Source organism: Ixodes scapularis, unplaced genomic scaffold, assembly GCF_016920785.2.
Source record: "Ixodes scapularis isolate PalLabHiFi unplaced genomic scaffold, ASM1692078v2 PGA_scaffold2__306_contigs__length_199485367, whole genome shotgun sequence".
In the NCBI taxonomy this organism is placed as follows: Eukaryota; Metazoa; Arthropoda; class Arachnida; order Ixodida; family Ixodidae; genus Ixodes; species Ixodes scapularis.
Genome location: NW_024609857.1, coordinates 192491699 through 192630664, shown reverse-complemented (window position 1 = coordinate 192630664; position 138966 = coordinate 192491699). Strand labels below are relative to the sequence as shown.

The window sequence follows — 138966 nt, the reverse complement described above, 5'->3', positions numbered from 1 at the left end:
GAAACGCCGTGCTGTTCGGGGAATTCAAGCGCCGCTCACTGGCCACCATGTGGCTTTAGGGGGTAGTAAAATTTCACTACCTGCTTTTTTACTGCCTAGATCGTCATTTTTACCCCAGGGGTCGTTATATTTGGGACAACTTTTCAACCCCCCAAAGGTCACATGAACTAACTTTTTTCTCAGAGAGTATAAGCGGCCAATTCCGGAAGATATTTGATTTCGCGAATACTTTGTATTTGTATATTTGATTTTGCGAATACTGCGAAACCCGCCGTCGAGTTCAGAACCGAAAGTGTTTAGGGGATATTTGCACACTGGCGGCTCCACGTTTCAACTCATGCGAAAAAGAGCGAATATGTGTTGCCGCGTGACACGACCCGCAAAAGCAAATTGAATCTATTTGGGAAAGATTTGGACCACAAGCTAATTTACCGTCGCTTCACTCACCGTGTGTTCAACGCACATGAAGTAACACACTGGCAATTTTAACTTTGCGCTGATCAAGCCGCTAGTGTTACAGGCGACCGGTACGCGGCCTTCGTTCTGAAAAAAGTTTAACGCTATTTCCGCAATGGTTGCGATGTTCAGCTTCTTTAGTTGCTATGGAGCCCCAGCCAGCTGTGCTCGCTTCTACCCAAACGCAAGTGGCCAACGGCGGCGACCGGCGGTACAGGAAAAATCGTAGCGCTACGCCGCCAAACATTTTCTGAAAGGAAGCACCTATTTTATTGGAAAACCAAGTATAACTTCTTACTATCTGGAGTATGCAACTGGAAGTTTATTTGGAATTGTTTCCGGAAACCGGAAATTCCAATTGCAGACAAGGGAATTATTTTTGAAAACCTGAAATCTCGATAGAATCCAGATATATTTCCAGTTCCATAATCCAGAGTGTAGAATATACAAATGTTTTGGTTGGGGAAATAATGCTTTGAGATAAAACTCGTTTTTTGAATTACTCCCCGCTGATCCCATTTAATTCATGCTGCGAATCTGCAGTCTCGTTTATGGGAGCACACAATAAACATTGTAACACCGATAATCGTATTAAAAATGGTGTAAGAAAAGTGTAAGTTAGACAAAACACCCATTTTACGCACTTTCTACGCGATTTCTGAGTATCGGTGGTTGTGAAAAGGCTGTGCTGATGATTTACGCCCCTTACACGCCCTTTTTACGCTACACTTGTAGCGATGGTTTTTGAAATCGTGTAAAAAGGGTGTATGGGCGAATTTAACATACTTCATTCACAAGATGTGAAAGGGGTGTAATGGTGATGCAGTCGAATACACCCATAATTTCATAGGCGTTCAAGTTTATTGCTTCGGTGAAACTGTTGCTGATTTACGGCGGTACAAACATCGAATAAAATTAATCGCCACACGAAGTCGCGTAAGGTTAGGAAGTGCTAGAGAATAGTTTTTGCTACTCCCATCGAACTCTCCGACACGAGCCAAATATTACGTGTCGCGCCTGCATCAGTTTTTTCAGTTCAACTTTCATTTAAAAAATCGCTTCCGCTCACAAATGATGAACGAACACGTGGAAATATACAGCCCAGACAGCACACAGTATTGCGCCGGTATTTGCCTCAAACCAGAAAGATTGTGCCGTTACCATTTTGCTCCAGCTAATATCTGTGAAGAAGGGGATGGGCCGCGCCGACGCCATCCTGACTTGCCGTACACGACACCGTTTTTGGTTGAGTGTCAATTGTGTCCCTGCAATCATATTTAAGCGTCTACCTTTTTTGCGGTTTCCACGCCTCTTAGGGTTCGGGCAAGCCAGCGGGCACGAAGAGAGTAACTAAATATTAGTGCGTCATTTTTAACCTGACGACGTGGAAACCTCCTCCACCTACGGGGGCGACCCGAGATACCGAAAGCGCGCGAAATGTGACGTCTTTGGTGCTGGGCTTACTACTGGTCAGAGCCGCTAAAAGCTTCTTTTTAGTCAAAATACAAAATATAAGCGGCCGCAAACCGTTTCAATTATTTATAGAAGTAGTTTTTGTTTACTCTTTTAGATCAGAAAAGAAACAAATGCAGTTTAGAAAGTACGGAAGCAAGAAATGACCCGTCGCCATGCCCGCCATTAAGCGGTGGAGGAGGCGGCGCATACAAGGAAGGAGTAGTGGAATCAGGCGCCGACAAGCGGCGAGCGTAGAAAGGTCTCGGATGTACGCGGCGGCGCTGCGGTCGTGTCGACTGGAGGATCTGACCGGCTCCAACATTGCCAAGGCCTTCGGCAAGCAGCTTCGGCTTGCGGTTTAGCCTTTTGGCGGTATAGCAGCGCGAAGTGGCTCCCGTTCTGAACTGATCTTTACCCCGTGTTTGCTGTCGTTTGTGGCCAATGAAGTGTCATGCCGAGTTAGTGTTTACTCGCGCAGCAAATGCAATGCGAGCCGCCCCGGCTGCCCGCTTTATACAGCCTAGTTAGAACCCCGGTGTAATTATCTTACACCGTGGCCAGAACATCCTTTAGTGGCGACCTCTCGAGCCGTCGACACGGAGCGCGGCAGCCGTGACCTCTTGCTGAGCTCACTAGCCCTCCTCTAGTTCACGGCCACTCAAGCAGCGAAGGACGTCATGAAGGAGGTTAATGTTTGCTTTGTTTTTGTAATTTTAATTCGCCTATAACTTTTCAAATAAAGCGAAATTCGAGAAAAGAAAGGTTTCATTAAGTTACTACGTTCGTGTGCGCTCAGGTTCGGTGCAAATGAAAAACCAGTAAAAAAGTATTTGCAGGGCCCCTTTAAGCGACAGGGAACCTGCTTAATTTTAGCCCGAAAAAAAAAACCTACTGTGTTACACCCTTTTTACACAATTTCGGGTAGTAGAAACTCACCTGACATGGCCTCGCACTACTTTTAGCACCTCCGCTAAGATTTTATCTTTATGTGTAGTTCTGAAGAAACAATGCTGCAAGACAATCCAAAGTGCCGGAATCATGACAGCCCCGCTAGGGTACGCGATCCTTATCTGCCTGGTGATACCAAACATCTAGCGTTTTGACGCTTTTTTGTTTTTGTTTGCAACGCGTGAAACCACGTCTCTTCTCTCAAAAAAACTACTTACGCTTTTTTTTTTTTTTTTTTTCTCTTTTTGCGGTTTGCACCAGAGCAGGCACGCTGCTAAGTGGCAGTTTGAGACACACAAGTTAGTACTACCGCACCCTTTACTGGTATACTCACAACGTCTGACAGTTCAACGAAGGAGCCATAGAGTGCCCGGTCGCAGATTTGGAGCCCGAGGATCTGGTAGCATACAGTATCAAAGAGCCATTACTCGGGGAATCTGAACGTCAGCGCGCAGCTTTTGCAGCGGCGAGGGCCCGAAACACGCTTGTTCGCTCGGAAGAAGTGTATTTCGGCCTCTCGCCGCAGTGGGGCGCCAGTCACATGGCTCTTCTCTCATTTGTTGTCTGCCGCTCCACCTTTTCCATTTCCGCGGCCGCTTCTCGCGGCGATCTGCCAGGCTTTGTCAATATATAGGAGGCTATGGTCCTACCTTGAGCAAGTCCTGGCGAGTCCGTTTTCGCGGCGTTACCGGGGCGCGTATTTCTGATTGCCTGGACGCCCAACGCGGCGAGGCAAAACGAAAGAGAAAAAGGAGGACCCGCTAGCAATGATAGACACCCCAACAACGGCACTCACGACGGAGCGGCTGCTCACCAACGCGCGGGAAATTGAATTTCGGATTCGGACGGCGCATGAATCACTGGGGAGCTCGATAACCCTCCCCTCCCCTCCCCCCCCCCCCCCCCCCCCCCCGCCCTGCGCCCACGCCGCTTCGCGGCGACAGTAAGCGACTGCTAATTACAAACCAGCCGGCAAACCGAGCCCCGCTGTCCCCCATGCACCCCCGGAAAGGGAGTCTCATACCATTTAGTTGAGCAAAGCTTCTTCGACAACACTCGTATTTCTTTCAGTGTTAATGATAAAACAAAAATGTCGTAAATATCGCCAAATACCTCGGCAAAACAAAATGTTCGAGAAAAAAAAGTAAGCCCACACTGGGGGATCGAACCGGGGCCCGCTGCGTATGAGGCATACGCGTTACCACTAAGCTACGCTACCTTTTTTTTTTATTGCCTAGGCTATACTACCGCTTTGGAAACTCGTTTTAACCGCTGCCTATGTTGCCGAGTACAGCGTCTATCTCCACGAGCCGGCCAATCCGGTGTGAGCGCCGTTTCTAGGGGCGTCTATCACTGCATAGCGTCCTCTTTTTCCTCTTTTTTTTTTTTTTTTTTTGCTCGACCCGTTGAGGGTCTACTCTAGGCAATCGGATACACGCTCCCGGGGCAGCGCAGGAGACCTATAAGCCCCGAGAAGTTCGTTCATTGCTTGGATGTGACTTGCTGGATTCGGAAAGTATATCAATGAACTCCACTGGTGGTATCTGCGGAATTGTTTATATCATCCCTCAAGTAATGTACAACGAACGTAACCAAAGGTGTCTAGCCCATTACTAGTCCCTTAGGCTCTAAAATTGAGATTTTAGCTAAATCAAATTGTCCTGAAGTTAAAATACCAGAAGCTTTTCTCACGCAAACTGTCACCATTTACAGGTTCCATACTTTCTGCGACTAGTGCAGCATCTACCTCTGGACAGCCGTTCGAATGCTTGCTGTTCCTCCTGTTTTCCCCTGCTGTCAGAGAGTCCAGCTATAGGGAGTTTGGAGGCTGAGGAAGCTATTGGGGACCTGCAGCAGTGTCTCTTTTAATTGAAAATGACAATTCATACTAAACAGTGTGTTTCTTTGAATACCCAAGGATGAAATAAAGAAAACATCTCTGGAAAAAGTATAAACATTCCAAACTACGGTACAATCTGTGCATATTTAGGGCAGTTCAATACATCTCATACAGGCAACTGGGGGCCATTCGGCCTGTTTTTCTTGCTACTATACAAACTAATTTCCAGTAATTGTGCATCTTCTAAAAAATAACACAGGCCTGCGTACGTGTATTAAGCTACATTTGTGTAAAACAACCCTGTTCCACGAGCACTTCAGAGGTCTTCAAACCCAGGGCCTTTAAGACATCAGCGAACCTGCGCGTGCAGAGCGGCACGCGCAAAGTCGGGGTCGCCAGCTAATTTGCTGACCGCCCGAAGGCCCTTGTATAAATGCCGTTTCAAATGCCTGCAAAGTGGGATGTAATATTCTCCTAAATCATGAACATGCAAGGAATAAAATTCCAGCGTCTGGAACAGTTGCGCCGCCGCTCCACCTACCCCTCGCAAGATTGCCTTCTGTCGTGTGGGCGGACGGGGAGGTTCATCGCAGAATTGTTTCCGCCGATAGCTTTCGGGATTTGTAACCCAATTATTAAGGTAAAAGTGACAAGCAGGCTTATAAAAGGTACGGAAGCACGTCAATATCGGCCTAACCTAGCATCTTGCACAACGGGTAAACGAGGTCCCGCTCCTCGAAGTGCCGGCGGCACACAACGCCAAACCGGGAAACCGGTGTAGGGATTCGAGCCGTACGCAAGTTCGCGAAGCTGAGTCGTTCGTCTGACGTCACGCTGCACCTCACCTAATCAGGGCGCGGCGACCGCAGCGACGCTTGTGTTCACTCTCGGGGCTCATAGAAAGCAGCAGAGACAGATTAGTTGCATTGTCCATCCCCTTTTGTCCTAGTCTTCTGATAAGGCTCCACACGTTCGTTTGTTTGTACGTGTGGCTGTGAGCGAGTACGAAGGCCACTTCTAGCGAATCAAAGGGGTGGAGCAAAACACGTGACCGCTCTCCATAGGACAAAACCCTTGGACAAAATTTGTCACGTGACTCGCTCTGACGCGCTTATGAGCTCACTGGTGTCATAGTCTTCGCCGTTGCCATGTTATGGTGATGTGTAGGAGGCCACGTAGGTCCGGTCTCCGAAAAGTGCTCTTCAGTGTTCTGCTTTTCCTGCGTTGCAGTCGTGGCCGTGATGTTTGGTCGTGAACGGCCAGAATACATCAATGCCAACTTTGCGGTAATGGAGGTTTTCTTCGCCGGAGCCAATAAAATTATTGTGCTGCGTTTGTTGGATCTGTTTCGACAAAGAGCTGCTCATTGGCGACCGCGAGACTTCCGTTGAATGAAAACGACCGCCTTCATTCTCGACATTGTGTTTGAGCTGTTCACTGCTGCCTGAATCGGATTATGCATGTTGCAGGAGAAGCGCTAAAGTAGACTCACTCACCCTCACATTCACACTCACACTCACACCAGAAAAACGGTTACTCACGTCGCGCTGACTTTCAACTCAAATTGTATTTTCGTCTTCTTTCGTTTTTCTTTTACCCGTGTTAAATTTTTCACCTCACTTCTTTCTCTTCTGTACAAAACCATTAGCAATGTCTATCGCACATTACCTTCGAGAATCTAGATATAACAATTATTTTTCCGTAAGCGTTATGGATGGACTACTGACACAGGTGTCACTCCTTTTTATGATGTTAGCTGCCTCTATTATCTCACGTGTTAACTGATGATGGTTCTTCCCGATTATGGTGCTATTTTTGAAATCCGCGGCGCACCCACAGTCACGGCAGTGAATGCCCAAAAGTCCTGAGTTTGCTAATCGGGTGTTGTTGTTGTGTTCTCTTAATCTGTCATTAATACATCTTCCAGTTTGTCCTATGTACTGTTTGGCGCATGATATTGGAAAGGAATAAATCACTCCTTCTGAGCAAGGTATGTATGGGGTTCTGTGCTTTTTAGTGCAGACGGTATTAGTTTTCGGTGTGGCGTTAACTTTTTTACATAGGCCTGATAGTTTGATGGGGGCGGTAAAGACTACATCGATATTTGCGCGATTCCCAATCTTCTTCAGGTTATGAGAAATGTTATGAATGTAGGGGATGACTACCGGTCTCTGGTTACTGATTCTTTCGCGTGGCTTGCGGGATGTGATTTGACCTTTTTTAATCTGTTTAAGGAGACTTTCGGCGACTGAAGTTAATATATGTGTAGGATATCCCGCACTTAGTAACCTAGATACTTGTCCTGTGAAGCTTGTGGGGTCCCCCTCCCTGGATCCTCCGCGCTCCGTGACCTTGCCGGTCCCCGCCGCCTTTCTGTCGGGCGCTCCTTCGTTCCCTGTGACCTTCCCGTTTCCAGTCGCCGTCCGGTCGCGGAATGTCCGAGCTCTCCGGGAGGAACGGGGCAAGCGCCCCCCTCACCCAGCGCTGACGTCGGAGGATCGGCTCGCGGCAGGTTCCCGATTGGACGGTCGGCGGGACAAGGACTTGGGAAGGTCTTAAGAAGGGGAACGAAGACAAAGGAAGGGGTCTTGGGCTTGGGCTGCCGACTTCACAAGGGACCGGTCATGGAGGCGAGCTCGGACGGCGCTGGACGCTGGCGCAGGGAGTGCGGGCACTACGTCGAGTGGCGGACTCGACAAACGGACCGGACAGCGACCCTGGACGACGATGTCCCCATGACGCGGTGTGGACGACCACCGCTGGGACTCGGAGAAGCTGCGGTGGCAGCGAACTCTCCCCCGGCCTCGCTGATGACTGTCCCCCGATCCCGAAACCCCCCAAGGCAATGAGTGAGTGAATAAACCCTTTTGCCGAGAGCGAAGTATTGCAGTGTCATATTCATCCGGAGACAGGGTTTGAGGGAATCGGAGCTAGCAGAAGCCCGCATAAACTGGCGCCCAACGGGGGGCCTGATTTTTGATCAGGCAGGCATTCCGATTCCTAACCTGTTTCCGGTTGAATTGGGGCACTGTTTCGCGCTCTTTTTGGGGGTCATCTTTGTCGCGGGAGCGCCGCACGAAGTTTCGTTGCGGGAGCGCCGCACGGAGGCCCTGACATTATCGCCTGTCTGACTAGGAGGCGCGGATTTTGACCGCTGTTTTAAGGGATTAACCCTTTTGCTCAGCCTGTCAGGAATTTACTTATCCCCCGTTACGAGAAGCGCCTCGCGTATTCACTGTTCAGCGCACCGTTGGATGCTGGCGGGTTGATCCTGCTGCGCATGAGCGCTGTGTGCGTCGAAATTACCGCACCCCTCGAGGCATGTAGCGTCGGGCGTCCCCCCCACCTACGCCTCCGGCCGTCCAATTCTGCTGGGAAAGATGCCGGCTCACGCCTCGGGAGATGTGACGCGCCTAACCGCCTTTGCTCGCATATCGATGTAATGTTTTGGAACATTTGTTACCGATCGGACGCGTTAAAGAGGCATCGCTTTGGGTGGAGAACGCTCCCATTGCGGATGGCGGTTGCATGGACTGTGTTTGGAAATTATTCCCGCATTGCATTTTGTCCGGGAGGAGACTAGCGTCTCGGTTTGACCGCATGCTAGCTCCCAGTTGGCCTAGCTTGAGCTGTCAGCGCGGTTTTAGCTTCGTTAGTTGACAGCGTTTTAAGGTACGGATGCGCTCTTGTGGTCCCGACCAAGATCGCTTTGAACGAGTACCTTGTGGCCAGAGGCTACATTTAGGGGCTGAGCCCACTAAATTGTGCCGGATACGCGATGTCCGGTGCGTGGACATCGGAATCCCAAAAGGCACAGAGTTTCCGTTTTCACTTTATCAGTGGCTGTGCGTGTGTAATGCTCCGTGAAGTCCAGTGTGACGCGATGGGCATGACCCGTGCGTATCTGGTTTTAGAGTCGTGAGGTTGATTCCGTTTAATTGTGCGCACAGTTGGTTCCGGATCCTCACACCGCCATATCGATGGTTGAGCCTCGCGGCGGGAGTCACTCTTTCATTTCGTTTTCTCCGCCTCCGGAGGAGCGGCGGCAAGCGCGCGCTTTGCGCTGCCGCCGGATGCAGTACGGTTCTCGGCCGTGCTTTGGTTTGCGTTGGGACGCGAGGGCGTAGAGAGCGTAATTTGTCGTGCAGAGACCTGGATTAGAGTGAAATTATAAATTTAGGGAGAAAAGACAGCTAGGTGAGGAAAGAGCTGGGCTCGTGCAGTGAAAACCTGCTCGAGGGGAGTGGCGGTCTTGCGATGATGTGACGAGTCGTTCATAGTTTTATCCTGTACAGATGCGTGGTTGACCCGGAAAAACGTACGGTTCACGTCGGCGGGTACGTGCCCGGGAAGCCTAGAAATTATGGTAGCGGCATGGCCGTCGACGGCCTATAACTGTTGTGCGTTGGGTCAGCCCGTCGCTGTACTAACTGCAGCCTTTGCATGAATGGGTAGCGGGTGTTGGAATGCGGCGGTAAATGCTGGAGACACTTCGACGCTGCGGAAACTGTTTATGCAGAGCAAATATAGTTTATTAGCTCGTCCATCTCCAAGACTGGCCGGTTAGATTATTTGGCATTTCGGTATCGCGCTCGTTGCGCGGAAGTTGAAAGGTGCGCGTGTGGGATACTTACATTGTTCGAACCCTGCCTGTCTGTACAGTCGCAGGAATACTTTTCAGACATGCGGCGTGTTGACTTGGCTGGGGGCGAGCTTTGTGCGTAACTTACTGCGTTTGTATGTTGACACGTTGCTCGATTCGAGAACGTTGAAGAGTCGCGAGACGCGTTGTCGGCGTACCTTTATTGCTCGATCCCGGCCGGCCTTGACATCAGCTGGAAGACTTTTTAGTTATGCGGTGTCGGGGTTTGGCCGGGGGAGAACTCTAACGTGCGTCGATGCGCTTGTCGCGGTTGTCGAGCCCGTGCGGGGTTCGGTGTGGACCGCCGTTACGCGCTCGTCGCTCCTGTTGGGTGGTCACCTCCGAGCGGTGAAGCGGTAACGTCTGGTAGATGCCCAAACGTTACGGACATAGCCGTGTTAATAGGCTGTCCATTGAGATCTGCTGTTCGCACGATCCAGGTACTGTTCCCTTTGTACTGGTTTAAGTGGCCGGTACCACGGAACAACGGCCTCTCAGTAAGGTGATTACCCCTTCTGATGAAGGCGTGCTGCGCAGCTTGGCTGTTGCGTGTTTGTAGCTCGGGTAGCGTGAACGCCGAGTGCATGAGTGCCCGTCATGGGTTGTTGGCAGCGTGTTTTTTCGAGTCGCACCTCGCGAACGGGACTGGATTTGTGACCGTTTCTGTTTTACGGAAGGTTATTCTTAGTTTTTGAGGTTTTGTGCGTTCTTCGCGAGTGTGTTGGAGATTAATTCTGTTGTCAGAGATGTGCGGTTCAGACGCTCTGGTAGATTGCTTACTGTTTTAAAAGAATGTGGTTAAGTTTCATAGGAGCAAATGTTGTATAGTGGGCGTATGTACGATTTGAGTATACAATGAGTGCTCATACTTTTTAGTTAAGGAATAGGTTTCCTCTTATGTACCTTTTGAACGTGTAGCGTGACGTTCTTGATGATTGCCTGCCCGTTAGTATTGAAATGAAAAGTTTTGTTTTTATTTCGTGGCATGTCCAACGATCGAAAGATTTTGGTTTCGTCTCGCTGTCTGATATAGCGTGCCGCTATTCGTTTTTGCGCGATTCGCTGTCTGCTACATTAGGGACGGAAGCGAACTTTAAGTGCCGGCGTGTTGTGTGTGCCTGAGTGCCCGTCCGTGTTGTGAGCTGTGGTGCTCCGGACCAGTTCGTGGACCGTGCTCCGTCGGTCACGAGCTTCCCAGTGAATCAACGTTCACCGCTGACCTGCTTGGTTTGATGCCATCATCATCATCGAGGGTGCTCGTCGTCATCGGTGACACCCAGCTGAACGAGCTCCCTGCCCAGGGTCCTGGGGACCACGCAACCTCAAGCCCCCCGGGGTCCGAGCCTTGAGGGAGGGGAGGTGTGGGGTCCCCCTCCCTGGATCCTCCGCGCTCCGTGACCTTGCCGGTCCCCGCCGCCTTTCTGTCGGGCGCTCCTTCGTTCCCTGTGACCTTCCCGTTTCCAGTCGCCGTCCGGTCGCGGAATGTCCGAGCTCTCCGGGAGGAACGGGGCAAGCGCCCCCCTCACCCAGCGCTGACGTCGGAGGATCGGCTCGCGGCAGGTTCCCGATTGGACGGTCGGCGGGACAAGGACTTGGGAAGGTCTTAAGAAGGGGAACGAAGACAAAGGAAGGGGTCTTGGGCTTGGGCTGCCGACTTCACAAGGGACCGGTCATGGAGGCGAGCTCGGACGGCGCTGGACGCTGGCGCAGGGAGTGCGGGCACTACGTCGAGTGGCGGACTCGACAAACGGACCGGACAGCGACCCTGGACGACGATGTCCCCATGACGCGGTGTGGACGACCACCGCTGGGACTCGGAGAAGCTGCGGTGGCAGCGAACTCTCCCCCGGCCTCGCTGATGACTGTCCCCCGATCCCGAAACCCCCCAAGGCAATGAGTGAGTGAATAAACCCTTTTGCCGAGAGCGAAGTATTGCAGTGTCATATTCATCCGGAGACAGGGTTTGAGGGAATCGGAGCTAGCAGAAGCCCGCAAGCTTGATAGGCCTGAATGCGGACAGGACTTTAAAATGGAGTTTTTGAAGCACTGATTAACTATGCCTCTCTTTACCAATTTGGAATGCGCCGAATTATATTTGAGGAGTGGTTTTTTCCCTCTTGGCTCATACGACCAACAGACATGACGGGGCTGAAGAGACAATCTTAGGTCCAGAAACCTGAAGGATCCTAGCTCTGGAAGCTCGTGCGTAATCTCCAAAGGGTTTAAGCATGTTTTAAACTTGCCGAGCACACTGGGCACATGAATCGGGAGGTCTTTTTCGTTGGTGTCCAGAAGTATCAAATAGTCATCAACGTAGCGGACCACCTTCACAACAGTCGAGGAATCTAAGCTCTTTTGGAGCAGTCTGTCGTGGTGTGCTAGGAATAAATCACTGAGAATTGGCGCTATGCAGGATCCAATGCAGACTCCGTTTTCTTGAAGTTATGTGTTACCGTTCCAAGACACGAAGGTAGACCTGAGGTAAAACCTGAGCAAATCAAGAAAGTTGCTTTGGGAAAATCCTGAGGTATTCTGGAAAGCTATGGCACCATACGAGTCAATGCTGTCTTCAATGCACTCTAACAGGCGTACCTGAGGTAAAGCATAGTATAGGTCTTTGATGTCAATTGAGAAGGCCTGGTATTGGTTGGCACTGTGTTCTTGTAGAAAGCTGATGACCTCATATGAGTTTTTTTACCAAAAAGCGGTTATCAACTCTTAATAAATTAAGTCTTTTTTGTAAAAATATAGCCAAAGATTTTTGCCAGGTGTCTCTTTCTGACACAATAACTCGCAAGGGACACTCAACCTTGTGCGTCTTGGCGCTGAAAAATATTTCTAAGCTGAGGTGTTTGCTTTTTTCAAGAGAAGGGCAAGGCTCTGTTATATTTAGGTCCTGAAAGAGCCTTTTAGCTTCACATTTTACTTTTGCTAATGAGATGCCGTCGTGACGTTGGAACACAGATTCAATTGCTAAAAGGGCTTTTACCCCGAACTCCTCTTTGGGCATGACAACAAAACCGCCTTCTTTGTCTGCTGGTATTAAGGTTAAGGAATTCTCCTTCAAGTAATTTTCATCATCAGTTAACACGTGAGATAATAGAGGCAGCTAACATCATAAAAAGGAGTGACACCTGTGTCAGTAGTCCATCCATAACGCTTACGGAAAAAGAATTGTTATATCTAGATTCTCGAAGGTAATGTGCGATAGACATTGCTAATGGATTTACAGAGAAGAGAAAGAAGTGAGGTGACAAATTTAACACGGGTAAAAAAAAACGAAAGAAGACGAAAATACAATTTGAGTTGAAAGTCAGCGCGACGTGAGTGACCGTTTTTCTGATGTGAGTGTGAGTGTGAATGTGAGGGTGAGTGAGTCTGCTTTAGCGCTTCTCCTGCAACATGTATATTCAACTCGCCCAAGCATCCATTCTAAGAAGGATCATGCATCTATCACAAATTAGATAAGATTGCTGTTTTATTTTTAAGTACTGTGCAAGCATGCTTCTGATAGAGATCCAGCTTCCGTCTCAATAGACCGTTTTACTGTTTTCAAACATGAACTGCCGCTAGGGTCCCACTGCGACTCCCGCTCGTTCCGTCTTTGCAAGCCTGTCAAGTTTGCTTACGTCTCCAGTGCTAGAAAGCCTAAATGCTGCAAGGAAAGCAAAGTTGGAGATTTAACCAGGGCTTTCGGTTGTATAATTCAAAGGGGTCATGAAACGACATCCGACTGGAGTCTTCATGACCTTACAGAGGCGTACTAGTTCTAGTCAGGCCCAAGTACACTAGCACCGACCGCTACTACCGTTTTTTCGCGATTCTAAGCACCCCCGAGTCTAAGCACCCCCCCCCCCCCCCCCCAAGCACTTTCAAACATAAACACCTGCAAAAAAGTTTGCGTGCGAATGTGAGCACTCCCCCTCCCCCTCCTACCAAGAAATTTGAGATCGGATATGCCGGTATCGCCGAGCGTCGGAGTCACGAACGGCCGCTGGCGCTTGCTTTTAACGTCAGTTAATAGATGGCAGCACATACCCTAATTTTGCACTTTTGCATCCATGCAGGTTGCGAAAGGGGGTACGTTGCCGTACTTTCTATCGAAGATGTCTTGTCTGTTTGGTCTTCTTGCGCTTGTTGCAATCGGTTAGTTTTTTTTTTTTTTTTGTTTGCTCGGCTGGCAAGCCTGTTTTCCACTGACGTCACGGCGCTGAAAAGTGCGCGTATATTTGAATGTTGGTTTTGGCATCATTTTCATTTGCCAATTTCTCAATACCTATTATGAATTTCGCGATACCAAATAGCATACCGGAAAGGTTAAAGGCCCGGGAGTCAGAAAATATAGTTAGTAAAGGTAGCTCAAAAAATCTGTGGAGTACCCCTTTAACAGACTAAACAACCAACCGACTGCAACAAGCGCAAGGAGACCAATTCGTCCGCGTTGGCCTCGCGATCGTATTCCTTCCACTGTGTGCACGTGGTTTGCGGAAGTCGTCCATCATGAGTGCGAAGAGAACTTCATACACGATGAAGTTGAAGAGAAGGGTTATTTCTTACGCGGAAGACAACGGAAATCACGGTGCTGCTGAACAGTTCGGAGTGCGGCGTTCCGCGCAAGCCGAGGCTGGGAGGAGCGGATGATGAAGAGGAACCCTTTCTCTTTCAGACGCCGCACCGCTACCTGCCAAAAGCTACCGGTGCACTTCGAGGAGAAGCTTGTCAACTTCCAACGTTATGTGATGAAGCTGCGTCGCGAATCTCGCTACGGACTCGGGCAGATCGGCAATGCCGATGAGACCCCTGTGAACATCGACATGCCAAGGACGTGCACCGTGAACGAAGTAGGCGCCCGAGAAGTAAAAGTGCGTACGACTGGCTATGAGAAGCAAAGGGTGACCCTAATGCTGTGCATCACAGCCGACGGTCGGAAACTTGCGCCCTACATCATCCTCAAAAGACTAGTCGCGAAAGCGACTAGTCGACCGTGGTGCAAACTGATGACAAGCGGGCTACTCTCCAGTCTTTAGTTTACTTATTTTCTTTAGAACATTTATTCTTTCATTTTTATTATAATAAATTCATATTTCTTGTGCGAATTTCGTATTTTCAGGGCATGTTCCGAATCTAAGCACCCCTCCCCCCTCTTTGAACATCGCGGGTGTAAAAAAAAGGGGGTGCTTAGAATCGAGTAGATACGGTAATTCAGAAACGTCTTGGTCGTGGTAAAATTGCGAGGATGCAAGGTAACTATTTCTTTCAGTCGTGCCTTCGCAAAGCTTGATGACGTGCGCGTGCACGTAGCTTCGCCCTTTTTTAAGCTTGTAAGTTAGGGTGACCACCCGTCCCGCGACTCGCGGGACTGTCCCAGATTGAGGGCTTGTGTCCCGCGTCCCGCAAGAAGTTCCCAAATCTTCAAAATGTCCCGCATTTCATATTGTCGTAACATTCACTGCGCAAATTATGGCGCTTCCGAAGAACGGGCAACGGGAAACCGCGAAGGTCGCTGATAAATGTGTGAATCTCGATGGTATGTCGTTTTTTTGCCAAGCACTGAGGGAAGCAACCGTCGTTCTTGCAGGAGACTGACGCACATGCGCCGTTGTGCCTCTCCCATTGATGGCAAAATATTGCAAGCGAGAATCGCTCGCCAAATGTTGAAAAATAAACTATTGTTGTTAGTTGCAAATCATACTGCATCATGCGAAAAAGTTGTTGTGGAAAGCTTTTTTTTTTTTTTTTTTTTTTAGTGAAGACCGGTCACAGAAGGCAAAAAACCTGGAACTCACAACGGTCAAAAAAACAACAACGTAAGGTTTTGTTTTTATGTAGGAGCATGTTAATATATGAGTAAGTATAGGCAGGAAAGAAAAAGCCGAAAAATATTTACTGTTTTTTTTATTTCCTTTTGATGCATTGGGATCTGGTGCAGTCGATCTTTATGTTTTCAACTTTGATACTTTTAATAAAATATTTACCATTACAAATAAACAAATGTACACCCCCGTGAGCGAAACTTATCTTAGTTTAATTGCCGCGTACAGTTTTCTGGTATGTATAATACGCTTTTGGAACAGCAGATGATTTCGGGGTGTGCGCGTTGGTGAATTTCCCTTAATACTTATTTCTTGAGTCCTGCAAATACCGTTCTCCTCCCCCCCCCCCCCCCCCCCCCCCCCCGGGTCAGGGTGTCCCGCATTCGACCAGCATGAAGGTGGTCCCCTATTGTAAGTGCACGCACTTTCCCGGACGAGCAGAGACATGGCGGCGGCCAGATGACCTGCTTACGATCGTCTATGGAGAACTTAGTACAACCTGGTAGATCCTTGATCGAAAAATAACAAAAATGAGCCAAGAATGTTTCGACTCATTCGTGGTATTTTTTTCGTACACTCTTGTGGGTTATTACACCCTATTTTATGAATGTATGTCGTTGCACTTTTTTTACTACCCTTTCTGACGCGACACGTGTAGCTGTAGTCACATCAGCACAGCGGAAACGAGAGACTGCCTGGTGGGGACCACCTGTGTGAACTCCGGCAGGCAGCAGCCGCTCCCAAAAAAAGCTTTCAAAACGCTGCTTTTCTGCTTTTAAGGGGTAATGAACTGATATCGGGTTGAAAGGTTAATGACTTTGCAGAAGCATGGTGGACCTAGTCTGGCCCAAATATACTCGCCCCGGCCTCCACTAATTCAGAAGCTTCTTTGTCACGGTGAAATTGCGAGGATAAAAGGGGTCTTTCTTTCAGTCTTGCCTCCGTAAAACTTGATGACGGTATTGGGGGATCGAAACCATCCGCCTGACGAAAGTTGAGCGCGGCTCATGGATTGCATACGAGAACTGCGTGAGCACTCGAATTTGGCTAGCAGTAAATGCCTAGGCGGACATTCGGGTAGTGGCTCGCGCGAGTTTTCCTGCAGAACGAAGCGTTTTATTGTGCTAGGCTCGCGCCCTCCTGAAGGTGCCTGTAGTGTAGACATTTCTGAGCTAAATATCTTATAAATTTTCGATTGGATTAAATGAGTACGGCAAGAAGGTATTTCAGTCGTCCAGAAAGCGTAGCATAATCAATATGGTGGAAGTAGTTCCAACTTGCATTTCAGGGCTAGAATAAATTAAAATGCTAACAAAATGGGGGGATTGAGCACTTTCTGAATAAGTATTGTTCAGGCATAAACTGGAACTGGAGCTGTTATGATTTATGTATGTTTTTTTTTTTTTTTTTTCCTGCTCTATATCATTTAGAACCGAATTCGTTAACAATTATCTTGATAACAAAGAAGGACTTTGGATCAAGAAATGGAATTTAATTATGTTTAATTCTATATGTTGATCCAAAGTCATTTTAGCTTTTTGCATTAGAGAGAGGGATCTAAAATGACTTTGGATCAAGAAGTGGAATTAATTATAATTAATTCCAATTGTTTTCCAAAGTCATTTTAGGTGTTTGCATTAGAGAGAGGGTTTGCGATGCCGACGCCTGATTCATTTTTGCATTCGGTCGTGATCGTCTGCTATTCTAACTAAAATTCAACAAGTAATGTGCTAATATTACAAAACGATTGGCACAACAAAATGTAAAGAGTATAAATATACTTTTTATTACATTCCATGCAAGTAAAAGTATGATCTCTTTTATTTCGGTTTTACTACTTTCTTAGACGTTTGACTTGCTGCCTTGCCTGTAGGATTTCGCTTAATCAATGTATCCAGAGCTGCTAGTCTTTTTTTTTTTTTTTTTGCTTTTTTTTGGTCACAACTTCAGTTTTTTTAGTCCTAAATAGGTGGCTCTCGTTATTGAAAGGAAACGTAGCAAGAGCATTATTTAAAAACAGATAAAATTTTAGTTGCTGGGGAAAGGATGTTTGTTTCGGCTTCGTTTGTGTGAAAGCCATACCGATGCTGTTACCTTAGTTTCCTTTTAATGAACATTATGAAATGATTGTATTAGCGCGTTAACTCGCGTTGATCTCTTTTTTCTTCCCGGTGTTTCGATTGAACAGGTGGTACTAACAGTAAAAACCGTGTAAGGTGCAGTAGTGCAAGTGGATGATTTCCTAAAAAGGATCACAGCTAAAAAGTAAAACACGGGCAAAATACACAAAAACAAAAAAAGTCCCTAGCGCGATTTAAACCCGGAACTTTCCCGCCGCGACGACAAGTATCGTCGTTTTCACCCCTCGACCATAGCCGAAGGCGCCAGACGCCGGCGCCGGTGCAGGTGTATAAGTATACTGCGGCTGCTTTTATCTCGTGTAGTTTTTTCTTTATTTTGGCTTCTATTTACCCTCCCTGGCCGTAACTTTACCCGCCGCTCTTACAGTATAAAGGGGCGGTCAATTGGACTCCAGTTGCAAGTCCCTGCAATCAGTTTCTGCGAGCGAAATTAGGCTTTTCTGCTTGAAGCGATGCGGATCTCTCCGCCATTAGGCAGTGACGCTAGGTACTTCCTTGTCCCCATGGAGCTGGTCACGTGACGTAAAAATCCCTCTTGGCCGCAGCCGCTACCGCAGCCGCAAGATGAGCAAACCGGCCCTGGGCTCTGCAGCGCGAGCTTTCGCTACACGTGCTGCGAGCTGATGTGCGCTGTACTCCGTCAGCTGACAGCCAATGCCACAAGCAGGAGAGCTCGAGGTGTCTGCTTTGAAGCGTTCTTCCGCAGAACGAGCACTTGTGCTAGAAATGCACGTCTTAAGGCCAGGATTGCGGGCTAGCTCGCGCTTGTAGATTTGTCTGCAGTCTCAGCTTACAGGTGCCTCGAGGACGTTTCTCAGATCGCCTACATAAGACGACAACTCACACTATTGGATATAATCATTATTGAAATATTGAAATCATGACGATACAAGGACGATTTCCCTATTCAAAAAGCAGTCAAATATCGCAACACACCGAGGTCATCTCAGACGATTGGAGGAGCATTTTCCGAAACCGACCGGTGGAACCGCGGGGTGACATCTCGACTGAGCGTAGCTCTTCGTCCATACAGCCCGGACTACGATTCAACCCAGCGAGCGCAACAGCTGACGAGCGAACACATTGCTCCCGCAAAAGACAAAGAAACCCAAATAAAAATATGGTGCGTTGTTGTTGAGCTGATTATTTCAGCATAACGTTCCCTCTTCTCAAAAGATTAAACATTTTTGGCTACTCTTATTTGCTTTTATTATCTACAAACGCAAACATATTTTGTAATAATACCGCTTCCAACCTAACCGAAATATCGCATCTTCATTGACCACATGCCGTCCTCCTTAGCAACAAATGTTATTTAAATAAGAATTTTTTTGATACAATAAACGCATATGAATAAATAAGATTATAGATGAGCATTCTAGAACCTTATAGGAACATATATGCAAAATATATTATTATATAAGCAGTTGTAAGGAACTGATGAGAAGTTTCCATATAACTTCTTATCCCTACCTAAAAAAAACAGTATAAACTGGATTATGAAACAGAAACTTCAACTGGATTTCTTGATGCGAACCTGAAATCCAGGTTGCCGACAATTGTCTGCAAACGGATTTGCAAGTTTCTAGCAAGAAATCCAGTTAGGTTTTTTTTCCATAATCCAATTGATACTGCTTTTTTTTTGTCAGGTAGGGATGTAGTCTTATATTGTTCTTATAGGTTCTTATAAGCTATTGTATGCTCTTATATGACCCTATTTTATCACATGTGTTTATTGGACCAAAAAATGTCTTACAGATATAAGATGTTTACTAGAGCTGGTTGCCGGAACAATGCCCCTCCCACCGCCAGAGAGGACTTCGGACTTTTAGAACTTTGAGTTAATTTTTAATAAAAAAATCAATCGCGCATCCTTATGATTTAGGGGTTTTACGGATGCTTAGAGCCCGCACAGTGAGTTATCACTATATTCAGGTCATCTCAAAAATCTCTTCGGGGCGCGTTTAAGGGTGAACAGAGTATAGCCCATTTGGACACCGATCCCTTATAGTCCGTTCACCCTTAAAGGGGCCCTGCAAGGACTTTTTACTGTTTTTTAATTTGCACCGAACCTGAGCGCACTGAACGTAGTAAGTTAGAAAAACTTTTCTTTTCGCGAAATTCGCTTTCTTTTAAAAGTTATAGGCAATTTAGAATAACAAAAACAAGCAAAAAATAACCTCCTTCATAACGTGGTAGGTCCTGGCTTGAGTGGCCGTGAACTAGAGGAGGAATAGTGAGCTCATCGAGCGCTCACGGCCGCCGCACTCCGTGTCGACGGCGCCAGAGGGCGCCACTAAAGCATGTTCTGGATAAACTGTATGCAGCGGGCAGCCAAAGCGGCTTTCATTGCGTTTGCTGCGCGATTAAACACTAATTCGGCATGACACTTCATTGGCCACAAACGAAAGCAAACACGGGGTAAAGATCAGTTCAGAATGGGAGCCACTTCGCGCTGCCATACCGAGAAACGGCCAAACCGCAAGACAAAGCCTCTCGCCGAAGCCTTCGGAACGCTCGGAGCCGGTCGGATCCTCCTGTCCATACGACTGCAGCGCCACCGCGTACATCCGGGATTTTTCCGAGTCGGCGCCTTATCCCGCTACTCTTTTCTAGTATGCGCCGCCTTTTCCACCGCTTGGCGGCGGGTATGTTGACGGGTCATTTCTTGTTTCCGTACTTTATAAACTGCATTTCTTTCTTTTTTTCATCTATAATAGTGAACAAAAACTACTTTTATAAATAACTGAAACGGTTCGCGCCACTTATATTTTGTATTTTGACCAAAAAGAAGATTTTAGTGGCTCTGACCAGTAGTAAGCCCAGGACCAAAGACGTCACATTTTGCGCGCTTTCGGTACCGCGGGTCGCCCTCGTCGGTGGAGGAGGTTTCCGTGTCGTCTGGTTAAAATATGGCGCACTGATATTTAGCTACTCTTTCCGTGCCCGATGGCTTGCCCGAACCCCAAGAGACGTGCAAACCGCATAAAAGGTAGACGCTTAAATATGATTGCAGGGCCCCTTTAAGGAGGCTGTCCCTCGGCGGCTATATTGAAGAAGCTTAAAATTGTACCCCTTGATGGTGACGCCGATGCATGTGACCGAGAAACTGTGGAATGGCTCATGGCACCGAAGTTCCGGCTAGTCCCCTGTGCATGTTGGATGTTCAACGCGCGATCTCGCCCGTGTCACACGGTGCCAGCGTTGTCCAGTTTGGTCCGCTAGCCAAGCTAGCTCATTCATCCGAGGATACCAAGCTGGGTAGCTTTTATTCTCTGACAGAGGCTTCGGATCCACGGTGCAGTAATTTCTACATGTTTTTGTGCAAAATATCGCGAAGGTAGAAAAAACTCTTGTTGCACATCTTGTTCATTTTTAGCGAATAAAAAAAAACATTTTCGGCATACACGTTTAGCAGGCCCTCTTTATCAAGACGTAGGTTGACTAGAACGTCCGCTATAAAGAAAGCGACGCTTGGCGATTAATTCATTTGATCATGATGATAAAAATTTAAAAGCGACTAGATATTACAAAATACTGCTTCAATGAACAAGTAGTTAGAGCTAAAACACGCTGGAGATGGTTGAGCATTTAAAAAAGAACAGTCTGCAGAAAAAAACGAAGGATCTTGTCGTGTCCAGTGTTGTAGGCTGTAGCGAAAAAAAGTAACAACATATGTTTCTCGTTACTTTCCAATAAAAGTAACGGGTTACCGGCCTACGTTACCTTAAAGTAAAAGGTACGCGTTACCATTAACGATAAAAAGTAACGCGTGTCAATTTTGCGTTACTTTATGAAATATTAATTAACACGTTTTAAAGTTTTGACAGTATTGCTATGCATAAACGCCAGATTTCAAGAAACATTATGTGTATCCAAAATTTGAACATAATTACCATATCTTTTTTACTTTACCATCTAAATACTCGCAAGAAAAACCGCAAAAAGAATTGCACCAATAGCTAAAACAAATTTTCACTCCTTAAAGCCTAGAAACACGAAAAAAAAATTGAATTATATATAATTTTTTTTTTATGTTTTGAGAAGTAACGTAACGACGTTACCCTTTACTCGAAATGGTGACGTAAGTAAGTTACACGTTACTGTTTTGAAAACAGTAACGTGTAACGCGTGTGTCGTCCTTCCTTCTTGCCCAGTCTCGAGGTTTTGTCTAAAAAATACTGTACCGCATGAAGGCACAGCATAATGGTTAAATTAAAGTGCCTACATACAAGCTGTGACTACAGACAATTGGTGTACTCATTGAGGTGCCGACCAAGCTAGGCAGTTTGCGTACCGGACTCCTAGCTAACGCCACCGGAGCTCCTAGCGGACGCCACCGGCGCCGCGCATGCGCAATAGAGTGTGGTCAAGAAGCTCGCCGTCGCCCATAAACAAACCATTGGAAGACGATGTTGTCGGCGCCGGTGTGAGGCCCTGTACTCTTTTTCGCGGTGGAATTGCTGATTTTACGTCTTCCTCCCGGTGTCTGATTACTTTAGCGGCCTCAGAGAAATTAATGAGGCTCGTTACGCCGGAAAGCGTCGCGTGAATAATGTGACATGTGGCGATTCATTCCGCGTGGACACCGCGGAATGTACGCTAAAGCCTGCTTCGCACGCTCAGATTCTGCTCGCTATTTTCAGTCGCGACATCCCTCAGGCTGCAAAAGCATGGACCGTATCTAAAATAGTCAACGTCGATACTGAAAGGCGTGAGCAGAATCGGACCAAATGAATCAAGCATAGCAAGTCGGTGATGCCCGCTGGTAACTATGATCACCATATACTTGTATCTACAGTTTACACCGAGCCTACTTACTCTAACCCAGGGCCGGCCTTTGGGGTGGGCGACCTGTGCAGCAGCACATGGCGCCATTCATAGGGGGGCGCCGAATGGGCCGTCAGATCATGCAGAGCTCAAACCTCCGAGGTGATAAAAACAAAATAAAAAAACGACCGGACCGCGGAAAACGCTCCCCCCCCCCTCTCCCCCCCCCCCCCCCCCCCCCCAAAAAAAAAAAAAAAAAAAAAAAGTTGAAAAAGGTGGTGGCGCTTGCCGTTTGGTATTTCGGGCGCAAAACCAACGACTTAGTTTTTGTTATAACTGGAGTCCATCAACTCGTAGCCACCTGCGGATGTTTTACTATAGAGGACCTCTTCTCCGTGAAATTCAAAGCGCCATGGAATGAATCTTGAACGACTAGGCAAGCGATCACCTCCGCACAGGTTTCAAATTACGTGGAAGAGTAGTAAGTTGGGCGAGTTGGTAAACGTTGAACATGGTTAAAATCGCGCACAAAGAGACGAGGACAAACGAGGAAGGAACACGGAACACAAAAGACGAAATCGCTTTCCGGAACTCAAGTGGAGTGACTACAGACAGTTTTCTTGAACTACTGCAGTTTTATTTAAATTCCACATTCGTCGGATGGCAAAACTGGGTATTTTTACAAAAATCGGGGGTGTGTATTGGGTCTTGTGTCGCGCCAGTTTTAAGGGATATTTTTCTTGCGAGAATCGAAAGAGCTATTGCTTTAGCTATTAAGTCCACGCCTGTCACCAACGTGTTCAGATATGTAGATGATTTTCTTTTACTGTACAAAAAGACTACGGATCAAGATTTAGTTACTACGATTATGGACATTTTTCATACGTGCGGTTTTGGGCTCACCTTTACTTTTGAGAAGCCTAACGAAGGGGCGTTGCAATTCTTAGACCTTTCCCTCTCATTGCACGCCGATCACTTGTGCTGGGCATTCTCACCACGTTCCAAAAAAGGTATTGTTCAGTACACATCCTCCCACTCCAAGGTGGTGAAGAGAGGCATTGCTATCTCTTGCCTCACCTCAGTCCTAAAAAAGTCATATTTCCATGCCATTCATTGGAGTTTCTTGGGCCAGATCGATAGACTAAAATCTTCAGGGTTCCCGAATCAGGTCTTAATCGAAGTGAAAGGAACGCTGGTAAAGAATGTAAAAGGGGGTGAAAAAACTAGGTGCCCCGTTGAAAAAAAAAACCGGGTGGTGGTTATGCCATACCTACACAAAATATCGCATAACCTAAAACAAGTAGCCAACAGGTAGGGTGTGCCCGTAGTACTATCAGCCCCTAAAAAAATGCTACAAATTTGTTCTAAGGTTCGTGAAAAGGCGGAAAAATTATCAAAAAACACGTGCCACAAAAAACATGTGCGGCCATTTGTTCCCTGTTCATCGGGCGTTGTACATAGCATTCCTCTTTCATGTGGAAGATGCTATGTAGGACAGACGGGACGGTGTCTGAATGACCGGCTACGAGAGCATAAACTTGATTTAACACCCAATGTAGGAGGTCACCTTTCGGTGCACTGTAAAACCTGTATGTGCGCACCATCTTTAGAAAAAAAACATCAATCATTGGCCGCTTTAAAGAAAAACAAACGCGCGAGGTGCTCGAGGCGTTCACCATCTTGAGCCTGACCGATCGCTGCGTTAGTCAGCCGTCGGTAGCTTTGAGCGAAAAAGAAATTGCGTTCTCGTGATCATTTGACTGCGGGTGATCTGTTTCCCCCTGGTGACGTTGTCCACTGTAAAAAATAGTGCTTCATCTTTCTCTTCTTCACTTAATATACTAGAGTTGTGAGTGCGCGCCTGTCTGTGTTCTGTGTTCCTTCCTCGTTTGTCCTCGTCTCTGTGCGCGATTTTAACCATGTTCAAATTACGGGTGGAGAAAAATCTGACTCGCAATAAGCGATGGAGCCAGCATGCCACATTCTTAGCGCAACTTACCAAAGGTGGCGCCAAGCTGATCGGCGAGCAAATCAGTGTGTCGGAGCGAGTCACGTGGCAAAATGCTATTGAAACGGATTTTTGCTCTTAGTTATCCCGTGCTTCGCTCAGAGTCTCTGATTGGCTCGCAGAAAATGTAGGCTTCGCCCTTTGCGAAGTTATTCTGAGCCGAAGTATGCTTTCGCTCAGGAGGTCTGACCGGTGGTAAAATGAACCTGATTCCTCCCGAGATTCGCTCGTTGTGGAGTCTCTAGCAGTAGGCTAAACGAACCGATGCCTCCTCGGCATGCGGTGAGCGTCTGTGCCTAGAGGCTTCAACCCGACTGAAAATATTATGTGTAAAGAACTTTGGGTCCGCAGTGTTTTCTTTTTTGTGTGTATGAGCGACCAGCGACGACTCCGGACTCGCAATGCCGATTAGTGTTGCCCACTCAAAATTCAGAAACCCGCCGCAAGAACCCCGAAAACCGCTAAAACCCTGGCGTCCGACATGAAGCTCGAACTCTTTGCAGTGCATCTCACGGACCTTAAGTTTCTCGTTTCCATTGTTGTGTGGTACGACATTCTTTTTTCAAGTAAATGTTGTAAGTAAGAGCATGCAATGCAAAAGAAAGGACACCGTAGCAACCACCCAGCTCACCCACTCACTTTGACAGTGGGGAGGTGAGCTGGTGATCCTCCTCACTTAGCCACTGTCAGTAATCACCGCTGAGAGGAGTTTCTCGAAATTAAAGCTTAATAAGACCTACCTAAGATCACCCATGGCAGGTGCCAGACTATTGCCATTGGCAATTTTGTCCATTGAAAACTGGATAGCTTCTATCCTGGATATGTCGCAAGTTGTAGCCTAATTCTCTCCCATAGCCAGACGTTAGCTGGCTATGGGAGACCCATTGCTGAAATTTGGTTAATCTGAAAAATATCTGTGTTTTGAACCATTTGAACATGGTGCCGACAGAACTCTCAATGCTCGCGAACGTCGTTCGGATGTGGTTCTCGACTGACAACGACAAAATCGCGACCCATGGGTCACTCTGGCATGTTTACAAACAACGTGATTTTGGGTGCGAAAATAGGCGGGGGGTAAGGGGGGGGGGGGGGGGCGCCACGGCCGCAGTTTGCCCAGGGCGCTTGCTGCTCTAAGGCCGGCCCTGCTCTAACCAATCCTAAAACATATGTCGTTTGAGGCCTGCACTTATTTCTCATCACAATTAACGGGCGAACATTTAGTCTACGGGCCGGTGTTGCCTGAACGAGCAGACGAGAAGCAAACACGTTGGAGAGAGCAGACAGCAGTCCGAACGCTAAGGTGACCGTCTGAACTTGAAGAGACAATGAACGTAGTCCGCAGGTGGTCCGTACAACTTGACGGTTTTTCCCGTGTTCATGTTGGAAGACAATAAGTAAATCTGATGACCACAAGTATCCGTGAATTCAACCCAAGGGGCTTCCCGCCCAAGCAATCGTGGTCCCACGGCGTTTGGTTTTCCCTTTTCACGGCACATATCCACGTTCTCAGACAAACCGAGCAACTGAAAAGTGACCTTCCAACCTTCCACGTTCTCAGACAAACCGAGCAACTGAAAAGTGACCTTCCAACCTTTCTCAACTCCTTTGGTACGACCCCAGTCGCGGCGTTTTGACGACAAGGCAGATTTTGGCTGGTTTCTTTGAAAACAGCGCAGGAATGCACATCTCGCATGGTGCCTTGCGCCCACAGCCCCAGACCGGAAGTGTGCTCGACGTGCAGGTGCACTGGCAGCAAACATCGCTGGCAGCAAATATCGGGGTTGTGCACACGGACACACGGACAGGGACAAGACAGGAAGGCCTTTATAAGATTCCTCGGTCTCTGTGCCTACTATTGATCTTCGTACAAGATTTCGCCAAGCTTCTTGTGCCGCTCACGCATCTAACGAAGGACGCTGTTAAGTTCCAAGGGGGGATGAACAACAGCGGGCATTCGACGAGCTCAAGCGGAGACTCCAGACACCACCGATGCTCGGCCATTTGAACCAGTTCGGAGAAACGGAAATCAAAACTGAGCCAAGTAATACCGGACTTGGCGCGGTACAGGAGGATACTGAGGGAGTGATCACTCAAAGAGCTGTGCAACGATTTTAACGTTGAAAGAATTGGCATCTTCTACTTTTGACATTGTTAACCTTGTCACAAAGGACAAAAAACACACCTCTTTCCTTTAAAATGTTGCGATTCCGCCGCGTAATCGCGAGGCAAAAATTAAAACATCCCCGACCCGCAGCCGCAAGCGGCGGCCATGAGAAACATGCGGCGTGGCGTCAATGGGGGTCTTTTAGAAAGATAGCAAGTTGTGCGAATACCTGCTCGATAAAAGGTAACTTTTCTTATAAATGTTGTCGTTTCAACACAAATATAAATGCGTTAAAAACCTGGTATCATCGACAACACTTTTATTATACGGAGTTTCAATAGCGCTATCTATCCTAGATCCTCAAAACCGTCAGCTATATCTGCTACCGCGAACAGCCGCCAGAAGCCGGAGGGGGAGGGGGACAAAGCCGGACGGGTGTGGCCGGACCCGGATGAGACTTTTCTCCTCTCACCATAATGTTCCCGCTGCGCTCGCCAGCACGTGGTCACGCGGTCGCGAGCGGATGAGTTCTCGCTGCTCACCGATTGAGCCTCACCGGAACCCCGCGCGACCCCCATTGACATCACAGCGCATGTGACTCGGAAAATGGTGAAGGAGTTGAGAGGTGCCGAAAACCTCAACCTTTGTCCATTTTTAGAATAAAAACTAGGACATGCAGGCAAAATCGGTTTTTCGTTCTTTACTTCAAAAAAGTCGAGACACCAACTCCCAAATTAATTAAGCAAAGCGTTGAAACTGTTGCACAGCTCCTTTAAGCAAGTCGGACGCTGTCTAAAGGGGTGTCCAAACAGGACACTACAAAACGCACGACTCCGACAAATCGTGAAAATTGAAGCGGGCTTGAAGCGGGCGCGTCCGCTTCGATTTTCACGATTTGTCGGAGTCGTGCGTTTTGTAGTGTCCTGTTTGGACACCCCTTAAAGGGATGTCCAAACAGGACACTACAAAAATCGTCGGGTGACACGATTCCGACAAATCGTGCGGCACTCTGCTTCCGGCCAGTTCCTCCCGTCAAAGTTCGCCCGTTTCCACTACGGGAACCTTGATCTGCTCCTCAGGTGGGTCCGGTGGGCCACTCACACGCTCTGTTGGCGGTCGGTTGTTGTTGATGTAGGCGTTGAAGTGAAATTGTGAGTGTGTGTGTGGGGGCGGGGGGGGGGGGGGGGTAGAGTCCACCGTGGACGAATCACTGCAGGCCTCCACCGCTGTGCAAGTCCCGAAAAGGGGAAAGGGAAGACTCGAGGGAGGGGGGAGGGGGCAAACCAGACGAGCGCGCGTCGTGTCCAAGGTCGTGTCGTCTTCCAGCAGTCCTGTGAATTGGATCGGATTCCCAAGGTCCCTATGTTCCCAAAGTACCTCGTATAGACATACAAACTTGGTAGGTTAGGAGTTTAATAAAATAAAACATATATTCATAAGTTCTCAGTGTTTATACATATAACTAAAAGACTCACTGCCGCGCACTGCACTTTATTTATTTATTTATTTTTTTAAGCTACGAAAGTGGATCTTGACGAAGCTGAGCCGGGGGCGGCCAGGACGCGCGCTTTGACACAGGAATCTCCCAAATCCACCCAATGCCGGACCTTTTTGACCTTCGAGCATAGGCGACGGCGTTGGCGAGGTCAGCCAGACGCAGGTTGCGTCTGACGTCAAATCTGACAAGCATTGAAGTTAAAGAAAAGTGGAGGAAACGAGGAGAAAAGTCGTGATATGGCTTGACCACAAAAATCGTCGGGCGACGCGACTCCTGTAAAAATCGTCAAGATTGAAGCGTCCGCTTCAATTTTCCCGATTTTTGCAGAAGTCGTGTCGCCCGACGATTTTTGTAGTGTCCCATTTGAACACCTCTTAAGGCGGAGTGCAACTACTCAACGACAGAAAAGGAACGACTTGCTGTTGTCTTGGCGATAACGAAGTTTCACCCGTACTTGCATGGTAGTTCATTCCGCATGGTCACAGATCACGACTTGCTGTGCTGGCCTGCGAACCTAAAGAATCCCTCTGGACTCCTCGCCCGCTGGAGTCCCCGACTGCAAGAATTTGACAGGGCCATTACGTACAAATCCGGTCGCAAGCACAGTGACGCCGACTCTCTGTCGAGAGCCCCCGTCGAGTCATCACCTGCCAGTGCCGACGACGAGGAGGACAAAGGTTTTGTCGGCGCAGACATGGCAGGACTTTAACGTGACGACTGCGAACTCTGTGCCGTGACTGAGCACCTCGAAGGTCAAGGAACTGCCATCCCTCGCATTTTCCCCCGAAACTTGTGAAGCTTCGCCATTCGACAGGTGTTCTCTTCAAAAAAAAAAAAGCTTCGGGACCAGCAACTCAAGATGGTTCTTGATAATACCTACCAGTCTTCGGGCAGAAATATTCCAAGCCTGCCATAATAACCCGACGGCTGGGCACCTTGGCTACAGCAGTGCGCTCGCCAGTATTCGGGAAAAGTATTACTGGCCGAGGCTACCGAAGACCGCTTACCCGAACATTCGATCATGACATGAGTGTCAGCGACGCAAGAAACCACGGACAAAGCCGTCAGGACTTCTGCATCCGATTGCTCCCTGTCCACACCGTTCGACCAGATCGGAAGGGATTTACTTGGCCCGTTTTTACCGTCAACGTTAAAAAACTGCGGGATAATTGTCGTCACAAATTATATCACGCGGTAGGCCGAAACAGAAGTTCTTCCTTCAAGGACTGCTGTAGAAGCCGCAAAGTTTTTCATCGAGTCCATCGTCCTCCGGCGTGGCGCTCCCGAAGTTCTGAATACAAATTGTGGGCCATCGTTTTTTGTGCTCTGTTCTGTTCACTAAATCATCGTTCCTGGCATAGCTTATGCAAGAGATCCTCCGTCTCAGCCACATCAAGCACCGGCGAACCACAGCGTACCATCCTGAGGCTAATGGGGTGACGGAACGCCCAGACAAGACCATCGCCGACATGTATGGTGTCGATGTACGTCGATGTAGAACACAAGACGTGGGACGAGGTCTTGCCGTATACGTCACGTTCGCCCACACAGTTCAAGCGACTACTGGTTTTACAGCATTTCAGATGGTGCATGGTCGAAAAGTGACCACGATGCTTGACGCCATGTTACGTCACAAGCCAGCTGATGGCGGAAGTGTCGACTCCCAGGTGGTTGGGCAACGAGCAGAAGTCTGCCAGCTCGCCCGAGGTCGGATGCCAGAGCAGCAACTTGTCGATGTTGACCTTCGTCGTCTGGACATTCAGTTGCAACCCGGAGACCCGGTGTGAGTGTGGACACCGATATAACGTCGTGGCCACAACGAGAAGCTTTTAAGGTGTTCCATTGGACCATACAATGTCTTTCGACGCCTGGGGGATCTGAACTACGATGATGCCCGACGGAACGCACGTATCAATGCGACGCCGACCGCAACCCGAGGTTGTTCACGTCGTCCGACTCTAGAGATTCTACGCTCGATAGGACTGTAAACTTTATGTGTTCCAAAATACTCTCTAATTTAACGATCTTTTTTTATTTTCTATGTTTTGTTTTGTGTTGCATCGGGGCGATGCACTTTCTAAAAAAATAGGGTAGTAATGCTGCGCGCGCAGCTGGCCAAATAGGCAGCGCGCCCGTAGCCGAACGGTTATCATGCTTTGCTTCCACGCGAAGAGCCGAGGTACGACCCTGGCCGCCGATACGCCTTCGTCTTGTTTTTGTAAAAGTGGCGTTCCGGGAAATTCTAGAAACCTGTTGCTTTTTCGAGGTTAGAAAGTTCTACGCGCCGAAGCTTCTACCCCGATTGTTACAGAAGCTCACGCGTGTACATAAGGGGCTCCGCGTGTCGAGCCGGAGTCAGTCTCGCCCCAGCGCTCGATTTTGCTGTTCCACGGACATCGAAGCCTGTGACATAGAGTAATATAGGGAAACGTAAAAAGTGGACACTTGAGCGATTTCGTGGCCTGGCGTGTAGTTTTCTCATGGGCCACTAAGTGGCGTCAGTATGCCAAATAATTAGAAGATTTGGTTACAAATATATACATAAATTATAATCTCAATGTATTCAAAATTAAGGCAATCATTACAATTGCTGAAATAGTTTTGGCGAGCTACGTCACAAAGGCCGCGTGAAGTACGGGGCAGTTCCGGTTCCCGCAATTCTCGATAAAGCGAGCGGAGCAGGGTGCGTGTCACGCCGCATGGCAGCTTGAGCATATGTTTGAGTCCATGACCACGTCGTGCATGGGCGTCCGCAGAGGGGTGCAAGGAAGGGCAGTTGCCCCCCCCCCCCCCCCCCCGAAATTTCGAGAGGGGTGCAAGAGAGGGGGGAGCTGCACCCACACCAGTTAAAGGGTACTCCGGCGGTTTTTTTACGAGTAGCTACCCAAATCAACTACATTTTCTGAATACCATGGATTTACTGTTCCCAATATGCTATTTAGTGTCTGGAAATTAAAAATGGCTATTGAGAAAATGGAAAATTTAGACGGCAAAAAAAAAGAAAATGACAAGAAAGTTTTGATTACTCCCGCGAGACCTGCAAAACTTGCTTTTGACCTATTGTGCCTTTTTTCTGCGGCACTGCGCTTCCCTAAAAATTTCGACGTGCTCTCAACGGCAAGTCTCACGGCTCACAGAGGGTTTTAAAGAACTTCTTCGCCGAATGATGACAAACGAGTAGAAAATATGTCTTCAGCAAGTTGCCGCCGACCCCCGCAACGCTCCAAAAACGAGATTTTTTACATGCAAGATGGCCGTCCACTGGCTTCACTCGCGAGAGCGGGAAGCGCGACTTAGCAATTGTCATGGAGATCAGTGGATTGTAGCCCCAAATCCAGAGCGCAGCCGTGAAAGCAGGTAGAGAGTAACGGTGAAACGTGCTGAAAATAGCGAACATCACGAATCCCCAGGGGGGGGGGGGGGGGGGGTAGTATAAGTATGCACCCCCCTAGAAAAAATTCTGCGGACGCCCATGACGTCATGAATACACGAGCCCAAGAACGAGATATCATCTGTGTGAGGTCGCTTAACGCCTGGAACTTGTCATCCCGTTTTCCGGCTACCACAGCGAGCAGGTTGTTTTCGGCCAAGAAGTCGTTTATTGTTGCTGTTCAGCGTGTCATGACACAGCGTGCACAAAGAGGGAGCAGAGAACGAAGCGAACTGTGTCGTTTTTTACCCGTTGTTTGCAAGCCAAAGGCCCCACAGATACTGGAAGATAAGTCCAATAAGACATGGAAAGATGAGCTTGTAAAAAAACCTCAAAACTGCAGCGGACGTTCTGCTAAGGATTTACGTTGTTTAGGGCCTTGTGTGCTGTTGCATGAATTGCGAATACGCGCTGACGGTTACGAATATTTGTCACTTGGCTGTCGCGTACTTTATTTTTCAGATTCCATTGGGTTACTACTATGAAAGCTACTGCTGTGTTGCATGGTGCAAAAACAACGGCAAAACTAGCAAGAAGCCTGGGACAAAAATTTTCCGATTCCCACGTGACGCTAGGTAGGTTGGCGTGCGGTCCTTCTTGTCAATGATACCTCCTTGAAGCATTTCCAGTGCTGAGCAGAGAACATTATCCTAAAACTGAGTTTTTTTTTTTTAATAAAATTGATGATTGCAATCACCTGTTTAAATCCTACGCTACAGGACACTGAAAAACTTAACTCTCATGTGGAAGTTTAAAGGGATACTGAACTGTGAAATCGGGTCGACGTTTTTGGTCTTAATCGCAAGAATGGCACGTCATTTAATTTTTACTGGCGCTGGTAAAGCGAAAATACCACGTAAATTTTAATAAACCTGAAAATAAGCATTTTAAGGTGCCCCTGGTGAGCGTCTCCGGAACCTCGCTTCGTGACGTCAAAGACCTCAGAGACCTCGCGCAGCTGCCTCAGGAGACGCGAAAAATCACAACTTTGTTGGTGTGCTGTCACCTGTGACCTGCCGCGTTTACCTCGAGCTCGGTGGCGTGGTTATGGCGACACGTGCGTGCGCCAAGAGCGGCAGCAGCAGCAGCAGTAGCTGCAGCGGGAGCGACGCAGTACCGTCGGATGAGGAGCGCGAGCACCTGCCAGCGAAGAGGCGTAAGGTGCTGCCTTACGCCTGCGACCCGTCCGCGACGTCGGACAGTAATGAAACTTCAACGGAGCCAGCAGCGGAGTCCTCGCCAGACGCTCTGCCGCGAAGTGACAGGCGGCGGCTACTCAACACACGCTGGTAAGAACACGCGCACATGGCGCAGCGTATGTCTTGCATAGGCCCGGGAGAGCGATTGTTTTGGGGTTGCGCGAAGTTGACTTGCAGCCTCGAAGAACCGATTGTTTTGGGGTTGCGCGAAGTTGACTTGTAGCCTCGAAGAACCGATGATAAATGGGGTTTTATATATTATGTTATCAGGTGTACTAGTGACTGACATGCTCTTGGTATCGCCGAGCGGCGGCGAGTAAGCTCCAACCTGAACTTATCGGCTCCATCGTTTGGGCTACAGAAAGATGCGCCTCCTTTTGCTAGAAACTGTCAGTGCTAAGGCAGGGGCTACCCGTGCACCTGTCCCGCGAAGGCGCGTTAGAAATTGAAGATGCATCAGCTGCGTGCGGGCTTGAACCTGCACGTAGTGCCGATACACCGTCGAAGTACTCACGTGCGCGCTGTACGTTTTTTTTTGTGTTTTTTTTTTTTATTATGCACGTGTTTGCGCAATGCTGGGCCCCAGGTTGGGCACTCAGGCCTTTGTGGCATAGGCAGCACTGCTTTTTTGCGGCCCTCTATGCCTGGGTCAAAGATTCCGGAATATGAATAAAGTATTACTATATTATTATACGCAAAATGTAGCTGCTGTATAGTGACTGCATCGTGGTTGTGGATACTCCCAAAAGGCATTTGAGGCTTGAGCAGTGTTTGGGTGACACAATTGGATTGAGAAAAGAAAGAGGCAAAGTGTGTAGCCACACCAGTGCCCACATAGCATTACAGAAATGTTGACATATGCACTAATTCATGTTTCTACCTTTGGGAAACAGGTGCTGCTGCGAATCCCGGTGTGGCACCATGTCTACACCAGTGAAAAGTGTGTGCTGCAAGGAGCAGTGCAAGGTCAAAGAGAAGGCTGGGAGCCTTCCCTGCATCACGGCACACAGGCTCTTCGAGCTGTACTGCCTGGACAGGGATATCCTGAACCTAGAGTACAGGAAGCTGAGAGTCTGCCGGCCTCTCAGCACAAGAAACATAAAGGAGATAAATGCGTACGTACAGTGAAACTAAATTGCTATACTTTTTTACTATCATGTGCACCGCTTTGTAAATAAAGGGAGGATGCAAAGCGAGATTTGCATTAGATGAACCAGAAAAGGCAGTGCCTCAATGTTGGCAATTGAAGTTTCCGACACAGGCAGGTTTTTATTGGTGGCCTGAAAAACATACCCAAAATTTAGAAGCAAACCATTCATTACATGCTTGCTCGCTCGAATATGCATGTTTTAATGAAACTACAGCTTGTAGCGTCTTGCTGCTGGCCATCGAACTAAAAACAATGAATGCCTTCTAGTTCCAAGTGGATACCTGGCAGTGTAACTAAATAACTTTATTATGTTATCATTGCAGTAAGTACAGGTACACGGCATACTGCCAATTTGTTTGGTGGATACACGGAAAGCTCGGAAAGGAGAACCGGGTCACCTTGCCCAGCTGCGTGGTGACCAGGGTCCGCAAAGAGTTCCCCGCCCCGAACCCTGCAGACTACACGGGCTTCAAGCAGTCAAAGTGCTGAGTAAGTTTGCATGCTATCTACCTTCAAACCTCCTAAATATGTATCTTTTCCTACCAAGCACTTGGGAGCAACAGCTTGCACGAGCAGTACATAATTAATGTTAGAATGAAGAGATCAATATTTGACATATAAGAAACTCACTGTTTATTGCAAACTAACCAATTTTTTACTTTACAAACAATGTGTAACAACGATCACAGACTGGAGATGAGGAAATGGGCCAGAGACGTTTTGAAAAGGAGCTCATGGCAAGGAGCTAGTGGCCTGGGAGCGCATGGCCCAGGGCTTGTGCTCGGAACACATGAGATTGACACGTCAGATCGAACTGCTTTGTTGCTTGTGCATAGTGTAAATAAATGTTTGCATCAATGTAACCAACAATGACCACCAGAAGTTCATGCATTTTGTGCGGAAACCCGCTACGGAACGATTCGACGAAGGGAATCTGGTAGACCGAAGCAATACCTATCGAACGACAGAAGCAACGTTCCATCGAGACAAGACTGAAAGATCATGGACATCCTCAAGAAGAAACGGAAGACTCTGCAAACACAAGTAACTAAACTCCTCAGCGAGGCAAAAGAATTATTTCAGCTGACTCCAGCAGTCATCGATGACCTAGAGATTTTGATTGAGTGCATAAGCCTCTCTCGGGATCAACTCAGCCACGTAGATGCCGCGATCGAGCCTTTGATTACCGAAAGAGACGTGAAAATGGAGTTCACGCAAATCATAGATTATACTGACAAGATTGTCACATGCCTCACGAAGCTCAGAAAGAAGGCGAAGGGCGTGGAGAACAGCCAACGAGCAAGTGGTCCCTCGAACGATTGGAGAGCAACAGCCGTAGAAAGTCAAGCTTCCAAAATTAGAATTTATCAAGTTCAACGGCAACCGGAAGAATTGGCAAGCATTCTGGGAGTGAAACCACAATCCACGAGAATCCGGAACTGACTCCATCGAAAAAGTTCAATTACCTGAGATCAGCGCTTACCGGAGATGGATCAGCTGCCATCCGAAACTACAGCCAACCGCTCAATGCTATGCGGACGCGATCGACCTTCAACAGCAGCGGTTCGGCAAGCAAGAGACTCTGGTACACAACCACATGGAAAGTCTGATGGACATCCAGAAGGTACCACTACAGGGCAATGCCCGAACCCTGCGTCGTTTGTACGACAGTCTTCAGGCGCACATCTGGGGACTTGGAGCACTGGGTGTGGGCGAGGAATCCTACTGCGCCATGCTCTACTCGCTCCTACTGCGAGCACTACCGAAGGACATGTCCCTGGATTACAACCGGAAGATGTCGTTGGAGGACACCAAGAACGCCACCGCAGTGACGGGCACCAGTCCCGAGTCTCCAACAGAGAATGTTCATCTAAGAGCTCTACAGACTCTACTCAAATTTATTCGAGTTGAAGTCGAGAGCTGGGAAAGGACGTCAGAGGAACAAGAGGACGACTTTGGCGGTAAGCCTGCAATTTGTTTCCCTAAACAAGAACTGCCGAAGAAACTTTCAAACTACACAAGCCTTCGAAACTCTACCGCAGCGGCCTTGTATGGCAAGACTGAAGGCTTAGAGTGTTAGTTCTGCAAATCCGAAGAACACGCCACACCTGACTGCAACGCCAATATTGAGCTCACTGAGAAAAAAAAACAAAGATTACAGGCTGGCAACAGATGCTTTCGTTGCACAAAAGCAAACCACACGGCGAGAATGTGCCGAAGCACGCCGTGTTGCACCAGGTGTCAAGGATGGCATGCGCCTACTATGCGTGACCCGGATTACGTACTGGAACGACTTTTCGCGGTGAATAAAACAGAAAGCGAAGATAAAACACCGGTCAGTCTTCAGATCAATGGAAAGAACTGCAAGCCAGCAGTGTTCTTGCAGACGGTGACCGCATGGGCCGAGAACAAAAACAAAAGAAGACTATCCCGAATTCTTTTTGACAGCAGCAGTCAACGTTCCTTCATTACGGAGGAGCTGTCCCAGAGACTCGGTTGCAAACAACTCGGGATGGAGATCCTCACGTTCGGCGTGTTCAGAGGCGAAAGCACCGAACGTATGTTTCGCAGGGTGCAGCTTACTTTGCGGGACCAACGGTACTACAAAAAATATGAAATCGACATGCTAGAAACACCTACCATCTGCGAACAAAATCTCCCAAGCCCAGATTAATCCATCGTCGCGACATTAAAGGAGCTCGGTTGCTTAGTAGGAGATGCCATGACCGGACTGGAACATCGGGGCATCGATATCCTGCTTGGCCCGGATCACTACTGGGAGTACATCATTGGAAAGATTCACCGACAGAGGAAGCTTGACTGCAGTGCAGCCCGTATTCGGATGGGCGGTTCAGGGACGAAAAGGGTCAAGCTCCCCGGTTATTAGTTGCTCCAGGGTGGTCATGCGGAGAACGGCGGTCGAAGAGCCCGAACCCATGCCAAGTCTCAAGCAATTCTGGGAACTTCAGAGGATGGATGTCATCGACGCATCGGTGGACGATCCTTCGGACAACGATGTCATGCGAGACTCCGAAACTATGATCGCCAAGACCAATGGGAGGTGCGAAGTCGGCCTTCCATAGAGGGCAGACATCAGGTTGGCAAATGACAAGGTTGCTGGAATGCCACAGAAGAACTGCAATGTGTGACATGGCACCACCTGCCGGGAAAGGAGAACCCCGCCGACCTCATGTCACGAGGTCTGACCACCTTGGATTGGTCTCCACTCCACTCTGTTGTTCGGGGACCAGTTGGTTGCCGCTGCCAGCTAAAGAATGGCCCAAGGAGAAGCGCGAGGAGCCACCTCGATATAAGCTCGAGGAGAGGGGACCGAGAGCTGACATATTGGACATTTCAACACCATCTGCAACGTTGCTTGATGTCACCACATTCAGCTCAGCTTCAAAACTCAACAGAACAAGAGTGTGGATGTTTCGATTCCTTCACAACGTTAGGTCAACGGGAAAACAATCGGGGCCTCTGACTGCAGAGGAAATCCAAGGAGCGCGGACATATTGGCTAAAAGCTAATATCGGCGTTTGCCGCCAAGCTTCGACGTGCGACCAGCAGAACCGAGACCCCATCCACTTCTCCTCTTCGAGACTTCAGTAGTTTCATCAACCAAGAGGTAGTGCTTCGCATAAGAGGGCGACTCCGATCGAACAACATGACATACGATGAACGAACCCTATCGTACTACTGAAAGAGCATCGATATTCCACGGTACTTGTGATCGACGCTCACAGGATGGTGTTACACGCAGGAGTAAGACACACTCCAGTCCAGCTCCGCGAGAGGTATTGGATCCTTCGGGGTACGAGAGCTGGTGAAGAAGATGCTGCGCTGTGTGTAACGTGCCAGCGATTTAGTGCTATTCCGGCGAGTGCTCCAGTGCTCCAGCGGGACCTCTGCTGCGTACGAGAACGACGCAGGCTGAACCTTTCGAGGTAGTTGGTGTAGATTTTGCAGGACTGCTGTACATACATGCAAAGGACGTCGTACATCACGCTGTTCACTTGTCCAGTGGCGCGGGTGGTCCACTTGGAGCTCGTACCAGACGTTTCAACGAGAAGTTTTCTTGTAGCTGCCCGTAAGTTTGTGTCATGGAGGGGACTTTGCCGCATCATCTACTGAAACATTGCGCTAACCTTCAAGCGAGCCTCCAGAGACCTGGCAGAACTTAGGAAGATCCTACGACACTCAGAAGTTGTGAATCACTTCGCCAATGCAACCATCGAGGAGAGTTTTATTGTTGAGCGTGCTCCTTGGTGGGGAGGATTCTACGAGCGACTGGTTTGATACGTGAAGGTGGGACTAAGAAAAGTGATCGGGAGAAAAACTATGAACGCAGCAGAAGAGTTGTCCACAGTCCTATGCGAAATTGAGGCGATGCTAAATTCTTGTCCCCCAACATTCGTTTACAATGAGCTTGACGAAGGCCAGCCGCTCACACCGACTAGCTTTTTCAGGGGAGGACGACTGACAGCACTTCCAGTGGCTGAAAGAGAAGACTTTGCGTCGTCTCCAGAGATGCTCCGAGAAATATGGAAACAAAGGAAAGCATTCTTTAACAGACTCTGGGTAACGGGAGGTTAGACTACCCGAGAGAACTTCGATCTGCCCTTGAAACAAAAGGCCAGCAATCGCCACGTCTGGAGGTGGGCGGGCTCGTCCTTCTGAAGGAACAGCTCCCACGTTTACTCCGGAAGATAGGAAGAGTTGAAAAGGTTTTCTGTGAGCGAGACGGCAGGATTTGTGCATGTATAGTGCGCCCGGACAGGGGCAGTCTTCTGAAAAGACCAACTTCTCTATCCGCTAGAGATAACAAATTTAAAATGGGGTAACACCCATTCGGTGGGGAGTCTGTACCAACAATCGGAGACCTAAGACGAGAAAATGGGCCACAGACGTTTTGAAAAGGAGCTCGTGGCAAGGGGCTGGCGGCCGGGGGCTCGTGCTCGGAACAGATGCGATTGACACGTCAGATCAAACTGCTTTGCTGCTTGTGCATAGTGTAAATAAATGTTTCAAGTTCCTGCACAATGTACTGTCAGGGAAAAATGATATGCAAACAGAGGAGCGCGTGGCTTGCGGTACAGGTTGCGCTGCCTGGAAGCGAGCCTAGGGGCGAAGGTGCGTGGCCTACTCCGATATGTTTATGCTCTCCGCTTGGCGCTCCCTAAGCTTCATCAGTGCGTCTCTTAGTGCACTGAAAGCTACCACCTCTATCTTTGCTCGCTCCGAGAGAGTGCGCGCTTTAGCTGCTACAAGCAGCAAGCTTCCTTGTGCCGCATGCGCCGAGTGAGCAAAGATAGTGGTGATAGCTTTCAGTGCACTAAGAGGCGCACTGCTGAAGCTTGGGGAGTGCCGAGCGAAGGGCGTAAACTCATCGGGTAGGCCATGCACCCTCGCCCCTAGGCTCGCTTCCAGGCGGCGCAGCTTGTACCGCAAGCCACGCGCTCTTCTGTTCGCATTTGATTTTTCCCCGACAGTACATGTTCCTTCAGCTTCAGCTTAGCAGTTGAACCGGGAACGGTGGTTAGAGATGAGCAGGTCCTTGTTGGGGCGTTCATATCCACTGGACAGAGTTGGGGGAGCCTCGACACAGTTGGCCTTTCGTGCAGCTCGGTACGACGGGTAGTGGCAATTGAGGGCGAGGGTTTCCTTCATGAGCTCTTGTACATAGGCTGAAATTAAGACTAGATGTTAGAAGCTGGTAGTTGTACTCGTTTTGACATCTTACCGTATGTGCAGGGCCCTTTCATGGGAGATGCAATTGGCCTCTTTGTTTGTTTAGGCCGCTTGACCAGGAACCTTTTTTTGCCTTCCTTAGTAGTCGCCTGTGGCCTGTCGCTGTTTTCGTTGAAATGCAGCGCTGCCACAAAGACTCTGAAAAGTTAAGACTTTAGCGGGCACATGCAAACAATTAGTTAGCTTGCATACCTTGCCTGCATGCTCTCGTAACCGAAGTGTGTCGACTTTGGTGCGAACTGGTTCACCGTGCTGTGAAAGCACTCAGTTGCGTAGGTTTGCGCTGAGGTTGAGAGCTGCGGGATGTCCTTCAGCAGTGGCTTTGACAGCACGATGCTCTTTAGCTTGTCGTGTGCCTGAAGTCCTGGATAAAGTAGGACACTTGTATTACAGACTGTGTGGTTTCAAATCTGCTATTACAACAATAACACTAAGGCTCATAAGAAAAAGTAGTAGTTCTGTGGAATTAAATTAAAAATATATGATATCCAGAGGTTAATAAAAGGGTTAGAGCTGATGAGAACAGATTAAATTGGGTAAGTTTAATAGGCTGCTACCAGTCCTGCTTACTGACCGTGTTTATGACGCCTAGATTTTTTTATCGAATAGACCAAGCGATGGCGATTTTAATTTTGCAAAGGCATGATGCACCAAATCGTCATGCTTGGTTGACTCGTGTGCCCGAACATGTAAGTACAGGTCCCAGCGGTCCGTATAAACACCGCGCGGTAACGATGCACGCGGAAGAAAGCTGAAGCTACCACCTATCGGCTCACTCCCCTCTACCAGCAGTCATAGGTTCTTCCCTGGCTGCCACACGGACTAACCAGTATAGAGAGCCAGTAAACTTGCCACATTCATAATCAGACACCTTGAAACTAAGAACCAGTACAACAACTTGGTTGAAATTGTTAAAGAATTCAACCTGAGGCCAATTCAAAAGTTTTATGTGTGAGCAAATTGCGGTTCCACTAGAAAAGGCACACCAGGGCCCGTTTGCTTGAAGCGCTAACTATGGCTACAAGTTGACTGCAGTACCTAGGCGAGGGATTTTGAAATCACGCGACTGGCTCGGTAGAGATGCGGGGAAACATGGCAGTGCCCCGGTGAGTTAGCGCTGCTCGCTTTGGAACTAATATGTCGTTGTAGCTGCAGTATCGGGTGCGTTAATCAGCAACGAATGGTGCAGGAGCCTTCACTTTGCCTTACCTCACTTAAATCGCAAAGCATGAGCAATGACCTTGCCACATTTTTTAGTCTTTCCATTCTGGCCATTTCTAAGCCTAAATGAATGCGATAATTGTCAGCATGGCAACGTCTTTGGAAAACGGATTGCCTTGACTGAATCGGCCGGGTATTCATACCACACAAAAGCAGACAGCGTCGCAGCAGACCTTTTTCTAAATACCCAAGCATTGAGGAGAACGCTGAAAGTGTAATTCTATGGTCCACGAGCACTGGTCTTCCTCTTATAAACGATTCAAAGTAAATAATCATAAGGCTTTGACAAGCATGCGTGCAAGGCAAAATTTGTTTTAGACTTGTGGGCAGACCAGCATGTCTGCCCACATCTCATTGCGCAATGTGTGGCACTGCTATCGGCCGGACCTGTTTGTTTGCAAACATGAGTTGGTGCATACTTCACAGCATCACTTGGTATGAAACACTAACATGTCAACACTGTTAATATGCTGTGGTCTACTTGCCCTCAGGAAGCCACTTTTTCTTCCCCAGGTCTCCGTGCTGGCACCTTGGATACAGGGGGTCGGCATGTTCGTGCAAGTCAGCCACGTGTCCCACCAGGGAAGTCCACTTAGGAAGGATCTCCTCTGGCGCTCCATCGCTGGATTCCGCACACCAATAGAGGTGCTTGACAGTTGCCTGCACCCAGTCTTGGAGTCCCACAAGGGATTTGAGTTTCCCAGCTGAGACCATGCGTTTCTTGATGCCTGAAAAATGAAGCATTGTATTCATTCTGCTAAGCACCAAGCTTACATTGCCAGAAACAACAGCTTGACAAAATAAAGAGTTCATAATTATGAACACCAAAAACAAGAAAAACCCAATCCTGCCCCATTTTCTCAAGTATAAAAAAAACATGGCGATACCTCACTCTAGGACACTTTACTTTTTAGACGCTTTCGTCGAGTGTAAAGTTTGTGCCTGCTGTCTTCGATGCTGCGCAAATAGTTACGGGACGGAAGAAACATCAAAACCCAAGCAGTTTGGGCTCCAAGTCGGCATGCGCATGGCCTGGTGAGCGAGATCGTTCCCAACCGCTCTGGGGACGCCACCTCGCCCAACCTTGCCAACCGCGACCGGACCCTGAGGCCGAAAGGCTCTGGCACAGCCAGGAACGGCACCGAGGTTGGAGCTCCTCTTTCTGCCTAGCATGCAGTGCTCAGAGCTATCGGCGTCTGTCCTTGCACTGAAGGCTCTAGGGACTCCTTCGGACACGAAGGTCCTATTTCGCGAGGCCTGGACAAGGGCCGCTTTACCGAGCAGATTTGCTATATGTCGCTCACATAGTTTGACAATAAAAGCTTGCGGTTCTTCTCTGGAGAAAATATTGCGGGCGACCACACGGACTGCTCTCCGCCGCCGCCGAGGGTGGCTGCCGCCATGTTCTCAGCTGTTCGCTTGCTCCCAGAGCGGGTGCCTTCCCATATTCCTCCCCGATCCAAATTGCGATGCAACCTCCATTTACATGTTTTGAATAAATGTGCATTCGCCATCTCAATCCACCTCTGTCTAGCGTCTTGAATGCGATGCGCTCTCCTACTGTATTGTTTGTTTACACCACCGCATTGAATGCGACAACTGGATTCGATGCGACTAAGCCGCATTCATGTAAACACGGCTTATGTTTCAGCTTATATTGTACTGCAGCGAAAACTAGAAGCGCAAGCTCATGGCCTTGGCAGCTGCTCCTGCTGCACGAGAGCTTGTGCCGCCGAGCAGTTGCCATACAGCAAGGAGCTCCCGCTTGTAGCCTTTCCTGCAGTACAACATACGCAGAAACAAAGTATAGTGACAGGCAAGGGTAGGAGTGTTCTGCAATTCAATTTTTTTTTTGTTTTTGCATAACCTGGAACCCCGATTACTTATGGCTCACCTTTTGCAACATGCCAGCAGTCGAACATGTGCCGAATCTGGGGGTACCACTTGGCAAGGAATGACTTGATCATGGAGTGGCGATCAGTGATGATTCCTCCCACAGTCAATCCATTGGCTTCACAAATCAGTAGAGTCCTTTTCAGGCCCTCGAGCTCCATTGCCCAGCTGCCCTTCGTTTCGTTGGACTGAAGTGACAAATAAAACATTGCATTATAACACCGAACATGAAGTATCCAGAACGAAGTCAACTAGAGCTGTTGAATGAGACAACCCATGTCTGAAACAAGTTGTTTTCGCCATTCATTTTCAATTAATTACAGAAAGGTTTCATTCCAGAAGAACAGAAGCATCAGAACATTTATAGCAGGGGAAATTTACCTGCACTGTTTCCACATGGAGAACCTTCTTCGTTGACACGTCGACGACGGTGTACGTTCCATATTTTGCTGAGTGCCCGGGGGAGTCTGACCGCCCATCACCAGCGAGGACCAGTTCTCGTCCACTTGCTTGCTCGAAGAGCTCGTTTTGTTTCCTGTTCCACACCTGGAAGTTTATTTGCAAAGACTTTTGTAAACAAACATAAATCCTGAACATGCTTTTCATTTCACCTATAAGTATACTGCAAGCTTCTTTTCTTTATGTGAACGTCCATGGAAGTTCAGCATTTAAGTTTGAATCCCAGTAAATGCGATCAAAGCATTGACAAATTGTAATTCGTCTTTCTTTCTTTTCAAAATGAGGGGATGAAATGCTCCGAGTCGTGAGTATAAATATTGAAGGCACATATGCACTACTAGGTAGATTGGCAAAACACTTTTTTACTTTCTATTATCTATGCAAGGGCTAGTTGATGAATAGCTTTTGACATTTTCCGTATTTAAACTCAAGAAGCATAGTTTTGCACTTATTTAGGTCGCATACACCCCTGCCTGTTCAGGTCTTGTTCCCCTCGTAGCAATCAACAAGGACAATTTGGCTGCCGAGGAGCCGCCTTCTCAAGAGCGGGCTCGTTTTTTTAACCTTGAAGAAATGCCACCCCGTATAAAAAATAGAGTACTCGCCGATTAATCTTTACGATCGGCCTGGGAAACATTTATTTTTGATTCTTTTACTTATTCCCCAAATCAAAATCTGCCCTTTACACTGTACACTTATCCAGTAGGTGCAATCAGTCACGAAGCAGGAGAATAAGAACTAATCTAAAACGTTGCCTCCACGTTTAGAAACACATAGGGCGACAATTCACCCACATGGAATGCGGCGAGTCTTCGAGCTTGAAGTATGTGCCATGAACCCTGTATATACTTGCTTTGCCCACACAGTTGGTACCTTTCCACCCCAGGAGTGTGGTAAAAATAGGTGCAGAGGAACAGAGGACATCTCAGCTCTCCCTATTTACAATATTTTCCAGCACATAAGTTGTTTCTTTCCTCAGATTCCTGTCACTGCATCTTACACAGAGGTGCGACTTACACCGCTTTTTTTGCAAGTATAAGCCATAGCTGTGCAAGGCCGTATCAAAGTTACAACAAAGGAGAATCGGCAGAGCCTGTAGTTTGTATGGCATCGCACAGACCTAGATCCATTAGATGTAGCCTCAGGTGCTGCAGTGTATTGAATCGTACAGACCTAGATCCATTAGATGTGGCCTTCGGGTCGGCGGATCAGCTTTTCCTTACAATTGGAACCTTGGCAATATGCCGGCTTCCAGCAGAGCTTACAGCCGGCCATATCAGAACAAATTTCCCACGGTAGTTCGCAAGAACATTGAAGCTGGCTCTTACTTGTGCTTATATTACAATATACATATGACAGCTTATCAATGCAGTTTTGCCTTGCGGCCCGTATAAAGATGTGCCACCTATAGACGTTTGCAAGTACGGCCTCGGGGCGCCGCCACCTTGCCCAGTTGGAGTGCACTTGGGCGCATTAAATTCGATTACGATGCCTCACTAAGGTGTCGTAATCACACTATGGCCGCGCCCAAGCACAACCCAACTCGGCAAGATGGAGGCACCCTGAAGACGCACTTGCAAACATGTATATATCAAGCTTTTTGTAAAAACAGCCGTTTATAGGAGTGTGTGACTTGTAGACAGAAACATATGGTGCTTCCTACGCATGTACTACACCATTCAGGATCCCATAGGAGTGCAGAGCCTGAAATATTGGCACCTAAAATAAACCTCTCACAGGAAAGGAAAAGCTTGAAAACGTGCCATACCTGTCTGATCGCTGGTAGAAGGAAGGCACCCTGAATCTTAAAGTATGTCTCGTACGATAAACAGGGCACGCCCATCTGGTGCAGGAGCCTTAGCACTTTTTTGACGATGCTCCCAGAGAAGAGCGTTGCTGCAGCTAGGAGCACATCGCCCAGGGCCCTCCTATTCACTGATGGTTGGCTGGTCCAGGTGTGTTGGTGGCCATTGTTGCACATTCTGTGCACCCGGAGACATGTCCCTCGTATCTTCTTCTCTGTGATGCGGCACAGTGCAGTGCACTCGGGACAATTACCTAGTAGCTCGTCCAAACAAGACTCGAAAACAATAAACTTTCGTTCCGAGACGTAGTCGATGCTTTTGCTGCTCTCATGCTGACTGAGTGCGCTGTCAGATGCAGTGTTCTGCTGTGCATCCCTGGAATAAAAAAAGAAAAGAAAAAAGCAACCTCTTACACACCCTCTCATACTCGTCACTAAAGATGACATATATCCGACTGATACCAACCTCAGAAAGCCGGTGTCGGACATCATCATGAGGAAGCTAGCGTCAGAGGGGAGGTATAGGCTGTCTGCTTCCACGTGTGGCTCTGGCAGCTCCGTGGGACACTCTTCAACAGACTCTTCCTGGCCTGCACTGGGCAGCTCATTGTTTATTGTTGGCAGCTGTGGTGGGTCCGGTGGTGGAGCTGGTTGTCTGTGCACTGGCGGCTGCGGCGACAGAGTCAGCCCTTCAGGCAACATCCAATCCAATGGAGCCTGGGGGACATGATTTGGTGAGGAGCATCGTGGTGTCACGAGGACAGGATTCGTTTGGGGCTTTCGTGATGAAGTCTTCAAGGTGACTTGTATGCCTGTGCCATCATAACGTGTTACAACGATCTGAACAATGCTGCCTTCTGTGAAATTTCTTCTTGCAGATACATACCTCGATTTCTGTAGATGCCCGAGGTCTGCGTAGCAGCGTTCCGAAGGTCAGGTTGAGCCTGTTTGGCATTACTGATGGAGGGGGCTGTTCACAGCAGAGGAAATAAAGTGTCTTTCAAAACAAAATCATCCTTGGCTCATGTAATCAGCAATAGGCTAGATTATCCTAATTTGGCAGAATTCAGTACTAAAATATGTCAGCCGAGTAGTTTCAATTGGCGCACATACCTGAGCTCGAACAAGGTTCTTCGATGCCAGCATTTGCATCATGCATTGGTTCATGTCCAGAGTCAGGACCTTGCTCAGTGTCGTCACCAGAAGGGGTTGACGATGTGCTGACTTCTTCAGCGATGAGTGTGGCCTTTGCTTGTGCCGGTGCCTCCAGCAATTCAGCAATTATCTATAAATGATAGGCATAAAAACTTACAACATGCAAACAAACACACTGTCAATATGCTGCTAACACCCAGGTTCTGCTCAAATGAGGGTGACTGGCCCAAGCCCTTATCTTCGTTAGGCTCATGTCACTCTGTGTACCCTCCTCATCTTGACTTTGCTTGAACTGGTAAGCAAATCACACCGTCAAGTGCACAGTCATGAACACTAAGATGAAACGGTCGAATGACGACCGAGGTTAATTAGTGGCCTTGCCTCGAGTCGAGAAATTGAACAACACTTGTAATAACCTCTTGATTGGGGTGCAATTGTCATAAATGGCCAGCTGGTGTTCTTAGTGAACTTTATAAATAAACACCACATTCCGCGAGATTAAGACAGAGTAACTCAGCAAAAGATTTCGCAGTGTTTATTTTTGTTCTAAATTGGCACGCGTTTAGCAGCATCTATTTTTGGCACTAGAATTGATTTTTGCTGCAATTTAATTCCATACACCACCAGGTTTTTAGGCATTCTCGGCACTTGTCGACGTGAAGCATTACTGCGAGCATGTATTCAATGTATGGGGAGAACATAGACGAAACAAGATCTTATAAACCGGCACACTGTTTACAAAAAAGCCTGCATTTGCCCACACCAGGTGTGGGGACTGTGCGAACGCAGAAACCGAATTCACGTGAAGTGAAGCCTCTGCGCCTGCGCAGTGCCGTCAAGAGTGCCACCGCAGCTGCGTGACGTCAGGGCCGCGTGTTGGTCTATAACTAAGATATCGTCATAGTAATCAGAAATATAAACAAGGGGTGGAAATATGTACCATAACAAGGTTCTCATTAAAAAAAACTGCAGCGCTCTTTTTCATTTATTTTCCGCAGTTGAGAGAAACTGCCTTCCAGGTTAACACTGAACAGATGAAGCGACAGCAGCTTGACCACCTCATCAGGGAGAGCAGACCAGAGAGGAAAATGAGTTTTCCAAAACAGAATGATGTATACAGGCACACTTTTCTAAATGGCGTGGCACTCATACTGTGAGTACCCTATTCCGAAATTCAACAGCATCTCCTTATGCGCCACAATGAAGAATAGCACATGCTCAAGATGCCGCGGAGTTTGCACATCCTGCTCAAGCTCGGAATATACCCGCTGCAAACCAAAAGGAAGTACGTAGATCATCAATTAACCACATTCTCCCAGGAATGGTTCAGCTCGGTCCTATGTGCCATTTTCAGGTAGCCCAAATCAAAATTCGATATTTATTGGTTAATGCCAAATTTCTCAAATTAAAATTAGCTGGCATTTATCAGTAGTAATAAAGATAAATACCAGCCTTCACAACTGAGCCAAAGGTGCCGGCGCAAGCTCGTAGCTTCAAAGCAAGTTTCTAGCAAATGAGCCCGAAAACCGAGTGCCATCGCCGCAGCTACTATACTCCGTTTCACCTTATGTTGTACCGCAACGAAGGCAAGAATCGCGAGCTCACAGCGTAGGCAGCTGCCTACGCTGTGAGCTCGCAGGAAAGGCTACAAGCTCGAGCTTGTAGCCTTTCCTGCGGTACATCATAAGGTGAAACAGAGTATAGCTGCAGTCTCGCCATGTACACGATACCGACAGTGGAGCACCTGCGATTGGCGGCAACCTTTCGTCCGGCTAAGGGCACGATAGCGAACACGGATATAGTACACACTTACCCTGCGCGACGCTGCTAGCGAAAACGCGATCTCGGCGTTTCTCCGCGCTCGTCTTCAAAGGCGAGTTAGCAGGCTTGCGCTAACAGCGTCGCGCAATGTACTACGCTAATCTCACGACCACTCGCATTCGTGCTTTCCTCTCAGAAACAAGCAGAAAAATATTTTAGTAACTGCGCTCACCTCTTTCCGTCGCCGTTTTTCCACGGCGCCGCTGTGCCGCTCTCGCTTGCGTTTTCGCCTGAAGAGCGATGGCACCACGTCAGGCTTCAAATAGGCCTGTTTTACAGGCAAGCCCAGACTTTGCAGTAACTTCGGGCTCGTCTTGTAGTCCTCGTCTTCGAAGTGCTCCGTGCAAAGACAATCGCCTTTGGCGGGCTTCCATGTTGGCTGGGAAGGACGGGCCGCGCGAATCCACAGCTTCCGCAACGTGGGCTCACTCGGAAACTTGTGCGCAGGCCTGCCGCTGTAACATACGCTGTTCGAGCAGTCTTGTGCAGCGCAGTACCGCGGCATAATTATTGAAGAAACGGGATCAGAATGAGGAACACTCGGCGCGGTTCTCCATTAGAACTGCAGCGGGACAACCGAGTCTGCCAAGGAGCGAGAGGTCTGTGACGTCAGTTCCGCTAGGGCTCCTCCGCGGTGGCGTCAATCGCACCGGCGGCTTCCGGCCGACGGATTGCTCGAACGCGGCTCTTCAATCAAAGAAATATAATAATCCGATCACCATTCCTTGGTATGGTCTTGATTTTTAGGTATAGTAACGTCCCGGGCAGCTCGTCCGGGGCTTATTTTGAAAAGTTCAGATATCGGTTCAGTATCCCTTTAAGCTAAGGAAATCACCTGCCAGACATAAGCATTATGTGCTAAATGACTACTTTGTGTTGGAAAATGCAAATTCACATGAATTGTTCCTACATAGAATAATGTTTAAAACACAGAAATGACCGCTGATATTTTGCTTGCGAAGACTTGAACTTATTTATATTAATTTTGTTCTCAATCGGAGGTATAAAGACTATATTTATGGTGGGAAAAATATTAGCCTTTGCCCTTTACAAGAGGCAGTAGACATTGCTCTGGAGTAGTGCGTTCTTACCAAGTAAATGTGAATATAAAATTCCTAATAATTATTTTCGATATTTTTCCACCACTCTGGAGCAATATCTGAGATGTGTGTGCGTGTGTGTGTGCGTGCGTGTGCTTGTCTTAAGGCACAGAAAGGTAGCCCACCGAATAAATATATTTTGCTTCTCGTCACCACGCGGTTCCTCAATGTCAAAGATTTATATTGATATTGTTATTCAAAAGAGAATACTTAACATAATGAAAATATATATATTGCAAGTAAAAAGCTTGCCTCGACTCTGTCAAGTTGAATGATCTTCTTAGCAAGCCGGTTTCACAGCTGTATGCGGCGTATCGCGTCTGCAGTTACCACTTTTCCACAAAAGACTTCATGTACCCAGGACGAACAAGCTTAACGAGATCAGCAGTTCCTACTGTTTGCCCGCCCTTAGATTTTTTGCACCTGCAATTGGTGATTGAAATAGCATGGTTCACGCATGTAAGGAGAGTTATAGTTATTTTTTTGCATATACGCTAATAGGCGCATTTTCTAGACCAAACCGACGGAATCTGCTCTTGTGGCTCTCCAAGCAAATGCAGTCACACAACCGCCTCCTCTGCTGCACTTGGTACGATGCTATCTTCTTATGGTACAATTCTGTGTGTAATAACCAAACCTTTTCAGACCAAACGGAGGCAAAGCGGCCTTGTGGTTCGCCATCTCCCAGCAGCTCCCTAGCACTGTACACTGCAGCCCAATGTAAAATAGCGTGTTTTTGTTGTTTTTTCTGAAAATCATCAGATTTTGTTTAAATATGCGTATATTTCCAAACCCTACCCATTCAGCCTCCTCTCCTAGCCAGTCTGCTTCCCTCTGAGAACCAGCTCGGGACTGTTAGTGTCTCATTTGCTTTTACCCCTTCTCGCAACTCACACCTTCGGACTTCTTCAGCTTGTAGATAACATTTTCAATCACTGAAGAGCAATGGTTAAATAAATTCTGGGCACTTCCTTAAGCTTCATATGTGACACATCATTACAGTTTTCATTGCGAATGCTGGGTAGAGAGGAGGGGAGAAACTTCAGCATAAACATTAAACGATAGTTTGAAGATAACTCATAATGGCTGTTTAGTATATTTCATACTATTTCAGCCTTTTGTTGTTGCAAGTTTATCAATCATATTAAATTACTAAGTTTAGTATACGAGATTTTACCTGACCGGTAAGAGCATTGCGTAATTGTTGGAAAGAAGCCGTGTCACCGGCTTTGAAAGTGCTTAAGAGTAAAGGACGACAAAAAAAAAACGGTTTCATTCCCCACCATAGCTGCTCTGTTGCATATGAATGCTGCTTGTTCTGTTTAAATCGTAATGCCCTTCTTTTCAACATTTTCAGCCTTACTGACATCTTGATGGTCATTTTTGTTCTCATTTTCACTAGCTGTTACAAGCCTTTCTACTTCTGCTTGTCGGAAGCTGATGAGAAGACCCGAGGATGTCATAAAAAGACTCCAGGCACAGAGCTTCGACTACAAGAAGACGATAGCCAGACTCCAGAAACGGCAGCAGACGACGCCTAAAACAGCTTCTGAGGTTCTGGAAACTATTCGACCTAATGTGTCTGAAGTGGTACTTCAACTGATATCAACGCACGTGACAACAAGGGCGAAGGAGAGTCGTGGAAAGAGTTTCCTTCTGAGGCTGAAGAAGTTTACCCTCCACCTAAATTTTCATGGGCCTCAGGCGTACCGATACTTGTCCTCCGCGTTAAAGCTTCCGTGTCAGCGTTCACTAAGGAGGTGGCTCTCAAATGTCAAAACGGCGCCAGGGATCATTCCTGGTATCATGTCATCCACTGCGTCAAAAGCACTCATGGAATGAACGCGCCGCATTTGTACCCTAATGTTTGACGAAATGGTATTGAAGAAAAATCGTCCTACGATGTGGCGCAGGATGTTGTCCATGGGTTTACAGACGACGGTGTTCAGCGTACTTTCATTATTGCTGACAGAGCATTCGTTGTTCTCTTCTCCGGAATTTCTAGGAGGTGGGTGCAACCTGTGGCATATACGATTGGGCGTACGTGAACACCATCGTCTGTAATTCATGACCTGCTTGTGTCATTCATTGAGCAGCTTAAGGACATCGGCATTACTATAACTGTGACCAGGGTGCCCCCAACGTAAGTTTGGCCCATCCGCTTGGTGCGGGTGTCAAGGAGCCCTTTTTCAATGTAAGAAATGAAAGTGTTCAGTTTATATTCGAATATCCGCACCTCATAAAGACCACCCGCAACAAGATGAATGCCCACAAGCTCCACATCGAAAGTGAAACAATAGACTGGGCCCACATTTTTCAACAGAACCATTCGACCCACGAGATGCTACTAAGATTAGCCCCGAAGCTAATAGAAAGACCGATCTTTCCAAAATCTTCCAACAACATGAAGGCGAAACGTACAACACAAGTCCTTAGTGCATCAGTATGTGTTGCGCTCTTAGCTTTTGTGTATGCTAGACAGCTTCCTGAGGCGGCCATGGCTCCGCATATTTTTGTGACCAGATAGACAAGCTTTTTGACATCGTTAATAGCTCGCAACCAAAAAAAAAAACGAATCAAAAGCTGCGCTACGCAATTCAAAAGGGAACACTGAGATAGTTGATTTCCTCAACAACTAACTTCCGTGGAATGCAGCTTGGAGGTTTGAGGGCAGACGACAGCCACAAACAACCACTGGGCGGCAAATTACTATTAATCCTATCCTTATGTATGCGAGGGAGAAGAGCGTGTTGGTTCAGGTGATGGATAAAGAAGGAATAAACAATTAATACTGGGGCAACACAACCACATCTTTCATGGTTGTGCTGTCCCAACACAACTACATTATGAAAGATGTGGTTGTGTTGTCCCAGTGTTAATTGTTTATTCTTTCTTCACCCATTGCCTATCCTTATGCTTTGGGAGGATAATTACAAAACTATAATATCGTCTTTTTCATCACATGGAGACTGCAGCAAGATGCCATGGAAAACATTTTCGGACAGATCAGGCAAAAGCAGGGCTGCAACACTAATCCCAATGTTTTTCACTTCACCTCTGGACTGAAGCACATTGGTATTAAGAAGCTCCTAAAACTTTCAAACAAAGAAAATGCTGAAGAGGATAACAGTAGCCTCCTTTAAGACATGTCTCCTTTTTCGGTTATGACGACGTCACCTTTTGACGCCATAAAATGTCTTCCCGAGGAAGACTTTCCGCTACTGGAGGAGGTTTCACAACTTGCCTCGGATATTAACCCTAACATAATAGACGACTCCGCCGCCTATTATGTGACAGGTTTTCTAATCAAGCTGTTCCTGGAAAGGAGTTCTCAGGAATTTTTCTGTTCGGAGTCACTCAGAGATGGATCTGGCAACTTGAACTGGCCGATCAGTAATATACAATTCTCAAAGCCTATCATATTCCAGAAAAGATGTTCGGCAACTTAACTGTACCATCGGAGTCTGCTTTTGCCTACATTCAGAACCTGGAATCTCACTTCAATTACATCTTAGAAAGTGTAGCACACCACCGAAATGTTTCAGATGTTTTTTACCTCCATCTGTCCCGTATTGGTTTATTTCATTTATGCTCTGAGGAATGTCACCCGAGGGTTTTCAAGATGTTTTTCAGGGTGCGTTTCTGCTGGCACATACGTCGTGTTAACTGGAACCTCGAAAAAGTTCGGTTTCAATCTTATGTTGCTGGTGTTCAACTAGACAACTTCAAATGCAAGTTACGGCTTGCACTGCATTTTTTTTAAGATAGGCAGACGTCTCATAAAGGACACCTTTACAACAACTCAAGTTGTTTGATCGGGCAGTGCAGTTTGCACGAATATTTTTCTGCCTTATGTGGAACAACTCATGATGCAAAAAAATTGTTATTTTTAGATGCGGACCTTTATGTAACACTGTGACCTGAGAAAGGTGCGCGCGTGGCATGTATGTCGAACATGTCCTACCTGTCAACTTTCCAAATAAGGAACGAAAAAGTCAGATATTGACTGGCGAGATTTGAATCCGTGGCTGGCGTGTGACATTGACGTTGATGAGTTTCGTCAAATACCGTGTAAGCCAATACTGGCAACTCCGGCGGATCGCGGGCGAAAAGTGATCATCCTGGCGAGCTCGGAGTTTCCGCTAGCAGACAAAATCTCCACAACGCACTGGTTTCGCCTATCTCCGTGTGAGGTGACCAATGAAAACAAATTGTCCGGGGTATTCGCTGCTTTGAATATTAAAATGATAGGTGCCACCTTATGAGTCAAGGACATTTTCTTTGCGTGGAAAAGATGTTAGAGCTTGTAGGGTGCCATTTTCGGGCTCTGCGGGAGAAAACACTCTGTCAGAACTTACGTAAGCCAGTCAAAACTTGAATGTGCCATCGCCCTGTTTCTTGAAAAAGGGAAATGTAAAAAAAAAAAAAATTAGAACATTGCTACGTTTCAATTTTAGTCTTTATGTCGATCAATTCGTTTTGTTGTTGCAATTTCAATTTCTCATGAATGTAAGGCTTAAACCGTTTCGTCGAATAGGCGAACTGGCTAATCCCGATCGTCTCCGGATGAAGAAGCAAAAGAGAATTTCGAACCACGTATGTAACTGCGATGCCAGTATGCTTTGAAAGAAGTCAATTGTGCACATGCAAATCTGACGCTATTACAAAAACTAATAACAGCGGAGTTACACACAAAAAAAAAAGCGCCCGTCAGACGGTCGTGCACCTTCTTCCATTTTTCAAAGTCTACTTTCTTTTTATGTTGGAGGCGACGCTAGACGCTATGCCACCGCAGTCTTTCTTCCTCCTGCGTTTCTGTTTTTTGTTTGCTTTTTTTTATTTCTTGTGTTTACTTGACGTTCAAACCATCGCGTATTTTGCTTTGCCTTGTTTGGCTTAGTTTTTACTTTCTTTCCTTCGCTCCGTCGCTTACTACCACCGGTTCGTCTGCTACGCTATGCCCGGACATTTGGAGGGCCGTCTGCAACTTTGTTGTTGTTTTTTCCACTGTCGTCTGTGATAACCTCCTATGTTCGCCTTCGATTGAGTTTCTGATCCGAAATCTTCATGTATACTTTTTGATAATTCATAAATAAATTAAGAAGTGTAAGCTCGTTATACATTTCTATACGGATTTTATTTGAGTACGCGGTCACGTCTGCTATGGGTCATTGTTGGCTGATCAACCGGCCGCCTTCGGGCATTCGCCAGCGCATACTTGGAAATACCATGAGCCTGTCATCTCCACTGCAAAAACAAGTCTTTGTGATGTGGTGGCAAAGCCTTCTTCCGCTTCCGCGGACCGAACAAACGTGAGTAATTAAGTTACTCCAAATTAAACTGGAAGAGCTATCCAAGTCTGGCCTCAAAATCGCCCCTGACGCCTCAACAAAGGAATATTTCACCAAACAAGAGTTCAGCTAAAAACGCACTTGAGGCTGCTGATCGACACACAAAACGAAGGCACGGCGTGCAAAGATTGCCTGTACATGCGCGTGAACAAGTGCTTGAATGTACTTTTGAGCTGCTTCGCCAAGCAAACAAACAACGTGCCAAAGTCACTGGGAAAAGAAATGCGAAAGCAGATTGCACCATGCGACTCTTTTTTACCGAGCAGTGTGAGCTGGGGGGGGGGGGGGGGGGGACTATGTTATTCCTTTCCTCTGTTTTGTTCTTAGTTCCTACCAACGCCGCGAAAGAAAATAAACAAACGAGTAACGTGCAGCTAAAATAAAGTGAAGCTCATTTTGTTTTTAATAGTTTTGTCGCATTGTTTTCGCTTTGTTTGTTGTGGACTCAACACCAACGGCGAGCACCACCTGCTGATTTTCAATGCTCCTACCGACGCCCCGTGCGGGCGTCGTCGTTGAAGGAGGACATTGGTGGGTGATTTGTATCTTTGTGTCGTCTGCTAACTTTTGTTTCAATCGCCGTTGTTCGCGCTTGTTCCCCATTTCTTTTTATTTTTGGTTCGGATGGGGACCCCATCTTTCCAGCGAAGTTCGGAAAGTGGTTGCACTGTCAATTTTTTTGGTTACTTTCTTTTGTGTGATGCTGCAGAGGCGGGTGCGCTTGTTCTGGTAATTTTAACATGCTGTTTGAGCGTGTTTTAATAATCACCTATTCAGTTAAGAAATTGTGACAGCGCGGTTTGTAACCGATAAACAGTAACGTCTTACGACGTAGTTCGAGGAGCTAAACGCCTTTTTTTCCGCTTCCCAGATGCGCCTCAAACGCGTGTGATCGCCTTGAGTGGCGTTTGAGACCTCTAAACAAACTCCTCTATCTCTGTTTATGCACGCGTTGTTATTTCTTTGTCGTTGCAGTTGCGATCAGTGGATTCCGCTTAGCAAGCGGACGGATCGTAATGAAATTTTTCTGCTATTGCGGTGACGAAACGGGACTTGCAAAGCTCGAGGACGTCGCGGAGCCTATACTTGATCATTGCGTCGTCTGCTTCCTTAGCCTCCGAGTCCGCTAGAGGCGCCGCTGTCACGTTCGCCGCCGCGCCCATAGGTTTTCGGAGGCGTTTCCAGTATTGGCGAAGCTATAACGTATTTGGTTCCGTTTCTATTTACCGGGTCCTATCCGCGTGCGCGAATAATAATTCTTAAAGCGACACTGACACCCACCAAAAATTGTTTTTAATTTTTTTGCCAGGCAATACAATATGGTGCGAGAAGACTACCTATTTAATATTTTGCTACAGAGACGCATATATTTTTAATAGAGCCAAAAAATGCAACTGCTCGAAACCGAAACCGAAACCTGCGCACGGAGGGCGGATAAATATAGAGGAAGAGAAAGTGCCGGAAGTCACGTGTTTAGACCCGATCGTGCTTTTTCTTCTCCTTTTTCCGTCAGTTTTTTACTTATTCTTTTTTTTTTTTTTTTTTTTGTCCGCGCGCAGCAGACTGCATTTTTGACGGCGTGGCGCCCACCGTTTGTCGTGCGATCGCTTCGCAGTCATGTTTATTTCGCTCGCTGTTGTGCACTTCTCAAAGTGAATTGCTTTGTACATTGAAGAGCTGGAAATAAGTAGGGAGTGAGTGTCCGTGGTGAAATCCTGTGTTCGGCTCCGAAAAGAATGCTCCTAAGATGTTGCGTGAAGAGCTACCTCACAGGTTCTGCGCACAAAAGTGGCATTGTGCGGCAGAGTCTGCACAAGTTTTCGAAAGATCAACAAGATCGGGACCAATGGCTGGCTGCAATATTGCAGCAGAACAGTTACGAGCACCTCGGAAGGCGGACGCTACTGGAATTATATGCTCGTTGCATTTAATGGAAAGTGACTACATTGAGTTCGCAGGCTTTAAAAAGGGAGTCTCATACCATTCTGTTCAGCGACGTTTCGTCCACATTTGTTCTTTTCACCGATAATTGCGAAATCGAAAATTGTAAATAACGCAAAATGTTTGACAAAAACAAATCTGCCCATTCTTTGGATTGAACCCGGGTCCGTTGCATGTGTAGTGGACACCTTTCTACTAAGCTACTCTTGCCGGCATAATATCCACTTCCTAACAACAGACTTGTGGGTGGCCTTGGGCAAAGGCAGCCTCCTATCATGGAGCTCGAAGTACAAGAATCGTGGAGCTCGAAGTACGCATGCATATTAAACTCGAAGTAGGCACTTCGTGCTTGACGTTTGCGCGTTTTTCAAGCCTTTACCAATTCGTGTTCGTAAGACGAGCGATATGTTCAGCCACGAAAAGTGGCGACGACTCGGCGACGTCTCCGTGCTAATCGGCTTGGTGGTCGGACGTGTCGCACGGAATGAATCCGAATAGTTCTGATCGGTGAAAAATTTCTCTTTCTAAGGAAGACAGATTTGGCGGTACCACGAATTACAGTTCTGAAGTAGAGGTCCCTCGCCCGTCGTCCGCCGTCACCGCCGTTCAGCCGGCGAGTCACGACGACATGTTGAGAATTACATAGGGAACGCAAAGAATGCTTCCAATTCTCTGTGCAACTTTTTTTCTTCAATCAGCGTATTTGAAGCTTTTTAAAAGCCACAACAGAATGGGTTTCATATTTTTTTTCTATTTTTAATATTGAGTGTGTGCCTTCGATGACCCAGGACTTTGATTAAATTTGGTGGTTGTGTCTAAACCTTAAAAAACGGCCCGTGACGACAGAAAAGAGAGTGAGCGCCACTCAAACCGGCCAGTTTTAAATCTGCGGCTTTCGGGAGGAAAGAAACCGAATTTCGAGCCGCAAATTCTGTTTTGGGTAGTTCGGATGTCATATGTCATGTACAACTAAAACCCTCGGCGAGCATAAATACCCTTTTAGTGTCTCTTTAAAGGGGGCGGGGGGGGGTGCAAAGATTTCTAGACTTCGGTCAAAACATTGTGGAAGCTGCCCTCTGACACTTCTTAAGTTAAAAGCAGAAAAACGATTTCGCCTGCGTGTCCTAGTTGTTGTTTAAAAAAAGAAGACAAATACTGGCATTTCTGGCACCCCTCAACTCACTCCCAGTCTTCAGGGTTACACCTGGTCCCCCTCCTAGGGACGTAATTCGGAGTGCCGTACAGCTTCCCGTATGCTCTTTTGGAGGACGCTTACTCTCCTTCAATCCGCTGACATTAGCGTGCGTTATGCTGGAGATTAAATCCGAGCGAGGTCACGTAAGCTTCTCGCCGTAGTTCCCTCGGATGCCACTCACAGCTGCCGGTGGGGGGGAAAAGCTCGACTTTTGCTTTGCGATTATGCAGCGGAATCACGACATTTCTTAATGAGGATATGTTTTCTCTATCCGTCGGGACACGATAAACAACGTGAGGAAAACGAGAGTATTCCACACTCAAATGTCAAATGCTCTTGCTTTCTGTGTTTTTTCTGATTAATCAAACTCAGCACCAGAAGCCTTTTAAGCTTACGGAGGGTACCAGACTTGAGTATACCACTTTGCCACTAAGAAGGGTGGGCAAAAATATCAATTTATACAGGTCTCTTGACTTGTTTCGTTCTTGAAACTGTTTTCGTATTTAGCTTACATTAGAGCCATAAAACCATATATTTTCGAGGTATCGAAAATATATGTTATTATGACTATAACTTCATAACACAGGCTGGTTTTATCATCTGCGTTTTCGCCACGACACACTATCGCCCGATGCGCGAGGGGTAAGTATAGCGCATTACTGCGGTTCCCACTAGGGATGTCGCGAACCACCCTAGGTTCGATTTCGAAAGGTTTCGATATTTGCGAAGCGAACTGAGGTTCGATTTCGAAAAATTTCGATATTTTCGTACCGACCGAGGTTTGATTTAAAAAAATTCGCAACTTTTGTCCACAGCGGAGTTTCGAATTCGAAAATTTCGAAGCTTTCACGGTTTCTAAAATTTCGAATTCGAATATTTCGATTATTTTTTTACTTCAGGTTCGATAAATCGAAGATTTCGAAATTCTTTGTAAAAAAAATCGAAAACTTCGAACGCTTCGAATTTTTATAGACATGAAGTTCAAACAATTCGAAGATTTCGAATTTTCTTTTGCATAAAGTTCGAAAAGGTCGAAGGTTTCGATTCTCTTTTAACGCTAAATTAAAAAAAAAGAAAAAAAAAAAAAAAAAAAACTTCGAAGATTTTGAATTACTTTCTTATCCAAGTTTTCAAAGTTCGAAGTCCGATTTTCAAGCTTTTCTACAGTTTCAGTTTCAAATAACGTTTTCACGACTCACTGGTTTTCACAAAATCAAGTTTAGAAAAGTTAGGGTGTGATATCTGGATTCCGCGAAGTTGGTCAGGCAATGAAATGAGACGACGAGTGTCCCGGACGTGCTAGAATATTTGCCAGTGCAGAATTGTGACCGCCAGCCCCGGGGGGGGGGTCTTTATCACGCAGTAGTGATTGCACGAACACACTGTTTTACGAGACTCATCCAGTTCGAAACGGCCAGGGGCGAGCAGGAGGTTGAGGCTCAGAAAAACCTTGAAGCGACCTGGCAAACTAGCTCGCCACCCCTTGCACGCTGGTAGTAATCCGATCCGGTGCTTATTTTAATCTGAAATTATTTATGCATATATATAGCTACTGTCGCTCTTCACTGCATAAAAGGTTGCGTAGATGGTCATTGTTAGAAACTCGTTGTCAGAAGGCACTGCACGTCACATGCTTAGTGGTTCGGAAGTTCAAAGCTGTCTTTTCGACCTAAACACCTGTGCCGATAGTAACAAAAGAAAAAAAAAAAAAAAAAGAATAAATGCGGGAATAAAAAGCAGGAGAAAAAAAAAACTATCAAGAATTCGTCGGAAGTGTTCTATTCTTGCATATTCAGAGGTTCAGAACTTCGAAACAAGTTTCTTTTACCAAAATGTGTACAGGCTAAAAGAAACACGTCCCAAAAACGTGAAGCGAAAAAAAACAACAACGTTTTTTTAAATGACGTGCTGAACTTGAACACAACTACAAATCTTCTGCCATGAGTTAATTTATTCCTTAACGTGAAAAAACAATAAATATATTATTTTGTATTCTGCAGATGGCAATGATATGTACTGTCTGTGGTGTTAATTTAAATGCGATACCTCAAACAACCTAGACGAAAATAAATATCAAGTTTAGGTCATAATTGCATGCAGATACATGTTTGGACATTTCTTCGAAACTCACGTTGAATAACAATAATCACATCTTAAGACGGCACTTACCTAGGCTATACATAGATCATTCTTAAAAAAAGTATAACATATCTACCATAAATAGCTCCGGCTGCAGCGTGCTTCAAATCTGGCACAAACGATAATCGTCAAAAACCGTCGTCCGTCCTCGCCCCTTCGGGGGTTTATTTCTTTAAACCTAAGCATACCAGAACATTGAAATAAATGACATTGTCTTTCGTAAGGAACGCAGCACCGCGCATAAAAGTTCGAGAAAAAAAAATTACGAATGTACCCCACTACTTGAAATTAAATGAAACCGTCCGCCGGTCTTTCGAAGTTCGACGGACGTCGAACTTTAACCCTAAAAGGTCGAAGTTCGTCGAACTTCTGACTTTTCAGAATTCGAAAGGTCGAAACTTTTCGATCCTCTTGATAAATAAGTTCGAAATTTCGAAATTCATCGAATTTTTTGGTCAGTCATGGTCGAAAGTTCGACAAGCATCGAACCTTGCAGCTCAATAAGTTCGAAAGTTCGAAAAAGATCGAATTTTTTAGCGTAATAAGTTCGACGGTTCGAAAATCGTCGAACTTCTTAGCTTAACAAGTTCGAAAATTCGACCTCCGTCGAATTTTACGATATAAACAATTCGAAAAATCGAAATCTTTCGAACCTTTCGAACCGCTTGATTCGATCATCGAAACTTCGATTCGAAAAAAGTTCGCGGCATCCCTAGTTCCCACGCGCTCTGACTTCCGATGAACCGGAGCCGGCGGCGTGAGTAACCACGAAAAAACGGGAAAGGAATGCCCAGTCTCTTATTGGCTGAGCGGAACGGCTCCTAGATAGCTATTGGCGGCCGCTTCACGAGAGCGCGCGCTCGGCCGCCGCTCTCGTGTCAGGTGTTGCCAGAGGAGGGAGAGGGGGTGGTGTATGCTAAGTCCGCTTGACGAGAGCGCGCGTTCGACCACCGGTCTCGCGTCAGGCGTTGCCGGAGGAGAGGGGGAGGGGGGAGGGTTACGCTGCGGCCGCTTCACGAGTGCGCGCGCTCGGCCACCGCTCTCGTGCCAGGCGTTGCCGGAGGGGAGAGAGAGAGAGGGGGGGGAGGGGGCGACGGCTGCTTTTGCTTGTCGGGGGCCGCAATCTCGGTAGTAGCGAAACGTGGCCGTCCCCACCTGTACACCGCAGACGAACTAAGGGAGTGGAAGAACGACGTTCGTGCTTTCGCATTCACAATTCATAAGACGTGCCTAGGTGACCTCGGAATTTTGTTCCAAGGTAGGCAATATTTGGAGTCCCAATCTGCTGTATCTGAAAAGACCTTGAATAAGTACTTCATACCGCTTTTTTAATGTAATCATTCATTGTTTTTTATTTACGCCAATCACCTTTTTAATGGGAACCATATACTTTTTACACCATGTAATGTGTTAAATTACAACGTGTAGTTAATTATCCGGCTCGTAGTGACAATTAGGCCCCTATAATATGGCCCCTGGACCCCATAACTCACATGCACAGGCCGCATTAAGGAGGCTCTCAAGTACTTTGATGACAATTTTTAAAACATTCCGCTCAAAACTGTGTCATTCCGATATTCTTTATCTTTGGGTCAGTTTTATTTTTGCACTGATTTTAGACACCTGCAAACCTAAAACCTACGCCTCCTCCGACCAGTTTTCTTTAGATCAAATAGCTTTTCCTTTCCCTCTAGATGTATGTCTCCAAACATATCTTGAAGAATTCATGATCAGTCCACGATCGCTTCCGTTTTGACATGTTGCTGCAATGGTCTTTTTACTTGTAGGTTGCTTCAGTAAGAATTGCTGTCTTGTATTGGTGTGTCTAATGGTGAGTACATGATTATATAATGACGTATAATCAGATACTTGCGAATAAATATATATGCAGCTTTAATTTGTTAAAATATCACCATACAAAGAAGATGCTTAGAGTGGTCTGGCAAGCGTACAGCACTGTGTTCTTGCCTTGCTTGGTCCCGTGTGCCTTAGGAATGAGAAGGCTGTAGCTTGATTGCAAGCATACACCATAAGCAAATGCATAATGTATAGGAGTAAACTGGATAGCGACGTTCACCGTTGTAATCTCCGCTGGTGACGCGAGCCTAATAAACAAAGCTTTATATTATACCGTGCTTCTCCCAGACATCCGAAAACTCTGTCCCTTGTAGCTTCTGCACAATCATCAAGTTTAACCTGTCGTTCATCTCCGGCGTCAGGTGGGTTTTGTAGTCCCCGACAATTCCCTTGCGAACAAGCTTAGCCTCGCTGGGTGTCTCTTGGGAAACCTTGTGGAATAGCCTCAATCCCTCCGGAACATCTTCCTCAGCTGCACTGAGTGGGTTGGTGAAGAACTTCCCCAAGGAGTCATTGGTGTACTCTTTCATGGCAGACACATCGCTGTGCTTAAGAACGTTCTCGAGGTACGCTGTGTCGTCCAGCAATTCATGGTAGTAATTCTCACCTATAAACTTAGCGATCTTCAGCACCTCTGTGCGTGGGTCCTTCTTAATATCCTCGTAGTGCAAGAAGAGAACGTTAGGATCATTGCGATGCTCGTACCAGGAGAGAATATGCTCGAAGTAGTCTCCAAAATCGGTCTCCCCGTTGCAGAAAAGATCAAAGAACACTTCGAATGTTCCGTTGGTGAACTCATAGCCCGAGAAACCTTTCGTGTGGTGATAAAAGGATGTGACGCAGTCTTTTGGATTGCGGCAGATATATATGTACTTGGCATCCTTCGAGTAGGGTATCATCGAAAAAGGCAGGTGGGACTTGATAGCTCCCGGTCGGTTCATGGTGTGGGCAGAATCGGCCCCCAGCATTTCGATGAAGGGACTGTTCTTGAGAAAATCTAGACCGCTCTTGGGTTTCTCTCCCCTGCTGAAAATGAGGTACACGATGTGCTGAACCCACGTGGTTCCGCATTTGGGGTACGTCACAATGAACACGTCCTCAGGAGTCGGCTTGTAGTTGAGAGCAGACTTGAGCAGATCGCCATCAAAGGCAGTCGACAAGCGGTAGCCATCGAAGTCCAGGTATCGAGGGCGTACGTTAGGGTCTCCCATTATCTTCAGTCTCCTGCGGAAAGAAGAAAAATTTGTGTGATATGAGACAGCAGTCTTACAAGTTTATACGAATGTCAAAGCCTAGAAACTCAAAGGTGTGGTCCATGTCTCAGAGACACAACTTGTGAGATTTCATTTTGTATCTCAGCTAATTGTAAGTACCAAGTGAGTACCAAGCGCTAACAGCTAGGACCAAGCTAGTTATGAAGACCAATAAAAACATTTCACAAATAAGCGTTAAAAAACACGACAAGCTCACAAAGAGGAAAACTGGCTCACGAGGCTGAAAAACGGTACATCAGTCACAATTCACATTTATCTGCGGGTTTCATTTTTTTTTCTCTTTTTTAGCGACAAATGTGTTTCCTTGTTGCATTTTATTTGCAATAAAAATAATGAAGAGTCCAGCCGTTTCGGTCGGGTAGCCATTGAAAATTAACGCTTTAGTTAAAGCTAAGCTGTAACTGTTCCGGAACTATCCATCGGAGGCTAGTGAAGCAAGAAAAAGTACCAAACGCGCAATTCCGTGTTGTGTTTATCTTCTTTTTCCAGTCTACTAGCTTTTTAAAATATTATTTGTTATCATTTTGCTTTATTTTAAGAGCTATTCCGGATTGCGAAGATCTTTCTTTGAAGCACTTCAATATATCTGAACAAGAAATACACAATATAAAGCCGGCAGAAATATAAATGCTAACGTATACAACGATAATTCAACGAAATTATGTCAAACTTTAATAAAAACGACAATAAACGAATAATGAGTAAAACAGTCATCCACGTTGCAGTGTTGAGTTAAAACAAAAACAGAAATATCTGGGGGACGATTATACGGTGTGATGAGTTTAGATAGTGGTCGCTTTTTTTTTTTTTGTTTATTGTCATTTACGTTTACGCCGTCTCCAAATTTTTCCGCCTAATTTAGCGGGAAACTGAATAGGTGCATAGGCCACGTGACGTCAATTAGTCCTCTAAATTTAGCGGGGAAACTGAAGTGGTACACAGGTCGCGTGGCATAATTTTTTCCGCTACATTTAGTGGGAAACCTGAATTTTGTCTGTAGGGCCCGTGACGTCTGATCACGTGTCATCAAATTTTCCGCCAAATTTAGCGGGGAAACTGAATTTGTGTATAGGTGATGTTTCGTAAATATGTTACGCTAAATTTAGCGGAGAAACTCACTTCGTGGATAGGTCACCTAATGTAAATTTTCCGCTAAATTTTGCGGCCAAACTAAATTCGTTTACGCTCACGCCGTCACGAAACCGGGGGGACGGGTCCGTAACAGCTGCCGTTGTAAAACAGTTGACAGGCCATACTTTCAGTATGCAAAGTAAAACAAGAGAATGGTTCTCCAAATAATCTTTCTTTAGCACTTTCCTCCTTCATTATCTTGGGCGTACTCGAAATAGAAAAATTATGATTTAAAATTGCACCGAAAACGGAAATGGTGACCCGAACTTTTGACGCCCAAGTGAGGGTCAAATATAACGCGTTTTATGAGTGTTTTTTTTTTTTTGTTTCCTTTGTACGGTGCCCTTTATTATTTTTTTTTTCAAGTTTGTGTGGTACATTAGACTCTTTAAAAATCAGCGAATATATTTTATGGCTTCTTAAGCAGTTTTTTTTTTAATTTGCAAGCTTGCATGTGAGAAAATAAACGATACCGGGTATTTCGAAACATATTATCTCAAAATGCGTCGCCCATGGTTCATCCTTCGCCCAACGTCGAAAGCATATTTCGACTTCGGGCGAAGCAAAATTCTTAAGTTAATACGTTAGGTAATTTAGGGGTTCGTAAGATTTTAAAAATAATTTTAATCGGGAAATGACACCCACTTGGTTGATCAAAACAGCCGAGGCGATTTGCGTCTGCCGTCAACATAGGACACGCTGTTTTTTTGTTTTTTTTTTAATTAAAATGTTAGAAAACCGTGTATACTTTGGTATTCAATGACGTTAGATCCAGCGACCCTAAACCCTATCGAAGCTTCGTTCATCTAAACACTTTTCTTATTGAACCAAATGACGTGACTTTCTTCGGAATACGTGAAACCAAAAAGGATCAATTACGACTCAATAGGAATGCAGCGCGCCTTCTTCCGTTAATTTCGTTTTTTTTTTTATAAACGTGATGGAATGTGAAATTGTTAAGTAGTAGCCAAGAACGCGTTAGTTACCTCTCCTTCTGTATGCCTAGTGTAAATGAAATGCATGTTTCAAAAATAAAAAAAAAAAATTCGAAAATCAATCTGGCATCTGTATTTTTTGGGGGCCATTAAAATGTTGATATTGTAACGACAACTGTCTCAGTCTAATAGATGACATGGAACAAGCTGATATTCTTATATATACCGAGGTTAAAGTATACTTCTGAGCGGTTCCGTTAGGATTAAGGCAGTCGGGTACATTCTCATTTTTTTATTTCCCATATTTTTATTTGATTTTGCGTATGCCTAGTGGAAAGCAGTGACTTATATAAAAAGTCCAGACATATTTAGTGCTAAGGAAATACAATCCCAAAGCACCCGGGAAGGACAACGAGGTTTTGACAATGGTCGTCGATCCAACTTGATCCAACTAGAAACGACAGATCCTTGATACTTCTTTATTAGTGTAATCTATGTACATACACTTTAGCAAGACAGCATTTAGTCTTATGTTGTATATTTGTAGTATCTAATGTCCCTAAAATTACCACTCGGGTCTCTGCAAACAAGTTTGCACAAAAACTTAAGATGTTTCTCTAAGCAGAGTTTTCAGATGAGGACATCCAATTTAATGCCACGAACAATACATGTGATTGCCTTTCGAACAATAAAACATTTGTTAATATTGTTCTATTGTTTGTTTATAGAGATAAATAAATTACGTTATATGATTGGTTTCCAAATTTTCATATTAAGCGGGGTTTTCTTAAAAAAATAATGCCATTTTAATTTCTCTTTTTTGCTATTTCTTACTAGCGGAAAACAAACAGCGCAGGCACAGAGTAGAAGGCGGTAGACACACACAGTGCTGACTTACAACTGAGCTTTATTGGCACTGACAACCTGTATAAATACACAATTTGCCCGGCCCAAAAGCAAAAAAAAAAAAAAAAAAATGAAACAACACAAGAGGAGGACTACACGTGTTCCTAGAGTCATCAGCACGCGCCGTTGTTCTCCGATCTGAGTAGAAAAATACACTCCTTTTCGTCAAGGCAAGTGACAGGGCACTAACACACTCAGAGTCCGATTGTCCAATGGCGCGTGCTTCTATAATCTCACATGTCAGCTTATTTTTTTTTTCTCATGACCGTGCATTGTTCAAAAAACGGAGTACATCCGCAATCGCGGCAATACACCCGAAGGTGCCCTGACACAACCTGAGACACATTATGACGATGCTTTTCTTAAACGCTCAAGACAACGTCCTGTCTGCCCTATGTATCTCCGGCCACAGGACAGGGGAATAGAGAATACAACACCCGCAACGCATGTAACAAACTGGTTTTGGTGTTTCTTGGTGCACACCTGTCTCTCTATTACATGAGAATTCACTTTTTTGCACAACATAGATAACTTGTCTGGAGCCGAAAAGACTACGTGAACACCAGCTCGACGTCCCACTTTCTTCAGATTATGGGATATTTTGTGTAGGTCCGGTAGTACTGTGATGTTCCTGTTTTTCCTGTTAACTTGTTCAGCATTTTCAATGCGTCTTCTCTTTAGTAGAGTCTCTGCGACTGCCATTAGGAGGCGCAACGGGTAGACACACCAAAACCAGTTTGTTACATGCGTTGCGGGTGTTGTATACTCTATTCCCCTGTCCTGTGGCCGGAGATACATAGGGCAGACAGGACGTTGTCTTAATGAGCGTTTAAGAAAGCATCGTTAAAATGTGTCTCAGGTTGTGTCGGGGCACCTTGGGGTGCATTGCCGCGATTGCGGATGTACTCCGTTTTTTGAACGATGCACGGTCATCAGAAAACAAAAGAGAGCCGTTTACAATTCCCTGTAACGCCGGTTAGAGCGCAGCTCTTGAAGAGGAAGATGGAAGCGTACTGAGGGATAGGTGACTCCTTAAGGTCACGTGACCTCAAGGGGGTCACGTGACTTCAGGGGGTCACGTGACCTAAGGGGTCAGGTGATCTCAGGGGTCCACGTGACCTCATGGGGTCACATGACCTTAGGGGGTCACGTGACCTCAGGGGGTCACGTGACTTTTGGGGGTCACGTGACCTCAGGGGGTCACGTGACCTAGGGGTGTCACGTGAGCTAAGCGGGCCACGTGACCTAGGGGTGTCACGTGACCTGGGTGGGTCACGTGACCTGAGGGGGTCACGTGACTTCTGGGGGTCACGTGACCTCAGGGGGCCACGTGACCTAGGGGTGTCACGTGACCTGGGCGGGTCACCGGACCTCGGGGGGTCACGTGACCTCGCGGTTACGCCGACGGCGACGGCGACGCCGACGCCGCTCAAGCCGGAAACGGGCCCCTAAGAGCTGCGCTCTAAAAAGATAAGCTGACACGTGAGATTATAGAAGCACGCGCCATTGGACAATCGGGCTCTGAGTGTGTTAGTGCCCCGTCACTTGCCTTGACGGAAAAGGAGTGTATTTTAGAGCGCAGCTCTTAGGGGCCCGTTTCCGGCTTGAGCGGCGTCGCCGTCGGCGTCGGCGTCGCCGTCGGCGTAACCGCGCGGTGCATCATGGGAAATGTCTCATAATGCACCGCGCGAGCCCCCCACCGGGGTCACGTGACCTCGTGGGGGGTCACGTGACCCCCCGAGGTCACGTGACCCCCCGAAGTCACGTGACTCCCCTGAGGTCACGTGACCCCCTCCTCGAGGTCACGTGACCCCCTCCTTGAGGTCACGTGACCCCCGCCGATGTCGCGTGACCCCCCGATGACGTCATCGTCACTGATGACGTCACCGGCATCCACATCGTCATCGTCATCATCACTGATGACGTCACCGGCATCCACATCGTCATCGTCATCATCACTGATGACGTCACCGGCATCCACATCGTCATCGTCATCATCACTGATGACGTCACCGGCATCCGCATCGTCATCGTCATCATCACTGATGACGTCACCGGCATCCACATCGTCATCGTCATCATCACTGATGACGTCAGCGGCATCCGCATCGTCATCGTCATCATCACTGATGACGTTACCGACATCCGCATTGTCATCGTCATCATCACTGATGACGTCATTAGTGACGTCACTGATGTCGTCACCGGCATCCGCATCGTCATCATCACTGATGACGTCATCAGCGACGTCACTGATGACGTCACCGACATTCGTATCGTCATCGTCATCATCACTGGTGAAGTCATCAGTGACGTCACTAATGACATCATCGGTACCCGCATCGTCATCGTCACTGATGACGTCATCAGTGACGTCAGTGATGACATCATCGGCATTGGGGGTCACGTGACCCCCCCCTGGTTAGTTTAACCCCCCCCCCCCAGTGCCCTTCCCTCCTCCTCCTCCTCAAGAGCTGCGCTCTAATTCGGCGTTACAGGGAGTTGTAAGCGGCTTTCATTTTTTTTCTACTCAGACCGGAGAACAACGGCGCCTGCAGATGATTCTAGGAACACGTGTAGTCCTCCTCTTGTGTTGCTTGTTTTTTTGGCTTTTGGCCCGGGAAAATTGTGTATTTATACAGGTTGTCAGTGCCAATAAAACTCAGTTGGAAGTCAGCGCTGTGTGTGTCTACCGCCTTCTACTGTGTCCTTGTCCAAGCGCTGTTTGTTTTCCGCTCATATGAATGACCAACTAGCCCAATCGTCAACACTTCTATTTCTTATGTTTTTTAGCATATATAGTTCGTTAGAAGTAATTATTTGGTATCAGAGTGCGAATTTTTCAGATAGTTCATAAATCAGCAGCGGTCTTCAGCGGGTTTTAACTTTTTTGACGCTTGCAGTCTCTGCCAAGATTGAATAAGCCCCTAAACTATTTGCGGTACATAACCTATAGTTTTTAAAATAATCTAAATATAGTTTTGTCAAACGTGATACTAAAATCGGTTATTGTTAAAAGAATTCAAACATATAAAAATACGCTTTCGGACAAAATATACGATTTTCTTTTTCCTAAGTTTTTGAGGAAATCATCTTCAAGTTGATATCACGTAAACGAAACTTAATTACCTTTCAATTACGTAAAGGTAATTTTTTCGCGCTTGTTTACATTTTGTAAATATTTGCGAAAAGCGGATTTTGTTTTACTCTCGTTTTCTTCCGTGACACAAAGATAAACAATTTTTGCTTTTTTTATTTCCTCGCCCACTATAGACTTATTTTTACTCACCACGCAGTTGATTACTAATGAAACGTGCTTTCAGGGTACTTGGCCTCTAGACATACGACAAAACGTACTTCTGACGGCAGGTTCATGGCGGTAGTAGTCTGCGTAATAATTCAAGCAGTAAACGCCAATATTTTTTTCTTCTTGTTGGTGACGTCAAATATTTGTAAAATAAATGCGCTTCTCACGAGATGTTTCCACCATTTCAGTGGTGCATTTCAAGTGGAAAGAAAAAGCCCTTGGTGTACGCTTGTGCCGCTACTAGCATATCGGTCTAGAACAGGGGTCTTTAAATCCCGGCCCGTGGACCAAATCCGGCCCGCGGAGCCCTTTTGACCTGCCCGTCTTGCCGTGGTCCTTTCAGTCAAGCCCTACCCGCTGCCAGCTTCTAGTAGGTCTGCGTCTACCGAGGCAAAAATAAGCGCACGTAAGGAAACGGCGTCCCGAAGCGCACTGGTCGCGCCAACCAATATATACCCAGGCTGCACACAGTATTGGGCCAACATTGGATTTGATGTGGCAAATAATGGTTCAACAGTGGCCCAACTGAGCCATATGTTTACCAATATTGGCATCGGTTTGGCCAATAATGGTTTATAGTCTCCAATAGTTTACCGATATCGGTGATACGTTGGCATTGGCCTTTAAAAAATGAAGTGTCAAAGCCACTGGCTTTCCAATATCGGAGATATGCCGGCATAATCTGTTCAATATTAAATTGTCACAACCAGTAGCTTTCCAATATTATATATACACCAGGATGAGCTATCCGGTTGGATTGTCAAGGCCAATGGCTTTCCGGTATTGGATATACGCAGGCATAAGCTATAAAATATTGGACTGTTGGAGCCAATGGATTTCCAATATTGCATATACGCATGCATAACCTGTACAATAATGGACTGTCAGAGCCAATGCTTTCCAATATTGGATATACTCTGGCCTAAGCTGGTGAAATATTGAACTGTTGAAGCCAAGAGTTTTTCGATATTGGTGATGTGCTGGCATAGGCTGGTCAATATAGTACTTCCATAGCCAATGCCTTATCAATATTGGTTATGGGCCGGTATAAGCTGTCCACTCCTGGATTGTCGGAGCCAATCAATACGAAAATGATCTATGGACGTCTATGAAAAATCGTATGGTGAGCTATCACACTATACGGCCCTCTTTTGTCGGCCATAAGAAGACATAAAACACGCAATAGCTACATACAAAATAATCTTTGTCTTCAAAGCTATGGATACTCGACCATTCAGATTTCTATAGCTGACTGTAAAATAATATGTGCCTATGAGGCTATAGACTCGCGACTACTCAACTTCCTTTAGCGAGCTATAGAAAAATGTTCGTCCTTAAAGGAATACTGAATGGAAACTTAAAATATACAAAAAAATATCTAGAGATAAGTCAAATAGGATCAGATAAACCTGTAATTGATAGTTGCATAGTCATATTTTAAGCGGATGGCTATATTCTCCGTTCTAAATGCCCGGATTTTGGCGAGCTCTTCAAAATCAGCCGTCGAAGAGCGCGATACATCTCGGGAGATCCGGCCGACTCGGCGCGGTCTTGACGTCATAATGCCTCGGAGGGCCAAGCGTACCGTAGTTATGATTCTTGCCACTTGGATGCGTCAACGTGTTAGAATCTCGCCTAGTCGAAGTACCCGAGGGATGAAGCATATCGCGGAGCCGGCGGAGCGGCGGAGCGGCGGAGCTGCCTCGAGTGTACGGTCACCGACTAACGCGACGAGAGCGGTGGGTATGATGACATTAATAAGGACGAAGACGCCGCCACGCCCTTACATCACCAGTAGCCATGATGGCCGAGAAGCGACTCGGCAGAGAGTCGTATTTGTACGAAGACAAGGCAGACGACCCGTCTGCCTTGTCTTCGTCGTTCGGAACAGGTAACACGAAACGATCTTACAGCAGACCTAAGAAGAGATCCGTATTCACGAAGAGAAATGATCGCAAGTTGTTCGTACGCTACGATGAAATCCTACGACCACGCCCATGACAGCTACAAAGCTTTACACACTTTTTATGATCAAATCTACATCGCCCGCAACATCGCTCACTTACGTCGTCACGACGACCAACGTGCATTTCTGTGCTCTCTGTGCGCGTCCCAAGAAAAGAAAAAAAGAAAAAAAAAGGTACGTACTTTAGACTGAACGCCGCGGCGTTCAGTTTAAAGTACCACGGATACCTGATAAAGCTTCAGCGGCACCGACCAAGCGACCATCAAAGGCGCTAGGCTTAGCAAAACACTTCGACGACTCGGGACAAAGCCATCTGCACACTACCGGCCGGCTTGATGAATGGAATACGGCCACGCGATCTTTGTGAACCCTTCTCGTATGAATAGTTTGAACCCTGACCTATATTTTGGGGTAAGAAGGCCAGTCTTTCCCCTCGTCGTACCTAGCTTGTTTTCAGATACAGCGGTGACGAACGTTCTCGTTGAAAAGGGACTCTCCCCGATTCAATCTCCTTTTTTGTGTTAATAGAGCTCAAATAAACGCCATAGGAATTGCCTTCGCAACATGGGTACGTACACATTTTTTTTAGATGTCAATTTTAATCCGACATGATGATACGCCAACACATGCCGGTCCAATCTTTCTCTGCCGAGCGTCACGTCAACATCGAGTTCCGATTGTGTGGAGGCCCAGCGGTTCATAAAACCGGTTGTAAAAGATCGCTCCCGAAGCGGTTACCAAGAGTGCGGTGCCAGTACGGTTCCGCTCACAGTGCGAACAGTTATTTAGGAGGATATCGCGGACACTCTTTTGCTTCAAACGTATCTCCCGCATCCCCGAAGCTACGAAAAACGCCGCAGCGATTTTTTCACATGCGCGCCGCTTTCCATAGACGCACAGGCCGTCTCCTTTTAGCGACGATGGTAGTAGTGTTGACTTCTTAGCGATCGAGTTTGTTACCAGTTCCAGTCGACCAAAGCGGCCATCTCATCATCAGGAAAGGTGGGCATTCGGGCTCGTTTAACTAGACATTTCGTAGCGTGAATATTACATCGCACGTACACAATCCCCATACAGGCTTTGCCGGAAAGACCATCCGATACTAAAACGAACGGTGGCCAACTCTGTTGTTACTTTCTTCGCCAAAGTGCCTCGATACTACGTTCAGGCCTAAGTAATATCTATGAGTGACCGTACTTCCCGTTGTGGCGCTGCTCTTACGGACATGTTGTCGTCACGACATTCCATCGAAGCTTCAGAAACACACGAGGTGGTCTTTGGTTATCGTTTTATTCAGTTTAAAATACGTTTTTTCGCGTTATGGTACGGAATATTGGTGATGGTGAAGTCCTATTTTAACCCTCTTCATGTTCAAGCAAAGAGATGGGCTCTAGAATTTGGTTTCCGTACTCCTTTAATGCTATAGATCCGCGACTATTGAATGTGCTTTAGCAGGCTATGGAGGGGTGTACGTCCCTAAATCTATAGACTCGCGACTATTGGATGTTCTTTAGCCGACTTCAAAGTACCTTTTGCCAGCAAAACTATAGGCCTCCGGCCTTTCATTGTACCTTAGCCGTCTGTAGAGGGATGTAGGTCTCTCGAGCTATAGATTCGCGACAATACCATTTTTTTAGCCGGCCCAATGGTGTTTTATGCGACCTAGGCTATAGACCCGCGACTTTCTTTTTTGCACAGCAGAAGTAGGAAAGTGGAAAGGAGTCATTCATGCGCACGCTCGGAGCGAGAATTATATTTAGCTAGCTTAATGGGGAGTATGTCGCCGATTCTTTATAACCGCGATCAAAAAAGCGTGCTTAGCTGCCTATAGGAATACGCGGATGTTTCCGGCTGCTCTCCCTCCGCATTGCCTTACCTCGGCATTGATGTCACCTCAAACTTCCGTTTTCTTTTAGATTTAACGATCTATCTATCTCTCTTTCTGTGTAACTTGTAAGTATATGCATTTTGTAGCAATAACGTTCTCTACTTTGTCCGTGTCCTTGCCATGTTTGCATTTCTTTATGCGTGCTGCATTTTTTATATTTAATGTTTTTGTGTATATTTCGTCGTTCTCGATGCAGGCGTCAACGAAGATAAAGCTCCTGTTTAAGCCGCTACCGAAATGAGTTCTACTCTTGCTACGACAGTCTTTCGCGCTATAAAGTCGTCTATTGGACTCGAATTAAGTCTCGAGAGGGCTGCTTCGATTGCCAGTGCATATGACATTAGTGTAGGCAGAGCAACGACACAGAAATCGCGACCGGAGTGCCGTCCGCACTCGCTGTGCGGAAATGCGAGCGGGGGACTCCCGAACACTTTTAGCATACTGAAGATGCAAGACGCTACTATGTTGTCGCGAATCTTTTCCCCTCCGAACGGCTGAGAAGCCGTTGCGCACGGTGTACCCTACGCAGCATCTTTGAAAAAAAGTTCGCACACACACATGTGCGCGGGTAACGCCACAAGCGACATGGCGTGGTTTGACGGATGACGCATTAGCCGTCTACAATCTTGGGATGCCTGCTTGCGGAACAATAGTTTCGCGTGTCGTGCGGCCTGCCGGGCGGCTGTGGATTTCAATTCCGTGGTAAAGGGTGTCTCAATCGGAAGTCCTACACGTATGTCGGCAACAAGCGATTTCTACAAAGCAGCCCGAGACATTCTTGTGATGCGTTTAGTGTTCGGTTAGGCAAAAGACAGCTTCTGCTACTTCGTTTGAGTTGCAAGTTTGAGATGTGCAATATTACTTTATATGTAAATACAAGGTCGGCGTTTTTTTTTTTATTAAGATGTACGGTGTCAGTTATGAAGATATAAATTTATGATTTCTTTACTTTGGTTTTTCAGTTTTCCCCCTTTCCCAGTTATTCCAAATAGCACAGGCTTTCTTCTGAAGCAAAATAATAATCGCAACAGTGCAATAACAAACAAATAAAACTCAAATAAAAGTTTCACAAAACTACACATGCCTTGCGCCTACGTCATATGACGACCTCGAACGCAGGTAAGCACCATGCTGGTGGTTGACTCGACGGTCCTTCGCAGCGAGAGCAGTGGTAAACCGATGAACTGCGCCACGCTCGGCTGTAGCAATTACTACGTATACCGAGCTTCGTTTCGTCGGCATGCCCCGCGAGCCAGAGTAGCCGTCTAGTTATACCGCAAGTCACTAGTTGCTTGCAGTATAGGCGAAGGCGACGCCAGGCGAGGGGGAAAAGAGCAAGCACCAGGAGCGCTGGGAACCTTTATCTTTCTGAAGTTCCTAGTTCACTCCCTTTTTCCCCTCACCCAAATTGCCCTCCTCTTCTCTCCCGCCTGCTTAGTGCTCGACGTTTCTCTCTTCGCCTGGCGTTGCCTTCGCCTGCGCTGCACACAACTAGTGACAGGGAGTAGAGAAAGTACGAGCAGCAGGGGAAAGGGATGCGGCAGCGGATTAGTGATTTTGCGGGACGAATTTCATAGCGGTGAGGACGGCACTTTTCTGCCGTTGTTTACTTTCGCGCGCGGCTTCGCATCCGCTTCTGTCCGTTCGTGGTGTGGATGCCCTTTACCTTTCGTCAGACATCACGCCGTTTCTACGCTTCGAGCGAACCTGCTTTGGGGCTCCCGGCCGAGTACGGGCAAGTGTCGCGCCGCGAGCCCGGCCCGACGGCGATCGGTTGGCGGCGGCCTCCGCGTGCAAGCTCGCCGAGACGCCGCCGCCGGGACGTCGGTTTGTGCCGTCCGCGAGACGGTAACCTTTCCAAAGGGCGAAACCATGCAGGCGAGCCGGTTAGGAAACATTAGAAATTAAGCTCTGAGACAATGAGATTTCTCTTTCGGTTACTTTATTGATCCTTGTGTTACGGTCTCGACATTGAAGACGGGGGCGGCCGAGAGAAGGTTAGGAAAGGACGTTTAATATACGTCAGGCAGGTATGGCTACCGAGAAAAGAACTCTAAGTCACGCGGATCGTGGAGCGCTCTTGGGGTACTCTTCGTCGCCTTCGAGGACGGCGCTAACATTCGGCCATCCTAGCAATCAAGTGCCCTCACTTGATGTTTCTTCAGAACTTTCTTCACTGTCCACATCGAATGTGTTGAGTCGTTTTAGCTTATCGACGGGAGCTGTTGAAGTGTAATAACGTTGAGTCCGCTGGTGGCCAGGTATGTCCTCGATGCGATAGGTGTCGTTTGGAAGTCGCTTCGTGACTACGTACGGACCTTTGTATTTCTCCTGCAACTTGCGCGATTCTCCTATCGACGTCGGTTCTCGCTGAACCACAACGATATCTCCCGGTTCAAACGTTGGAGCATGTCGTCGCTTCTGGTTGTAGCGACGCTTCTGCCTCTTTTGATCAAGTCGGATGGCTTGGATAGCTTCCTTCCTTCTATTTGACATCTCCTCGCTAGTTTTAGTAGACAGGTCGCGCAAAGCGTCATCGAGGTGATCGCCATTCAAGCTTCTTGACTCGAAGTTGAACAACAATCTGAACGGTGTGCTGTCTATTGCTTTGTGGTACGTGTTGTTCAGGCTCCACTGAACAAGGTCAGCAACCTCATCCCAGATCTTCTCACCTTTGTCCTTTGTCAAAGTGGCAATCGCTGGAGTGATCGTCCTGTTGAAACACTCGACTTGACCATTCGCACGCGGTGTGGCTGTTGAAGTCAAAATGTGAATGATGCCAGAGTTTTCACAGCACTTCTTGAATGTCGTGCTAGTGTACGCCACTCCTCGGTCCGTGATTACTCGCGTCGGCGGTCCAAAAAGTCCAACGATGTGTCGCAGGCATCGCGTAGTCGCGTGGCCTCCTGCGTTCTTAACAGGTGTGAGTATCACAAACTTTGTGAACCCGTCCACAATTACAATCAGGTACGTACTCCCGTGTCTGGATCTTGGAAACGGTCCCAAGTGGTCCAGATGGAGTGTGTGAAACGGAACACCGACCTTGTCGATGGAATGAAGCATGCCAGGTTTCTTTCCTGTTGGCGTCTTATTATAGAGGCACTCTGCGCATGAGGCGACGTATCTCCGTACATAGCGCTTCATTCCTGCGAACCAGTATTTCTCCTGGATCCGTTTGATCGTCTTTTCCGTCCCCACATGCCCCAGATCATCATGGGAACGTCGCACAACCTGCCAACGCAGTGGTTTCGGAACAAGCCACAGCAGCCTTGATGAGTCTCCATCAATGTTTCGGAAGACAACATTCCTCTGGAGTTTATACTCGGAGTGGATGCGGCGCTCCTCGGCCGAGGACGCAGGTTTCTCCAGAACCTCTCTGATGTGTTTCACATCGGCGTCCAGTAGTTGCGCGGCAACCAACCAGTCATCCGTTTCTTCCATCGCTGTAGCGTAGATATGGAGTCCTTCGCACGCCTCCATCTCTTCCGCTGGTCCAGTCGGAGACCTACTCAACGCATCAACATGCAGCATAGACGCTGAATCTCTGTGAATAACCGTGAAGGTGAATTCTTGCAACCGCAACCACCAGCGTGCCACTCGGGGTATGAGTTCACGTTTGCTCATCGTTCCCCGTAGGGCGCTGCAGTCCGTGACAACGTTGAAATCGATTCCAAGAAGATAAGTCCTGAGTCGTTCCAACGTCCACACCACGGCGAGTGCTTCCAGCTCGTATGAATGATAACGTCCCTCAGCCTCTGACGTTTGGCGACTTACGTAAATCACGGGGTGGAAGTGGCCATCACTCTGTAGTTGAAGTAGCATGCCCCCAACCCCTTTTTGCTTGCGTCTGTGTGAACTTCCGTCGGGGCTTCATGGTTGTACAGGGCCAACACAGGGCGTTCCTGCAAGCGCAGCTTTAGGACACTGAACGCGGTGTCCTGCTCTGTGGTCCACTCCCAAGGTGCGTCTTTCTTTAGAAGCTTCGTTAATGGCTGTGCGAGAGTTGCCAAATTCTTGACAAACCGTCTGAAGTAACTGACCAGTCCAACAGACTGTCGGACTTCGTGCACTCGGGACGGTGTTGGAAAGTCAATTAGAGCCTTCACTTTGTAGTCGCTGGGTCTGAGTCCAGTCGCTCCGATCTCGAAGCCCAGATACGTGACTTTCTCTGTCATGAATGTGCATTTGCTTATACGAAGCGTAAGGTTCGCAGCTCGTAGAACCTGGAAGACCTGCTCGAGATGAGCAAGACCCTCATTAAAGTCGGTGGAAGGGATAAGAACGTCGTCCATGAACGCTAGGGCGACACCATACCGCAACGGTCCCAATACGGCATTCATCATACGTTGAAAGACCGCTGGAGCGTTGGTGAGACCGAACGGCATTTTTAAGAACTCGTAATGTCCGTCAGGCGTCACGAAAGCAGTCTTAGCTCGGGACTCCTTAGCCATTGGAACTTGATAGTAGCCCGATGCCAGATCAAGCGTCGTAAAGCAGTAGTTTCCCTGGAGTCGGTCCAGCTGATCTTCGATAAGAGGTAGAGGATACTTATCCTTCTTAGTAATCGCATTCAGCGCTCTGTAGTCAACACAAAGTCGTTCCTCTCCGGTTTTCTTTTTTACGACAAGTAGTGGGCTCGCATACTCGGATGATGAGTCGCGGACAACACCTGCTTCTTTCAGTTCTTCTACGGCCTTGTTTACTCGAGTGCGTTGGTCGTAGGACAGCCGGTATGGACGAAAAGATACTGGTTTTGCCCCAGGAACAGTCTCGATGTTCATCTCTGTCGCACTCGTAGAGCCAAGCTCGAAGACGTTGACGGCAAAGCAGTCACGGTACTCGTTAATGATCTCTAGCAGCCTGTCAAATTCTTCAGCAGTTACCTGAGGCCCCTTTCGTACATCCTCCGCCTTAATCGGTTGCAACATATCCGTCGTCTTTCGCTGGCACGCAGTCTCAATTGTTCCTGAACACCAGGATCCTCTGGCTGCAACTTCTCCTTTCGAAATATGGAGGTCGGACTTCGATACATTCAAAATAGGCAAAACAGTGTTGCCGCCTTCCGAGACGTCGATTACGCAAGCAGGCAGACAGTGTTCCCTGCCCTCTTGCGTTCGAAATTGTGCGTGAACGAAGACGTGTCCTGTGGCGGATTCGTTGGTCGTCAGACGAACAATTCCCACGTAGTCTGGTGGAATCACGACAGACTCCTTGGCCCAGAGCGTGACAGAACGTGGCGGAAGATCAGGAACTTGAACGAATCGAAGCTGGTCATCTTCATCAGCAAAGCTGCCGTTCTCTTCAAAAATGCGAAGTGTGTTCCTTCTTCGCACGATCGTGACATGTGGTTGCTCAGTAAATGGCTGTCCAACGAGAAGCGGAATTGCTTGCGCTTCTCTTGGAACAATGTAGATTGGAACGCGGGCTGTAGCTTGGTCCACTGTGACGCTTGCTTCCGTCATTCCACACGGCAGAACTTGACCGGAACCGTAGCCCGCAATCTTGCATCCCCGGGACGGCTCGTTATAGCTGATTCCCAAATCGTCGGCATCTATCTTGCGCAACGTAACGCACTGACTGCCAAGGTCAACGTAAGCTCGAATGGGCTTCCCGTCTACCAGAGCATCTTGAAAGTACTTCTCGTTTCGTGCATTCACTTCCTGTTTATCTTCAATGTGATGACTTTTGACGTTCGTACTACCTTTGGCACTTGCTCTGCAGTCCGCTGTTTTATGTCCTATCCGTTGACATTTGCTGCAGCGTTCTCGCTTCTGTGGTTTACTGCAGTTTGCAGATATATGTCCGTATTCGTCGCAGTTAAAACAGCGCGGCTCACCGCTAGAGTTGAAGGCCGGTTTTCGTTTAACAACTCTTTGGGTGGATCGGTGATTCGATGGAACTGTCTTGACAGTCGCTGAAACGGTCGCCACATCTGACCGGTGGGACGCTTCCTCAATGACGGCGAGTCGGTCGTCCAAACATTTTAGACATTCCAGCAGAGCCTCCGGTGTCGGGAATTTGACAACGCTGAGACTTCGAACGAGAGATTCGTCATTGATGCCGGTTATGACATAATCCACGATCTGATCTTCAGGAAGTTGACAGAGTCGAGCTAGGCTGACTTTTTCATGAAAGTACTGCTCGACAGTTTCGTTTGCCAATTTCCGTCTCGCTTCCATCTCTTGGTGCCGGCGCTGTAAGCATATGACGGGTGGAAAAGCTTTCTTCAGCTCCGCCTTCCATTCAAGCCACGAGCGCTGGACACTGACGAGGCCGTCGTACCATGTTTTAGCGATTCCTTCCAGTTTCGTCAGCGCAAAGCACGACGTCTGTCGCTCGTTCCATGAGTATATCACAGAGAGTTCGTCGACTGGATTCGTCACGGGGTAGAACACTGGTACCAGCTTACCAGAGTCTGTCGGTGGTCTTGCGTCATTCGTGGGCTGAGCTGTGGAACGTAGCAGGTCAGCCAAGCCCGTGATCGCTCGTCGCACGGCGGCTTGTACGGCCTCCTGTACAAGAGAATTAAGTCCAGGAAGGTCGCCTGTCGGTACATTCAATCCAGTCTGAATTGCCGGAGGGACGATGGATGGGCTCGTCACCGATGTTCCTTGTCCTTGATTAGCGGTGTCGGAGAGTTCAGGATTTCCACCTGCCACACTACCTTGGCTCGTGGTCGCGCCATCGCTACCGCCAAGGCCTGTGCTCCCTGCTCCAGTAGTAACGGTGACTGGAAGTCGGGGAGGGCCCGCTGCCGCAGTCTGTCGGGTCCGGTTCCGTTTGCTGCGCCGCTGACCTTCCTCGTTCGGTTCAGCCATGTTGAGGTTTCGTTTGGCGCCGCTGTGTCAAGTCGTAGCTGCAGGATTCGATCCGAAGTGGGCCGTGGTCGCTGGCTATCCCACTTCTAAGATGTTACGGTCTCGACATTGAAGACGGGGGCGGCCGAGAGAAGGTTAGGAAAGGACGTTTAATATACGTCAGGCAGGTATGGCTACCGAGAAAAGAACTCTAAGTCACGCGGATCGTGGAGCGCTCTTGGGGTACTCTTCGTCGTCTTCGAGGACGGCGCTAACACTTGTATCAATGTTAAGATTATGATGGTAACCTTGCGTCATTTACCAGTACTTTGCAAAATTGTAAACATTTTTCTGCAAGCGTCTCCTAGAGCCGCTCGTCACATCTTGCGGCGCTAAAGTAAATTTTTTTTTCGGCGACATCAGAGCCCTTTGTGTCGAAACTTAGCGGAATATCGAAATTTTCTGCTTGGAGCGCAATCGCCCCCATGCCGAAAAATTCCGCACGTACTGGCTAAACGTCATCATCGTAAGCTCGTCTCGTCTTTCCAAGTTCACATCAAACAAAACTAGGTACCTTTGCTGAAAACATGGTGCATGTCAGCATATGCCCGGGCAGTTAGCGGCATCCCACGCCTTGGTAAACGCTTCCGCGAGGTGCGAACTCCAACACTAGCATTGCGCAGGGCTCGCTCCTTCCCTAGCGTGACGTCACGTGCAAGGCATGTATTGATTGGTTCTGAATTCGTAATTTGCGTGCTAGTTGTGCACGGTACAAAGCATAAATGATTTGATTTTATCCTCTGTAGCTTTTCTATACACGGGTCTGGACACACGTAGCGGGGATTCAATGTACAATGCCATGATTCTAATATCCTGGTCATAGGAAACATTTCTAACTGTAAGATAGCTAATGGACCACTGGACCCGCCAATGTTTGGATTAAACTACTGATGTTTGTAGTATAGATAGCGGACAGTGGCCAAAGGTCGGCTAAGATTACGATTGGGTAATGACCCACTATTGGTGCCAATGACGCCCAATGTCGGCTGAAACGGTGGCTAGATAATCACTTGTACAAAATGACTTGGTCAATATGGAATGATACGATGGTTGAGCAACGGCACAGCAATGTCAGCAGTGAAGAGCCGGCATTGGCTAGATCGATGGCAAAACATAGGCACCAGTGACGGCCAAGGTTGGATCGGGTAGCGCTTCCAGGCGTAATTTTGGAAAATATGTTGTCCAATATTGCACCGGTCTTTGTCAATGTGGGACCGCCATTGGCGGGAACCATGGTTTAGCAATGGCGCAAATTTGGCACCAATTACTTGGCCAACGTTGGATCGGGTAGCACTTGCAATATTGTTCGATATTGAGGCTGGTCTTTGCCAATGGTTGGCCAGTGTCGGACCAACATTGGTGTGCTGCTTGGGTACTAGAAGGAGCGAAATAAAACTGTGTACCGTAGCGCGGGTCATTCCAAAATAATAAGAATTGGACATTGTAATCACTCCCACCCTTATTCCCGTCTTATATCTAACTACGCAAGTGGTACGAGGGATGATCAGGAAGTTTTGCAACTCGCATATATCGAAAACTACCAGGGCTTTAAGAAAATAACAAAATCCCCTTTCACACTAATGCACTTCTCCCATTTGCCTTAAAAGCTTTTGATACCTCGCAAAAAATAAAATAAATACACTTTCTTCCTGCCCGCCAAGCCACTGCTCTGTGGCAGTGGCTTTGCGTTTTTTTTTTTTTAATTCGGGAATAAACAAATATTTTTAGGGGCCAGACCAGGACTGTAGGGTGGGTGGTCCGGCTTTTTGAAAGCGCTCTCGAATGACAGTCTGGGCAACGCGAGACTTCTGGAGGGAAGTATTGTCATGCAGAAGGGGGACGGTTCTTGTCGCCAATCGCCGTCGTTTTTCAACATTTGCCCCACCGAGTTCGCCAGAAACGTTGGCATAGTATTCACCTGTTATGATCCTGCTGTTTTTAAGTAGGATCCCCTTTTCCGCCCCAAAAAAACTGTCGCCATAAATTTCTTCCCCGAGCGTTGCGTCTTTATTTATTTATTTATTTATTCAGAATACCTCGCATCGCCTTACAAAGGCATTATTGCGAGGTAAATAATAATGACCATGAGATGAGAGAAACATGAGATAATAATATCAATTGTTTTTAGGTTTATGAAGCATCACTTAACACATGGTTAAAGAAAGAAGTGGCAGAAGTTGTAGAAATTATTTCCTCTGGCAGCGAATTCCAGGTGCTCGTTGTGCATAGAAAGAAGGAGTATTTATTCACATCCGTTCTACATTTATTCTCTCGAACGTTTTTGGAGGGATCACGCCTTCCTGATGAGTAGTGGGCAGGCAGCATGTACTTAGATTCGTCAATGCCGAGATAACTATAAAAAATGTTGTAGTAAAATTTTAGCCGCATAGACCGCCTTCTCTGGAATAATGGAATTAATTCAAGTTCTATTTTTAGCTGAGTCACACTTGATCCGAAGTTATAATTACCCGATATAAAACAAGCTGCTCTGTTTTGAACTGCCTCTAGCTGGTTGACAAAGTAGGCCTGGTGGGGGTCCCAGGAGACACAGGCGTACTCTAAAATTGGTCTAATATAGGTTAGATACAGCGTTCATTTGGTAAACTTGGGACAATCTTTAAAGTTACGTCTACTAAAGTTCAGCATTTTGGTCGCTCTTGTGGATGTGTAGTCCACGTGTTTGGCCCACGAAAGGTTTTCTGTAAAATAGACACCGAGGTATTTGAATTCAGAAACAGTTGGTAAATAAATTTCGCTGATAACGTATTTGAAGGTGACAGGCTGTCTCTTGCGCGTGAAACATACATGATTACACTTGGTTATGTTCAAAATTATTACCCATTTTTCACGCCAGGCAGAGATATACGACAGATATCTTTCTGCAAAGTCAAGCAATCGGATGTGTTATGAATTTCGGAATAAAGTACGCAGTCATCAACATATAGCCGTATTTTCGATTGTATGGAGTTAGTGTTATCATTGATAAAAATTAAAAATGAAAGTGGTCCCAATACAGACCCCTGTGGCACTCCGGACGTAACCCCAACATTTCCGAGCTTTTGCCGCTGATTAAAACAGAGTGCTTTCTATGAGATAGGTAATCGCTGATCCACGCAAGAATGTTGGATGGAATGTTTAACGTTGCTAGTTTATAGATAATGAACGCCTGAGGTACTGTGTCGAATGCTTTTTGAAAATCAAGGAAAACGAAATCTACTTGAAGCCCGTTATCAAATGAAGTTGCAAGGTCATGGTAGAAATCACCCAACTGCGTGTCGCAAGAAAACCCTTTCCTAAATCCGTGCTGTGGGGCAGTAAGATAGCAGTTTTTTTCCAGGTGATTAAAAATGTTGCTATAAATTATGTGTTCTATTACTTTGGAGCACGTACAAAGGAGTGAAATAGGTCTGTAGTTTTGGACATGGTCTTTTGGGCCGCTTTTATGTATGTGCGTTACGTTTGCTGTTTTCCACCGGCTAGGAAGCCGTCCACTCGAGAGAGACTTTTTAAAAAGGACTTCTAAGTAAGATGAGATGATTCCAGAGCATGATGTGAGAACACGATCGGGTATACCGTCGGGACCACTTGCTTTGTTGAGCTTTAATCCGTTCACCAAATTTAGTATTCCGTCGTGATATTTCGATTTTATCCATCCTGCCAAGGAACCCTTCGCGAGTTATCAGATGCTCCGTGTTAACTACGGATGACAATACGGAATGGAAATAATTATTGAAGAGTATAGCTTTTTCCTCTCCTTCACTTACAAGTTGCCCGGAATCACTAAGGGGGGGGGGGGGGGGGGGGGGGGATGCCGATTGAGGCCTTATTTTTTGACTTAACATATTCCCAAAGCTCTTTCGGATTTTTTCTCAGTTTTTCGTCAAGAGAGGAATGAAATTTCAGTTTGCATTCATCCGATTTTGTTTTAAATTGTTTATTTAATTCGGCTAATTGTAAACGTGAAAATGTGTCATTCTTTTGTCGATATTTCAGGTATGCACGCCTCTTCTTTTTAACCAAGGTACGCAGTTCTTCATTCATCCACGGCTTGTCTCTACGTCCCCTGCAACCGAGTAGATTGGAAGGAATGAATTCATTGACTAAGGAGTTTACTTTATTTCTAAAGAGGTTCCAAAGAGCTTCAACGTCGAGTTGGTGAGAGAGCTCTCTAAACTCAAAGAAATAGTCGCATAGGTTATTGGAAATACCTTCATAGTTGCCGCGTTCGTAAAAGAAGGCTTTCCTAGGTAAATGTGAATATTTCACAGAGGGCTACCCCGAATGCCTCCACTGCATAGACTGTTGTTTTGTTTCGGGGCTCCACAGGTAAAGTGACGTCTCCTTCCCAGTCTCAAGGTGGACGAGAAAATATTCTTGGTCGCTTTCATCGATACTCAAAAGCTCCCTTCACGAATGCAAGCGGTGCTGTCGATCCTGCGTAGAGAGGTTCAGTGGTTCCCATCGTGGCGAAACCTTTGACATACCCAAAACGTCATGGACGATTGAGAAAGCACTGCCATATGAAATGTTAAAGTCTGTAGCAGCTTCGAACACCTTAATTCGACGATTCTTCGTGATGACTCTCTCAACTCGGGCTGAATGATCCAAATCAGTCGAAGTGCTGGGCCGCCCTGACCTTGGGTCGTCTTACACGTCCACACGACCGTGTTTAAAATCGTTGAACCAACGAGTTACTGTAGAATATGAAGGGCATTCATCGCCATACATATCTACTATTCTACTGTTAATTTCCTTGGAGGAACTCCCATCTTTGCACAAAGCTTTATCACGCTTCGGTGCTCAAGCTTGACGACCTCGGGGGAGGACACCATGTTTAACTGACTGGTGTTGACCAAAAGCGGAACCGGAAGTCTTGATATTACGAACGTATTTGGCTAGAGAGATGAGCTAACGAACGGGTATAGAGACATCATTGTCAGATTTTTGGTTATAGCCGAGTTGCAAAACTTTCTGATCACCCCTCGTAATTCCTTTGTGTTCTCAGTATATTGTGCTTGGTGTCCTGTGCCGTAACTATTGCGTATTGTTAGCATCAATTCTACCATTCGCATTAGTATTCTGCCCTGTGTGAGTATGCGAAAGGTTAACTCCGCTTTGTTTTATGCTTCGTGAGTTTTAATGTCACAATTATTGTGCAATGGCATAATTATGTTAATATTAAATTTCAAAATAAACTGTTGGTATACATCCACCTCTAATTTGTTCTTGAATATTTTCTCAAGTTTTGAATTTCTTTTTACCTAAATGCATAGCTAGGAATATTTATTTAGTATTTCCTAATTTATAATCACCCATTTATTTTCCCGCACTCGAGACAGCAACTTACGTCCCTAATCCGGCCCCTTAGCCAAAACGTTTAGACCTCTGATCTAGAAGGTTAATCATATTCTTAACGTTTCTGCATTTTCCGTCTGGCGTTGGGAGCAGTTCTGTCAGCGCCGCCGAGGGGCGTACCGACTTTTTATTTTCTGAAATCTCAATAGTTCGTATATCCAAGGTCGCTAGTGGGGATAGTGGGACATAGAGATTCTAAGGACATATGGAACAAAAACAAGCGCGCATGTAATAAGTATGCTGCTTGCTGTTTCAAACGCAATCAAGAAGGGGATTGGTAACTTTTCCTGATTGCGTTAAGAGCCTGTTCATAAAACTGTCAAACCCCTGATAATTGAGAGCCCCTAACTTTCGCAACTTCGAAAATTCAAAAACTTTAGGGGGTGCGAGTGCTTATATTATCTGGACAGGCGAATTCAAGTCTTTAGGATTTGCGAAGCATAAATCTCGCGAATATGACTCGGCTTCCCTACTCGCGAAAAATCTGGGCTGCGAAAATGTAGGGTTTTACTGTATATCAAAATATTATTCTTGATTTCCATCCTTTGATGGAGACGTCCTCGCAACTTTAATGCTGGATATCAGATAACCTTAATGTGGTAGTATAACGAACACACTTAAAACAACAAACATGACTTATTCTACAAGCAGTCTGAAATACTGTTGAACACAAATATTAGATTTCATTCCTAAATGATTGATGTATGTGCATAATCGCCATCACTTTTTACTGCTTCAAACACCGCACACATGACAGACGCCATAAACCTGCCGTCGGAAGTGTTCCTTTGGTGTACGCTTAGAGGCCCTGTGCTCTAAAAACACGTTTTATTTCTTACTGTAGGAATCATGTATATAAAAGCGTAAAAAGTAAAAGCTAGGCAATAAACAAGATATTAGTTTATTTTCTCCGATGCATATGAACGAAATTAAAAGAAACATCTCTATTTTCGTGATCAGCTGCATAATAAAAAAGGGCTAAATCAATGCAATTTAATAAAACAAAAGGCAATTGCACTATCTTTATGTGGGAGGAATTTGAACATGATTGCCCTAAATATCTAGTAGATAAAAAATCAATACTTCGGGCATGACTGTTCCCTGAGACAACTTTGCTTATTTTGTTTTACATTTCCGCCGCCAACAATACATATTTTTTTAGGATCGCGTTTGACCAAACTATACTTAAATTCGGTTAAATGATTATAAGTTATGTACAGGAAATACTTTAGGCTTCAAGTTTATTCAATCTTGGCGCAGACTGCGTGTGCTAAAATCCTGGTGAAGGCCGTTGCTGTCTTATATTGCATTTAGACGCTCCGCCCTCTGATACTAAACATTTACTGTCGACGAACTATATTCGAGGTGAAAGAAATACTTAAACAATTGTTTGCAAAAAAAAAAATAGTAACTCGTTTTTTTAGGCGTGTTGAACTTGAATTAAGTCTAAGAAAACCAATTTAAATAAGTTGTTACTCACTATAAACAAGAAAGAAAAACAAACTTTAAATCATTTTAAAGACTATGGAGTGGTTTGTACGTGGAATGAACTTTATTGCAATAAACTGAAAGCTCTACACCCCCCCCCCCCCCCCCCCCCCCACCCCAAAAAAAATTTTTTGAAGGTTTTTGGGAAAATGTCCGTAGAGGCCGGTTTGGGGATATTTGTTTTTAATTCTTTGCTGCCAATATAAATATAAATTGAAATACTGTATTTCTAAGTTATACTTTCATTAGCCTAAAAACTGTAGTCGGTCTGTCATTTATAGGTAAGATCAAGTCACTCACCACAACCTCGTTGTCCTTCCTAGCTGCTCTCAGATTTTATTCTCTTAAAACTAAATACGCCTGGTCATTTTTTACAGAAAGGTATGTGCCACAACATGCAAACATATGAATAAAAATTAACAAAAAGAACGAATGTACCCGAACGCCTAGATTAAAAAAAAAAACACCCAGCTACCACAACGAAGCATTAAATTATGAAGATCGAAAAGGAACAAATAGGTCGGCGACCTCCTTTAGATTGGGAATGAATTTGGCAGAGATGGGCTGTCGCAGAAAAAACGGATATATTTAATAATTGGAAATAATCTATGAAGGTTCTATCACAAATTGTGCTTTATATGCTTGCAAGGGCGGCGATATATGCATGTCAACTTTATTTTTGATTTGGTATGCAAACGGCATTGTTTCACGGCAGTTAACGGCAAAATAGTTTTAATTCGGCCAGGTTTATTGGGAATATGTTCATAGAAATTTCACTTAAAAATATACGCTGTCCTATCATAATCAAACGCCACTATTGATGGACACATTAGAGTTCTTGTTGACACTTTGAAAGCTATGAAAAAAGAAACTTCCTTCCGTGTGTTTGTTTGTTTGCTATTTAGGATCACCGAACTTGAGGCCGACTTGGTAGGCCGTGGACATTAGAAAAAAAAAGTACGTGCATGGTAAGTTATTGAAACTATAATTACCTGTAGGCGCCCGTCTAGGTTGTATGGTGATAAAGCCCGTACGTTCGTGTAATCTAAATCGAGATTTGTGTACAAAACTGAAGCCATGTGCCCGGGCATGAAAACCTAAATTAATAACGGCAAATATATTTTAATTTGTTTCGGTTGCTTTCGATAATAGGTATCAAACTTCTGTCACATCTAAGAATTTTTTTAAATATCGGAACATGTTCTGTGCTGTCTATACTTTTTTTTTTAGCTGATAAATTGTCTGATTACGACCGTCTTAGTAATTTAGGTCACTGTCTTAGGACTTGATGTTGAATAGGCTCGTGCGTGAATTTGCTGTTCCGAATGATTCTCGATGACTGGTATGACATAATGTTGTCAACTATCGAACTTCAATCTTGTACCGTTAAAAGTAACTTAGGGCATACAAATTGATTTTCTTGACTATATGTAAACCGTTTAGTAATTCAACGTCATATAACGAGCCTCATGAATTTTGGCTATCGTCTAACCCAGGTTTAATATTTTGGTTTTATTATAAGGCGTTTTTTTTCGTGCCTTTAAAAAATACAAATTGCCAGCGACCTTTAGTTTTAAAGTTCTAAACTACATGAAATCCATTATAGGGAATTGGTGAGAATATTGGTGTCATGCGATATATATTTCCCCGTTAAATTTAGCAGGGAAACTGAATGGTTGTAGAGGTTAAGTGACGTCAAGTCACGTGACGTCGATATCTCCCGCTAGAATTAGCGGGGAAACGGGATTGGTGTCAATGTCACATGATGTGAATTTTCCCGCTAAATTTTTCGGGTAACTGAAAGGATTTATAGGTCTCGTGACGTAGATTTCCCGTTAAATTTAACAGGGAAGCTTAATTGATGTTTAGGCCACGATATGTGATTTTGCCTCCTTAATTTACCGGAAAGAAGGAGTTCACATAAACTTCACGTGCCGTTAATTTCCCCAAGGTATATAGGTAACGTTATGTCAGGTGATGCCCCTTTCCCGCTAAATTTAGCGGTAAATGAATCGACGGAAGGAGATATTTTGGGATTGAGGAGTACTGTTAAAAAGCACTTCGTGCTTTAATAATATTTAACAGGATAAAACTAGCCTGGAATGAATGTTGGACTCGTCTAAACTGTAAACAATTAAAGTAGGCTATCACGCCTGTCAGATGTAAATATTGTACATTACATTACGCTATAATTACTGTCAGCTTAAGAAACACAGTACTTGGGGTAATATGGTCAGGCTTCTTGTTTCGTGAGACTTGTACTTCTTAGAAAGACGAGAGAAAAGAATAACACACTTAGGACAAAAGGACGACGGACACTTCTTCTTTCAATTCGCAGCAACACAAATACCGTGAATCTCCCAGAGGAGTATTTTTCAACCCACCCCTGCTTAGAATCATAGAAAAGAAAGAAGAAAATCAATGATTCTGTGCAGGTGTGGGTTCACAAATACTCCGCTAGGAGATTCACTGTATTCATGTTTGCCGAAATCATAGAAAATGTATTCGTCGTCCATATGTTCTAAACATGCTATTCTTTCTGTCGTCTTTGTCCAAAAGCCAACACGCGCCCAGCGTACATTGTCAATTTGTTTCGGGGCCTCAAGTTATGTCAGAGTCTCACGAGTGAGTCTCTGACATTCGACCCCATTGTGTTGTTCGAAGCTTCCGGCTTCATATCAAGAATGTTTCTACGTCGCCTCAGACTAAGTTCCCTTTGCATTTGCCTCCAAAAGAATATTTCCCATTCCGGGGCCGAAGTAGCGCTTGGAGTTCAGTTCTCTAACTGGGCGTCCTGCTACCGCATAACGCAAATATCAAGAAAAGACGTCTCAATTGAGCTAAGGATTTCCGATGCTGTGCTTGTTAGCCCCATGGGGAAGATATTTGTACCAGCCAGGGATGGGCAAAATACATGCCAATATCTATCGAAATACAAATACAAAATACTTCGTCAAGAAATATTTAATTACAAATCTAATTACATTTCCAAAAAAGCATTTAAATACAAGATACAAATACAACCAAATGTATTTGGTCTCCTCCAAATACTTTTCCAAATACATTCCTCAAAATTTGCGTCAGCGACTTCAGGGCACCTGCAACGGATTTCTGGGTATCTCATTTTACTTTTGCATCGCACACTCGGGAGTTAGTGTGCGAGGCTCTAGTACCGTAATAGAAATATAATCACAAAAAAAAAAAAAATGTAATCAGCTTGGACGTAATAGGTGAAAAAAAAGTACGGAGCTTCAAGCAGCTTTTTTTGTAGATTACATTTTGGTATAGACCAACAAAGAACCGAGACTACCAAGACGCGCAGCACTAGCTAGAGACTTTTTTTATTGTTGCAACTCGCACCAGTTACAAAAATCTGGACGACCCGCGCACTTAGAATGTTCCAGGCAAAAATATGGATGGAAATCAGGCTGGAAAGCATCACAAGTTGTCACAGGCACTTATTTAGCCAGTCTGCCTGTGAACGTCGATTTCGTCATTATTCTTGCCCTAAACTAGCACCGTAATCACAAAGTCACTAAACGCTTGTGCTTGATTGAGAGACACTACATTCAGTGCAGAACGTAGTTTCCTTCCTGCTCTGGACAGTGACAATAAATTTGAGAATGTATTTTCACCCACAAAATTGTATTTAATTACAATTGTATTTGAAATACCCACGTTTTAGTATTTAAATACACACGTCAAATACATCACCCAATTTCTAATTAAATACAAATGCAAAATACACAAAGTATTTTAAATACGTATTTCAAATACTTGAATTTGAAATACTGCCGATCCCTGGTACCAGCCTTTGGTTCACACCCATCGTTCCGGTTTATCCAGCAAGCTGCTTCCGAAACGCTGGAATTAGCGCGGAATATTGTCGTTGCAGGTGTGAACGTTTCCAATCGCAGCACCAAGGCAACAACGTTTGACCCTCCAGTTTTACTGTGCGAAGAGCGCCTTCCGCAGGATTCTGCGGAACTAATCTCGAAGGTCCCCCAGTTCGCTCCGGACATTTTGACCACAAAGGTGGACCAATTAGCTTCTGTGAATGAAGGGGCTTTCTCAATTTCATACACCCAGCGACAAGACTTTCTCTGTTCAGCCATTCGAGCTGTATGTTTCCACCGCCTCCTTGACTGGGTAAGCTTCCCATCCATGCTGATGTTGAAGAACTTAGTCAGAAACACTCGGAGTATTTGAAGCAGAAAATACGTTTTTTCTTGTTGCTCTTTTGGCTGAGGTTAAATTTGGAAGTAAGGTGGAACGAGCCCTCGCGAGGAATTTCAATTCTCTGAAAACGCAGGTTTCTCCTTCGTTTTGTGCAACGGCCAAAGATCTGCGTTCCAGGCTATACTTCCAAAAGTCGAAGAGAGCCGTCGGTTTGCTGCTCATCAGTATTTATCATCGAAAATAATAGGAGAGCGTGTTGGTTGAATTTACTGAAAAACTTCTGAACGCACGTAGGGACAAAGAACAAGCAAGGACAAAACACGAGAGACACGAATGGCGTTCGACTCACAACTTGACTTCTACCACTTCGGCGAGGTCTTCCCAACTAGTTTTCCCCGAGGGCTAGACTGCTTCCTCTCTCCGAAATATTTCACCAGTTCCGGCTCCAGAAATCTCTCGTATTCGTCTGTCAAGTGCAGCAATTTTTGGCTAACGTTGCCGTCGCCACTTCTCTGCATTATAAGTTCAATTACCTCTCGGTTCAGCCTTTCACTGTGCCTTTTGACTGCTAGAGTGCTTTAAAAGTTTTTCTGACACTCTCCGTGGTTAGTGACCTGCGCTTTTAAGGGTGGCTCCCCAGTGATTGTTAGTTTGACGTTAAGTTCTTTTAGGCGTTCCTTTAAGCAGCGTCCTGTTTGTCTCATATACGTTTTTCACATGGAAGTGGGATGGAATATATTTCGTTACCCTCAAAATTCACAAACTTTATACTGTGGTTTCGCTGATATTGTTTTTATAGGCTTGGTTTTCCCTTCACCTTGGGAACTATTTTTTTAGCTTATTTCTGCATGTGAACACAGTGTTACAGTGCCCTCCGGGAAGCTTTTTTATATGAAGGCAGATGCCACTGCTTTTTCTAGATATCGGAAGCCTCTGCTTCTCCTTGGACACAAAAATCATGATTGAAAAAGTAGAATCAGCAGTAATAAAACAAATCATTATAAACTTTCATAATGAAGCGGGGATAAGCCTGAAAGTTTTTATTCAGCTTTTAAGACTGCACTTGTCCTCGCTACTTGTTGAGTTTGAGAACAGCATCTACAATAAAAAACAGAAGTTTGCACTGGTTCCTCAGTTGCCCCGGCGCCAAGTAAAATATATCTGAGTGCGGCGGACGTGTGGTAGAGATTATGTTTGTTCGCTGGATTAACTGCGGAAACCTGTACATAATTCGCTTGTGGAACAAGTATATGGTCATGCGTGCTCAGGAAATTAAAAGGCAAGCCATATAAGCATGTTTTCAAAAGCTCTGGCTCGGCCTGAACTTCATGGAAGACGCAGGAGATAAAATATGACTGCAGTTCTTACATTTTGTTTTTAAATTATAATTTAAAACAAGGAAACGTGTTGGGGTTTTGAACAGAGAACAAACAAGCCGCTACTTCATTTTGAACGTTCGCAGCGGAAAACAGTCAAACATGGCATCATAAATTCGGTCCTATAATCATTATTAAAAATGTCACGTATCCACACAGCAACATAGTGCCTAAGAAATCAAGTTCAACTCCTTATCTGGGCAGGGTACCCCAGGAACAAATTGAAAATAATGGCATCGTGGCTAATTAGATGAAAACAAGAGGAAAAAAAGCAACGACAGACTCAGAACGTCAATCACAATCTCCTACACTCAAATATTCCCATCACATAAGGTCTTGGCAGAGCACTGTAGCACTCTATGCACATGGAAGTTTGAGCTAGCAAGAATAGGTCTAAAGGTGAACGGAAAACCAAGCCTAGATAAACAATGTCAGAGAAACCACAAGGTGAAATTTGTAAAATGCGAGAATAATGCAGTGTATTCCATCTCACTTTCTTGCGAAAAAATGTATGTAGGACAAACCGGACGCTACTTAAAAGCTGACGTAGAACCTATATACTTGTAAATCCTAAGATGGATTAGCGCTCCCCTCTCCTAAGCTGCAAGGGGAGCCAAGTTGGGGCAAGATAAAAAGTAGAGTGAATATAGAAAACAAGAAGGCGGGGAAAAGTGGAAAGCGCGAACTGTACGTAGAGTTTTAAATGAACGTCTAAACGAACATAAATGCATACTTACGATCACCGGGGAGCGTCCCTTAAAAGTTTACGTCAATTACTGCGGGGGTGTCAAACAATCTTTGAGGGCACGGTAGCAGTCAGAGGGCACAGTGAAAGGCTGAACATTCAGAGAAGTGACGACGACAATGCAAATGTCGCTGCACTTCACAGCCGAAGAAGAAAAATTCCTGGATGCGGAACTGAAGAAATATGTCGGAAAGAGTGAAGCGGTCTAGCCCCCGGAGAAGACGAGTTACGAAGACCTCACCGAAGTGGTGGAAGTAAAGTTGTTGTGAGTCAAATGCCGCCCACGTCTGTTGCGTTTCTCTTTGTTTGTCCTTTCTCCATACTTGCGTTCGAAAACCTCCCGATAAATTCATTATTTATCAGTTTTCCTTTTTTTGCAAAATCTTACACAATGGGAATTACGTTCAGAAGTATCATCTTCGAAAGGTTCTGCTAGCACAAAACACTTGGCCTCTTTTTGCACACACACCTTTCTAGTGTTTGCCTTGAGCAGCCATTCGGTGTTTCCGACTCCCTTGAATTGATTTCATGCATCAGTTCCCTACAAGGGGAGCCACTCTTGCTGAAAAATATCAACGAACCTCTTTGCCTTATGCAACTGAAGTAATAACCTTAGAGTGCGAGTGTTTTCGAACTGTGCGGAACTACACGTAGAGGCTGATTCGAAATCCAAATCGTATATTCTGCCATTTGTCACAAATTCGCAAAAAAAAAATATATATATATATATATGTTTTGAAATATTATGGCTGGAAAGAAACTAGACCAAATAATCGACTAATTAATAAAGTAAAGGGTGGCGATTAATCGGGTTAAAATTTTTAATTGACGCCTGGCCCTAGATAGTTTATCGCCGACTATTTCTTTTTGTTGTAAATTCATGTATCATTGACTCCAGTTCCGCTTGTGCTATATTGTCTAGGCAATTATTTATGATTAAACTAGGGTTTGTGATGTCTAGATTAATATCCCCAACAGCTATTAAATCTCAACCTTTGTTATCGTTTAGCCATTTGATATAATTTTAAAATGTATTTACATTTCCCTGTGGTGCTCGACATAATCATAGCATAGAGAGTTTCTTTCCGTGGAATTATATTTCAATATGAAGCGCCTCCATTGGGCAGAAGTAATCTTTTTTTTTGTGAGTGTGTTTGGTTATTTCCACTTTTGATTTATCACGATCAAGATACCTCCTCCCCTCTTCTCGGCTCTCTCGTGCAAAGCATCTCGAAATTGTCAATAGAAAACAATTGGTCGCTTCATAAGATGTGACGTTTGTTTCCGAGAATACAATTACGTCTGCAATGCCCGAATAAGGGGTTATCGCACTGTTTATTTCATTAAAACGTTTTTAAGACTGCACACATTATTGTGCTAAAGAACAAAACAAAACACGTTAACAGTAGCGTTTATACTATAGCTTTCCATGTTTAATTCGGTGAATATACTACCTATTCATTTTTTGTAAGGTTACTTTCGTGCTCAATTCTAATAGTCTGGTCGCCTTCTCGGTTTCGCACATACGAGTATCCTTCTTTATTCCAGAAAAACTAGTAACCGAGGTGTTTTGCTTTTGTTTTAACATCAAAGAACAGATTTCGGTTTTGACCGGTCATGTACCCTGGTTGAGAGGCGTTATCTCCTTCTGCGCAAGTCCTCAGTTTCTGCTTATTTTTAAGCCACGCATCTCGTTCGTTTCGCTTGATTAATCGTACAATCACGATGGGTCTTTCCTTTGTTTTAGTGGGGATTCGGTGAACTGCTTCTGCGTTATCTGTTATTTGTCTGGGCACTTTAATCTGGTCGGTGATTTTGTTCAGCTTTTCTAGTAGGTTTTCGTTCAGGCAATTAACAAGTCCGTGTACTTCGAGGTTGTTTCTACGTCCGGATTGCTAAATATTGTTTGTCTCTTTCCTCAGTTGATTCGTTTCGTCAGTCCTCTCGTTTTCAAGAGTACTAACCCTCTATTTTGGATCTCTTATCTCGCTGCCATGGTCTTTTACTTTCTTAAGCAGCTCCTCATAGCTGTCCGACATTGATTACAAAGACTTATTTATGCACCTGACAGTTTGTTTCATTTTGACTAGCTCATCGACTTGCTGTTTGAGTGGTGTGAGCACGCTAAACGTACTCAATATCTGGGTCAGCTGTTGTTGCTCGACCAGCTTTTCGTCACTGCGCTGTCCGTCTTCATGTGTGCTCGGACTTCTTAATCTTGCCCCCTTATATGTTTAGACTTCCATAGTTTTTTTCAAATCCAGGTTTCTTCCCCTCGGAAGGCGATTTTGGTTATTTCTGAGCAAGGTCCTAAGTGGTACTTGAAGTGACTTTCGTTACATTCTAATCCACTTTCTTATTGTTCTATGGATGTTTTACAGCGCAAACGTAAAATCGTCGGTTTCATCGTCTTTTGGCACTTCAGTGACACTTCAGTCATAAGGTTGAGAGCTGTACTATTTAGTAGTTGTTAAACATATTGATTCAAAACAGCGCAAACATGTGCAAAGGGAAGCAACAAACCTCACAGGACTAAGCGCTCTGTCTTGTCTGGTTTGTCGCTTCTTTTTGTACCTTTGTGCGCTCTTTTATCTACTTATGTTGAACACTTCCATCACTAATCCCATCTCGCTTGCACCTTTGCATTAATTGCAATATTGCTATTTAAAACATGCAGCGAAACAGACGGGGCAGAAGAAAAGAGACAAACAATCGCTGAACTTACAACTGAAGTATTAATCGTTAAGGCGCAGCCTATATACACGAACAAACAAAAGGAGGCACCCACAACCTATGACTCCCACTAAAACCCCGCAATATCATCGCGAATTCTGTCGCCGTGAAAGGAAATCTTATTCTTTAGCCGATAAGCGAACCGACGGGGCGCTAACACACTCTTAAGCCAAGCGCGCTATCGACTCTGCCTCCATAAGTTTTCTGGTCAGGGCATTGGCATTTCTTGCAATGACTGGCATAAGTTTAATAGACCTGAAGAAAAGAGGAGACCCCGCGAGGAAAGGTGGTAAGGGGGGGGGGGGGGTGGTATCATAAATGTACAATATGCTGTTGATTAATAACATAAGTCCCGATCGACCCTGATTCCTTGCTGGACCTCAAAATAAACACCGAACTCCAAAACAGATCGTAAACCACGAAAAAACAGCCTCGAATATGAAGAGCAATAAACCCGAACACATAGAACCCTAATTATTTTCTTTTGTTGAGACATACCTTCATACCAATGTGAAGAAAAAAAAATTATAAAGGCTAAATTGGCCGCCTCAAACAGCGACGGTCAAGATCACAGAAAGAACGATATCTTTGGAACGGGGCCAATCAGCGAAGCGGCGGCGTTTCTACGTCCCCATATATTCAGACAAAACACGCAGAACTGGAACTCGGAAAGGCACAGAAAATTCGAATCGATAAGAACCTTCCGAGAGCCCAATTGTGTCCATGGAATCAAAACTGGACGACTAAATGCGCCAACGAAGGAAAGTAGACTTACGGCGATGTTTGCGCAGGAATGCTGAAGGTCGAGGCACACCCCTCTGCTACTCTCGGAAAGTCTGCGAGCAGCAACCTTCGGCTAAAAGAGCACTCCACGACAGCGCCGAAGAGAAGCCAAGTGGCGCGACCTAGACCGGACTTAGTACGACATGCGTACGATAGAGGGCGACACAGGTTGTCCCCAAGCACTGGTGACAGCGCGGATCAAACGGTGGGAGTATTGTCGGCTTCGTGAACTTGAAAAGGACTGCCACTATTAATCCTTCGTTATAGTTTGACAACTGAATAGGCAAACATTTCTTTAGGGAGCGAAGAAGCGCTGTTTTTTTTTTGTTTTTTTTTCTTTTTTTGGGACGTGAGAATAAACATGCCCGGCAGTGTCGATCGGTTCTAAAGAAGCCTTGGGATTCGGCCGAGGGGGAGTTTTTGAGCGATCGATACAGCGGTATTGCAGTTGCCAAGGCCTTCCCTGCAGCCGGGATTAACGATTTTTTTTTAACCAAATACCTAACATATGATTTACAATGATACAAGTTATTTTGAAATATATATTTATATTGAACCTGGTCAAAACTTCTTTCATGTAAGAAGACAGATGTCAAAGGCTGGCTATACTTTTGCATCGTTGGAGCTGTGGTTTTTCTGGCGGTTTTAGAATTTTAAGTGTTTATATCTGTCCTTCCTGGGCATATAGATCGACGTTTATTTTCAATACGAAATCGATCTTTGCTCGAGGTATGCGGCGTTCCAGCCCGCACGAAGAAGGAGAATAATTACTTTAAAAAAAATTTAAATAAAAACGAAGCTCAAACGTGAGCGCGAAACTGCAGCAGATTGAACTCTAGACATGTCTTGGTTTTTTGAGCCATTGCGCGTGAATGTCTACAATTAAAGTAACATTAGGAATTGGTTGGTACCAACTCGTAGGGAATGAGGAGAAAACTTCACTCGCGAACGCACACATACGCGCACGCGCGCGCCCACAAAGACATTGACACAGCCGTACATGAACGCATGCACACAAACCACGTATGAGTGCGTATTTTTATACTGAAAGGGAATTCAAAATTGAGGAAAAGCTTATGGCCTAGATCTTCTATGAACAAAAGATGACTGGGAGGTGGGAGCTTTGCGCTATCTTTTCAACTGTGAACCGCCAGCCTTGAGCCCATGTAGTTACACTCTCCCCTCACACTCGCGTGCAGCAAACGGGTTCAGCTGATGAAAGGTGTGCAAGCGGTTGACTGGTCCTGTGAGCACATAGCTTCCAGCGCCCTTTCAGCTGATTTGTGAACACAGCATAGCTCTTGTTTCACATCTATGGGTATTCATTTACATAGTTCGATCACATAAAAATATACTGTGATGATGATGCTAGCGGCGCCATGCATCCGTGGCGCGAGAATAAAGACAAGAAGTGTCTGGCATCTCGAGCTGCCTGCACACGCACGCTGAGAACGATGGTGTTCATTCCTTCCTGTCCCCCGATTACTCGGGAAAGCTTATAACAAATTGGCGACGAGGGTAAAACCTGTATTATCTCCTTACGGCAAGCATTAGCCGTGTTCAGCTCCACCATGCCGAAGTACGGGACCCTGGAAGTCTTTGACGGGGAACCAGCGGACTGGTTAGAGTACATGGAACGCACCGCGCTGTTCTTCGAGGCCAACAGCATTCCTACTGCAAAAAGAAGGTCAGTTTTTCTGACGTCCTGTGGTGCTAAAACGTACTCCATTCTGCGGAGCATTCTGACCCCCAAGGCTCCTAACGAAGTGAGCATAGAGGAGATTTTTGGCGCTCTCAGCAACCACTTCACCCCAAAACCCTCTGTGGTAGTCACCCGTTGCAAGTTCAACAGCCGATTTCGACACACGGGAGAATCGGTGAGCGACTATGTTGCCGCACTCAAAAAACTAACCGAGCACTGCGAGTACGGAACATTCCTGAATGACATGCTTCGCGACAGACTTGTCTGCGGCATCAATGACTCCACAATGCAGACACGGTTGCTTGAAGAGCCCAATCTCACGTTCGAGTCTGCGATACAGCTTCTACTAGCGATGGAAACTGCGAAGAACGATTCGAACTTGCTAATGAAACAAGGAAAATGTCAAGTGGCGTCCGAAGGTATCAACGTGGCCAAAGAAACTTCATCGAAGAGCATAACTTGCTATCGTTGTGGAGGGCCTCATTATGCGTCTGTGTGCAAGCACTCGAAAACAAAGTGCAACGCATGCCACAAGACGGGACACCTTGCCAGTGTGTGCAAATCAAAGAAGCAGCAAGGCCAATCCAACAATTCCGGACAGAAGAAAAACGCTCACAAGCGTCCTGTCTATGCTGTTGACAATCCCGAACAGTCGTCCACGAGTCAGCCACCCGTGACGTACAACATGTGGTCACTGAAATCTTCCATATCATCACCTCCATATGTTACTACTTTGGAAGTGGCGGGGAAACCACTTCGGCTAGAAGTGGACACCGGAGCCAGCGTCTCCATCATCGGACAAAGAACTTTCGTAGAAGAATTTCCAGAGCTTCAATGTGAACCTTCGGATGTCATCCTAAGAAGCTACCGCAGTGACCTTTCTAAGGCTCAGGGAAAGGTTGTCGTACCTGTTCGATTTCTAAACAAGGAAGCAACGCTTCCTTTGTATGTCGCACGTGACCAGACTCCTACACTCCTTGGAAAAGATTGTATCAACGCCCTTGGAATAAGTTTGGCTGATGTGAAAGAAGTTACCGCTGCATCCAGCATGGAAGCAATTCTGAAAAATCACAAAGAAGTTTTTTCCGACGGACTAGGTACGCTGAAAGGCGTGAAAGCTAAGATCCATCCAAGAGGGAGCGCGGCCCAAGTTCTTCAAGCCCCGCACGATTCCGTTTGCGTTACAGGACAAGGTTGCTGAAGAACTGCAACGACTTCAACGCGATGGAATTATCTGTCCTGTGAGAACATCCGAATGGGCAGCACCGATCGTGCCTGTTCTAAAGCATGACGGCCGAGTGCGGATCTGCGGTGATTTCAAGGTTACTGTAAATCCTGCAACCATTCTCGAGAAGTACCCGGTACCCAGATTGGAAGATCTGTGGGCCAAACTTTCAGGAGGCGTCAAGTTTACCAAACTGGACCTGAAGGACGCATACCAACAGGTGGAGCTCGAGCCTGAGAGTCAGAAGATTGTCACCATCAACACTCCAAAAGGACTTTTTCAATATACCAGACTACCATTTGGAGTATCCTCGGCTCCTGCAATCTTCCAGAGAGAAATGGAAAACCTACTGCAGGATATGCAACACGTCGTCGTATACTTTGACGATATTCTCGTGACTGGACTCAATGACAAAGACCACCTAAGAAATCTTGAACAAGTGCTGCAGCGTCTAGAGGACGCAGGTCTCAAGCTGAAGCTTGAAAAATGCACATTTATGGTCCCCGAAGTGGAATACCTTGGGCATGTGATTGAAGCTGGAGGACTGAAGCCAACGCCATGCAAGGTAGAAGCTGTCCTAAATGCGCCTCGACCAGTTGACCTCAAGCAGCTTCAAAGCTACCTTGGACTCGTCAACTATTACCGGCGTTTCCTTCCCAACTTGTCTTCAGTACTTGAACCGTTGTACCACCTGCTCGCTGCGAATACATCATGGCGATGGGGGCAACAAGAGGAGAAGTCTTTTCACAAGAGCAAAGAGCTCTTGACATCTGCAGCAGTACTTCAACACTTTGATCCTAACAAAGAGATCATCCTCAGCTGTGAGGCATCTCCTTACGGACTCGGCGCTGTTCTTGCCCATCGAGATTCAAGGGGACAAGAACGTCCCATAGCCTTCGCCTCGAGAAGCCTTCTACCAGCTGAGCAAAATTACAGTCAGCTTGATAAGGAAGCCTTGGCACTCGTTTTCGGAGTGACGAAGTTTCATCAGTACCTTTGGGGTAACCAGTTTGAAGCCGTCACTGACCATAAACCGCTCCTTGGACTTCTGGGCCTTGACAAGGCCATTCCAGATAGAGGATCACCTCGAGTCATTCGTTGGGCAATTACACTAGCAGCGTACAAGTACAAGCTGGTCTACCGACCCGGCCCGAGCATAGGTAACGCCGATGCGTTGAGTCGCTTACCGTTACCAGTGGACAACTTCCAACTTCCGCGGCCAGCTGATGTACTCATGTTGGAAGCGGCGTACCCTGCTGTTCTCTCCGCCGCAGTCGTTGCACAGCATACCGCGACTGACCCAGTGTTGTCACGAGTGAGACAAGCACTGTGGTCCGGTAGCGATCTCCCAGGAGGACCACAGTGGTCGCCTTTTCGAACAAAGCTGACAGAACTCAGCGTCCAAGAAGACTGTTTACTGTGGGGATCAAGAGTGATCATCCCAGTCAGGTTACAAGAGCAAGTACTTCAATTACTGCACGAAAGCCATCCAGGAGTGGAGAAGATGAAGTCCATTGCACGAAGTCACGTCTGGTGGGATGGGCTAGACCACAGTATCTCGGCAAAGCTTCAAGATTGTCGTGAATGCCAAGAACATCACCGTTCCGACCGGAAAGTACAGTCAACCCCGTGGCCTTTTCCAGAACGGCCATGGTCTCGCTTACATGTTGACTTTGGTGGTCCATTTCAAGGACGTTATTTCCTGGTATTGGTCGACGCATACTCGAAGTGGGTTGAGGTCATACCGGTATCGTCACCCTCTGCTGATGCTACGATCAAATGCCTTCGGAACATCTTTTCGACACACGGTCTACCAGATATTGTCGTTTCGGATAACGGTCCGGCCTTCGTAAGAGACAAGTACAGCGAATTCCTGAGCCGCAATGGGATCCGACGCATGCTGATTCCCCCTTACCACCCAGCATCAAACGGAGCTGCGGAACGCGTCGTGCAGACCGTGAAAGGAATGCTGAAGAAAGCGTCATCTGGACATTTTCAGACCAAGATTGACAGGATGCTTCTGACATACAGAACTACAAAGCATTCACTAACAGGTCATAGTCCATCTGAGCTGCTAATGGGCAGAAAGCTAAAGACAGCCTTAGACCTCCTACATCCGGACATGCGGAGTGAAGTACTCTGGAAGCAGCTGAAGCAAAAGTTACGCTGTGACCAAGGAGCACGCAAAGGCCCTCTTCCTCAGCATGGTCAAAAAGTGTTTGCCCGAAATTTCAGGTCAGGGCCTTCATGGCTTCCTGGAGTTGTTATACAACCATCGAGTTCATCATCTGTGCAAGTGGAACTGAAAGATGGGACTCGTTGGAACCGTCATGGTGACCATCTTCGAGAACGTCGTCGTCCACCTGAGACACCCTACAGAGAGCACGGGGCAACCGACTCCTCAGCTGAACGAGACAGGTCAACCGAATCTTCCGGGAACGAAGATCATCATGGACCAACAACAGCACACCATGACATAGGACCTCCTCGAACTCGAGAAGTTTCATGCCAGACGTTGCCAACCGTCCAGACTCCGAGTAGTCACCAAAAGCTACGCTCTACGAGAGTTAAAAAGCCCGTAGATCGTTACAAGCCTTAGGCCATAGTGACCCGAACTTTGACGTCTAGGTTTTGAGACAGTATTGTTGTTCCTTCGTATAAAAAGGGGAGGACTGTGATGATGATGCTAGCGGCGCCATGCATCCGTGGCGCGAGAATAAAGACAAGAAGTGTCTGGCATCTCGAGCTGCCTGCACACGCACGCTGAGAACGATGGTGTTCATTCCTTCCTGTCCCCCGATTACTCGGGAAAGCTTATAACATATACAGAAACAAAATGAGGTCTTAAACCCGAAACATTTAACTGATAACCTTTGTTAACTGAAATTCAACAAAAATAAACATCCGCTAATGCAATAAAAAATGGCCTATGCCCTTATCTCCTAATATGTCGATTGGTCAAGCCTCCAAGACACCTCTAGTTCACCAGCTTCCAAGATCTACATGAAGAGCTGACCTTTTGATAACCATTCCAGAAGAATTCGCAACATCCTGTGACTGCGAATGTGGTGTCAAGTGCGTATTTCGCGGTTATAATTCTTCATTTTAAATTATGATGTGGATCATACGGCGTAAAGCATAGGAGCTTCAAACTTCTCGTTTTTTGGGGGTCACTTTTGGGCTTAACAGTTTCTTAGGAAGTTCAAAAACTAGCTTTCGTGGAGCTGTCCTGTTCACTCGGTATTGAGAGATGAGCAGACGCTATGCTTGTTACAGGCCAATCGTGTCTCCGGGTACGGCACGTGACTACTGACTCCAAGCGAGAAGTAAGGCAGAGCACAGCACCTTCCTTAAAGCGAAGTCCACCAATAGCATCCACTGGACTATCAAGTTGGGTACAACTTTCAAGAAGATACAAGTGACAAATCTTCTCGTTATGTTAATTGTTGGGATGCCCTGAAGATAAGCCTCTATGAGCGCACTCTCATTTTGACCTTGAAGAAGCTGCTGCTTTCCTACCTTGTGGAGCGCTCTACCAACTGGATTAACCCCTGGTTAGCTCGGTTGGTAGAGCGCTCCACTGGAAATGGAGAGGTCTCGGGTTCGATAACCGGACCAGGCAGATTGTTTTGGTCGCGCACCAGTCACTTAGCTGTGTTTGGATATTTCTGTTTGTCCTTTGTCCCTATTGTTCCCCTTTTCAAGGGTTTATTTTCGTCATTCTCGTCCAGCTCACTTGCACCTTTGCATTTGATCGAATTATAATCAATGTGCATGCTGGCTGATTCACTTCACATTTGAGTACTGCACTGTGTTACTGTTCCCAAGCGTATGTAGAACCACATACTTTTCATTGAACGGTGTTCGCGTTAACAATTCTAGATCCCAAAGCGAAATTAAGCATATAAGCATGTATATATTTTTTGTCTTTGTTTCCGCAGCACGGCTTCTGATGACCTCATTTTTTTCTTGTGAAGACGACGCCAAGTAGTTTTTATTATTTTTTATTTGGAATAACCTGGAGTTTTGGGCTTTTTGTAAAGAGGTTTAAACTGGTTTGCGCTTGATGAAACCGGCAACCGAACCGTTATTTCAAACACATCACTGAACCAGTTCCGATTTGGAACAAAACTCAATGCTACTAAACCCGAACCTAACCGGAATAATGACCAGTTCGACTGTGCGTTTAACCTACGTTTACGTTTACGTTTTCAGACTGGCTTCTAAAATATGCTACTACACTCCCCTGTTCTGGCGCCGTATACCGATTGCACTTAGTGAGCAGTTTTTTGTTCTAGTCGCAGTGCGTGGAGATTTGGGGCAGGTATACGCGGCGTTGCTTCAACAGCGCACTAGCGGTGCTGTTGTGCAAGTGTACCGAGCAGAGAGCGAGGTAGCTTCTTCTTGCGCCATGCACGAACTAGACATTTTTAACGTCCAATCAAACAAACAACACGCTAACCATGTATTTGTTGTGGGTATATGGTCTGTTTGCGAAGAAATTCTGTGGTAATATGTGGGACGCTTACTTAATGTTAAAATAACAAAAAATATAAAAAGTGCCATTTGAAGGGGCTTAAAAAATGTTTCTTCAATATTTAATAAATATAAAAATATAATTCTAACATAAACTAGATGGTTGATTTCTATATATTGTAAAGCAAATACATTCCGAGTTTCGTTTTGTTAGGAAAGTATTAAAAACAACAAAACAAATGTTTTGATGCCCCAAAATTACATAAAAAACAGGGCTCGAATGTTACCATAGATGTCATTTCATTTCATTTCATTTTATTACCTTAAAGACCCCGTTAGGGGTATTACATAAGGGGTGGGTTACACATAAAAGCATTTTTAACAGACATTCATGTCGGAAGGTGGTTGACGACAGTCTCCATGAATACGGACGGACATGTGATGGCGGCGACGTGGTGGGGAAGGCCGTTCCAGTCTGCAGCTGCTTGAGAAAAAAAGGAGGCTAAAAAAGTAGTAGTGCGGGCACGTGGGAGTGTTACTTGAAGTGGATGACCAATGCGCAGAGATATGCGTGATGGGGGCACAATGTAAGGTGCATGGTTGAGCGAGCTGTAGTAAAACTTGTGAAAGAGGGAGAGGCTGGAAGTGCGACGGCGAAGAGAGAGAGGTGTTAGGCCGCATTCTGCTTTTAAGGATGAAACGCTGATATCGTATGAGTAGGCAGAATGAATGAACCTAGTGGATCGATTTTGAACAGATTCAAGTTCGTTAGTAATATATGCTTGGTGAGGGTTCCAGATGGCAGATGCGTATTCGAGTTTTGATCTAACAAGTGATTTGTACGCAAGTAAACGTACGTGCTTCGGGGCATGGCGTAGATTACGTTTTAGAAATCCAAGGACTCTGTTTGCGGCTGATATGACGTTGGTGGTATGCGCGCGCCAAGATAAATCGTTCGACAGTGTTACACCTAGGTATTTAAATGATTCTACAGATTCGACGGTGACGCTAGCAATTGTATACGTAAAAAGAAAGGGGTTACGGCGACGATGGAATGATACAAGTTTACATTTGCTGGGATTAAGGGTCATTTGCCAATAGTCGCACCATTCTTGCACATGGTTAAGGTCATTCTGCAGGCATGACTGGTCGGAGCTGTTAGTGATTGTACGATAAATAACGCAGTCATCCGCAAACATACGAATGCGGCATGACAGATGCGATGGTAAGTCATTTATGTATATTAAGAACAGGAGCGGGCCGAGGACAGATCCTTGTGGGACGCCTGATGTTACTGGGAGAGGGTTAGATGAGTGGTTGTTAACAAAGACAAACTGAGACCGATTAGACAGAAATTCCTGGACCCATTGAACAATAGCAGTGTTTAGATTTAATTGGGAAAGTTTTAGTAGGAGGCGCTGGTGCGGTACTTTGTCGAATGCTTTGGCAAAATCTAAAAAAACAGCGTCGGTTTGAAGGTTATGGTCAAGATTAAAATGCAAGTCATGAACGAAGAGTGCAAGCTGAGTTTCGCAAGAGAAGCCCTTACGAAAACCGTGCTGGGAGGGGTGGAAAAAGTCTATAGAGTCTAGGAAATTAATTATATGAGTGTAGATGACGTGTTCCATGGCTTTGCAGGGGACGCTTGTTAAAGAGATGGGACGGTAATTTAGTGGGGAGTCCTTGTTACCCGATTTGTAGACCGGAACGACCCTTCCCACCTTCCAGTCGTCCGGTAAGATGCCTGTAGAAAGTGATTGTGAAAACAACATGGTCATGTACACAGCAGATACACGTTTGGTATTTTTTAAAAGTTTTGAGTTAATTCCGTCAACGCCGGCTGACGATGAGAGTTTGATATTTTCAATTAATGATGAGATGCCATCTACAGAGAATGTGAGAGCTGGCATAGTAGATACTGCGTTAGAAGGTATTAAAGAGGGAGGGACATCGGTTTCTTCGGTGAACACGGAAAAGAAGGCGGAGTTAAAAGCGTTGGCGCACTCGGTGTCAGTGACTATTTCGCCCGCTCCGTTCGTCAGGCTAATGATGCGCGTCTCTTGGGGATTTATAACTTGCCAAATTTTTTTAGGATTGTTAATTAAGATCTTTGGTAAGTCATCATAAAAAAAGGAATGCTTTGCGTTACGTATAGATGCCAGATAGGAGTCTTCAGCTGCGTAGTATTTTTCCCATACGCAGGGGTTTCCATTCCGCTTGGCCGAGCGGAAAAGACGTTTTTTTTTGTTACCTAGTTTTTTCAAAGACTTTGTAAACCAGGGTTTCTGTCGATTCTCACGGAACGTAATTAGTGGGATGAATTTATTTGCAAGTTCATTTAATTTATTTCTGAACATTATCCAGTTTGTATTAATAGAGCGATTAGAAAATGATGCTTCAAAAATTGGAAGAAAGGCGTTTAGCTCATTGTTTATTACTTCATAATTTCCCTTATCATATAGACGAATTCTTTTATCGCTTGTTTGGTGTCGTACCGGGCAAAAGTTGAAGGTAGCATGGATTACTTTGTGGTCGCTGATTTCGCGGAGATAAGTAGCCGATGATAGGCTTTCGGGATGACTGGTTAGTATTAGATCTAGGATGTTTGCAGAATCCCGTGAAACACGTGTGGGTTCGGATACTAGTTGAACAAGGTTAAAATCAAGACATACGTTAATAAAATCTTTTGCGGCTTCATTGCCTATAGCTGAGGGGATCTGGTTGCTCCAGTCTATTTGCGGGTAGTTAAAGTCTCCAAAGAGAAGGATATGCGCATTCGGGTACGTTAAGGCGAATTCACTAAAGATGTTATTAAGTTTACAAGAAAAGTCAGGAGAAGAATGGGGAGGCCTGTAGCAGACTCCCAAAAGAACCGTCTGAGGTGAAGCGCGACATATGATCCATAGTATTTCAAGGTCGGATGTAATGTTAACAATAGAACATGACAACTGCTGGTGTACGGCGATGAGAACACCTCCTCCTCGTGTGGCTTGGCGGTCATTTCTATAAAGGCGGAAGTCCGGCAAATCGGCCAGAACTTCAGCATCAGTGATTTCTTTAGACAGCCAGGTTTCGGTTAATATCAACAAATTACTACAAGAGGACAACACGAGATTAGACAAAATTTCTCGTTTCGGAAGAAAGCTTCGCGCGTTGGTGAAGATTACGGAAAATGAAAGATTAGTTTTGGTAGAATTCCGAGAGGGGGCTGTTATTTTCTTCTGACGGGGCAATTGCTATGCTGTTTCCCTTACTGTCTGTGATGGTTCATCAAAAATATAGCGTTTCGGGCCCATAAGTAGTGTTTTAAACCGTAAAGAAAACGGCGTATTTTTGCTTTTTGCAAACGCAAGTAGGTGTTTGCGAGCATTTTGGACGGGCCGAGAAAAGTCTTCGCCAACACTGAAACTTGTTCCTTTGAACTTGCGGCCATTAGATAGTATGGTGTCTTTTGTCTTATAGAACGTGAATTTAACGATTACTGGGCGAGGGCGGTCAGGTGTGTGATGTCCAAGACGATGTGCACGCTCTATTTCTTTGGGGTCTATGGTTATGTTCAAGTGATCACGACAGTGCCGGATGACGAGCTGTTCTGATTGGGCAAACGTTTCTGGTCCAGTGGAGTTAGGGATGCCATAGAAAATGAGGTTGTTGCGTCGAGAATGATTTTCGGCATCGTCGAAGCGTGCCTCCAAGCCACAGACCAAACGGGCCGTCTGAGCCGTCTCGATTTTTACATTTTCTAATTCGGTGCGCACGGGGGCGAGATTTTGATAATGGTTTTCGAGCGCAGTCATGCGCCCGCTTAAATCTGATATCGCTTTATCTGTTGTTAATAGCTGGGTTTTAAGGTCTTGTACCTCTGCAAGTAATTTCGATTGACCGGTGGATAGTTTTTTTAGTTCGGCTAGTATGGCGTTAGTATCAGGACCAGGATTAGTTTCGATGTCCCCCGATTGCAACAGCAAGGAACGGATGACATGGAAGCACTCAATCGAAATGACAACGCAACACTGCGGGCTCGGCAGCTGTATCAAAAAGTAGTTACTTGTTTTTTTAGAGAAAAGACTGCACGATTTACTAACCTGCACGAAAAAGTTGAACGGATTAGTGGTCTGCGTTGTGGCACAGCCACCGAGCCCACAGAGCGACATCGGCTGCGTCGGCTGGTTTATAGTGGGCGGGTAAGCGGCTGTTGATGACGATGGGGCCCTCCACACTTGGCCGAGGATCAATTGCTTGAGTGACGAGTCTGCCGGACGTGACGAGGCGTTGCTGATGGCCGGGTGGTAGCTGCTTGCTTGGTCTTCGTTGTTCCAGATTGTGCATGCTGTCGTGCCGTCCGAGGAAGCCAGCACCGGGAGCAAAGCGCGGAGGAGAATGAAGGAGAACATCTGCACGAAAAAGTTGAACGGATTAGTGGTCTGCGTTGTGGCACAGCCACCGAGCCCACAGAGCGACATCGGCTGCGTCGGCTGGTTTATAGTGGGCGGGTAAGCGGCTGTTGATGACGATGGGGCCCTCCACACTTGGCCGAGGATCAATTGCTTGAGTGACGAGTCTGCCGGACGTGACGAGGCGTTGCTGATGGCCGGGTGGTAGCTGCTTGCTTGGTCTTCGTTGTTCCAGATTGTGCATGCTGTCGTGCCGTCCGAGGAAGCCAGCACCGGGAGCAAAGCGCGGAGGAGAATGAAGGAGAACATCTGCACGAAAAAGTTGAACGGATTAGTGGTCTGCGTTGTGGCACAGCCACCGCGCCCACCCTGTAGCTATACTCTTTATCGGTGCGGATAATAATATTTTGTTAATGAATTTCATTGAGAAATCGAAGCTCTAGAAGACTGCAATCAAGAGGAGAGGGCTAGAACTAGTTGTCAACGCAAATGTGAGGACGGGCGACGTCACAACTTGAATTACCACGCAGAAAACAAAATGGCTCAGATCCATGCCGTTCTGGGTCGCCTAGAGGTCTTCGAATTCATATTTCACTACTTTCGTGATTATAACTGGTACTAATTATTTTATTCGTGGAATATAAAAGTTTGCCACCTGGTTCAGCTGGCAAATATATTTATTTCGAGGAGCCGAAACTAAGCATGTCCGGCCGCCAGGACATACGGTGCCGAACGCCCGAGCTGCCAGCCACGCGAGCCCGTGCACCTGGCTTGATGGTCCCTTCGAGGATGATAGCAGGCTGTCTGCTGCGGTTCTAGAATATTAAAACCCCATAAAACCCAAAATTATTCTTTTTGTGCAAAATTTTGCCGTTTTTCGGCCTGCATCTTTCCTTTAAAGGTGGAGAATTCTCGCATTTAGCAATGCACTGATATGACTGCGACTGCAAACCACAGTTCAGACACACAAACGCTGCACATAAGCACCAAGCTCATTTGTCTAGGGAGATACTTGAAGCCTACCCTATAGTGAAAAAATTCGGCACAGGCGCTTATGCCTGCCTACGTGTAGGAATGCGAAACCATTCATATACACAGCGCATTCTTTCAAGCAGCGCGCCGTATCTTCCTTTTTCACGCGGAGTGCCGGCGGTGACATCACGCTCCCCACTGCGCAGGTGCAGCGTCCCCTCCGGCTCCACGGCTTCCGTGACGATGCATCTGCGTAGCTGTGCTTTTCTTTGTGTCTTGTTTGTGAGGCGCGTCCGCTTTGACCTTGAAGGTCCCCGCCGCCTTCCGCGACGAAGCATCTGATATGACGCGTCGCAGCCAATGTGAATTCCGCCTGTAGTTGCCGTTTTTCTGCTGCAGACGGTTACAGACCATAGATTTATTATAATGTATACGCTAGAGGTTCAACTGGCGCTAGTGTGCTGCTGCAAACTGAAGCAGACAGCAAGCAGTCAGAAACTGACTTCCGGTAATGCATTTCTATGGGAAAAAGCGAGTGCATTTTCTCTCTGCGCTCGATTATAAGAGCAGATATCACGAATAATTTGTACGTACTAGGTAGCTTGGAACATTTCTCAGTCAGGCAGACGAAATAATTGGTCAGTTACGGCGTTTTTATTTGAAATTCGTGGCATGAAAAACGGTGCTAAAACCGCTTCGTACGTGTATTTGTGTGCACTGTCGGACACTGTTAGCGCGAACACGGCGTCGACGCTTTCCAGCATGGGGGATATACGTGACAAACGAACGAAGGACATGTAGAAAACCAAGAGAGACGGCAAGAAATACGCAGTAACACTAGATAAGTAACTCCTTGTGCATTCAGACGATAAAAATAAATCGAAAGCCACGTAATATAGTCAGATTTGCAATAAATAAGTACTGCTTTATTCTTTCCGCTCATGAATATGCGCGAAGATCCTTGTTCTGGGTTCAAATCACCACCCGGACGCTCCAGCTCTTTGCAGATAGGGAGAAGCCAGAGAACAGGTGCCCGATTAAAACTTCCCGACATAGGAAATAATGACAAGACACACCTTTCGTAGAACACGTACTTTTTTTTTAACAGATCATAAAGATGCACGACGGAGTCATTTTTACATAGTGACAGAATGGGCATATTAGCAACATATAAGCGCCACCGGAATGCTAGCGAACCTTGAACGCACTCTACATTCCTTTCGATTGTTATTTTGCTTAGAAGCGTCGCTCATTTTTACATACCTGCCATGGAACAGAGGTTTAAGCCTGAAATATAGCGAAGTTTAACATCGTTGCTGTAACTAAATCAGTTAAACTTTCGCAATATCAACAAACGTACATACTATCCGGTGCAACCAAAATAACAAAAGTTATTCGTGTTATTTTCCGGCGAAGACACAGAATTCACGCGCGTTTTCCCATAGAAATGCACCGGACCATCGCAAAAGTGGACTGGTTGCTGTCTGCTTCAATTTGCCTCCCGGAAGTCACATAGACACTAGCGCCTGCTGAACCTCCAGCGTACATTATAATAACTCTATGTTAGACACAACACCGGCTTCGCTCCATTAAACAGGTATAGTTTCGCATTAAAACAAAAAAGAAAAAAAAAGGGAGTGCGTGAGTCAGCCGTCTGTGAACCTCGGGGACATTGAGTTAACCATTTTGATCTTGGGATAACTTCTCATTCGAAGAAACAAGAAATAAGAAGAAATCACATACTGAAAGAAAAAAAACAACTATGCACGCATGAAAAAGATTGCTTTCCAAACTAAGAAAGTTTATAGTCAGCGCCTTGCCCTGTGTGTTCTCTTTGTCTTTGTATTGTCGCGCTGCTTGTTTCATCATAGACATCTATTTGAAACTAGGTGATTGAGGATGTAAAAGTGAAGAATTATTGTATGTGGACTATTTCCTGGTACTTGGCGAGGGCAGTGATAGGTTGATGCCATTGAGCTTATTTTGTCCATTTTTATAGTTCTTGGAAAAAGGGGAAGGGGTTGAAGCTCAAATAAAAACAGATTCTCACGATTTATTTAGTTTCAAATTTTATTTGGGCGTCGCGATTAAAATGATACTAACAGGCCTTTAAATCCCCGCTAGGAAAGAGATATTCTTTCAAGCATGTCTGATCATTTCAAAACGTTAAAAGAGGTGTCGCGATGTCGTTCCTAGGATCAGCTCTCAACACGTCACGTTTCCACGTTGTCGGTGCTTAAGTTTGCGGAAAGATTCAGGAATTTCACAAAGAAGGCTTTTCTTTACGAATGCTTCTGGAGGTGCCTGAATGATCCTTAAAATACTAAAAAAAAAAAAAAAAAACACAAGCATCGGGTCCCACGTAATGCGCCAATAAGACGAGCAGTGCTTCCTAGTCTTTATGGCGCATAACCAGGAACGGATTTATGATTCAGGCTTTTGGCGGACGGTGAGAACTTGGCTTGGAGGGGTCTGCAAAGGTATGTAATGCCACGGACAAATTTAATCACATGGACGGATGTGACGTTTCGACAAAGGCAATTATATTTTTACCACCCCTTACAAAAATGTCATATATGGGCCAGAGATATTTTATATGCTGCCGTATATACTCGTATAAGGACGTAAATGAGGCACTATACTGCCATATAAGGGATCAAATAGGGGCATATGTGGACAGAGGACACCATACATGACTAGATATAGTGACGGATTTAACCATGTATGGTGCAAATTATTGACATATATGGCTATCAGGGTTGCGCAGAAATACTCAAAAATGTGTTTGGAAATACAAATACTGAGATACATTAAAATAGCGCTAAAATACTGATACTAAAATATATCTGTAAAAATGTATCGCGATACGTATCGGAAATACATTTTAAATACAGGCAAAAAGTGTTTGGAAATACAAATACAGGAATAAATTTTAGCGAGGGCAGAAATACTAATACAAAAATACTAATACTGCAATACATTTCCCAAATTTGTTTGAGACGCCAACTGAGATAAAGCTTGAAGTTTGAAGTGAAAGTTTTTGATCTCGAAATTACTGCCCCGTAGGCTTGGCACTTTGCCTTGAAGGTAGTGGTTTCGGACGACGAGGAGTCCTCAACGGGATCAAAAAAACATTCCATCAAGGACTGACCGCGATCCCTTCCCTAACATCCAGTCTGTCTGACGAGGGATGCGAAAAGGCTTCGACCTCTAAATAAATGCTGTCACCCTAAATCCCATCAAAACGTCACCATGCCCCTGTCGAATAAGTACGCCCCTGCCACCATTGATCACGTGACGTCACGGTGGAATGAACTGGTATTCTTTATCTGTAGGTGTGGCCTTGAACATGGAACTTTACCACGCTGCTGTATAAAAGGACAATTAATACATACTTTCGTTGTAGGTTACCTCGTTGAAGATCGTGCAGGCCGTGTCATTTGCAATTTTTGAGAATAGTGGACCACCTGAATCATTCTGGGAACACACGTCTTTTCTTCTGTTACGGTTTAAAAAACGATACGGTGGCATCCCTGTTGTGGAGGTTCTTCCTGCCGACCCTCCGCCACCGACGCATGGATTGCAGTCTTCAAGTTTCGCCTAGCATCATCCAAACAGAGACCTCGTGGATTGCGACCTGATATTGCCGTTACAGGTGCGAGCTCTCCGAGAAACAGCGCGCTTGAGACGAGTCGCAGGTGTATAAGTCTGGGTCGGCACAGCGAGGCCACGTATGGTTTCCTTCCTGGGTTTCGGATCACCAGAGGAGTGGGTCACGTTCACGTCGGCTGATGACGTACCCTTGAGCTGTGCAATATTACGGGCGCAGCCGCAGACGTATTCGTATAAGTGATGAACTTCACTGCGTGAGTCATCCTACTATTTCAAGTCAACCACCGTCAGGCTCGTGCTGCAACGGACTGTGACTCAGCTTTGCCGGCTGGGTGTACTGTGTACGCTAAGGCAAGAGAGACGGTTAGCAGCGGGCATTGGATGCCAGCAAACAATGACTCAAGAAATCCCTACCTAAGCACCTGCGGCAGAAGTTGCTCTGGCTGCACTCCTGGCACGCCACCTGGTTCGAGTTTCCGACTACGCAACACTTCTCAGAAGAGAGAAGAGGACGCATAGAAAAATAGTTTGGAGAATCGGAGGGAACCTTGGTCAGCATAGTAACAATGCCCCAGCATCTCCCTGACCGTCGTGCCCTCAGAAGTAAAAAAAAAAAAGAAACGTTCGGACTTTCTTTTTTTGAGGGGGGTGGGGGGGGGGGGAGTATTTCTCAAGAAATGTAACGAAATACATTTCATTTTGATTGTATCGTGATAAAGGAAACATTCCAAATGTATTTCGTTACAGGAATACAGATACTGATGAAAAAAAATGTATCGCGATACAGAAATACAGATACAAAATATATTTCTAAAATACTATCGCGATACATTTGTATCGCGATACTGCCCAATCCCGGTGGCTATATATAGCCCCTTAATTGGCGTGCATTTTTCATATTTTGCCTCATATGGCAGGATGTAGTCTATATATAGCACGCGCTTGTCTCCGTATATATACAAAAAAAAAATATCCCTCGTCTTTGACACTCAGCCTTCGTTTTATGAAAAGCTTGCCGATTCCAGATTTTGAATTTGAATATGCGAATAATTTGTTTTATTTAATTTACCTTTACAATCGGATACTCCATCAACATTTTCTGAAGAGAAACGCTGTTTACAGAGTAATTTAACAGTGATTCACATAGTTTTTGTTTGGCGCAATGAAAAAAAATCTTAGCAAAGATTATTTCTCTGTCAAGTATGTACTATATATCAATTTGCGCATGCGCAAGTTCGTTGAATATTGCAAAACAACTACATGCTTGCGATCATTTAAAAGTTATTTTGCGACTGCTCTGGCTGCCGGACGACAGCAGCCAGAGCATGTCTGCTAAAGCACTGCTCTTCTTTTTGGTGCAGTGGGTCTCCCTGCTGTGTCACGATCAACGAAGCACGATCAACACCGGCGACACGTGCTTTGCTACCGCCCCGGAATCCCCGTGGAACGCCCGAAGACAGCATGACGAAGCACAACTGCCTCATGCGGACCCACCGGGCGTCACCAGTGGAGGACTCCTTACGTCTGCATCTCCGACGTCATCAACGCAACCATCCTTAGGAGATATAAAGAAGAACCAAGCGCCCGTTCTCCTCAGTTGGCCGGACGACAGCAGCCAGAGCATGTCTGCTAAAGCACTGCTCTTCTTTTTGGTGCAGGTTGGTCCAAATTCTCATTGTCATTCTTATCGAAGCAACGACCTTTGTCTGCTGCTGTTTCCGAGCCAACAAACCCTGAGTACTGCGTTTCGGGAAAGTTTATCCTCTTTGTATAACTCTTTAATTCAGTTTGGAGACATCGAACTCAACCCCGGTCCCACAGTAGAAGAGATGTTTGCTAAAATAATGGAATCACAAAAAAGTGTAGCAGATGATATCAATGAAATCAAGGAAAACCTTAGGAAAACTGAAGGCTCAATCGCTGCTCTCAACACAAGGCTAAGCACAGTGGAAGAAAAACTCGAAAAAATAAATGTAATAGAAGCAAAAACTCTTGTATGCGAAACCACAGTGGTAGCACTTGAAAGAACTATACACACACTTACAACAAAGCTGGACGATCTGGAAAACAGAGGCCGCCGAAACAACATCATTATACGTGGAATCAGTGAGCCCGACGGTGAAAACGAAAATAGCTTACTTGACGCTGTTCAGACCACTGTGTTTAAAGACACGCTTGGAATTACCATTAGTGGAATTGAGCGCCTGCACAGATTGGGAAAAAAACTGGAGGGTAAGACTCGGCCTGTGATACTGAAACTCGTTGACTTCAGGTAAAAAATGCTTATACTCAAAAATTGTCACAAACTGAAGAACACTAGCATCAAAATAAGTGAAGACTTCCCGAAACGTGTTCAAAACCAGGGTGTCGAACCGGAACTGAACCGAACCGAAAACCGGAACCGAACCGTTATTTTGAGCCGAACCGGAACTGAACCGAACCGAAATCTTTGCCGCCATCTTGGAACTGAACCGGAACTGAACCGGAAAAAATATAACGGTAACCGGTTCAAAACGGTTCACGGTATTTTTTTTTTTGGTATTACAAATTTAATATTTGGGAATAAAAATTGGCACATGCATTCCTCTACGTATTGATCAAATCGTCATATACAGAATTGCAATGTATAATAAATCCTGGTTTTTTGCGGCGCTTTCTTATTGGCACTATGACTAGCCATGTGTCACATCGTCACGTGACGTCATGATGTTAAGACATGCTGTCGAGTAATGCCACATCACGTGAACCCGTGACGTCACGTGACTCACCGCGTTAAGTCAATTCAAATTGAGGACGTCGCTAGATCTATTAACATTGTTGATACCGTGACGTCACATGACATCAGAACTTCGCACTGAGAGTCACGTGACACCATTATGTACCCGGTTGTCATGATCCCGAGTCGAATTCTCTGGTTCATGACAACCAGCATCGCCAAACATTCGGGTAACGGCTCGTGTTCAACTCAAAGATCATAATGGGCCCGAGTCCCACTAGAGCTAGAAACAGAAACAAACGACAGCGACAACCTCAGACACATGCAGCATGCTCGCGGTGGTACCTTTATACGGCTTTGAGTTGTTCGGTGCTCGTGAAGTTAGCACGTGTGTTTACAAGCCTGCAAATGGTACGCTCGTGTGCATGATGCTCGTGTTTGAGCATAGCCTTACTTTATTCTACAAAGGCTGTCAAATTGCCAAAGACTCTGGTTTAAGGCTTTCCGCTGTCGTTTGTTTCTATTTGTCGCTTTAGTGGGGCTCGGGCATTATAGCCCAACTAAAACTATGTCTGAAGATCAGCCCATGCTTTATGCTTTGCCAACCCTGCGTATGACTATGATGAACACTGACGGTGTATATATTAGCATCAAATCACGTGGCTGATAGTTCTAACTGCGAGTTGAGGAGGGAAATCTGTTTCATTTCATTCTTTTGACTGCGTCTCCCATTTCGCGGAGAGGAAAACTAATGGATGTTTTTGCGAGTTATCAAAGTCAAGGATTACATCTTAGCGGTATCTACTGAACTTAAGGTGAAAAACAATGCTGTACAAGCCATTTTACATGTATACACACCATTGAGGCTCTTAAACATCTTTTCGTTGTTGCTGAACTGCCTCAGAAAGTTGTCCCGAGAATAGAAGTGTTGAAAGGCCTAAATGTGACATATTAGTCCGACGTTACATAAAACTCTTAGTGTGTACGGGAGGGATACCTGAAAAGAAAGATCCTAGTGGCCTCAGGGAGATAGCCGAACTAAGTCTCACAGGAGTGTCGTTCTCAAGTTCTCCAAGATTCGACCGCCCTGTATTTTGTTTAAACTTCAAAGTTTGGTGCAAAATAAAAGCAAGGAAGTATTACTGTTAGCAAGTGACACATATATAATTGTCGAATGAACACCACTCAATACGGAGCAGGTAATCCCTGAGGAGAAAAAGTATCTTGAGGAGCAACTAAAAAAGAAAAAGGAGTGGGGAGGGGGGGTAGTTTTAAAGCATACTGTGTCGTAAAGGTTCCTCTGCCCCGCATTTTCGGCGCAGACCAGAAAGCGTGGCCTGGAAGCGATAGTGACAGATGGGTAGTTGGTACAACTTTTATTTGTAAAAGCACTCCTGCCAGAAAGCACGTTTTCGTCGCGCCAGATACTCGCGCCGTGCCTAACGGCGATGCACCAACAAGAAAAATGTGTGCCTCTCAAATACATAGCTTGCACTCAGCGCGAACCTTTTGCAGCGTGCATTTCGCTTCACTGGATTTGATTTTCTCAGCAAGAACAACTCGCAAGGACAACCAGCATTTAGTGCGATTACGTCACGTGCAAACCATGTTAAACACTTCAGCTTTCTGGTGAAGTGCGACGTTCGCAACATTAGCAGTAAACGTCCAAGGTGTAAAGTTGTGTAGTATTTATAGCAGTCTCGCGATGATATACGGCAGCCTAGTGAAATCTTAGAGCATATGACTGATAAAGAACAGAGTCCTGAAGTAAGGTCCCAAAACAAGTGCACGTAAAACCTACGATAACATTAGCCTCCCGAGGCAGTATCTTGCGACGTTTCGAGCTGAGGTAAGCTGATGCCCAAAAGCGATTTATATTAGGATTCTATGAATCTTCGTTTGCCCTGCGCGCAATTTATGTTGAATTAGGAATGTCATTTTATGCATTTCTATGCATCTCTTTTTGCAGTAAAGCGTTGTGTAAGAAATTATTTAGAAAAATTACCTGTCATCTCCTTATTTCTGCACATTTCGTGTATGTACTTTTCGATATATCATGTGACCACAGTCTTTTTTTGCATACCCTGCAACCCAGTATTTTCAGGGCCGGCCTTAGAGCAGCAAGCGCCCTGGGCAAACTGCAGCCGTGGCGCCCCCCCCTCCCCCCCCCCCCACTATTTTCGCACCCAACACCACGTTGTTTGCAAACATGCCACAGTGACCCAGCGCGAATGGTCGCGATTTTGTCTTTGTCAGTCGAAAACCACATCCTAAAAACGAACGACGTTCGCAAGCATTGAGATTTTGTCGGCACCGGGTTCAAAGGTTCAAGAATCAATTATTTCTTAGAATAACCAAACTTCAGCTGTGGGTCTCTCATAGGAAGCTAACGTCTGATGGACAGAGAAAACAAAAGCACAAGTTAACCATGTCAAATACCCTAGAAGGCAACCTTCCAAGCCTTCAACATCGCAAATTGGTCTGCGTCTTGCGTCATATCCAGGCTAGGCGCTATCCTGTTTTCAATGGACAAAATTGACAGTGACGATATGCTGCCATCTGCCAGGGCTGATCTTAGTTATGCCTTAATTAGCTTTAATTTTGAGAAACTACTCTCAGCGGTGGCCACTGACACTGGCAAAGTGAGGAGGATCCTCAGTAACACCCACGTATACAGGAATTTGTCACATAGATTGTTGTCCAGAATGAACTGGAGGACGTCCTGGCGAGCCCTGCATCCAGTGGGCAGCAGGCTGCATAGTTAGATCAGCTCCTCGCAGAGATCTGTACCGTGGATGCCTGCACTTTCTATGTGTTTCAGACTCTCAGTGGATGGTCAAGGCCTTTCCAAAGTTTAAGAAGTCATGCTTTATCGGGAAGTCGGGTGAGGCCGTAAAGGAACCCCCAGAAGCTCACGTGCTGCTCCATCTGCTTGATGCGTTCTTCAATCGGAATCTTACGGTGTCAATCATCTCGTAGAAGAACTCTCGCTTGAATTTTGTCTCGATATCATTAACCTCGTCTTGGCACTCATTACAGAATCGACGCTTTTTTAGCCGCAGTTGGGGGGCCGGTTTCATCACAATGTCAACACCCATGTTCTAGGGAAGACCGTTCGCAGTTTCCAGTTGAAGTTTCGTACCCGACATCGCGATAATTGTCGATGTAATCGCTGCATGCTTCCATCAGCTGGGCGGTTGCTACGACGTCCTTTGTTTTGCATTGCATGTTCTTGCTTACAACATTAACTTGAAAAAAGAAATGTCGTACCATACAACAATGTAAACGAGAAACTTAAGGTCCGTGAGCTGCACTGCAAGAGTTCGTTCTTCATGTCGGACGCAACGGTCTGCCTGCTGTGATTCGGCCATTCTTGCGCAACATTATAAATTTAGTTGTTTTTAGCGGTTTTCAGGATTCTTGCGGCGGGTTTCTGAATATTGAGTTGGCAACACTGGTCGGCATTGCGAGTCCAGAGTCGTCGCTGGTCGCTCACGCACACACACAAAAAAAAGAAAGAGCTGCGGATCCAAAAGTTCTTCACACATATTATTTTCAGTCGGTTTGAAGCCTCTGGGCACAGAGACTCACCGGATGCCCAGGGGGCATTAATTCGTTTAGCTTATTGCTAGAGACTCCAGATCGAGCGTTACCCAAAGCGCAGCTCGAATTCCGGGAGGAATCGGATTCCTTTTACCCCCGGTCAGACCTCCTGAGCGAATGCATTCTTCGGCTCAGAATAACTTGGCAAAGGGCGAAGCCTACATTTCCTGCCAGTCAATCAGGGACTCTGACCGAAGCACGAAATAACTAAGAGCAAAAATCCGTCCCAACAGTATTTTGGCCCGTGATTCGCTCCGACACACTGATTTGCTCGCCGATGAGTTTGGCGCCACCGTTTGGTAACTTGCGCTAAGAGTGCGGCATGCTGGCTCCATCACTTTTTGCGAGTAGGTTTTAGTCCGCTCGTAATTCGAGAGCTGTGCGGAGGTGATCGCTTGCCTAGTCGTTCATGATTCATTCCATGGCGCTTTGAATCTCACGGAGGAGAGGTTCTCTATAGTGAAACATCCGTAGGTGGCTGAGAGTTGATGGATGTAAGTTTTAACAAGAACGTAGTCGTTGGTTTTGCGGCCGAAATGCCAAACGGCGAGCGACAGCAACTTCTTCTACATGTAGGGGAAGGGGGGGGGGGGGGGGCGCCCTTTGCGATGCGGTCGTTTTTTTTGTTTTTTATTATATCCCCTCGGAGGTTTGAGCCCTGCATGACCTGGCGGCCCTTTCGGCGCCCCCATATGAATGGCGCCCTGTGCGGCTGCACAGGTCGCCCACCCAAAGGCCGGCCCTGAGTATTTTACACTGCAAAACAGCTAACAAAAACACGTTCCCGAAGACTCAACAGCTGGCGCATTTTCGAGTATCGTCCTTCTGTGTAGGTCTCGGGTGGTTATGGGAACTTCATAAAGTCAGATTTATCGATGATAATAAAAATATACTTAATTCCTGTCTGAAGATTTGGCAGCATAAATAGAAGATCCTCATCTCAAAGATATATAAGTAAATGCACCTTCAAATTATCTGAAAGATGTTCTGCCAATATTTTTCGGCGCTTTTATTCTCTATAGACACGTTATAGGTGATTTGGGAAAGCTTTAATTAATTTTTTTCATTTTGAAGCTAATTTAAATAACTATGTGTTCCTCAAGCATATATAACTTCTAAAATATATAGAAGTTTATTATCGCGTTTTTTATGTGGTGAACAGAACTTTTACGTGTCTGTGGGTCGGACCAAAACAAAATACACTGGGACGAATTGTGGAACTATGACGATTACACACGCAAACTGTCAGAAAGTGTCCAATTAAGTAGCTTCCCAATCGAGTAGAGCATGAAATACCACTTTGTTCTATTTAACAAAAAACATCAGTTAGCGAGGGTGATGCTTATTTGCAAATTAAATTCACCGGCACCTTGTCAAGAACAAACCTCAACATCCTGGCTATGCCAGTTTATCCAATATAAGAAAATGTTCTCATGGGTAAGCACTGTTTTAGGCCAGATTATATCTCAGTATGAAGGTGCTCATAGATTAGAGTGAACAATTTCAGTCGGGTGGTTATCATTTGAGCCCGTTCTCGTTTCGCCCTTCTCAATTGGCCCTTCTCAAAACAACCATTCTCAAAAAGATCTTCTCTCATGGACCTGTCGCATTTGGCCCTTTCCCGTTTCGTCCTTCACATTTCAACCCTCCTCATTTGAGTCCGTTCTCGTTCCGCCCTTCTTACTTGGCCCTTCTTGAAACAACCATTCTCAAAAAGATCTTCTCGTTTGGGCCCATCGCATTTGGCCTTTTCCCGTTTCGCCTTTCGCATTCCAACTCTCCTTATTTGGGCCCGTTCTCGCTTTGCCCCTCTCACCTGGCCCTTTTCAAAACAGCCATTCTCAAAAATATCTCGCTTTGACCCGTACGCACTTGACTCTTTTCATAACAAAATCGTTTTTAGGGTAATATTAATAAATACATCGATACATCTTGTGCGTGTGTGTGTGTGTGCCACGCTGCAGGCATACTTTCTCTGCTAAGGATTTTAGCAGTGCGTCGAGGTCGTCGTGAAAAGCTAATGGCTGACAATAAATCAGACCAACTATTTATCACAGCCAGATCATATTCCAAAATGTCACGTTGTTTGAGGTCTCTCGACTTGGGACAATGCCACCACTTCTATGATTAAGTGGTTCTCAAATGAGGGTCCGCGAAGCCCTGTCTCAACAGTCAAGCACGACAATATTAGTTGTCTTTCTTCACGTTGAGAAGAAACGTTCCAATTTTCGGGTGGGTACTCTCGTGTGTATGTCAATGAGATAAGTCTACTTCACACTAGCAATTAGTTATATTCATTCATTAAATCATTATCATGATAACCTATATCTTTCTATTCCCCACACCCCGAACGGGGTCCTTCATCATCTCCGCCTTTCTACAAGGGGTCCGCGAAACATCAGTGGTTGAGAACCATGTATGCTATTTCTGTTCAAACAAAGTTTCCAAATTAAATGTTCATCACTTTTTTTTTTCTTGTTTGTTTAGAGGAAGGAAAGCAGGCGTCATTGTACGATTCTCAGTGCGTACCTCTACGCATAACATATATCTGATGGTATGTTGGGGGCCCAAGCAAGGTAAGGGCTCATCAACAAAACCGCGAAGGCATAACGACGTTAAAAGCATGCCGAACTAGTGCCATTCGGTCGTAGCGCGAACGGGCGAAATGAGAATGAATCCAGTTGCGAAAAATACAATTTGGATCTTATGAGAAGGTTCAAACAAGGCCGACCAAATGAGAATGGGACGAAATGTGCAAGGTTCAAATGCGAATGGGACGTTTTGAGATACATCCTTTCAGTCACTCATTTTTCCATGATTCGTCGCCCGCATCACGGTGCTGAGAGCAAACAATGCTGGTTAGAAAAACAAGCATTGCGATTGTCGCTCAGTGTTTCTATGAAATATAGACTGGAAGGGCTTGTCCTGTGACTTTCATGATATTTTGAAAATTATATTGCTTTAAACTCAGTCGTCTCGTCATCATATATATACTGTGAAACGTATTCCGTAAAACACATTTCATGATATATATGGCGACGAGGTGCCCATTTCATGATTTTATTCGCTGTAATTAATTCCTTAGTTCAAAGGCAAAACCACGATTCAACCTCTAATACTGCGATGCAAAGTTGTACCAATCACGGGCATTTAGGCAACTTACTTCACTTCGTAGGTATGTGACTCTGGCAAACGAGGGGATGTTGAGTCGTATAAACACGACGTTTTGAATGTTAATGTAGATTTTCTTTTCTTGTTGTGTAGAAATAAATAACATAATTTTATAATTTTGGTGCCCGAAAATAAAACTGGATTGAACAAACGATAGAAAAAAGCTATATACTGCAAACGACTTATTTTTCGTGGGCTCAATATTTCGTGATTTACGTCAAAGCTGAAGTTTGGAATAATTCGAGGGTTGAAATTTTCTCCACGCGGTGGAATCTCAATATAAATTCCAATGTGTTTACATTTTACCGAAATTGTTTGCGGGCCCCATTTTTCGTGAATTGTAGGCGATTCACGAAATTCTCAAACATAAGGTCCTCGTAAAAATCAGGTCTAAATAGTGCCTATTGACAGAACAACTAGAAAAATATATTCTCAATTTAGCGGTTCAAACCGGTTCAAACCGGTTCGAACCGGTTTGAACCGTTATTTTTTGCGCCCCGGAACTGAACCGGAACTGAACCGAAATCCATGAACCCGAACCCGAACCGAACCGATAAAAATATCGGTTCGACACTCTGTTCAAAACATCCGCCAATGTCTTTGGGAAAGCGCTGAGACTGAACGATCGAGAGGCGAACGAATCAAGCTCAGGTTTGACAAGATGATAATAAGCAATGTTACGTACGCATGGGACGAAGTTCGAGGGGAGAGATACAGACTGTCGGAATTATCAGCATCTTCAGGGCGATGACATTTAAAAAATAAACAATCGAACCTACACTTGATTACCCTGAACGCAAGAAGTATTGTTAATAAAACTGCTGAATTAGAACATGTTCTCCTTACTAGAAAACCAGACCTGGTTTTTATTACTGAATCTTGGCTTCATCCCTCGATAAATGACAGTGACATAATCCCACCAAACTATAACATACTAAGAAAAGATAGAGCGAGCAGGGGGGGAGGCGTTGCCATTGTGATAAGATATGGCATTCAATATGTTCGGTTGGACGATATCGAAAACAATGAATCAGTATGGTGCACTATTCAAATTAACAATATGCGCGTAATAGTTGGTGGAATTTATCGTCCCCCAAACGCTGACATTACTTTTTTGGAAGACATAAAAGAATACCTTCTGCTTCACGTTAGACACCACAATAAAGTAATTCTTGCTGGCGATTTTAACTTGGCCCACATCGATTGGAGAGCACTACATGCGGGATCGAGTGGGGGCGAAAGTTCAGAAGCGCTACTTGATATCGCTTTCACTTTTGATCTCGATCAACTCGTATATGAACCCACAAGACTTCAGGGTTCTTCACAATCTACACTGGATCTTGTTCTTGTGAGCCACGACTTCTCTGAAAATAGTACCACTGATGTTTGCGATGGTATTAGCGACCATAAGATGGTAGTCGTTTCTCTTCCATTAAACATGACGTACCGTAACTCGACACGTACTGTTCCCGTTTATGACTTTCTTAATGCGGACGACGTTTCTATATTAGATCACCTAGAACTCTCCCTCGATTCATTTCGGCAGCTTTCAGAAACTCATAATGTGTGCATGAACGACTTGTGGAACTCATTTAAAGGAATAATTGAAGATTGCGTTGCTAAATATGTTCCAACAAAACACAAAAAAATAAACAAGAAGAACCCCTGGATCACACGTGAGATCATTCATATCGGCCGCAAAATTTCCCGGCTACGAAAAAACATAAAGAGGAACCTTTCCCTTTCAAATGAACAACTTCTTTGCAAATTAAACCAAACCCATAAAGAAATGGTGTCCTCAGCAAAGTCAACATACTACAGCTATACACTACCAAATTTTTTGTCATCCTCGCCAAAAAAATTCTGGAGATACCTTCAACCTAAACGGAAAATATCAAATAACTTTTTAATTCACGGTAATTTCACCCAAGAAGCGTCTCTTATTGCAGAGGCTCTAAATAGTAACTTTGTATCAGTCTTTACCTCTGATAATTGTTTGTTGCCACCAATCGAAAGTTTGGATCATATTCCAAGGATTGCCGAGCTGCACATTTCTGAAGAAGGTATACTGGCTCTTTTACTAAACCTTGATGAAAAGAAAAGCCCCGGTCCCGACTTGATTCCCACTGCATTCCTAAAACGCTACGCGGAGTGGATCTCTAAATACCTTCGCATTATTTTTCAACAATCTTTATTGCTCGGGTCCCTGCCTGATGATTGGAAGGTTTCGAGAATCGTTCCTATCTTTAAATCCGGAAATGAAACAGACGTTGCGAACTATAGACCAATTTCATTAACGTCACAGTGTTGCAAAATTCTAGAACATATCATATGCTCACATATTACTAATCATCTCGAAAACCACTCGTTATTAACAAAAGAACAACACGGTTTCAGAAAAGGCCTTTCAACCGTAACGCAACTACTGGAAACAACACATGAATTTAGTGAGTGTATAAATAAACGTTCTCAAGTTGATATCATATTTCTAGACTTCGCGAAGGCATTCGACAAGGTTTCCCACGACAAACTTCTCGCTAAATTAAACGTTGCTCTTAAATCTGACTCATTATTGAAATGGTTTGAACACTACCTAAAGGGAAGGCAACAGTTTGTAACATACAACAATAAAGCTTCAGTTACATCGCGCGTAACCTCGGGAGTACCTCAAGGGACAGTTCTGGCACCCATGTTGTTTTTAATATTCATCAACGATATAATTACCGACATAAATGTTCGCATAAAATTGTTCGCATATGACTGTGTCTTATATTCTGAAGTAAAATCACGCAACGACCAGATAGCATTAAACAATAACCTAAACAAAATTTACAAGTGATGCAGCGATTGGCAAATGACATTAAATGAAAACAAATGTGTGTGTATGACTATTTCACGTACGAAACTCCCCCTTGACTTCAATTATGAGTTATCTGGTCACAAACTAAACAAGGTAACAACCTTCAAATATCTAGGCGTCATTTTTTCTTCCGAACTTAAATGGAACCTTCACATTGATTACATCGTAAAGAGAGCCAACAGTAAGTTATGGTTTCTGAAACGAACCTTGCCGGGTGCACCGCCTTCTACAAAATTGCTTGCTTATAAAACTTTAATCCGACCAATTCTTGAATATGCCAGCGTCGTTTGGGACCCCTTCACACAAAAGAACGTAAACAAACTAGAGATGATTCAGAGAAAAGCTCTTAGGTTTATCTTTGACAAATTCGGAAGAAAGAACTCACCATCAAAATTAATGCTTCAAACGGATTTAACATCGCTGTCATTCAGAAGAAAGATAGCCCGGTTAAAAATGCTTTATCTAATCGTGAATGGAGCCATAAGAATACCTCAAGATAAATATATCGCTTTTTCCCAAAGGACCAACACTCGATTCACACACCCGAAAACAATTATTGAATGTCACTCTCGTGTAGATGCGTTTAAATACTCTTTTTTTTCGCGTACTGTATCCGATTGGAACAAACTACCTCGAGATATAGTCAACTGTGAATGTGTTTCCTCGTTTCTTGAGCAACTGTTATCAACTGTATAAATATGATTTTCTTTTTGCGATAGACGCCTCACTGTCAAAGGCGTTCCACTGTTAAAACTCTTGTGTCATATTTGCTACTGTCTGCAAGATAATCTTTTATGTAATTGTTCATGTACTGCTGTGTGTATACTTCCCGACACACTGCTGTCAATTGTAGCTCAGAGTTTCTTTCGCGGCATTTTGGTGGCGGGGGCCTACACTTACATTGTAAGCATCTTGTAGAGTGCTTCATTCTTGTGCCACTCCTATTATATTCCATGTATTGGAATAATAGTATTGATAAATAAAAAATAAAATAAATAAAAGGATACTAAAGAAGCAGTTGCATGTGATTCAACTATTCTCATGAGCTAGTGTTTTCAATTCAAGGTGATGGACCTTATTCAACTAAACATAAATCAATTCCTGAAACCTTAAAAACACATTAGAAAATACTATTTTAAAAGGCTTAGGTTACATCAAGTGTATGTTTTATATTAACGTTATCCAGAACTTATCTGAAGAGAAAACAATCACAAAAATTGAAAGTATTTTGTGAAATGAAACCTAATATATCCTTTGATGGCCAGTATTTACATGGCAGTTCAGTGACTGGCCGGCATCGGCGCTTTGCTGTTCAAACTGGCGAGCCCCGTCATGGAAGTTCCGTTTACTGACCGGCATCGTTTTATTTTTTTTTGCCTTTTTCACTATGCATTCAAGTCATTGAGATTCTGACGAACTGCGGCAATTTATTAATAGCGAGTGGAAAGGCTTGCGTTAATCAATCCTTCCTAAACGCTGGCGTATGTTATCCCAGCATGGCAAGGCTAACGTGTTTTATCGCGAAAAAGCGAGAAAATGCAATGCGGTGAAGAAAATATGCTGTCCAGGATTTGAGAATATGACCGCCTACGCCACGAAAAATAAATTTTACAACGCCTAACGTTACTTTTTTTCAGAAAACTAGTTTACTTAAGGTCCGGCGGTACATGCAGGGGTTTGGCTCTGATAAAAGAAAAATAAAAACGGTATAGCGGAGCCTAAAAAGGGGGAAACAAACAAAAAACGGGTATGATTGAGCACGCGTTGAGTTACAAAAAAAAATAAACATTACTTTCCTGAAACTACAAATATATAAGAGATGTATTTATTGCTTATGACGCTACGAGAGTGTGAAATTGAGTGTAAAAATATGCTATTTAAGGCAGGAATTGACTGTCTTCTGTGGTAGTTACGATCATCTATCAAACATATTTCATGTTCACATAGCCAAACATCATCTGTCTCGTTGATAGCTTATGTTATACGACATACCATACCAGAGGAACGCGAATATAAAACTTTTTCTCCATAATAAAGAACTTATCTCTCCCTCTTTCTCTAAAACTTTTTTTTTCTTTTTTTGAATGCCACAAAGCGAGAAACACCCATGCGTTATGGTTGTTCACACTGCCAGCTTTGTGAATGTGACCCCTTGACGCTACGAAAAATAAATGTTACAACGCCGAACGATACCATTTCTGAAAGCTAGTTTAATTATCAGCGCTGTACTTGAATCTCGGGAATAAAAACGTGTTGAGGCCGAATAAAAAAGTAAAACTGCGGAGCGCAACCTGTATAAGCAAAATCAGGGGTCACGCGGGGGATAGCACTGGTGTACCAGAACAAATTAAATACTGCTTTCCGGAAGTCAGAATATTAAGCAATGTGCTTAATACGTAGCGCGCTATGAGCTCAGCTAAATTACTGCCTTAAAATGGCGGTATTTTTGTTTCAATAGTGAGTGAAGATGGCCGCTTTCAGAAAAACTTCGGCTGCATCACTGTGGCAGTTTTACACCTTACAGATTTTCCCTTTTTGCTCGCAATATGTTCATTATACTACATTGCTTTCTTTGTTGGAAGGACTTGCGCTGTTCGCCTACTACACTGACCCACATATTAGCACGGAGGGAGTGAATTATTCCGACAAACCAAGAGGGCCACGGTTTGTGCATTGCATCAATTCAAACTTAGGCTCGCAGTTTTTATTTTCACCTTCTGCGTGATCATTACCCTAAAGTAGGATGCTGACGACTGCAAAAGCATAAAAATATTTAAAATAAGAAAAACTAATACAAAAAGGTGAGACAAAATAATTAAAATTATAAAAACTAGTACAAAAAACATAGGAAGAAAAGTATGTTCACCGCGATTGGAACCAATGACCGCACGTGCAGTAAGACTGCGCGTCAAAACTCTAGGCTACAGTCGCCCGGTTCAGTGTTGCCAGATGGTCCCACCAAAAAACCGCCAAACGACTGGGAGGTATAGCCCAAATATAGCCAAAGCCGTAAAAAAAATATAGCCCAAAATAGCCAAGACTAAAACAATAAATTTTAAGCCTTATATTGACAATTTCTCACGCTCATACAATACGTGTTACAATAGCTGTTTTAATCCCCAGGTGCACCACCTTTTGTGTACATTATGTTACTTGTGAATTTTTCAAGAAAAGCTTCGGAAGGATGAATATCCGTACAAAACTGGCCCTTCCTTCGTAGGTTTTCAGAAGTACAAAACACACAAAGCAGCTTTATTGTGAAGCCCGGGAGATATGATCATACATTAAAAGAACAAAATACAGAAGCAGAACAGTCATAACACTGGGTGTTTCAAACCAGAACCCCAATATTTCAGGTCCTTACTAATATCCCCCATCTCTTTTTCTTTGTGAAGAATATTAGTGTCACCCATTCATGTTCACATACTTCTGATTGTGTTGTCCTCTCTTGGGGTGAGAAACGACTGGAAGGTAGTCAACTATTTAGCGGTAAAACTGCGGACGTCTCATTTTTACAAACCTGGGCACCTAAGGATTCTCACAATGGGCACCAAAGCAGCATTTGGAGAGTTCAGTCTACGTCCGGGCAGAGCCATATGCGTCCGGGTTGAAGGCGCGCTACCGGGCCTGTGGTAATAGTGCAATCCGTTTGGTTTGCTCCACTGCGCTGTAGGGAGACCGCTTGAACTCTGCTAGCATTGCTTCACTGCGTAATGCGAAAACCCTAAAGTTTGTAGAAGTTTGAAGCCTTTCTCCTTCCTCTCCCTCCTTTCGACTAGCCAAAAGAGAAACTTTTTTGTTTCCAGACTGATTTAAAGTTCGAAAATTAACTAACCGAACCTCAAAGTTCGGCGTCGATCCTGAGGTTCGACAAAAGTTCGCCGCATTCTTAAAAATAGCCCAAAATAGCCACATAGCTAACCTCGAAATTTTGACGCCAACTAGAAAAAAAATGTAGCCCAATTTGGCTATATATAGCCCAATCTGGCAACACTGGCCCGGTTTACCTTCACTTTCTTTGTAGAAGGTCGCATGTTTGCTGAATTCGTTTTGAACAATTGTACGCTTAGTTTCGTATTTAATATTATGCTACGTGTTCGGGACTTATTCATAATATTGTGGCGATATTGACGTGCGCAATAACTTGTTACTACTGTGTAGTTTAGGAGTTTTACAATGCGGTTTGCTGATCATTTTATTTGAATCGTTTTGAAGATACGAAAACAATCTCATCGAATCAACAGCCTATGTTTCGCACGTTTTGCCGGCCGAGTGCGTCTGAATACCTCTTGTCACGACCGGCTAACGGTTAAAATTCCCGACTAGTCATGATGCGTGGAGTTTGCCTTATTTTCAAATGTGTCCGATAAAGAAGGAAGCGACTGTGAGACGTGGAACTATGCCAAATCTGCTCAACAGCCAAGCTCATGGCACGGGATCTGAAGTAAGTTCGTTTCTTTGTTCGCTAGGGCTAGATTAATTCCTGCGTTCAAAAGGCTTGTTATTGTGTGTAGATCACTTGCTTTTACCAGTATTATTTTAATGTGCGCGAATGGTGTTATGCGAGGCTGTTTTTCTTCTTTTTTCCCCGATGCAGAGCCTGTTTACTCGCTCAAGGTCCATTAGTAGCGACGGAACTCTTTGGGAGACGGGAGGGGGGCGGGGGATTCAAAGGCAGAAGAGGAGGGGGGGGGGGGGTTGATTGCCTCCCTCCGCCGTATTGTTTACTGGTAAACTCGAATGTTTGGAAGAGCGCGGTGCGGTGCCCCTCCATCGCCGACGCCATGGCGTGCGGAGAGCTAAACCCGACAAAAAGCAGCGATTGATTGATCGAGCAAGCCCGTAGGTTTTGCCGCACAGTCGTCTCGAAACGACATCATTTTCGCGATTCGTAATCAGAAAAAAACTACAAAAATTGGTGCCGCAATGAATTCACCCCATGGTGATTAATGCATAGCGTACCACTTCCGATCCCAAAAATTTGTACCCGCGAAATAATTTTTGGCGCCACCACTTATTCCTCGCGAAATGTCGAGCTCTAAAGATCATTTGCTGTACACGTGTTTCGTATGATCCAACGGACGTGCAACGAATTTTACACCTCCAGAAACACTCGGGCTGCTTTAAATGGTGAAGCATTTATTCTCTTCCTACTGCTGTTTTTTTAGAGGCTATCACGTATTAATTACAAGCTTCTGTGGAAATTTACAAGCATGTCCTGAATTAAGGTACTCGCCAGTTTTTGGTATCTATATTTTGTTCAGTGTAAGTATATAGTGTTAGACATACCTCACCCCATCCGTTTTTTTAGTTTTAGCGAATGGTGTAAGTTGCAATTGTTTTTAGTTGTTGCATGATTGTAGTAAACTGGTTAGCTGGTACTAATTGAACATCGTGAAAAATAGTTCGCAAAAAGTCAAAGAGACAGGGAGAGTAACACATAGACCTCATCTCATGCAAGCGGAGACTGAACTCGCATAAATCAGAGAGGGGAGAAATAAAGAAAGTGGAAGGAGCTCGAGCACAGGCCCAAGTGGAACACGCTGATTTACCTGTCAGCAAGAGCAGACTCAAAAACAAAAACATAATTTCCATGTCAGTTGAGGCAACAGATGGATGGCTAATATGTAAAGACAGCTTAATCTCTCCCTAAAGTCCATGATGGATTGACACCTACCTATGCACTGTTTACACTGCTCGTGTATTCGTAGTATGGGCGGCCAATCTGTCCGCACATCCGTCTGTTACCTGAGCTGCCGCGGAAATTGTTTTACAGTATTATGCATATGGGTGAATTACCACGTTCCACTTGGACCTTTCCGAACTTTTGCTAAAGCTCCTTCCGCATTCTTTATTTTTTTCTTTTCTAATTTATGTGTGTTGGGAGTCTGCACTCGTATGTAGTGTATGTATTCCTCTCCTTTATTCCTTGTTTTTGTGTGCTATATTTCAAGATGTTCAATCAGAATGAACTCACCACCTTACTACATGGAAAGGCTGTTGTTAATTCCAAAGTGTCTGTAAAACAATCTACCTGACATCTTTGCCTCACGCCCCGGTTCCTGAAGCCCACTTTCTCCGAGCACAGCCTTTCTGATTTCTCTCATCCTCTTATTTATTTTATTTTGAGTTCAATAGATCGAGCTGCGAATGTGCACCTGTGTGCGTCCTTCGTGTTCCTCTCCTTTTGTCCTGGTCTTTTTGTGCATTTTTTTCAAGTTGGTCCATGATATTTTTTACCATATATTCTAATCTGTGTTTTAATCTTTATACTCACTGCAGCCCTTGCCAAGCAGAAGTTGGCATTCACTTTCGCCATCCGGATGTGAGTGACCTGAGACGACTCAGAATGTCAGTCTTCTCTGCTGAAGTCCTGGCTCCATGGAAGACTGCCAAGACTGTTTGTTCATGGTAAGGTGCTCTATATATTGAGCAATATAATAGCAACTTATTGCTGCTGGGATTGTTTTTAACAGAGACAGAATTTATGGGCTGTCCTTTAGCAGTTCTGATGCCACTCACGTGGAATGCAAGCCTGTAGGGGAATTGCACATTTCATTCGTAAGCGGAATTATGAGTTTACAACAGTGGTGCGTTGCGTTGCCTTGCGTTGGGGGATCGGTGGCTGACTGGGCTAGCGCAAACTTACTCGGAGCACGTGGAGCGAAAGCTTGCTCTGGAGAACCCAGGGATCCTGGGTTCAATCCCCACCCCTGCCCATTTCGATCTAGATGAGCATCGTACCGGCGTGCGGTCGTGTATCACTACTGCGTGGTGCAGGTTGAAGATTCCAGGCAAGCAGTCGTACTGCACTGGCTAAATCGCTCATCTACAGCGAGCAACTCATCGCAATTTTGAAATGGCTCACCAACTACACGCTATATAAATATCCACAGAACCCTAACAGATGTGCGTCGCTACTTGCATCCAGTATTGCTGTGTGTGTTGTATCTGCATTTTTTATTTGTTTATTTAATGTTCCCAATAATGACTGAAGCCTTCCCATTGGTGCGCTTGTTAGTAGCAACACACAAACACGAACAAACGGCGAGAGTGGTGAACAGGGCCACTCTTACCGCTCGCCACCGCGCCGCCCATTGATATTCGCAGAAGTTTTGCGGTATTGGTCTCTGCGGTATTTGGTGATATATCGCACATGGACACAACCAGGGCACTGTTCCTACAACTCAACACTTGCAAGACTTCCGGGAATGCAGCCTGTAGGTGCTCGCACTTTCATAGTCATTTTAATGTTGCAGAAATGATAGAATGGATGCTTGGGCGAGTTGATGAACCATATTATACGGTGACAGCGCAGAGAAACAATCGCACACCAGATACTCAGGAAGACAAGCACACGCGCTGAACTTACAGATCCCGTGTATTCGACTACTTCGTTCTTACTTCAATGTCTGGATTGACTTTCCAGAGCGTGATGAGGAGAATAGCACAAAATACGAAAAAAAAAGAAAAAAGAAAAAAAAAACGAAAATGGGAAGCCCTTACAAGTCATCCCTCTCCCTCACTCACTTGTTCTTCAGATGCTCTATTCTTTGCGCTTCCATTATTTTTCTTGGCAATGGGTCTCGACTCTTAACTATTACGGAACAATTTTCAATATGTGCTACACAACCACAATCCGGACAGTGGGTTCCCGAATGCCCAGCGGCGACTCGGTGGTTGTTATGCAAATGCTCCGTTAAACGATCATTCAAACACCTGCCAGTCTGGTCTACATAAGTAGTGAGGTAAGGAGTAAGCAGGCCAGACTGGCAGTTGTTTGAATGATCGTTTCCCTGCACTGTCTCCCAGCACTGTAACCGTAGAATATGCAAACATGAATAATGACATTGGCATATGTGTCATTTCAAAGCCTGTCACACTTGTTTCGAACTCTTATCTCCACGAGATCACAATATCATTATTTCTGTTGTAGTGGCATTGCAGACTCTATTCTTGTTTTGCTTCAGTTTATGTAAGAGGGATGCTGTAATCCGATTTTACTTATCTATAGTGCACTAGATAGCACCATATTTGCAAAGCTAGTCATCGCTTTTCGTAGTTCCATCGAAATATATTTAAGCTTTTAAGTTATTTGTTATTTGGCATGTAAATTTACAAGCTTATCTAGATTGAAGGCAGCAAATATCTTGCCAGCACTCATGGTACGCGTTTGAAGTATATTGCGCTAACATAATTAAGCCGACCTCTGATTTTGATATGTCAGTGCCTTTAGCGAATTGTGCATGCTAGGATTGCTTTCGTTTGTTTGTTTCACACAATCTACAGCACATTTTTCACCTTTCTACTCAGTGCAGCCCTCGCCGAACAGAAGCTAGCATCGACTAGGCCGAGGTTCAGGTCCATGGCAGTCTGCAAAGGTTGTTGACGGGTAAGTTGCCTTATATATACAGCTGTGTAAGAGCAGCTTGTCTTGAGTGACAATTTGAAATGCATTTTTATGTTTTAGAAAGTGAAATTTGCATGGGCATACCTGCAATGTGAAACCTTACCAAGCCGGTTCTGAACTTTCATCCTCTTGAGATTTTAATACAGCTGTTTGTGCTGCACACATACTGGCTACTTCGGCCAGGTAGAGACTTAATGCATATGAAAATAGACAGGGGAGTATCAACTGCTCAGTGCTGTCCGTGGCGACGTTTTCTCTTTATCAGACGACTTACCACACTTGGTTCGCAAGGCATTTGAAAGGGAGAGTAAGTCAGCTGCTGCATAATGCTGCCAGTACTGGGCAGTCGGCGATTGCTTGTTCACCTTCGTATAGATCACGACTGTACTTCAAGCTCGCCAAGTGTGACACTTATCGGATTAGCCTAGCAGTGGTGTGCTGAGTGGTATGTGTAGAGCTAGTTGACTTGTGTACAGACAGTGGCTGTGCGGTATAAAACAGACCCAACTGGGAACTTTATTGCTATCTTGTGTAGTCCCATTGATGTTATGATTATGATTACACAACTTTTTTATGGTACAAAGAGAAAAAAACGCGATGTAATCGGTTTTTTGAACTGCTTGTGCGACCTTCAAGCTTGTCTTTGTATGTTCTGTGTGGTGAAATGCCCTGTATAAGAAAAATTCAGAGAATCCTTAAACTATAAGCTGCAAGGAGTGAAAACTACAGTCTGGCCGCATTCTCCCCTCTTCTGTATACTGTGCAAATGCAGACGGACACACTCTTTGGATGCTTTGCACTTAAAGGCCCCACATAAAGCACACCGCTTAATAAGCATCACATATTGTGACGTGTTCGCGGATTTGGCTTTTAAATGTCATGCACATAGGAAGCACAATGGTGGTGTAAAGTACGCCGAAACTGTAATGGTGCAATTTAAGATTATACAGGGTATGTTCAGCGAAATGCGGGTCAAATCGTTTGTACCGAATTTTACATCGCCCCAAAAAAAGTCTTGTGTTGTCCTGGGCCATTAGCCTATTGAGAAAGATTATTACAAAAGAATGTAACTAATAATGTGTATGTGTGCAGATTATTGTTTTTTTTCTTCCAATTACAGCATACACGGAGGGTATCTCCAAGGAGAAAGGGTGGGATTTTGTAGAGAAGCTAGTGCTTCTTTCTATGGGTACGAAGCTGTCCGAAGTAAGGTCAGAATGGAAAAAGCACCACCAAGTTCCGCCTGGTCCTGAGCAGCCACAATAATGAACACAGAATTCAGAAGAATAGTAATACGAAGGACTTACGCAGGCAGCCACACGTTTTGAGTTCGCAATGAAATTTAATTATGATCACAAATATTCCAGCTTTGCTGAAGGTCGACTAGTTTACACACCATATTGGTGATCTTTAGCGCTGCAGGAGTATTTTTTTATCAGACTTAAACGTCATTGTTAATTGAACAAATGTTGCTGTCTGTGTAAGTCCTTCGTGTTTTAATATTTTTACTTGTGTGTTCATTACTTTATATTATTTTCCTCATAATTTACTCCGTGTTTTTGTTACTTATGTGTTCATTATTTATTATTTTTTTTTCTTTTATGAAGCTTTAGTTAAAGATTTGATGCCCTCATCATTTTCTAGTCCGGGAAACAGTGGTGACCTCGTCGTGTTCAAGGAGCAGTAATGACCTTTTCATCTTGCATTGCCTCCGGCGAGCAATGGTGTCTTTGTGCGTGCGTGTGTGCCACGTGTCAGTCACAAGGGATGATTTCGGGACCGAACGGAAAAACAAGGCCAGCGAGGAGTGACTGGGGGACTTTGAACATCGCACGGTGCAAGGAAGGACTTCAACGACGAGGCTAACAAGAAAGCCCATGTCAAAGCTGCTGTGCTTGACCAGAAAGTTGAATCAGGACTGTGACTCTGTAAGAATCAACAACTTTGGAATTTTCGTATAGTTTACAGCTTAATTGTCGCCTTCCGTTTGTTTTATTTCAAAAGTTCTTGTGCTATTACATTTTAGTTTTTTTTTAAACTTTTGTCCGTGTGATATTAGTTTTGTTTCTTATCATTTTTTTTCTTGAACGACGGAAGTGCTTGTTGGGAGTTTTGGCGCTTTTATGTATAAAACGTTTTCGAAAACCATATTCTCTCTCTGCTCCCTCGACAACTAATCCCGCCAAAGAGATGTGACTTTCCGACGTCGAATGATATGTTATTACAATGTTTCCTAACTAGCGTTCGCCTGCATTCTATCTTTCTAGCACACATATTTGTCGGAATGACAAATTCCGAACCAGGCCAATAAAGATTGGTCAGTGGCCTATTCTGTAGATGTATCTACGTAAACAAACGTTTGGCAGTTAGGGACAGCTGTAAATTGTATATTTTGTGGATATTCGTAGAAACGCATTATTTAATCCCATGTCTGGACCTGGAAAGTATGGAACCTGCCCCATGGCAATAATTTTTATGTGATGCTAGAAGGAGCATCTGATGGAAATTCTTTATATGGGGTAGGCACCCTATTTGCCAGGCCCAAACAGGGGATCATATAAAGCATTCTATATATGGTATATAAATAATTGGGCAGATATAGGTATATAATAAATTGGGCAGATATGACTATATACGGCCAGAGACGTTCTGATTATCCATGTCTGGCCATATCTGCCCAATCCCTTACATACCCATATCTGTATTTTTTATTATAAGTCCCGATATGACATTTTCATAAGGGAAATAGGCAACTCTCTCTAACAAAAGCTGCTGTATGTATCTTTGTTCACAAGAAAGAGCCCCGATTGGGGGCCCTGGAAAAAAGAGGGGGGGGGGAGTAGTTTACCCCTTCCGCCCCTCCCCCCCCCCCCCGCCCTATATTACGCCCTGCGTAACACGCCAAGTAAATATTACGAAGAAACACGAGTCACTATGAGGATGCGGTTCTAAAGCATGCTTCAAACAAAGGAGTTCATTTATTTTAAGAAGTGGTCTTTAAGGAGAAAAAAAAAAGCTATTTTGGGGAGAAGCAGGTGAACCGGTTTGATTGCCTTCGGTTGGGCGTCATGTAAAGTATCCTGGGAGTTATGCAAGACGGCGGGATGAAGCGGAATGAAGTCAGCTGTTATCAAAGGAAGAACACAGAAGCTGGAAGCGTAGTTCCTACCGCAGATCTTATGTTGCTATAGGCTATGGGGGGTACCCACAAGACGCCATTTTCGAGGGCGTTGTTTAAAGTGAATCAAGCTCATGCTCAAAACGAGCCCACATTAATAGGCCGCCCAGACAGGCGATCTTGATGGTGTGGAATGCACGTTGGAAAAGAACTGTGGAAGCTCGCCATCAAGCATGTGCTCAGCAATCGCGCACAGATATTGCAGCTAGTGAAAAGTCCTTGGAGGAAGACACGCGGTTTGTACGTAACTGGGTTATTGGTAATCAATTCCATTTCAAAGTAACCATCTTGTCAGTTTATAATCATTCCATAAATTTTCCGAGAACTATGCTTCTCCCTCTAAGATAAAGTCAATATTTTATTAGTCTTAAAAAGTGACTTTAATTGTTATAAACATCAAGCAAATGTATTTAGAAATTTCGCGCAATACCCTTTTGCAGTAAAACAATACAACTATTTTTTTTGCGAGTTACCTGTGACCTGTTCTCCCATAGGCATTGCAAGGAACAATAACTGATTGCTGTTATTTTTTTAAAAGCTTGTACATTCGTATAAGACCCTAGCAATTAAGTTCTATACAAAAATATCTCCTACTCAAACCGCTCTCCGCCGTAAATGATCACATTATCTTCCGCGGAGCGTGTGATTGTACGGCAATTCTAAGAATTCGTGGGTATAGAGCCACTCTGAAGACAAGATAAGGAAACTGCATCCGCGTAAAACTATATCGCTGATAAAGCAATCATGTTTCCTTTGCTGGAGTAGCATTTACTGATTCGGTCCTGCCCCTCATATCGGTCCCATATTTTTACCTATTTTCGCGTAATGTAAGAACATACACAAGGCTCGCGGTACTTCATTTCGAAGGCACATAAATAGTAATTTTTTTTATCTACGGAAGACATTTGGCAAATTTCAAATGTAAATGTAACCTTTTCACACAAATATTATATATATTGGGCAAAGAAAAATTATGACCTTTAGGGATCGAAAATCTGGAGTACATTCAAGTTTCCGGAAGATTTAACCAGAATGACCCACATACTTACTGTTCAAAAATCCGAAACAAATTTCATCCCTATCCGTAAGTAAGATTCCTGTAAAAATTTTGTCAATAGTTACACACTTCTCTTATGTGACTCATCTAACCTCATTCGATTCCTCACGAGAAATATCAATAGTACCTTGTCTATTCTGGCGTATCATAAAGTCTCATCAGCCACCACATTTTTATTCTATTTATTACAGTATCCCATGTAAAGCAGAAGCGTAACAACTCGCACCAATATTTGTTCTACGAATGGCACCTGGAAGCAAAATTTTACTGTAGCTACCATCGTTTGAAATTTATATATGTGCCAAGAAAACCTCCGGTAGGCGTATAACATTTTTTCTCTATTAGAATTAAAAGCTACGAATATTGTTTTTGTTTACAAAGATGCTTATCAAAAGCTAAGATAATTGAAATCAGAGCATATGTATAGTATTGAGGTTCTTAAAATTCACGCCCATCAAAACATTTGTCTAAAGCAGAAGTAATACCGAGTGCGTGCTTTCAAATCCCACCAAAAGAGAATGAATAGCCAACCAAAGCAGGTTATACAAAATTATAACGATCTATACATGATTTCATGAGACCACTGCAAACAAGAAAATGTTTTATGTGCATACAATTATTCTTTTCCAAAACCAGTGGTACAACTTTATCCTTATGAGATGACAGGTCATCTAAACCAGCTTCTAGTTAACAAATAAGTTACATTTTTTAAAATTACTGTTTAACTTGATTTAAATATTGAATCATATTAAAACTCTGTGAATAACTACAGGGTCCTTTGTTAGCGACCACAAGATAATAATAAAAATAAGAGTGTACATTAATGCATTAGAAAAAAGTGTAGGTATTGAAAATGTTAAATATTTACCCATCAAATATGTGCATTTTATCATTTCACCCCTTCGTATGCATATTTCAAACTAACTTTAAAAACCATTGTTTATTTAAAGAAAAAAATAAGAGACAATATATTTCTGTGTTACATGTTGCAGGTCGTACGTATTCTGGGAAATTATTGAGCAATATACATTTTATTTGTGATTTCAAAGTACCCTGAAATATAGCATCATCTGTAGCACACAATTTCTGCGAAAATGAACGTCAATTCAAACTAAATATTGTCGCATTTAAGACAAAACGTATCGTGCAGAAAATAAATACTAACGTGAAACTTGTGATTCCCTACATCAGATCATATTGAAGAGTGAATTCCATAGTTATGGTATCCAAAGAAGTGCACCCTTAGTAATCTAGTTTTACAGCACCACTCAAGATTTATTGTGATGCAAATTTTCTTCCCCTCTTGAGGACCCGTACGTGTCCTCAAGAAAGCACTCTTGCACCTCTCCTTCCTAGAACCGCAGTGTTAACGATTTAAACAAGCAAGTTCATAATAATGACTAGCTTATGCTGATAATATTTATTAATTTTACTAGTACCAATGCATCTAAACTTATGCTCAATGCAAAGAATATTAACTCATGAGTCTATTGAAAAGGAAACTGTCTTTAAAAAAATGTAAAATT

The 138966-nt window shown here is 45.2% G+C and overlaps 4 protein-coding genes across 4 annotated transcripts; 1 reads left to right on the top strand and 3 right to left on the bottom strand.

The window, feature by feature from the left end:
* Positions 1-33225: 33225 nt before the first annotated feature.
* LOC115319275 (P2X purinoceptor 7-like) lies at positions 33226-41034 on the top strand. Its single transcript, XM_029979149.3, has 3 exons — positions 33226-33419; positions 33778-33943; positions 40940-41034. Exons 1-2 carry the CDS (start codon positions 33226-33228, stop codon positions 33941-33943), a joined length of 360 nt encoding a protein of 119 aa, XP_029835009.2. The 3' UTR covers positions 40940-41034.
* LOC115319279 lies at positions 38910-48126 on the bottom strand. Its single transcript, XM_040208930.3, has 11 exons — positions 47731-48126; positions 45696-45867; positions 45469-45552; positions 45049-45394; positions 44547-44958; positions 42701-42865; positions 42321-42507; positions 40912-41154; positions 39398-39569; positions 39198-39343; positions 38910-39141 (listed from the first exon to the last, which is right to left on the bottom strand). The coding sequence occupies exons 1-11, from the start codon at positions 48061-48063 to the stop codon at positions 38969-38971; spliced, it is 2433 nt and encodes an 810-aa protein (XP_040064864.1). The 5' UTR covers positions 48064-48126; the 3' UTR covers positions 38910-38968.
* Positions 48127-61153: 13027 nt separating this feature from the next.
* Positions 61154-96154, bottom strand: LOC120838854 (sulfotransferase ssu-1). Its single transcript, XM_040208957.2, has 2 exons — positions 96057-96154; positions 61154-62365 (listed from the first exon to the last, which is right to left on the bottom strand). The coding sequence occupies exon 2, from the start codon at positions 62350-62352 to the stop codon at positions 61405-61407; it is 948 nt and encodes a 315-aa protein (XP_040064891.1). The 5' UTR covers positions 62353-62365; positions 96057-96154; the 3' UTR covers positions 61154-61404.
* Positions 96155-106351: 10197 nt separating this feature from the next.
* On the bottom strand, positions 106352-107861 carry LOC115329049. Its single transcript, XM_029990509.4, has one exon. The coding sequence runs from the start codon at positions 107859-107861 to the stop codon at positions 106704-106706; it is 1158 nt and encodes a 385-aa protein (XP_029846369.2). The 3' UTR covers positions 106352-106703.
* Positions 107862-138966: the final 31105 nt, after the last annotated feature.

Excerpts from the sequence above, each read along its gene's own strand:
- LOC115319279 (XM_040208930.3), bottom strand. The coding sequence starts at position 48,063 with ATGCCGCGGTACTGCGCTGCACAAGACTGCTCGAACAGCGTATGTTAC. Across the intron at positions 44,959-45,048 it reads TCCGACACCGGCTTTCTGAG|GGATGCACAGCAGAACACTG; the intron begins GTTGGTATCAGT and ends TTTTTATTCCAG. Across the intron at positions 39,142-39,197 it reads GAAAGGGCCCTGCACATACG|CCTATGTACAAGAGCTCATG; the intron begins GTAAGATGTCAA and ends TCTTAATTTCAG.
- LOC115329049 (XM_029990509.4), bottom strand. The coding sequence starts at position 107,861 with ATGTTCTCCTTCATTCTCCTCCGCGCTTTGCTCCCGGTGCTGGCTTCC.
- LOC120838854 (XM_040208957.2), bottom strand. The coding sequence starts at position 62,352 with ATGGGAGACCCTAACGTACGCCCTCGATACCTGGACTTCGATGGCTAC.
- LOC115319275 (XM_029979149.3), top strand. The coding sequence starts at position 33,226 with ATGTCTACACCAGTGAAAAGTGTGTGCTGCAAGGAGCAGTGCAAGGTC. Across the intron at positions 33,420-33,777 it reads AACATAAAGGAGATAAATGC|TAAGTACAGGTACACGGCAT; the intron begins GTACGTACAGTG and ends TTATCATTGCAG.